At 41.6% G+C, this 115,526-nt stretch overlaps 1 protein-coding gene across 2 annotated transcripts; it reads left to right on the plus strand.

The window, feature by feature from the left end:
* The first annotated feature begins 57,621 nt into the window (after positions 1-57,621).
* On the plus strand, positions 57,622-109,942 carry ZC3H12C (zinc finger CCCH-type containing 12C). Of its 2 annotated transcripts, XM_081952459.1 has the most exons (7): positions 57,622-58,022; positions 58,794-58,896; positions 79,225-79,977; positions 97,403-97,542; positions 100,638-100,872; positions 102,758-102,864; positions 103,573-109,942. In XM_081952459.1, exons 3-7 carry the CDS (start codon positions 79,292-79,294, stop codon positions 104,961-104,963), a joined length of 2,559 nt encoding a protein of 852 aa, XP_081808585.1. In that variant the 5' UTR covers positions 57,622-58,022; positions 58,794-58,896; positions 79,225-79,291; the 3' UTR covers positions 104,964-109,942. The 2 variants fall into 2 exon arrangements, with proteins under 2 accessions (XP_081808585.1, XP_081808584.1); XM_081952458.1 differs by lacking the exon at positions 58,794-58,896.
* Positions 109,943-115,526: the final 5,584 nt, after the last annotated feature.

The following is a 115,526-nucleotide window of genomic DNA, read 5'->3' on the forward strand; positions in this document are numbered from 1 at the left end:
TGGAAACGTTTTACTCCAGCTACAGCAGCTAGCGCTTCCCTGTCCATCTGGCTGTAATTCCTCTCGGCCGATGAAAGAGTCCTGGAGTAGAAAGCGATGGGTGCTTCTTTTCCGTCTGGCATCCGGTGGCTGAGGATCGCGCCGACTCCAAAAGGTGATGCGTCGCAGGTCAATACCAGCGGTAGTGTCTGGCTGTATTGGACTAACAGCGAGTCAGTGGTGAGCAGGCGCTTTACTCCAGCAAAAGCTGCTGCTTCGGATCGTCCCCATTTCCATGGTGTGTTCCTCTGGAGTAGACGGTGTAGTGGCTCAGCAACGGTCGCCTTCTGTCTCAGAAAAACGCTGTAGAAGTTAAGTAGTCCGAGGAAGGCCTGCAACTCGGTCTGATTCCGTGGTGTGGGGGAGTCCTGGATCGCCTTAATTTTCTTTGAAGTGGGGTGTATTCCCTGACCATCGATTCTATAACCCAGGAATTCTACGCTAGGCACGTTAATTTGGCATTTTTCCTTTTTGAGGCGGAGACCCTTTTCTCTGATTCTGGCCAAAACAGTTCTGACTCTTTTATTTAATTGCTCCTCGTTTGCAGCGGACACCAAGATGTCGTCAAAATAGGGGACGACTCCCGGTATCCCTTGCAAAAGTCGTTCCATGACGCTCTGGAACAATCCTGGAGCAATACTCACACCGAATTGTAGCCGGTTGCATTTGAATGCTCCTCTATGCGTCACTATAGTTTGGGCCTCCGCTGTGGCGCTATCTACGGGCAGCTGCTGGTAAGCTTGTGCCATGTCTAATTTAGCAAATACCTTTCCTGGCCCCAACGAGTGCAATAAGTGCTGTACTACAGGCACAGGATATGCGCTTTGTTGTAGCGCGACATTAATTGTGCATTTATAGTCCGCGCAGATGCGGACTGATCCGTCTGGTTTGACTGGGGTCACAATGGGCGTTTCCCAACGCGCGTGATCCACCGGCTCAAGGATTCCTTGCTCCACTAACTTATCTATTTCCTTATCTATTTTTGGGCGGAGTGCAAAAGGCACTCGTCTCGGTTTAAGTCGGATTGGCGCCACTTTGGGGTCTAAATTGAATGAGATCGGTTTACCCACATACTTACGAAGACCGGGGCTGAACACATCCTCGAACTCCTTAAAAATCTGCTCAGCGCTGCTGTTTTCCACGGCGTTGATTCCGGTGACTTCTAGCCCCAAGGATTCAAACCAATCCAGTCCTAGGAGGTTTTGTAATGGTGCGCTGGCGATGGTCACGGGCAGCTGGGCTACAATGTCCTTGAAACGGATCTGGAACATGCCTTGGCCCACGATGGGGACTCGGTTCCCCTGGTAGTCTCGTAGCAGGATGTCTGGAGCGCGTAGTTGGCTCTTTTTGAGGCTAGGGATAGCCTGTTTCATGGATGCCCATGAAATGATCGTCAGGGATGATCCTGTATCAACTTCCAGCTCGCAAGGTGAGCCCTCCAAGAGGACTGTGACTTTCAGCTTTTTAGGCCGCTTGGTGCGGACCTGGCTTATTGTTGTGAGATACGTTCGCAATTCCTCTCTCTGGGTCAACCCATCTGTATCCTGAAAATACTCTCATTGAGCGTCTTGATAGAACGCTCTCTCAGCTCCTTGTGTGTAATCTCTCTGGGGATACGCTCGCTCAGCTCTTTGGGAATTTTCTCTCTGGGTAAACACTTGTGGATTTCTCTCTGGGCGCCCTTTTTGATTTCGCCAAGCCCCTGGGTTGGGTTTCTGTTGGCAGTACATGGGTGGCTGCCGTGAGGCAGGGACTTCGCTCCGGCACACTCGTGCGATGTGCCCAAGTTTGTTGCAGTGCGAACAAACAACGTTCCTGAACCTACAGGTAGACCTGGGGTGATTCCCTCCGCAGCTTGCGCAGGGCGGCAAACGGAATCCGGGTCTCCCCTCAGGCCTCAAGTGACTGCTCCGCATCAGGTGACTGTCCTCGAACTCGGGATCCTCGTAGTCGGGGCTTGTGTCCTCGTAGTGAACTCTGGTGTGTCTTGGCGCTGGCTGGCCTGTGTGGAACCCGCGTTGAATTGTCTCCGCTGATCTGTCTGCTGCTTCTGAAGCTCTTGCCTCGTCGAGTACAATCTGTAGGCTTAAATTGGTTTTGGCTAACAGCCGTTTTTGTAGGGAAATGTCTCTCAGCCCGCTAACAAGTCGATCCATAATCTGCTCATCCAGGTCTCTGAATCCACAATGTGTGGCTGCTTTTCATAGAGCTGCAACATACTGGTTGATAGATTCTCCCGCCTTCTGGTTCCTCGTGTTGAATGCTTGGCGGCAAACATGGCGGGAAGGTTTTGGCGCGTAATGAGTCTGTAGAGCCTGTTGCAACGCCATCCATGATACTGCCTGTATTGGAGTAGGCGTGGTGAGGTCTCTGGCCGTGTTGAAGACTTCTTTTCCGCAGTAGCCGAGGAAGATGTTTTTCTTCCGGGTGTCGGTGATCCCCGTGTATTCGTTCGCTTCGAGAAAACACTCGAAACGAATCATGAAGGCTTCCCATTCGTCGTTCGCTGGGTCGAATGGAGTGGGGGGAGCGTGCATTGCCATCTTCTCTCGTTTGAATTTGCCACGCTGTGGTGGCCTGAGATGGCTGCCGGAATTTCTGCCGAATTCCTAGGCTGGATCAAATTCGGAGATTCTGGAGGTGTCGTTCTTCGTCCTATCCGTCTCTCAATCCCACCTTCGTCACCAATGTTAGATCTGGGCAACGAGAGAACAGACTGCGGACACGAAGTGACTTAACAGCTCTTTATTAGTAGAAGTAGTGATCCAGCTTGCTCTGTGGCCGGAGGGTTCCCCTTTTATAGTACTCGGGTACGCCTCTCGACCAATCAGAGCGATACCTGTTTCCCGCTGTAGCAGCGGACCAGAGAGGAGACTTCCTTCGATATATGTTAATATCTAACAATAACCATTTGTCTGAAGTGGTGTAGGGTTTTCTGCCTGAGCAGGGGGTTGGACTAGAAGACCTCCAAGGTCCCTTCCAACTCTGTTATTCTATTCTATCTCATGTTCCCCAGTGCATACCCTCACAGATACATGGACACACCAAAGAGAGAAGACAGAAACACGGACAGATTCAATATGTTACTATGTACACGGAAGAAAATATAGTTACTTTCTACAGTATGATATCTAGTGGTAAAGGATTTAGAAAGTTTTTCCATCTTTTTTCTAATGACACATTTACAAAGGGGGAAACAATATGTTACCCCAATGCTATGACTGGCTGATTGAAGCTCCAACAGTTGCAATTGAATAATATTTAAAAAAAATTAACTGTTGATGAAAAGGCAAGGAATAAACGATAAAAGTATCAGAAATTAAAGCAGTCTGCTCTGTTTACATCCCATTGTGGAAAATATGCTACAGTATGATGGGAAACAAAGTTTCATAAAAAATAAATCAGAAAGACTGCATGAATGATTTGGCTAATAATTTAACAATAAATTATTTTAAGCCGCCTCAGTGGGATCCTGATTCTGGCAGGGAGTATGTCATTCTGAATAAAGTAAGATCAAAGCCATTTAAATTATGGAAGTTTGCACAGATTAAACTCTAATAAAATCCTGTTCATAATTCAGAACTGTCAAGATTTGGAATCCTGTTCCGTATGAATCCACTGAGTCTATGCAGCATTTCGATATATAGACCAAAAATATATAAATAACTAATAAGGATGCAATAGTCTTTGGGGTTCTAAAAATATATCCATGGTATGTAGCAGGTAGGTAGATATATGCATTCCTTGCCATAGATCTACGAGTCAGAACTATAAAACTCTAATAATACTGATTTACATTAAGGGAGACATAAGAAAGTCATTTCCAAAGCCTAATTAAAAATGAAATCCAGCGATACAAGATAACTTCGTGGAAGTTCCCTCGTGGAAATGTGCCCACCAGGTTTCCATGCATTTCATCAGCCTCGGGCCCTGGGTAAGGGTGGAGGGGTGGCGGTGGTTATACGGGATGGTCTAGAGCCGAGGGAGTTCACTGTTCCTCAGATACCCGGGTGTGAGTCACTTGGTATGAAATGGGGCCCAGGGAGGCAGTGGGGTCTGCTGATTGTATACTTGGCTCCTCGCTATACGTCAGCAGCCCTGCCCGAGCTCCTCGAGCTGATCTCGGAGACGGCGGTAGAGATCCCCAAACTTTTGGTTATGGGGGATTTCAACCTGCCGTCGACGGGAGCATCATCCGAGGTGGCTCGGGAGTTCATGGCTTCCATGACAGCCATGGGCCTGACCCAACTAATTCAGGGTCCCACACATGAAGGTGGCCACACACTGGACCTTGTTTTTGTATCTGAGCAGTGGACGAGTGATCTGGGAATAGGGGACTTAGACATTACTCCCCTGTCATGGTCAGATCACTCTTGTCTCCGGCTAGTCTTCCCTGGCGCTACCCCCCACCGCGAGGAGGCGGAACCAGTGTGTCCAAGCTGGTACCGCCCCAAGCACCTGATGGAACCAGTTAGGTTCCAGTCGGAGCTTGGGCCGTTACCTGTAGCCCTGACCCACGCTCGGTCGGAGGACCTGGTGGCCGCCTGGAATAGGGCGACGGCTGGGGCCTTGGACCGGGTTGTGCCTTTGCGACCTCTCCTACGGCAGCGACCCACCCGGGCTCCTTGGTATACCGAGGAGCTGAGGGTGATGAAGCACCAGAGGAGACGTCTAGAGAGCAGTTGGAGGTCCTCACGCTCCGAGTCTGACCGAACACAGGTAAGAGCCTATTTACGGACTTACCTTGTGGCATTGAGAGCGGCCAAATGTAGACATTGTGCCGCTCTTATTGCGTCTGCGGATAACCGCCCTGCCGCCCTGTTTAGGGTCACCCGCTCTCTCTTGGTGCAAGAGATGCGGGGAGCACCCTTACAGGGTAGAGCAGAGGAGTTTGGAGAATATCTGCAGAACAAAGTCGCTCAGATCCGGAGCGGATGGGCCCCCTCCAATGGTCTGGACGGGCCGTCAGCAGTGAGTCTTGTGAGTCCACTCTGGGAGGAGTTTGACTCTGTTGCCCCTGAGGATTTAGACAGGTTGCGTGGAAGGCTGCGACCCACCACATGTTCATTGGACCCGTGTCCCTCCCGGCTGGTACTGGCATCCTGGGAGGTGACACGAGGCTGGCTTCTGGGCCTGGTGAACGCCTCGTTGGGTGAGGGATCCTTACCTACCGTCTTGAAAGAGGCGGTGGTGAGGCCCTTACTCAAGAGGCCTTCACTCGACCCAATGGAGCTAGCTAATTATCGTCCAGTCTCCAACCTCCCTTTTCTGGCAAAGGTTGTTGAGAATGTGGTGGCGCAGCAGTTTCCACGTCACCTCGATGAATCCGATTATCTAGACCCATGCCAGTCCGGCTTCCGACCCGGGCACAGCACAGAGACAGCCTTGGTCGCGTTGGTTGATGATCTCTGGAGGGCCAGAGATAGAGGTTGTTCCTCTATCCTGGTCCTATTAGATCTCTCAGCGGCTTTTGATACCATCGACCATGGTATCCTTTTGCGCCGGCTGGAGGGGATGGGAGTCGGAGGCACCGTGTTACGGTGGTTCGACTCTTACCTCTCCGGCCGGATGCAATATGTGTTGACAGGGGGGCAGAGATCGACCCCGAGGCCACTCTCTTGTGGGGTGCCGCAGGGGTCGGTCCTCTCGCCCCTTCTGTTCAATGCATATATGAAGCCGCTGGGCGAGATCATCCGTGGTTTTGGGGTTGAATACCATCTGTACGCTGACGATACTCAGCTGTACATTTCAACCCCAAACCACCCCAACGAGGCTGTCGCGGTGATGTCCCGGTGTTTGGAAGCCGTCGGGGTCTGGATGGGGGACAACAGACTCAAACTCAACCCCTCCAAGACTGAGTGGCTGTGGCTTCCGGCACCTCGGTTCAGCCAGCTGATCCCATCGCTGGCCATAGGGGACGAGTTACTGCCCCCTGTGGAACGGGCGTGCAATTTGGGCGTCCTCCTTGATGCCCGGCTGTCAATGGATGACCATGTGGCAGCCGTGGCAAGGGGGGCGTTCCACCAGGTTCGCCTGGTGCGCCAATTGCGCCCCCTACTGGACTGGGATGCCCTACGCACAGTCACTCACGCACTGGTGACGTCTCGCCTAGACTACTGTAATGCTCTCTACATGGGGCTTCCCTTGGGACGCGCCCGGAGACTGCAGCTAGTCCAGAACGCGGCCGCGCGGGTTATTATGGGAAGATCTAGATTCTCCCATGTAACACCGCTCCTGCGCGAGCTGCACTGGCTACCTGTGGTTTTTCGGGTGCGTTTCAAGGTCCTGATTACTCTCTTTAAAGCGCTCCATGGCTCAGGACCTAGTTACTTGCGGGATCGCATCCTCCCACATACATCCCTGCGGCCAATCCGCTCTCACAGGGAGGGCCTTCTCCAGGTGCCGTCCACTAGGCAATGCCAGCGGGCGGCGCCAAGGAGTAGAGCCTTCTCTGTGATGGGCCCAACCCTCTGGAATGACCTCCCCCCCGACATTAGAACCACCTTGGATCTCCGCTCCTTCCGACAAAAATCGAAGACTCACCTGTTCCGATTAGCTGGCCTGGCATAATTATAATTATAAATGTTACAACTGTGAACTCCTGGTAGCATACTCTCACCTGGTTATTTTAAGGGTAATGTTTTAATTTCTAATTGTTTTTAGGGCTTTTAGACCCATATTTATTCTTCAGTACAGTACTGTTAATTTTAACCTCCTCTACATATATATGTATTTTTATAGTTATATTTATATTTGTATTTTATCTTTATTTGTTGTGTGGACTGTACACCGCCCCGAGTCCCTTTTTGGGAGAGGAGGCGGTTTAGAAATACGAAGAATAAAATAAATAAATAAATAACTACCACCATAGATGGGCTTTTTGAACAACAAAACATTTTGTAGCACCTTAAACACATTTTTTTCATTATAATTATGTCATCGGTGTTCACAGTCTTGAAGCCATGGCATAAGATGTGTCAAAGGCAATCCGGAGGGATTTCTTGTTGTGTATAGAGAGATAAACAGTATGTGTGTTGTATTGCATGTCTGTGTGAGATAATAGTTGGAGTTAAATGGCAATGGAATGTAAAAAGCTCAAAGTGACAATTCAACAAAGCATCAGTAATTAACACTGCATGGGGAAAGTGATTAATTTGTGAGGGCACAGTTATTTTAGCATTGCAGAGTTAATTAATACCTTAGTGACACACACACACACAAAGCAAAACAAAAGACCAAATCACAATGCCCATATTCTGACCTAAAATAAGGACATTATTTTCGTTAAGTTAAAATACACTATATTCAATAAAGTTCCCACTCAGTTCTTTTTTCAGTAATGGCCAACTTCAGATCAGCAACAGAATTAGCTGGTAAGGTAATTGAGGATCTGAAATCCTGAAGGACTAGATTAGGGACAGATCATGATGGAGAAAATCTACGTGGTCACTAAGAATCAATACCAGGGTAATAGCACATAATCAATAACTGAGGATCATAACCCATGTATCTAATGTTTGTGGAAGGCAGTTTCCATGACATTCCTCACCACTGTGTTCATTTTCCTAGAACAATTCAAGATGGAGCTACGAAAAATTGGCAGCAAAATAGCTGAATGTTGATTCAGAAGCAAAATTAAGAGTGAGAATGAAAGGACAACATTTCCATTTCCATTCCCATTCTGAACTTCACGCAAACTCCAATAACAATTATCCTCAAGCTCGAACTAATGAATTTCCTGCCTTACTAACCAGAATCTCTGTAAAAAAAAACCTGGTTTAATTCTGCATTGCTGCCAACTATCTCATAAAATTAGCCATTGTAGTTCTGTTAATAGCACATTCACGTCTGCTATAGAATTCTGCCATGTGTGTGATAACTGCGATAATAAGCAGAGATTAAAAAAAAATCTGAATCATTGTACCAAATCCTAGAGCCCCAAATGCATTATAACTGGAATATAGGATTGCACCTGCAGTGCAGAAGCTTCTTACCACAGCTTTGTATGAAAAACTTGGAATGACACATTTTATTTATTTATCAAACTTGTGTGATGCCCATCTCATCAAAGACAACTCTAGTAATTAACAATGTTAATTAATTTAAAGGATTTACATCAATTAATCTAAGGAAATAATCAAAAGTGCAACCCTATGATCTTTGGAAGGGATCTTCATTTGGAAGGAGAAGACTGCCTTTATATATATATCGTGTGTGTGTGGGGGGGGGGGGTATTCCATAGGAAAATGTTCTCTGTTGTTCTTGCTTCTAATGTTGAAGCTTCAAAAACCAGACATGCTAGAAACTTGTAGCCAGAAGATTTGAATCCAAGTTAATGGCAACAATGGGATTTCTGAGTGTCGAAACTAGAACAGAACAGAACAGAATAGAATAGAAATTCTTTATTGGCCAAGTGTGATTGGACACACAAGGAATTTGTCTTTGGTGCACTTGCTCTCAGTGTACATAAAGAAAAATAAAATAGAATACATTCATCAACAATCATAAAACACAACACTTATAGTCATAGTTTACTAATAAGCAATCAAATCATACTAGGAAACAATAGAAATTGTAAAGATACAAGCAACATGGTTATAGTCGTAAGTGGGAAGAGATGGGTACTAGGAAGGATGAGAAGAATAATAGTAATACGTCTTAGTAAATAATTTGACAGTGTTGTGGGAATTAGTGGTTTAGCAGAGTGATGGCATTCGTGAAAAAACTGTCCTTGTGTCTAGTTGTTCTGGTGTGCAGTGCCCTAAAGCGTCACCTTGAGGGTAGAAGTTGAAACAATTTATATCCAGGATGTGAGGGGTCTGTAGATATTTTTTTGATAAGTATATTTTTGTTAAGTATATTTATTGATAAGCCTTTAGATATATTTTTTTGATAAATTTACTTATTGATAAGATAGTAGTAGATGGAACATCTACTACACGTTCCCTTCTTTTTTATTTTTGTCAAAGTGCATACATCAAAAGGTGTGAGCCTTTTCACAATGTTCCATACATGATTTTACTAATTTTGACCCACTCCTGTCCTGTTTATTGAGGAACTGTAGTACATCAGGCACAAAGCTAGTAGATCAACATCTATCTACTAGGGTCTATAGAGACAACAAACTTGTATAAAAATATCCCCAAAGGACAGAAGAATAAAACTCATTACTTTGCCTCTGGTTTCCATTCTGCAGATACTTATGTGTTTGTTTGTTTGTCAAACATGTACAAGATAACAAGTATAGGTATGAACATAATCATGAACAAGGAAAAAAATACAGATAAGTGGGGACAGTAAGACAGGGATGGTAGGTGCGCTGGTGCGCTTATGCACGGGCCCTGATATGGGCTTCAGTTGTTATGATTCCTCACTCAAGTCCTCCATGAGATGACCCACCCCATGCTGAATTCTTATTATGTTATTTTCAAAAATAGATCTTTATCAGAGCAATTTTGTTAACCTGGTTTAATGAGGATTTGATTTCACCACCCAACAGTGAGGCTTTAAACTTCTTGATTGATATGAAATGTCAGTAATTCTCACTAGCTGGAGAGCAGTACTACTGAACAGCTGCCTAAAATAAGTTTCTTTGCCATATGACCAATGCTTGTGGTGATCTATGATTTGAGCTATGAAAGTCACTTAGCATGCTCTCAGAAGCCAAGATTAACACACTGCATTTTCCATTCTGTGATGCAGATACAACATATAACCATCATGGGCATAAGTAGGTAAGTTCGGTATCATTAAGGAAAATTTCTATGGAACAATAAACAAGTTCATGCTAAACCAAGGGGCCCCTGTGGCTCTGGCAAGCTTTTGTTAAAAGTTTTTTGAGCTTTTTAATCACAGCTATGCAATTGCTATAATTTCCTTTTACTGCAGAAACCAATGTGCTTTTTTTTCTTCAAAAAAGTGCAACGAATTCCATTAATTATTGGCAATTATTGTCTTAATCTCTGTTCTAATGGTTGAGTAAAATGAATGTGAAAGTAGGCTCATAATTAAAAGGGTCTCCCCCCCCCAAGTGCAAGCCTAAGAAATCTCCAATGCAAATTGTGCAGTTCACAAAGCAATGTCACTGGTGGTGACAATGGTGGTGTATTTCCATGCTGATTTGCTTGCTAACTGTGACATTCAACAAGATTAATATGTTTTGAAAGTATCAAATTAAAGAGAAAAACACGTAGATAGTGGGGGAAAAACAGTGGGTGAAATAGTATTTGCAATTATTATTATTATTTTGCTGCCTGTTTTATCACCAACCATGACAATATTGTAACTGATGTCCGCTCATATTAATTACTGGCTATCTGCCAGTCCTTCAGTAATGAGTAGCATCACCTACTTCCTGACTTTTAAAAAGTGATGGAATCTTAAAAATGCATTGTACGTAATTAGCAGTGTGAAGCTTATAAATTAACTCTCTTGTAAATCTAATACGTGACTTTGAAATTAAAGAAAACAAAGGTACAGCTTAAATATTATCTGTTTGTCAAACATGTACAAGATAACAAGTCTAGGTATGAACATAAACAAGAACAAAGGAAGTAAATACAGATAAATGGGGACAGTAAGACAGGGATGGTAGGCACGCTGGTGCACTTATACTCACCCCCCCCTTTACGGACCTCTTAAGAATGGGGTGAGGTCCAGGAGTGGGTTGCTGCCAGCGTTGCTGCCGGTTCACTGCGTGCACGTGCGCAGTTGACTATAAATTGTTCTGCGTATGCGCAGAACATGAAAAAATGACTAAAAAAGAAGCCGGCAACAGCAGCAGCAACTGGGGAACCAGTTCAGGGGTGTGGCCAGCCTGCCAACCCTACCGGTTCACCCAGTCCCAATTTCCACTACCAGTTCACTCGAACTGGTGCGAACCTGTAGCAACCCACCTCTGGTGACGTCCATGGTAGACAATTTGAGGTTGAAGCTGTGAGGGTTTGAGACTGTAACAACAAGAGTTGGGTCAGTCTTTCAAAGGTACAGCTCGGATCTTATTTTACATTTGCCATGGCCATTCCTACACTACAACTCCTTTATCCAATGTATCTCTCTTCCGGTGGGCTCCCATTGTTGGCTATGCCAACTGGAATTCTGAGACTTATAATTTAATATGCCTGGAAGGCACCAGAGGTTGGAAGGCTAACTTGCAAGCACAAGTGGAGAATGTTGTAGCTGTAGAGGTCAACAAAACCATGGATGCATTTAGCACTGCACTGGCATCTTTCCTAGAGCTGTCACCCAGATGACCTGGAGCCATCACTTAATTTCCCACAATGTCAAGAAATATTATGTGGAGCACAATATGACCAGAGACCATTGATATAAGATCAATGGTCACTTTAGTGAGTACTCCCTCAAGTATGGTCCTGACAATAGGAGGCGGCTCCTAAAATCCTGGTATTGGTCACAATTGTAAATAAAGAGAAACCCTTGGTCATTCTTGCTCTTTCTCTTATTTTATTTTATTATCTCTCTCCTTGATTCTCCCTGCAACCTCCCCTCCAAATTAGAGGGGTGTGGAGAATTGCCAGTGGAGGGAGAACCACAGAACTTTCTATTTATGAAGAGGTGTGGTGGCTCAGTTTTTTTTTCATGATGCTGCAGAAGATCTTTGCTATAGCAGTTCAACTTTTACCACTATGTGGCGAAGTGAGCTCCTGGCACTCACCTCAGCTTCTACTCACTTAGCAGTTTGAAAGCATGTTATATGCAAGCAGATAAATAGGTACCGCTTTGATGGGGAGACGAGCTGGTGCTTCGTGAAGTTAGAATCATGCTGATGTTGGACCTTCCCGGTTGCAACACCCATTTGTGAGGCAGCTTCAGTGGCAAGGCAGGACCCCAGATGACACTATAGGAAAGCCGCTCAGTTTTCTTTCTGGAGCAGAGCTAGTTCGCCCCCTGTTGTATTGTGTGAACCAAACACGACTGGCAGTCTTAGGCAGCCACTGTATTAGCAAGGTAGTCTCCCGGCTAATGTAATATCACCATAGGTTAAATAAATAAATAATCTGGATATGATATCAGAGATTATTTAATGGTTAGCCCAATTTTTTCTTTTCCCTCACCCTCCACCTAACATGCTATATGATGTTTTCACTTGTTTTGTTTCCTCCAAATCTTCACACTAGGGTTGCCAATTTTTACCTCATGCAGTCCATAAATTGCCCATTCTTGATCCAATTCAATTTGCTGTGTGATAAATTCTGAAAATCGGTTTGAACAGAATTCAGCAGCTAGGAAGGGCCACATGTTTTCCATTGCTCCAATAGGAAGCTTTTTTTACATATATTGAAGTAATACCTAGAGGGCAATAATAACAGATTTCTGATTTTGATTTCGCTTTCATTCTTTTTCATTGATTGTAACATCAAGTTGGTGTTGTCTTTTAGGGATCGCATAGATTTCTTTCCATGACAATCTGTCTCTAACCTAGCTTCTCAGGTCCTCCAATGGTGCACCGATCACCATTGTAACTAAGTCCATCCAATTTGCTGCTGGTCATCATCTTCTCTTTCCTTCCTTCTTTTCCACCATTAAAGCTTTCTCAAAAGAATAGGTCTTTGCATAATGTATCTGAAATACGATTTGAGCCTGGGAATTTGTGCCTCAGGTAGGAACTCTGAACTGATCTATTGCATTTACAAATAAACTATACAAATAGACTCTACATATTACTTGTATACGCCAAGGGTTCCTAAACCCTTTGCAGTCGGACTTCCTTTTGGTGTAAAAACGTGTACACACACACACACACCCTAAAAATCCAAACACCAAAATGAACATAAATGAACAATGAAAACAATATAATAAGACTTTTTGGAAAGATGGATTAAGCTTGTAAATTAACCTCATTAAATACAGTAGAATTTCTGAATAGGCCTATAAAGGAATACCCAAAAATGCTTAAAACATTGAACATTAGCCTGAAAGTGATGACACAAAAATTCTATAACATAAAATCTATGTTTTCATCATGTCCAGAATTTTATTTATATGTATACTGTATATGTATGTATGTATGTATGTATGTATGTATGTATGTATGTATGTATGTATGTATGTTTCAGAATTCCTGAAAGGCTGGTGCTCACACAAATCGGCCATCAACAGGCACATAGATATACACAACATCTACATACCATTTAAGAGACAATTAAAAAGCCAAAAAGGAAATAATAAGACCAAAACACTCCCTCGCCAGCTTTCATCACCCACATGAGCCGAGCTTAACACCAAGATTAACACCAGACTAACAATCAAGAAATAAACAATATCCCACTCAAGTAACTAACAACTGAGAGAAACAATATAATAATAAACAACAGACTAATCAAGAAACCACCAAGACCATTCACACCAACACTGACAGGACAAGCCATTGGATTATAAGCAGAGAGAAACACATCTAACACTTATAATGCTACCTAGTTGGATAATGAAACATGAGCAAGGAAACAACCAAACCAGAGACAATCAAGCACCAGTAATCTTGGAGGAATCTGAGGGTAGTTTAATACAGAAAATATATTCTTTTCCATTCTATTGACCATTAAAGATTTTAACACCCATAAGGTTTGAGGGATGCGGTGGCTCAGTGGCTAAAATGCTGAGCTTGTCGATCAGAAAGGTTGGCAATTTGGTGGTTCGGATCCCCAGCACTGTATAATGGGGTGAGCTCCCATTACTTGTCCCAATTTCTGCCAACCTAGTAGTTCGAAAGCATGTAAAAATGCAAGTAGAAAAACAGGGACCACCTTTGGTGGGAAGGTAACAGCGTACCGTGCACCTTCGCCATTTAGTCATGCCAGCCACATGACCACAGAGACGTCTTCGGACAGCGCTGGCCCTTTGGCTTAGAAACGGAGCTGAGCACCACCCCCTAGACTCGGGAACAATATAAATAAAAGGACATCCGATTTTGCTTAATTTAGTTTTAATCCTGGGATTTGCCACAGGCCAATATTTCTTTTTCGCTTTCTCAAACATTGTCAGCACTGCATAAAGAACTTGTGCCAGGAAGATGATTGATCTATTTTGATCCAGCAGGGTGAGCAGGAAACCATAACTCTACTGGGATTTTACTTAATTTGTGTGGTATGCAGGAACAGCAAGTCTGTGCGCTTGCCCACACAGAGAAAACATAGATTGAAATGGTGTCTAATACACTCAACCCTGTTATTTTCAGGGTTGCTACTCATGTTACCAGGTTACTATTATACTGAGGAAGCCTTTAGAGCAAAGTCAAACTAAGGCTAAGGCTATTTAATAACCATCAGCTCATAACAGCCGTCTGTTTCCTTCCTCCTCTGCTTCTTAAGAGAAGAGAGCTATATCTACATTGTTGTTCTTTTCTAATGAAGATCTGGATATTGATCTATAAATTATGGTCTGTAAACAAGATAAAATACACCTTGATCTCCTTTTCTTTGCTACGTGGCCGCCTGATTGAAAGAACAGAAATCAATTGCAGATAAAAGCGTCAAGGTATGGAATTCTGGTTTGAAGAATGAAATAATGACAAAAGCAGAGATGAATGACCCATCATCAGCAATTTCAATTCCCATTTAATGGCCTCAAAGTACCAACATGGAAATAATGCAGACAGTGCTTTTCTTAAAAGGGGCTGGTTCCTCAGCAGTGGGAACCGGTCTTTTCCCTCTATTCCTCTCAGGCCATCATCTTGTACATAATTATTTGGGAATTGAGATGCCAGCATATTCATATTCCAACAAGGTGGTAGAACTGATTTGGACTACTTTTAGCAACTGAGCAGCAACAACCTAAGTTATTTCCTGGATAGTTTATCTAGAAAATCAAGAACTGCAGAATAAAAGGAAAAGGGGAACATTTTTACTGTTTCTAAGAAAACTGCATGGATGCCCCTCTGCAAATTAACAGGAGCTGGGTTCAATTTAAAGAAGATTTTAAAATCCACATTATTAACAAAATTTCCTTGCCAGGTCACTGCTGTGCATAAGGGGGGTGGGGTGCATGCGGGGGGGGGGTTTACACATGCATGTGCAGGGGGCATTCAGGGGGGCATATGTGCATGCACGGGGAGCATGGGCAGTGTGTCTGTGTGTGCAGGCATGGGGGGAAGGGCGTGGGCGCAGGGGGCTGTGTGCACTTGCAGGGGGCGCATGCACAGGAGACTGCGTGCACATGCGAGAGGCCGCATGTACATGCGTGGGGGACCCACATGTGCGGGCCCCACATTTGCATTGCATGTTGAAGCTTCGCATGCGCACATTTGCGCTCAGACATGCTTTGGGGACTCAGTCCGAAAAAGGTTAGTCATCATTGCTGTAGTGACTAAAAGGATTAGGATAAGCTAAGCCAGTGATATGACCAATTTCATTGTATTTATTTTGTACAAATAAAGGCTATACTATATGAAAAGGTCCTTATTAATTGGATCATACACACCCGGCTATGTTTTGCAATGCAGTTCTTTGTTCAAAGAATGCACCTGGGGAAAAAATTAAATGTAGACAAAATGCACCTGGGAATAATAGAGAGTAGAGGAAAGCTCCACTCAGACCTGGTAAGACGTAGCATCTAGCCCATTTCAAGGCCTTTGCTGTGGCAATACAGCAGCTAAGCAGCTATTTCCTTCTATTCATAAAACACCTGAAAGCTCTCAGCCTGCTGAGCTGCTTAGATGTGAAGGGACTGCTTACGGTCATTTGCTCTACCTAGTTCTATTACAGAATTCTCAGAAGCTTTCAGTGGTGGTGACTTTTTTCTCAGACAAAATCTCTCATATCTGACTGACCTGGATGTCCCTTTCGATGTGCCATGGTCTGTGGCTTGATAGAGGCCTGTGAGGGGAAAATTCATAAGGAACAAGTTAGAAGTTTTGAGCATGGTTAGCCCGGAGAGAAGAAGACTGCAGGGGATATATATGAGAGCACTCTTTGAATACCTGATGGGCTGTCGTGTAGAAGATGTGCGGAAATCTTTCAGAGTTGTTACAGAAGACTGAAATAGAACTAATGGATTTGGGGTACATAGAAGTAGATTTCAGTTCAACATCAGGAAAAATCCAAGCGAGAAGAGCTCTGCAACATACTGCCTTAAGGGGAATTGGACTCTCCTTTGTTGGAGATGTTTAAACGAAAATTGGATTCTCATCTGTTGGAGAAGCTATAATCATGGCAGTGGTGGGTTCTGGATCCCGGTGCAACTGGTCCGGTGCAATGGGGCCCGGCTTCCACCACATGAATGTGTGCAGCATGCACAGCATGCGCATGCGTCCTTACCTCCTGCGACACTCCGCAATGCCTCCACAACACTCCAGCTGCTCGGCGGAACATCGCAAAGGCGCCGTACGCTCCGTGCACATGCACAGAAGCGCCAAAGAGCTCAAATACAAGTAAAGAGAGCAGGGGGGCGGGGGGGCCCTCCGGATCACTGTAGCGGAACGGTACCTGGTACCCTCAGCAGGCACTGGTATGCCAGTACCGGGGCCTACTGCCTGCAACCCACCACTGAATCATGGACCTTTGCACTGGGCAGAAGGTTGGACTCCATGATCTCTCTTCCAACCCTTGTGTTGTAAGAGTCCCTTTATATAGTTAGACTATACCAGTCCCAGTTTGAGATATCTAATGATGTGGACATAATGCTGAGTAATAAATCCCACCACATCACATTCGTGATCCTTGCCCAGGGCTGTCTTAATGCATGGGCATGATGGGCACTTGCCCCTTGGCCCCATGAGCATATGGGCCCCATACTAATATGTGTATGCTAACCAGTGGTGGGATACAAAAAATTTGAATACAGATTCTGTGGGCATGGCTTGGTAGGCGTGGCAGGGAAAGGATACTGTAAAATTACCACTTCCTCCCTGCTCCAGGGGAAGGATACTGTAAAATTTCCATTTCGTCCCCACTCCAGAGAAAGGATACTGCAAAATCCCCATTCCCACCCCACTGCAGGGGAACGATACTGTAAAATTTCCATTTTGTCCCCACTCCAGGGGAAGGATACTGAAAAATTTCCATTTTGTCCCCACTCCAGGGGAAGGATACTGTAAAATTTCCATTTTGTCCCCACTCCAGGGGAAGGATACTGTAAAATTTCCATTTTGTCCCCACTCCAGGAGAAGGATACTGAAAAATTTCCATTTTGTCCCCATTCCAGGGGAAGGATACTGTAAAATTTCCATTTTGTCCCCACTCCAGGAGAAGGATACTGCAAAATTTCCATTTTGTCCCCACTCCAGGGGAAGGATACTGTAAAATTTCCATTTTGTCCCTACTCCAGGGGAAGGATACTGTAAAATTTCCATTTCGTCCCCACTCCAGAGAAAGGATACTGCAAAATCCCCATTCCCACCCCACTGCAGGGGAAGGATACTGTAAAATTTCCATTTTGTCCCCACTCCAGGGGAAGGATACTGTAATATTTCCATTTTGTCCCCACTCCAGGGGAAGGATACTGTAAAATTTCCATTTTGACCCCACTCCAGGGGAAGGATACTGTAAAATTTCCATTTTGTCCCCACTCCAGGAGAAGGATACTGTAAAATTTCCATTTCCTCCCCACTCCAGGGGAAGGATACTGCAAAATCCCCATTCCCACCCCACTCCAGGGGAAGGATACTGTAAAATTTCCATTTCTTCCCCACTCCAGAGAAAGGATACTGCAAAATCCCCATTCCCACCCCACTCCAGGGGAAGGATACTGTAAAATTTCCATTTCTTCCCCACTCCAGGGGAAGGATACTGCAAAATCCCCATTCCCACCCCACTGCAGGGGAAGGATACTGTAAAATTTCCATTTCCTCCCCACTCCAGGGGAAGGATACTGCAAAATCCCCATTCCCACCCCACTCCAGGGCAAGGATACTGTAAAATTTCCATTTCCTCCCCACTCCAGGGGAAGGATACTGCCAAATCCCCATTTCCTCCCGATCAGCTGGGACTCAGGAGGCAGAGAAAAGATGGGGGCGGGGCCAGTCAGAGGTGGTATATGCCAGTTCTCCGAACAACTCAAAATTTCCGCTACCGGTTCTCCAGAACTGGTCAGAACCTGCTGAATACCACCTCTGATGTTAATCCTTCAATGCACCTTGTATCATATAAATACAGCAACATGTTTATTACATTTACTGCATTTTAAAATTAATACTAACATGCAAATATATGTTTAATTTTACCAACCAGTTACATTTTTATTCCTGTGAGTAGTTGTCGTAGGGGCCTCAGTAAACTGCTTTGCCCAGGACTCATAATGCTATTAAGACGGCCCTGTCCTGTCCCAACTTAGTTTATAACTTTTAGTCAGAACGTTGTTAATAATAATAATAATAATACATTAACATCAGAAATGCCTCTTTGAGAGAGAGAAGATGCTTCCTTGTTTAAAAGTGGCAATTATTACAACACTTTTCTAAGATGCCTGCCTTGGAAACCTCAGGCAAACTAATTAACCTACCATGACTAGGTACAAGGCAGTTTCTCAACGGCATGTAGTCCTGAAGTAAACATATTTCTTAATCTATTTTTACACTGGCAACAGGTTGAGCTACCAAATTAAGATTGTCTTGGTGGGCATGATGGATTATCATTCTCAGGGGGCAGACAGAGAAAATTCTTGTTAACTTTTTAGTAACTTTCAGTACCATCAATCATGACATCTTCTTGGCTTGCCTGAGAGATTAAGAAGATAGTGACTCTATTCCTGTCTCTGAGGTAAATTTCAGATGGCATCCTTTGAAAACAGGTGCTTCTGTTATATTATTATATAGTTATATATACCACATGCGATAGGATTTCTATATCAAGGCTTCATTCTCTCTTGAATATCCTGTTAGAAATCAGTAACAGGCTGGGTAAGGAAAAGCAAATTGAAATTGAGACCACAGAAGACAGAAGTGATTTCCTTGGAAGGATCCATAAATCTAAAGAAGTGATCGACCTACCTGTCCTGAATGAGATTAAAATCTCCCAGGAGGAGCAGGTATGCAGTTTATGATGCTTCAGGAACCCAGTGCTTTCTCTGCTTTTTCCATTAGTGGTAAAAGCCTTTATCCAGGGGCGGGCTTCAAAAGTTTTAGCAAGGGGTCCTCTGCCCAGTTGCTGGATGGGCGTGGCCATGGTTGGAATGTCCTAGTTGGCCTTGTGTACCATAGCCGGGGGGGGCATTTTTGCCCTCCGGAGGTTTTGTCGAGCCTCCGGGAGGGCAAAAATGGCCTACCCAGGCCCCAGAAGTCCTCTGGAGGCTGGAAATGGGCCCGTTTCCATCCTTCCCAAACTTCCCATAGGCCTGTTTTTCACCCTCCCCAAGTCTCCGGGCACGCTCTGCACTTACCTGCCGCATGGGGACTCCTGAGAGGGGAGAGGGGAGTGGGGCCAGCCAGGAGTGGGATTTGGGGGTTCTCCAAACTGTGCAGAATCTTAGCTAGAGGTTCTCCCGGACCCCTGCGAACCCCACCCCCAGCAGCCCACTCCTGGTTATCAGCTTTGATGGACATGACAACTGCTTTTCTTTCCAGAAGATAGCATTCCACGCTAGATATCTATACACTTGGCAACAGTGATGTGTTCAGTTGGGCCATGTTTGAGTCCAATATAAATTCCAGTTGGTACAAAATTTGGCAAGCCCCTGCAAAAGGATAAGATCTCACTGGTGATTAAAAAGCCTGCACTGGGAGCCAATTCACTGTTGGGGAAAACTGTAAAATTCCAGTGGCTATTGAAATATTCCTAAATGGTTTAGGTTCAGGTCAGCAGCAGCTCCCAGGAGAGGGCAAAATTAACAAGACGGCTAATGGAGCATTGTCATGCGAAGCCCCTACTTTTGAATGTGCATGTGGTAGACCTGCCCATATGATATGCATGCACACATACAGAGAACCATCCCTTTCTCAGGCCATCTGAGAGAATTGCCCCCTTCTGTAAGACCTCCCTGCCCACCTGTGATTTACTGCAATTGCTACCAGCTGAACCTTAGAGGATTCAGAATAACAGAGCTGGAAGGGACATTGGAGGACTTCTAGTCCAAACTCCCCCCTGCTGAGGGAGGAAGCCCTACACCCATGATGGCGAACCTATGACACATGTGCCACAAGTGACCCGCAGAGCCCTCTCTGCAGGCACGCTCAGCTCCACCATGCATGTCTGCGCGGCTCCCCCTGGTCAGCTGGTTTTGGGGTTTCTGCCGTGCATGCACCGGGGTGGAGCGTAAGCCGGAGATGCGTGTGCATATGCGGAGGGCAGGGGAGTGCAGCGGGATCACATGTGCATGTTGGGGAGGCAGGGTGCAAGCAGGGGGGGTGTCACACATATTGCATTATGGATGCATGCACACGCGTGCTGTTGGCATGCAACAACAAAAAGATTAGCCATCACTGCCCTATACCATTTCAAACAAACTTGTTGTCCAATCTCTCCTTAAAACCTCTAGTGTTGGAGCACCCACAATTTCTGGAGGCAAGTCAACCCACTGATTAATTATTCTCACTCTCAGGAAATTTCTCCTTAGTTCAAGGTTGCTTCACTCCTTGATCAGTTTCCATCCATTGCTTCTTGTCCTGCCTTCAGGTGCTTTGGAGAATAGGTTGACACCAACATCCCTTTTCTTCGTGAAAGCCCCTTAGCTTAGGGGCTAAGCATTCATGCTCAGCCTTCCCTGATGCTACTCTAGCTCTCTGCAAAGTGCCTGTAATGGTCCGTGGAAAGATCTTGGGTGACAGAAGGAAGAGATGCAGCCTAGACAACGATCGTGCAAAAGGCATTTCAGTCCACAGACGAACAGGACTGTGGGAAGCTTGTCAGAAGGGCTGTCTCTGGTTTTCTGGAAAGTAAAAGTAAAGAAAGAAAAAAAGTGCAAGATTGGGTTACGATACAGGTCATGTCTATCATGCAATGTTTAAAATCATGACCTGTGCTTCTTGCCTGGACTACTTCAAAAAGCTGGCAGGTACCTTGCTTCTTTTAATTGCTGTTTATGTTTCCGATTTTATGTATTGTAAACCATCGAAAAGAATCTGGCAGCCTGAGGAATCACAAGTTAAATATATGAATACATTAATGGAAGAATTTTGCCATTTTTAAAAATGTTACACGATGATGATGCAGAAACGGAAAAAATGGATTTATGAGTGGATCTGAAATAGATTGATTCTTACCCCAACTTGAATAAAATGGAACTAAGTAGGTTTATATGGTCACTCATTCTCTCATTCCTTCTGGCTGTCTCCTACATACTTACATTTCTTTTCTTTTTTTAAAAAAACTGTATGGCACAGTTCTTAATCTAACACTTAATAGTAAGTCTAATAAATTGCCATCTAAGATCTGCAGTTTTCATCTTTAAACTTGCTGGAAACATTTGTTTTTGTTTTACTTTCATCATATTCTTGCTTATTGAAAGCAACCTAACTTTGCCATATCGTAATTTTCCTATTATAGATATTGATTGGCTTTCCAGGACAATGCATTCCTTTAAAATTACAGTCTTCCTTATAGTTTCAACTGATTAAAACTCGTGGCTTGTGGCTTCTTCGGCTGATAGTGTGAAACATTTGGCTCCTCACTTCTTTTTGACATCTTTGTAAATATTTCAGAACTGTCAACATATTTCCCCCGTGCTCATCTGTTCCCCAGACGAAGCACATCAAAGTGAGATTTGTCTTTTAACCCTTTCATAACTCTCTGAAAACTCTCTCTTATATCTTTTCCCAACCCATCAATATTTATTGTTAAATCCCAAGTCTCAACAGACGTAACAATTGCAGGGATTTTTAAAGAAACAAAACCATTAAAAACAAATACAGTGGAGAAGCCAGGATCAAAGATTTCAGCATTTCAAAAGAGAGTGTGGCAGAGCAAGCCATTGATATCTTGATCATAGCCTTGTTGAAAAAGGTCTATATTTCAACAGCCAGCAAGCAAACAAGGTTGGTACTGAAGCTGATTGAACTGTCCTAAAAAGGAAAATGAGTGGCAGAATTAATTGGGAGGTTTTATGATAGCAAAAACTGGAAGGTTTGCACGAATGATCTTCTATAATACAACAGGTGTAATTTTCCTGCATAAGGCAAACCAAATGTCAGCCATTAAAAAGATCAGGTCCATGTGTGAAGGTCCAATTAAATTGCAAATCGTACCTATGGACAACACTCTTCTCAAGTAAAGATTAACACCTGCTTGAGTTTAGATAAGGGTCAATGGAATTCAAGGGAGGTTGGGCTTAGTCCGCCTATGGCTACTTAGGGATTCTAGGCTGGTTCCTGTTTTAACTCCACCACCACCCCAGGTTCTGCCACTCTTTTTCCTATAATTCCGGAAAATGGGTCCAGGGAATTTGAGTGCAGGGAAGCCTAATACCAATGGTGGCATTCAATTTTTTTTTACTACTGGTTCTGTGGGTGTGGTGTGGCTTGGTGGGCGTGGCTTGGTGGGCATGGCAGGGGAAGGTTACTGCAAATTCCCATTCCCTCCCCATTCCTCGGGGAAGGATACTGTAAAATACCCATTCCCTCCCCACCCCACTAACCTGCTTTCCAGCTCCGTTCTCCTGTGCAAAGCAACAGAAGTAGACCCAGCTGATCAGCTGGGACGCCTATCAACTGGGACTCGGGAGGCAGCGAATAAATGAGGGCAGAGCCAGCCAGAGGTGGCATTTTCTGGTTCTCTGAACTACTCAAAATTTCCGCTACTGGTTTGCCATAACCGGTCAGAACTGGCTGAATACCACCTCTGCCTAGTACACTGATAGGAGAGCATCCAGTAGCTGCCATTGTCTGTCATCATAGACCAATGCATACACACACACACTCTCACAGAAAGAGACACATTTGTAATTTTTTGCTAGAATCTTGAGTGAATAGCTCCTTAAAAGGAGAATATAATAAAATATAAATCACCTGCACATATCGGATCATAATACTAAAAAAAATATCCCTGCTTAGAGAATCAATGTGCTGTATCGGCTCAAAGGTTTGCAGCAGTAGCTTTGATGGCCTTCCCATATCTTCTGAGCATAAGTGTGCATGAATAAAAAAAATCTTTAGTTTAATAGCCAATTAGAGAATACAACGTGGCTTCATTATTGAAAATACCAAGGTCCAAGGCCATTCTCAGCAATGAAAGCTCATTGGATTACTCAGGGTCAGTTCTTAATAATAATAATTTAATAATTTATTAAATTTCTAGACCGCCCCCTCTCCCCGGAGGGACTCGGGGCGGTGTACAGGAATAAATTTAAAAACATACAAACAATCATATACATAGCTAAAAATCAAATTAAACAACCCCTGTACGAATTTATAAAAATTAAAAACATTAAAAACAGACCCTAAAACCAATCCTAAAAATTTAGAAATAAAACTGAGGTGGGAAAGATGGAATTAGGCCAAGCCGGCTAGCTGGAATAGGTGGGTTTTAAGTTTCTGACAGAAGGAGCGGAGATCCGTAGTCATTCTAATGTCGGGGGGAAGGTCATTCCAGAGGGTCGGGCCCATCACAGAGAAGGCCCTTCCCCTAGGCGTCGCCCGCTGGCACAGCCTAGTGGACGGCACCCGGAGGAGTCCCTCTCTGTGTGAGCGAATCGGCCGAAGGGATGTATGGGGCAGGATAGGATCCCGCAAATAACTAGGTCCTTTGCCATGGAGCACCTTAAAGATGATGGTCAACACCTTGAAACGCACCCCTTCACACTCAGCCCAAACTATCTTAATGGGATTGTTGCTGAAGGGAAAAATTGGAGAAGGGGCCATAGCTTGTTAATTCCATTGAGTTAAAATTTAATAATTTAACAGGGTAACATAGTTGAAAGGGACCTTAGAGATCTTCTAGTCCAATCCCCTGCCCAGGCAGGAAGTCCTATATTATTTCAAACAAATAATTGTCCAATCTTTTCTTTAAAAATCTTCAGTTATGGAGCATCCACAACTTCTGAAGGCAAGACATTTCACTGATTAATTGTTCTAACTGTCAGAAAATTTCTCCTTAAGTTTTAGGATGTTCCTCTCCTTGATTAGTTTTCATTCATTGCTTCTTGTTCTGCTTTTAGGTGTTTTGGAGAATACATTGACTCCCTCATCTTTGTAGCAGCCCCTTAGATATTAACTGCTACCATGTCGCTCCTAGTCCTCCTTTTCATTAAACTAGACATACCCAAGAGGGTATGTGGCTCAGTGGCTAAGATGCTAAGCTTGTCGAACAGGAAGGTCGGCAGTTCAGCGGGTCAAATCCCCAGCGAGTGAACTCCCGTTACTTATTCCAGTTTCTGCCAACCTAGCAGTTCGAAAGCAGGTAAAAATGCAAGTAGAAAAATAGGAACCACCTTTGGTGGGAAGGTAACAGCATTCCATGTGCCTTCAGTGTTTAGTCATGCCAGCCACATGACCATGGAGACATCTTCAGACAGCGCTGGCTCTTTGGCTTTAAAACGGAGATGAGCACTGCCCCCTAGAGTTGGGAACATCTGGCACATATGTACTAGGGGAACCTTTACCTTTACCTTTTAGACCTACCCAATTCCTGCAACCGTTCTTCTAATGTTTTAGCCTCCAGTCCCCTAATCATCTTTTCCTCTCCTCTGTACTCTTTTTAGAGTTTCAACATCTTAGGCCAAAAACTGGATGCAATGTTCCTAGTGTGGTCTTACCAAGGCATTATAAATGGTAATAATACTTTTCATGGTCTTGATTCTATCCCTCTGTTAATGTACCTAAAAGAAGGATTAGTCTATTAAGTGCATTTCAATCTTGGCAACTTCAAAACACATGGGCACAGAATTCACAGCACAGCCAAGGTTGAGAAATACAGGATCCACAGGTTGAAAGACAAAGCTGACAGCTTTCATCCATTGTATGGGGTGCAAATGGAAAGGACAGGAGACCTTATGAGTGAGGATTCCATTTTTGATACTATTTATTCCTATTGAAAGGGATCAGAAAGGTCGATCAGAAAGGTCGGCAGTTCAAATTCCTAGTGCCGCATAATGGAGTGAGCTCCCGTTACTTGTCCCAGCTTCTGCCAACCTAGCAGTTCGAAAGCATGCAAAAATGCAAGTAGAAAAATAGGAACCACCTTTGGTGGGAAGGTAATAGCATTCCATGCACCTTTGGCGTTTAGTCATGCCGGACACATGACCATGGAGACGTCTTCAGACAGTGCTAGCTCTTCGGCTTTGAAACGGAGATGAGCACCGGCCTCTAGAGTCAGAAATGACTAGCACATATGTGCGAGGGGAACCTTTACCGTATTCATATTGAATCGGTTTTTCACTTATTCCTTTCCAGACTTCATCTCCTCCGAGAGCAACATGTGGTTTTGACAGTGATGATACATTCTCATTCTTCCCAAATTTATTCCTATGGCCCTATGGCAACGAAAACTTCAGAGCCATCGTTTATTTGTTTCTTATGGAGCAGCAGCCCCAGCAAAAATATAAATATGCAAAGATTGCCTCACTGGGTAATTAGCAGATGGGCAGTTGAACGCAAAGTTATTTCTTACCCAAAGAAAGTGCCCTTCTTGGTACAAATGGCACCATCTGGCTTGAAATGACACCTGACTCGGAAGTCGGAGAAGCAGGGGAATAATAAGGCAGGAACTTACCTTAGTTTGCATGCGGCAATAGTTAGTGTGTTGCAGTGAGCCTTCTGAGGTCTTCATTAGCATATATCCTTCATTATGGTGTTGTTAATAGCCTTCCCATCTCCTCTCCAAACACCTTGCCTTCATGCACCACAAAGAGCAACTCGTGAAACTGTGCCCCCTAACGTATGTTTTATAGGCAGGGATTGCTTTAAAAAAATGAAACTGTGCTGTATTTTGGCATGGTGGCGCAGTGGTTAGAATGCAGTATTGCAGGCTAATTCTGCTGACTGCCGACTGCCAGCAATTCAGCAGTTCAATTCTCACCAGCTCAGGTTGACTCAGCCTTCCATCCTTCCAAGGTTAGTAAAATGAGGATCCAGATTGTTGGGGGCAATATGCTGACTCTGTAAACTGTTTAGAGAGGGGTGTAAAGCACTGTGAAGTGGTATATAAGTCTAAGTGCTAAGTATTGTCTATGGCAATGTTTCTCAACTTTAACAACTTTATAATATGTGGACATCAATTCCCAGAATTCACTAACCAGTGGGGAATCCTCTCCCATGTATTGCAGGCTAATTCTGCTGACTGCCGACTGCCAGCAATTCAGCAGTTCAATTCTCACCAGCTCAGGTTGACTCAGCCTTCCATCCTTTTCAAGGTTAGGAAAATGAGGATCCAGATTGTTGGGGGCAATATGCTGACTCTGTAAACTGTTTAGAGAGGGGTGTAAAGCACTGTGAAGTGGTATATAAGTCTAAGTGCTAAGTATTGTCTATGGCAATGTTTCTCAACTTTAACAACTTTATAATATGTGGACATCAATTCCCAGAATTCACTAACCAGTGGGGAATCCTCTCCCATGGCCACATATCTTAAAGTTGCTAAGGTTAGGAAACATTGGTTTATTTTAAACCAATGTTTAAATTTAATGTTTAGCATTAAAAAGTTAACTCAGTATTCAGGTTTGCCTCCCAGTTATGAGATTTTTGCTCTATAAATTGGCATGAGAGTTCCTCGACTTGAGAGAGCAAAAGAACAGAGGGTGTTTTATCAAAGATATTGTAAGGTTTAAATTCCTAAGAGAGAAGACAGGTTTTTTTTTTACTTATTTTTAACAAATCTTCATTAAAAGCTAAGTCATCAATCACACAGTTGAATTACAAAAGAATATTTAAAATTTACTACAGATTTAACTCACTGCAGGTTTAGAGTTTCTTGTAGGTTAACTATATATTTAATCCATTATTTTATTTTAAAAACTTTATGTTTAAGATCAGAGAACTAAGTCATTTTTTTTTCTGGCTATCCAGAAAGGATGGAAATTAGACTTCTACTGTATACCAGATAAGCCCTAACAGTAAAACAAAATTTGGCTAAGCCGGGTTTTTTTTTTTTTTTATGTCTTCTTGAAAATTAGGTCCCGCATATCTACATTTTTCATTCAACTTTAGACTGAGAGGAAGAAGCCACACAGAAAATTGAGAAGCAGAGGTGCTCAGATCATTTCCTTGTTAACATATTTGTCTCAACACATCCATAAAATGCCCAAAGGTGATTTTTTTAAAGAGGCAACTGGACTTTCAGGTTGTTGTTTTTTTGAAGTCATTTCACTTCTTATCCAAGAAGCTTCTTCAGCTCTGACTGAATGAATTTGAATTGAATTTATTAGATTTGTTAGCCGCTCCCTCTCCACGAAGGGACTCGGGGCGGCGTACAATAAATAAAAACACATATAAAAACACATATTATACAATTAAAACATTTCGTGGAGGAGGTATCAAATCGCGTAGTACAATACATAGGAATAGTCATAGTAAAATTAAAATACCCCAATATAAAATTACAAATTTAAAAGATTGCCAGGAGGATAAAGATGAAACTATAATTGAGCCAGGCCAGCTAGCTGAAAAAGGTGGGTCTTGAGTTTGAAAAAGGTGGGTCTTGACTGGATGGTGGGGATTGGAAGGAATGATACTCCTTGCAGACAGCTGGACATTTGCATCCTTTTTGAGGGTCATTGAAGCACTTGGAGATTTATCTGTGTCACCAGGGTCACCCTGAGTGGTCAAATGGGTGCGGAGCCTTCTTGGAACTGTTGAAAGGACTGTGTTGTAGACTGGAGATAGGTGATGTTGTATCCCTCCCACTCTGTTGAGAGATCTCCAGTCTACAACACAGTCCTTTCAACAGTTCCAAGAAAGCTCCACACCCATTTGCACCAGTTAGATGACCCTGATGATACAGATAAACCTTCAGGTGACCTTAACAACACCCTAAAATAATGCAAATGACCAGCTGTCTGCAAGAAGTATAAATCCTTCCATTCCTCACCATCAAGTCAGAGCTGAAGAAGCTTCTTGGATGAGAAGTGAAACGTCCTCAAAGAAAAACCTGAACCAGTTGCCTCTTGAAAAAAGTACCTTTGGGACAACCATGGGACAACCCATGGGACAACAATGACCTAGATGACTGAGAACAGGCGCTCACGCGGCTTGGCGATACCCCTAGGTCAGTGAATAGCGCTGTGCCTGGCTGGAAAGGGGGTGGCTGCTCGTGAGTGTGGTCACTTCATGATTGCTGTGTTATACTGCTGTGATTCGCCCCTGAGGCTGTCCAGCCATCTGGCAACCCCCCTCTCCAGCTGGGCACAGCGCCGCTCACCAATCTAGTGGTATCCTGAAGGCGCCAAGCAGCACGAGTGCCTTTGCCATTCTCCCCGGTTCCCGGCACCTTTGGGATACCACTAGGTTGGTGAGCGGCGCTCTGCCTGGCCAGAGAGGGGGGTTGTCCAGGGGGCTTATTTTCGGGGAGAGGGCTTATATTTTTGCCCACACGAGAAATGTGGCATGGCCTTATTTTCAGGACATGTCATGTTTTCGAGGAAACACGGTAGCTTCTTCTTTTTTATATATCCTTTATTTTATATTTATTATATTTATATCCTTGCAGACAGCTGGCAACCTCCAAGTGCTTCAGCGACTCCCCAAAAGGATGCAAATGACCAGGGAATATAAATTATTCCATTTATATCCTATCAGAGCTAAAGAAGCTTCTTGGATGAGAAGCAAAAAGTCTTCAAAGAAAAAAACAAGAAAGTCCAGTTGCCTCCTGAGAAAGCATATTTGGCGTGGTCCTATAATGCCAACCAATGGTCAAGAGATGCTATCAAAGCTGATACAGGTAGACCTCAATTTACAACCCATTCATTTAACAACCATGCTGTGTGATGTCCCAAAAGTGTTTTTTTTTCCCAGGAGGCAACTGGATTTTCTTGTTTTTGAAACAAGAAATGATGAGAAGTCATTTCACTTCTGATCCAAGAAGCTTCTTCAGCTCTGACTGGATGGTGGGAAATGGAAAGATTTGTAATTTGTAATCCTTCCATTCTCCACCATCCAGGCAGAGCTGAAGAAGCTTCTTGAATCAGAAGTGAAATGTCTTCAAAGAAAAACAAGAAAGTCCATTTGCCTCTTGAAAAAGCACCTTTGGGACAACTATGACCTGAATGACTGAGAATCTCCATAAATATTCAGTATGATGGTGCTGAAAAAAGTGATTTATGACTGGTCCTCCCACTTATGACCATGCCAATGCACTCTTAACCATGTGCTCAAAATTCAGACACTTGATAATTGGCATGTACGTCAGGCCTACAGTTATGTTCCTTTTTAGGATCTTTGGCCTGCCACACGCTCTATTATTTCATTATGCTGTTTCATTAGTGTAGTAATTGGGAGGGAGAATAGAAAAGAGTAGAATTGTGGAATATGTTGTTGTCATTCCTTTCTAGAAACCCAAGGTCATCTTTTGTCTCCACACCTCTGCATCTGACCTGACCAGCTGGGTGGAGATGCCAGCGTGGCCGAAGAAGTTTGGACCATGTGATGGATTTATGGGTATGGGCATAAGATCATGAACTTTCAACTGGGTGGAATCCCAGGAAGTTTTTAGATTTGGGATTCCACATGTCTGTCTTATTAAATTGGAACTTGAAGGATAGTTCTGCCTTGGACTCTGATATAATTCTGCATGATATTTGGAACGCTGACAATGCATTTATAAAAGTTGCAGCATCCTGGGTTCACATAACCACCATTTGTGAGCTTCTGACAATCAAAATCAATGAATACACATTCACTTAAAAATTGTGTGAGTCACTTAACAACAGTAAAAAGGGCATAACGTTAGGTGTGACTCACTTAATGGCCACATTGTTTAGTGATGGAAGTTCTGTTCCCAATTATGGTCATAAGTCAAGGACTGCCTCTATATGTACAAAATGTTGGGGCTTTGAGTGTGTGATTGCACCCAACTTCTTGGGAATGCCTTTGCTACTTTTATGGCACCCTGCAACAGGAAACAGTTTTTATCTATTTGCATTCTGAAAGTAGACGTTTTGTGACTGGTGTCATATTTTCTGAAAAGCTCTGGGAAATCCATATAGGAGAGTCAAAAAAGACAGGATGGCAAGCTCTCAAGTTTCCAGATGTGTTCGAAATAAAATAAAGACCGTTTCCACAATATTAGCAGCGTTTGAGGCTAGAAGTGAACCTCTATGCAAAAATATTTTCTGCATTCATGAAAATAGGTCTGAGGAGGAAAATGTTTAATATTGCCCCAAACATTCAAGTTTTCATGAGAAAGTTGGTAGGTTTACCTCAGTGGTGGGCTGCTACGGGTTTGATTGGGTTCGGGAGAACCTGTAGCTAACGTTATGGCCGGGTTGGGGAACCTCCAAATCCCACCCCTGGCTGGCCCCGCCCACCCCTCTCCTCCCACCCTGCCTGCCACTCCCAGGATTTTCTACATGGTCCGTTTTGGATGCAAGGTAAGTTCAGGGCCTGCACAGAGGCTTGGGGAGGGGGAAAAATAGGCCTCCCGGAAGGGGAAAAAATAGACCTCCCGGAAGTTCCTGTTTCTGGCCTCCAGAGAGCTTCCGGAGCCTGGGAGAGGCAGTTTTTGCCCTCCCAGAGACTCAAGGAAAGTTTCCGGAGCCTGGAGAAGGCAAAAACAGCCCCCCTGCCGTGGTGCAGCAGGCTGATTAGGCCACGACCATCATGGCCACGCCTACCCAGCAACCGGGCAGAGAACCCGTTGCTGAAATTTTTGAAGCCCAACCCTAGTTTACCTGTACTGAAAGGTAACCATTTTAGCCCTTACAAACAAGATTAGAGCATAGAATAACAGGGTTGGAAGGGACCTTGGAGATCTTTGAGTCCATCCCTCTGCTCAACCAGGAGACTTTTACCCTACAAAAAAGCTGAAGAAGCACTGCCAAAAAAAAGGGGGGGGAGATTTTGGCCTTCATTCAAGTCAGTCTGTTCACTTTATGGGTGTTTCACAATCTCAGTGACTTTAAGACACGTGGACATGCCGGCTGGGAATTCTGGGAGTGGAAGTCAATGTATCTTAAAGTCACTGAGGCAGAGACATCCTGCTTTATGGTAAATAGAATAATTCCAAGTTAATTGCAGGTAAGAATCACTTAGACCCAGTTATGAAAAGAATGAAGCTACCGTATTTTTCAGAGTATAAGACGCACATTTTTTCCTCAAAAAAGAGGCTGAAAATCTGGGTGCGTCTTATACACTGAATACAGCATTTTTGGCCTCCCAAAACCCCACCCCCTTTGCAAAAATGGCCATGCATAGCCTTTAGGAGGCTTCCAGAGGGCTCCTGGGGGCTGGGGAGGGCAAAAATGAGTGAAAAACTGGCAGTTTTTTGCTCATTTTTGCCCCCCTCCCAGCCTCCAGGAGCACTCTATAAGCCTCCTAAAGGCTATGCATGCCCTTTTTAAACAAAAAACAGGCCCATTTTCACAAAAACTGGGCCATTTTTTGCTCATTTTTGCCCCCCCCCCAGCCCCCATGAGCACTCTATAAGCCTCCCAAAGGCTATGCATGCCCCCTTTTTTGACAAAAACCGGGCCCGTTTTTGGAAAAAACAGGCCAATTCTGGGAGGTGTGCAGAGTGCAAAAACTTTTTTAAAAAATTTGCCTCTTCAAAATCTTGATGCTTCTTATAATCCGAAAAATCTGGTAGTCACTCTGGTTTTATATCTGTGGATCTTAAGCCAATTTGGATTTATCAAGTCATATTATTACTGGAATTTGGCAGGGGGGATAAACGCAGGAGTAGCTTTCTTTGAGAGCCACATCAGGGTTGTGTTTGACCTCAGAGGGGCCAGGGTGGGCATGGCCAGTTTGACATCACTCATGTCAGGGGCACCTGTGGTGGCCCGAGTGCTCTGCCAGAGAAAATGGGCCCCTGAGCTCTGTTTTCGGCTGGGACGGCCTCCTTCAACCCTCTGCCAGTGAAAACGGAGCTCCATTTTCACTGGCAGAGGCACTGCAAGCCAGTCCTTTGCTGTTTCAAGGCGGCCCCGTGGACCAGGTCTAAGTACACTACGGGCCTTGAGTTTGACACCCCTGCAATAAAGTGATCTGCCTCCAGCATCTTCCTATATCCCTGCTGCGCAATACAGGAGTCTGTTTGCTTTAGATAGGCAGCTGGGATGACCTTCACCTCTCAGGTGACCTTGCTTAGAATATATATTCCAATTTTATGGCACATGATCAATCTATCATTACTGGCTTCTACCATTTTCAGTTGAAAGCATTGATCGGGTTTTAAATATTTTTGAGCAGCCACAACACTGTTAGTATTAATCTGACATTCACTCATAGCATTGTCAATTTTATTGCTTTATGTTTTTTATTGTTTACAGTGAACAGCCCTGATTAAGCCTTAAAAAATCAATGTAGGATGGCCAGATCTGAGCTGCAAAGTTGTGGATGTGGAATAAATGGTAAGAAAGAGATACCGAAAACTAATTCTTTACTGTCATCTAGTGGTCCTCTGAATTCTTGTACCCAGATTTTAATAACCCTAATAATTTTCCTCTTGAGCAGTGGAGAATCAAGGACCTTGAGCCTTAACTTTCATTTAAAAAATCATTTTTACACAGTTACATAATTTTAAAAAAGAATATTAAAACATTGATTACACAGCATAGGAAAAAAGGAATTCAATCCAGTTATATCAGGGAATAATATTATTTCTGAAATATATATTTTAAACAGTATTTTAAAGGATGCCACATACATTTAAAAATTTTAAAAATCATAGCCTCTGTTTTATGAAGCAGTAATTCCCAAATTTCTGTTAAGCAAGGATGTTGGTAAGTGAGTTGTGCCTCATTTTATGACCATGTTTGCCACAGTTGTTAAGCAAATCAGTGCAATTGTTAACCGAATGACATGGTGATTGAACAAATCCAGTTTCCCCCATTTATTTGGCTTGTCAGAACCTGGCAGGCAAGGTCACAAATGGTGATCACCTGATCCCATGACCCCCCCCCCCCCCAACCATTGTAAATATATAGTGGTAAGGTAAAGATAAAGTTTCCCCTCGCACATATGTGCTAGTCGTTCCTGACTCTAGGGGGCAATGCTCATCTCCGTTTCAAAGCCAAAGAGCCAACGCTGTCCGAAGATGTCTCCGTGGTCATGTGGCCAGCATGACTAAATGGCAAAGGTGCACAGAACTCTGTTACCTTCCACCAAAGGTGGTTCCTATTTTTCTACTTGCATTTTTACATGCTTTCAAACTGCTAGGTTGGCAGAAGCTGGGACAAGTAACGGGAGCTCACTCCGTTACCCGGCGCTGGGGATTCGAACCACCAAACTGCCGACCTTTCTGATTGACAAGCTCAGTGTCTTAGCCACTGAGCCACCATGTGTCAGGGTTCCAAACAGCATCTTCTATTAAATAATAGCTCAAGGCAATAAGTTCCTCAAAACACCAATTTATTAGAAGAGCCATGTTGTCACATCTGGGAAAACTCAAATCGGAAAGCTTCCAGGTTTTCCCCACCCAGTTGAAAGTTCAAGACCCTGCCCCAACACCCACAAGTCCATCAAATGATCCAATCAGTTACTGCTGTGGATGAAGATTCCTCCCATCCATATCCATCCAGATGCAGGGATAAGGCGACCTTGACTTTCTGAGAAGGAATATTATTATGGCTACACATCTCCCAAGCTCCATATCATTCCCCCCTCCCAGTTTCCCATAGTAACTATGTTTGAATATGTGGCAGGCTTGAGGCGTATCCCCCCGATGGCTTCCAAGCCTGACATCGCGTCCCTATATATCATTTACCTTTATATCCTGGTCTATCCTATCAATTTTGATTGTGTGACTGTGAGGATCCTGCAAAAGTGATATGTACAAGGACTGGTCATAAATCACTTTTATCAGTGTTATTGTAACTTCACTAAACAAATGGTTGTAAGTTGAGGACTACCTGTATGTAGTAAACGTCCTTCTTCTGAATGCGTGTTTAAATTCCCTTTGTTTAAGAAGGACTTGGCTTCCATGTAAGGCATGTCAAATTCTTTCATTTCCAATTTCCAAACATTAGGGGCGCTCAAACATCGTGACATGCCTCGGGGGATTCTAAATATTAAATATATTTTGGTTACTTTCATATAATTTAGATGTACTTTGTAAGTTAACTACATAACTATCATAACTTTTTAACATTTTGTTTGTTTCATTTGGCCGAGCACCTCATGCAATCTGCAAGAGAAAAGGGTGTTCAGAAACAGTTCCATCTTGAACTTTTGATATTGGGTTTTGCTGATTGTTATAGTTTGTTGTTATAGAAATAGCTAGCCTTTGTTAAATTACTAAACTTTAAAAAAAAGGTGACATTGAGGTTTTATTTTCTACTTTATTGCACTGAAAAAAGTTGGGAGTCAATACATTGTTGTCCTTTCTTCTTATCCCTATAATTTTAATAAAATTCTTTTAAAAAGAGAATCAATTCCATCAGCCGCTTGCTTTTAGTGCCTGTGACAACAGTAATGAGAAATCATTTTGTTTGAACAGAACTCCATTCACCTCTTTCAAATCGGGAAAATGCACAACGAAAATAATTCCCCATTTTAGGGAATAGCATTTTTCGTGCCACAGCAAAAGAATCGAAATGTCCACAAATATTGTACACCAGTGATTCCCAAAGTGTGCACCGCGGCTCCCTGGGGAGCCGCGCTATCGTCATAAGGGCGCCGCGAAATATTCAATTAATACCTGCGCCCGCTGGGTCTAACGCTGACGTCCCTCTCGGGCTTTGGAGGGAAGCTTCTGCAAAAGCCCGGGCATGACAAGTCTCCCAGGCTGAAATTTGCCGAGCTGTACGCGCGCGCCTGTTTTCCACGGTGTGGAGCAGCGGCGAGATTCTGGGCAGCGAGCGATGATTCCGGGGGGCATCAGTGGGGGGGCAGGGTCCCCCTCGCGTTCCTCATCTTCCCGGATGGCCCCTGGAATCATCGCTCGCCGCGCAGAATCTCGCCGCTGCTCCACGCCGTGGAAAACAGGCGCGTGCGCACAGCTCGGCAAATTAAAGCCTGGGAGACTTGTTGCCACTCGCCTTTGCAGAAGCTTCCCTCCGAAGCGTTCCGAGGGAGGGCTGTAAACTTCCCTCCGAAGTCTTGGGAAGTTCTGAGGAGCCCCCCAAGCCAAAACGCCGCTGCCAGGTAGCTAAAAGTACGTCTCTGATTCGTCTCTGTCAGTCTCTCTCTGATTCCCTCTCTCACTCCCTCTCTCTGTTCCTCTCTCTGTCTGTCTGTCTCACTCACACACACACACACTGTGTGAGTGAGACAGACAGACAGAGAGAGGAACAGAGAGAGGGAGTGAGGGAGGGAATCAGAGAGAGACTGACAGACAGACAGACAGACAGACAGACACACACACACACACAGAGGGGGAGGGAGGGAGAGAAAGATAGACAGACAGAGAGAGAGACACACACAGAGTGAGTGATTAAGTGAATGAGTGAGAGACAGACACACCCACATACACAGAGTGACAGAGAGAGAGGAAGGGAGGGGAGAGAGACAGAGGGAGAGACAGAGACACACACACACACACAGAGTGAGTGAGTGAGAGACAGACACACACACACACACACACACACACACACACAGAGTGACAGAGATGGGGGAAGGAGGAGAGAGAGACAGAGATACAGAGAGAGAGAGAGAGAGAGACAGATAGACACCCAGAGAAAATGACAGAGGGAGACAGAGAGGGAGGGAGGGAGAGAGAGACAAAGAGCCAGAGAGAGAGAGAGAAAGAAAAAGAAAAAAAGAAAGAAAGTGGGAGAGAGAGATGAAAGAAAGAAAGAAAGAAAGAAAGAAAAACAACATATGACCACAATTGAGCCCAAACTTTTGGTTGCTAAGCAAGAGCAGCTCTCCAAATAAATTTCAATCGTGGTTTTGGCGAGATTTGGCTCAGTTGAAAAAAAAGGTTGCCCACCACTGGGCTAGTGTGGTGGTTAAGTTACTTTTCAAAAGCTATTTTTCTGATGCAAGATTTGAGAAGTTGTGCAGCGAACAACAAGCCCATCCATCCCATTAATAATTTTAAATCATTAAACGATGTTCAATAAATTGTGAATTTAAAGCTCGTGTTTAATTTATTTTTCAATTAACCTAACCTTAACGAACTAAAAAGTAGATTTCCAAATCCTTAAAAAGTCAAAAATTTAAAAAAATCGGATGCACCTATTAAGGGAGCCGCGGAAAAAATCCGAAGTGTTATGGGAACCGCAAACCGAAAAAGATTGGGAACCTCTGTTGTACACTGTTCCTATACTGCCCTCTACTGTCTTAAGGGTGACATTAGTTCCCCCTCCCCCCATTTTGTCTGAAGACAAGGGAGAGGCGGTCATTTGAACCACATTTTGAAATTTCAGAGTACATTTGACATATTTCCACAAAACGGAAAAATAAATATAGCCCTGAAATTTTCTAAGGCCACTGCAGAATCCAGATGAACTATGGACTTTGCTTCTTTCATCATTAAAATTCTAAAAGTCTGGCCTTTGGAATTGAATATAAAGAGCAGAACCAAAGCTTGCCTGAAAATCCCTTAGGGGACTGAAAAGTCCCTTAGGGGACTGGAGACTAAAACATATGAAGAACGGTTGCAGGAACTGGGTATGTTTAGCTTAAGAGAAAGAAGGACTAGGGGAGACATGATAGCAGTGTTCCAATATCTCAGGGGTTGCCACAAAGAAGAGGGAGTCAAACTAGTCTCCAAGGCACCTGAGGGTAGAACAAGAAGCAATGGGTGGAAACTAATCAAGGAGAGAAGCAACTTAGAACTGAGGAGAAATTTCCTGACAGTTAGAACATTTAATCAGTGGAACAGCTTGCCTCCAGAGGTTGTGAATGCCCCAACACTGGAAGTCTTTAAGAAGATGTTGGATAGCCATCTGTCTGAAACGGTATACGTTTTCCTGCCTAGGCAGGGGGTTGGACTAGAAGACCTCCAAGGTCCCTTCCAACTCTACTATTGTATTGTATTATTGTATTGTATTGTATTGTATTGTATTGTATTGTATTGTATTGTATTGTATTGTATTGTATTGTGTTGTATTAAAATATAACAAATTCATCCACTCAAATTCAGCTTCTGGTGACTACCCATATAATCTTCTTGCAATTATACAGAAGTAGCTTGTTAGGTCTTCTTCAGAATTGTTCTTTTTTTTTTCTTTCATTTTCCAACCTAACCTCTAGCCCAGTGTGTCTCACCTTGGCAACTTTAAGAGATGTGAACTTCAACTCCCAGAATTTCCTAGCCAGTGAGTTCTTAAAGTTGCTAAGATTGAGAAATACTGTTCTGTTCTAACCTTCTAACCTGTCTAGAGGTTCGGGAGATCCTCTAGCAAGGATTCTGCCCAGTTCGGCAAATCCCCAAATGCCACCCCTGGCTGGCCACACCAACCCCTCCCCTCCTACCCCACCCCTCGCCTCCCAGGAGTCTCCACGTGACCCGTTCATCATGCCATGTAAGTACAGGGCACTCCTCTTGGAGACTCAGGGTGGGAGGGAAACAGGCCTACCGGAGGTTCCGGAAGCCCGGAAAGGGCCCTGTTTCCAGCCTCCGGAGGGCCTCCGGAGCCCAGGACAAGCAGTTTTTGCCCTCCCAGAGGCTCGAGCCTCCAAAGCCTGGGGGGGGGGGTGAAAAACACCTCCACTACTGTGGTGCAGGAGGTAGACTAGGCCACGCCCATCATGGCCATGCCCACCCAGCAACGTGGCAGCAAACCCGTTGCTGTAATTTTTGAAGCCCACCCCTGCTCTAGCCCATTTCTTGATGTTCTCCTATTCAGGTTCTAGCCTGAAATCCTGCTTGCTTGCTAGCTAGCTTGCTTGCTTGCTTATTTATTTATTTATTATTTATTTAGGCACTGCCTGCCTCCAAGCCAATTATTTTCAATATCAGCCAAGGACAAGTAGATGCTGCCATCTGCTACAACAACAAAAAGGGAGGTCAGTCCTAGGATACACCAGGCATAAAATGAGCATGCACGAAGATTAGCCTCTTAAGAGTTGCGATCTGCTGCACAGGTAATCCTCAATTTACAACTATTTGTTTAGAGACTGTTGTATCACTAAAAAAAAAAAAAAGACTTACCATATTTTTCGGAGTATAAGACGCACCAGACTATAAGACACACCAAGATTAATTTAAAAAGCAGCCCATTTTTCGTGAAAGCGGGCCCTTTTTTGTCAAAAAAGGGGCACGTATAGCCTTTAGGAGGCTTATAGAGTGCTCCTGGTGGGTGGGTGGGCATAAAAACGGTCTGTTTTTTGCTCATTTTTGCCCTCCCCAGCTCCCAGGAGCACTCTGGAAGCCTCCTAAAGACTATGCACGGCCATTTTTGCAAAGGGGGCAGGGTTTCAGGAGGCCAAAAATGCTGTATTCAGTGTCTAAGACGCACCCATATTTTCAGTCTCTTTTTTGAGGGAAAAAGGTCTGTGTTATACTCTGAAAAATACGGTAAGCCACTTGAGCCTTTGGCACTTGTAACTGTCACAGCATTGTCATGTGATCAAAATTCAGGCACTTGGCAACCAGCTTATATTTTTCATGGTTTCCTGGGTTCATGTGATTGCCGATTTACAACCTCCCTAGCCAGCTTCTGACAAGCAAATTCAATGGGAAAGCCGGATTTCCTTAGTGACTATGTCAGGGGTGTCCAAACTTGGGAACTTTAAGACTTGTGGACTTCAACTCCCAGAATTCCCCAGCCAGTGACTCACTTAACAACTGCCTTGCTTAAAACAGAAAGTCTTGTACCATCTGTGGTCATATGTTGAATAGCAATAGCACTCAGACTTATATACCGCTTCCCAGCAATAGCAGTCAGACTTATATACCGCTTCACAGCCCTCTCTAAGAAGTTTACAGAGTCAGCATATTGCCCCCAACAATCGAAGCCCTCATTTTACCCACCTTGGATGGATGGAAGGCTGAGTCAACCTTGAGCATCAGGATCGAACTGGCATTGTGAGCAGAGTTAGCCTGCAATACTGCATTCTAACCACTGCGCTACCACAGCTACCAGAATATGCCTTACAATTTCTTAGAAGCATTCTTCTTATTTGAAAGAAGCTTCTGTTCCATCGTCCCCTTTCCCCTAACTTATTCTTGGGATGCTCTCAAGTATCTCTTGATGGCATTTCTGAAGTTCTTCATTTTTTAAGAGCATAGATAATGATGTCACTGCAGTGGCTTACTGCGGTCAACCAAATACTCAGGCTTCCTTTGCAAACTCTGCTGATGGGATTCTTTTGAGGAATGCACTTACCAGCATGAAGCAAACCACAGTAATCTGGAGCACAGTCAAACTGATTTGATTTGGAAACATGTCAGGCTGAAAATATTTGTGTTCTCTCCTGTTGAGCTCAGTGACTTTCATAAACACGCACACACACACACACACACCAGATTGTGTTAGACTTTGGAGCCTAGTACTTTTTGGTGTTGGATTTTTTTTGTAATGTACAGAAGCCATCACGTTCCAGTAGAGGGCACCATCCTACAAGATCGTAGGGAATGATTAGCAAAATGGATTGCTCTGTAGGATTAACCACAACAGGGTTAGCTTAAAACAGGACAAGCAGAAGAATCACACAATCAGTGAGATTCAGCATTTGTGCATCTTTAATAGGAGATTTGAGCTCATTGAAAATTCACCACCTCTCCCGTTGGCGCTGTGAGTGACAGAAAAGGGGGAAAGTATGACTATAAAAAAGGGGGGGAGAATAAACCAATGAAGTGGTGAAATAATAAAGAAATAAATTATTTAAAGGAACAAACTTTTTATTTTTATTTTTAAAGATGATGTTCTGGTTCACCTCCAATGCTCTTTTGTCTCTGGATGGAGATTTCTGCTTATCTCTTATGGTTTCTCCAATCTCTCATTGCGTTGGATTTCATCTCCCATAATCTTTCAATTAGCCAAAAACCCAATCCATGCAGAGGACACAGATGGGGGAATCTGGCCTTGCAATGTTCAGGTAGTCCTCGGTTTTACAACAATTCACTTAGTGACCATTTGAAGTTACGACCTCACTGAAAAAAGTGACTTATGACCATTTTAAACACTTAAAACAGTTGGGGTATCCCCAAAGTCACACGTTTTACATTTGGATGCATGACAACTGACTCACGCTTATGACGGTTGCAATGTCCCAGGGTCACGTGATCCCCTTTTGCGACCTTCTGACCAGCAAAGTCAATGGGGAAACCAGATTCACTTAACAACCGTGTTAGTAATTTAATAACTGCGGTGATTCATTTAACAAGTGTGCCAAGAAAAGCCATAAAATGGAGCAAAACTCACTTAACAAATTTCTCACTGATTAACATACATTTTAGGCTCAGTTGTGGTCATAAGTTGAGGACTACCTGTAATATACACAGGGAAGGAAACATACAAGTAGTCCTCTACTTACAGCTGTTCATTTAACGATCATTCAAAGTTACAACAGCACTGAGAAAAATGACTTTATGACTAGTCTTCGCATTTACAACCACTGCAATATCATCGTGATTCAAATTCAGCTACTTGGCAGTCAGTATGTATTTACAACAATTGCAACAGCCTGGCATCATGGAAACATGATTAGATTATAAGCAGAGAGAAGAGCTAAATCCCTTTCTAACACTGATGGTGTTACCTAGTTGGACAATGAAATATCTGCAAGAAAACAACCAAACCAGAGAGAACCAAACACCTGTTGTGGCCCACCAGTGGCCAGCATAGCTGGCAGCAGATTCAGACAGTGAAGTGGTTGGGGAGGAACATGGGCCAGTCCTGGAGTCTGGGGAAGGCTCTGACGAGGGCTCTGCGTTGGAGGCAGAGATGGGGCCAGGGCCGTTTGACAGTTATCAGCTGCCTTTGGAGTCAGGCATCAGTGAGGCAGACAAACAGCTGGAGCCTGTTCCCAGTGTGCACATGCTCAGAGTTGCCAGATGAAGGGAACAGCTAAGGAACAAGGGTTGACTTGGGAGTAAAGCACAAGTGGACGGTGAATGGCCCCTCCCATAGGGAGTAAAAGAGAAGCGAAAGGGGAGGGGTGTTTGCATGAGATAATTGGTTCATTCCTGCATTCTTGCCAAGTATTGCTGCATCTGACAGATAATTGCCTGGCCACTCTCCAAGCCTGATAAAGGTCGATAATTGTGAACTATCTTGAAAGACTGTGGGTCGGGACTTTGCTGGAGAGGAATTCACTGTAAATTAAATAAAATTATCGGGACGAGGACTCAACTCGTGCTGCTAGGGAAGCCTAGGTCAGAACAACACCAGTAATCTTGGAGGAATCTGAGGGTAGTTTGATACAGAAAATATATTCATTTCTATCCTATTGATCATTAAAGATCTCCATAACCAATAAAATAAATCAGGATTTCTTCTTTATTCTTTTCTGCTCTGCTTTCCCTTGAGAGAAACCGTCTGTTTTTTATAGAAGTAGCCATTTCTTCTTCTTCCCATTACCAGAAACCAAATGTGGGTTCACTCATAACACGAAGCCATTTGTTTAGCTAATTTATTGAATAAATACTACAAGGTCAGATTTTCCATAATGCACAAAGCACAATGATTGCGACGCACAATACACTGAGTCAAAACCAAACAATTCAGATTATTTTTAGTGCCATATAATAGACCAGCCACCAGTAGGTCTGTAATAACTCTGAGTCTCAGTTTCCTTCAGTTTCACTCTAACAGATGTTTTGAGAATAGAAACCATTAAGTTGACACTAACAGTGTTAATGAGGAAGTCAAGAGGCAATTAATTGTGTCACATACGATAGATAATGTATAAAAAGGGGGACAGGCCTATGATTCTGTTGCAGCTGCCATCTTGATTTTTCGGCCAAATGTTTTGGAAGTTCAATCTGAATCTTTGCAAGATGTTTTGGGAGTTTTTTTCTAAATCTTTGCAATCAACATGAACCTCTTCAAACTCTCACTATTTTTTAAAGACTCCATATTTTCAGCCAATTGATTATTTCTTTGTGAAAGTATTTCCACCAGAGTGCTGGAATACATATGTTCTTTTTTACTGTATTATTTTTCTTCCTGCTGCTTTTGAATTCAGGCAAGGTGATTAAATCTGACTCATGGATAAAATGCCAACACAAAATTATAGCTACGTATTGAAGTGCTGATCTATTTTCTTCAAATCCGAATGGAATGCAAAATACCACAGTACTTGTATGGTTTACCAAGTAAAATTTCCACTTTAAAAATGGAGAGAGTTTAAAATGAATAATCAGCTTTGTGCAGTCCTCCCCTGCACTCTTGAAAGAAAATTATTACAGCCCTTTTGTAAGAGGTCCTTAATTTGCTCGTTTTAAGACTTGTTTTTTTAGAGAGGCTCAAAAAGAAGCAGGAACAGAATTCTACTCAGGGACATGATTTTTTACCATTAAAAGAATATTTCATCCACTCCACAAGAGCATCACTGTGCCCTCAGCGGTGATCTCAACAGTTTCCAGAAAAAGAGGGAAGGGAAGAGTAGGGGGGTAGGAAAGGGAGAGGAGGAAAGAGGGGGGGAAGGAAGGGAGGGAGGGAGGGAGGGAGGGAGGGAGTTTTGCCTGTTAAATCCTGTTCAATTCTGTTTCATATATCTTTTTTCCTGTACTATTTGGCACCAGCACAATGTCACTTGACCATGTCATATAGTGACAGCAGTTCTAGCAGTTCCATTTGATTTAGTTAAATGAGGACTATAAGGTAAAGGTAAAAGGTAAATGTTCCCCTCAAACATATGTGCTAGTCGTTCCCAACTCTAGGGGGCAGTGCTCATCTCCGTTTCAAAGCTGAAGAGCCAGCGCTGTCCGAAGACGTTCTCCGTGATCATGAGGCCAGCATGACTAAATACCAAAGGCACACAGAGCGCTGTTACCTTCCCACCAAAGTGATCCCTATTTTTCTACTTTCATTTTTACAGGCTTTCAAACTGCTAGGTTGGCAGAACCTGGGACAAATAACGGGAGCTCACTCTGTTACGCTTCACTAGGGATTCAAACCGCCGAACAGCCAACATTTCTGATTGACAAGCTCAGTGTCTTAGCCACTGAGCCAACGCATCCCTCGTGAGGAGTATGCAGGTATTTAAATTAGGACCTTGCACAACAGCGATTTTGCCTTACCCATTGACTTTATTTGATGGAAACATCAGAAATTACAATCATGTGACTGAAATTTTACTCCCTTGGCAGACTGCTTGAATAAAGTGTATTTATATATGCAGACTAAGTGGACATTATATGTGCATATAGACAATGAAGGTTCGCATTTAGTTGGAGTTGCTTTGGTTTTTAGAAAAATAGCTTTGATGCTAAACAAACAAAACATTGTGTGCATATGTGTGCATGTACACATTTACCAACCTTTTTGACAACATAATTCGCCATGTTTATTTCCCAGAAGCTTTTCTCTTTCAAAATCCACGTGTTATATTCAGAACTTGTAATGGTATTATTAAGAAATGTTGTTATGATTATTTATACCAATGTTTTTCATTCTAAGCCTCTTAATAATAGTTTCAAATAGGCTCACAAATCTTTAGCAAAAGTAAAATGAGTCTCACAGCTCTAGAAACATAGATAGGCTCTAGTTCTCGGTAAAAAAACAAACCCTTGTATCCAAGAACCAATTTATTAATGTCTCCAGGCAGCCTTAGAGGAACTCGTGAAGAAAAAAGTAAGAATTATTAATGCAAAGGCCGAGTGAGCAGACTCTGAGATACTCTGCTAAGGGAAGCTGCTCTTCTGGAAAATGAATCTACACATCATTGTTGATTACAATATATAATCTATATGCTCTATATAAGGGCAAGCAGTTTGTTGAATGCTTTTATCTAACTGCCTTCAGTTAATATCCAATGCAAGCAAGAAGAACATAATCCAACTATTGTATTTCCAATTCATTGTTATTTAACTATTATTGGTAAACAGATATAAGGGTGTGTGAACTTTCCTGTCAAGAAGAGTTTATCGCTGTAACTCCAGATTCATCTCACCTCTGTGAAGCCTTGAATAGCCAGGAAGGACACAGATTCAATAGACAACGGGCAGAATTCAACAAACTTGAGGATGCTATCTGTTCCCTCAAAAGAATTTAGATTGAACTAGTGGTGGGATTCAAAAATGTTTACTACCAGTTCTGTGTGCATGCCATGGCTTGGTGGGCATGGCTTGGTGGGTGTGGCAGGGGAAGGATACTGCAAAATCCCCATTTCTTCCCCACTCCTGGGGGAAGGATATTGTAAAATCTACATTTCCACCCCACCCCACTAACCTGCTTTCCAGCTCCATTCTCCTGTGCAGGGCAACAAAAGAACACCCAGCCGATCAGCTGGGACTCGGGAGGCAGAAAATAGATGGGGCGGAGTCAGTCAGAGGTGGTATTTGCCGGTTCTCCAAACTACTCAAAATTTCCACTACCAGTTCACCAGAACTGATCAGAACTGGCTGAATACCACCTCTGGATTGAACTCAGCCCAGGTAACTGGACAAAACCTAGCTACGTTTATATCTATAGGACCAGCACAACCCTAGTCTTAACTTTGAGAAGATCTGAACAACTTTACCAAACAGATGCCTTACATAGCTCTCAGATCATTGCTGATCTTTCCATTAGGAGATTTTTCTCCCCTGCCAGCCTCTGAAGCCACCACCGCTGCCATTTTTCATGCCATCCTATGACAAATAGCCACAAAAACTTTCCATAATTTCACAGAGGTCAGCTCTCAAAGTTAAACACCTTCAACAACTATCTTCCTCAATCTTTCTTCAGACTGTCAAGGACCTTGGAGTACTCATTTCTAATTGGCTAAGTGCCAGAGCCCACTATAACAGCATTGCAAAAAGGCATTAAGAGTTATTAACCTAATTTTGAGAAGCTTCTTCTCCAGTAATAATTTATTGCAAACTAGGGCATATAAAACCTTTGCTAGACCTATTCCTGAATACAGCACATCTGTCTGGAACCCGCACTGCATATCCGACATTAATTCAATTGAGCTAGTCCAAAGATATTTCATGAAAAGAAATATCCACTCCTCTGCTCACCACAGACTACCTTAGACCACCAGGCTTGAAATTTTGGGCTTAGACAACTTAAAACTACACCGCCTTTGGTCTGACCTGAGCCAGGGGTGGGTTCCTGCCAGTTCTAACCTCTTCTATAGAAGAGGTTCCACAAATCTACAGGTTTAGAACCTGTTCCAGCTCCCACCCCCCACCCGTCTGCACATCATCAAGATGAAGAGTAAGAGGAGGAATTCTGGGAGTTGAAGTCCACAAGTCTTAAAGCTGTCAACTTTGAACACCCCTGGGATTTTTTTTCTAAAGAGTTAGGGGTGCAAGGATCTTGTAACTTGACAGCTTTAAGACTTGCACACTTCCGTGCCAGAGTTCCTGAGCCAACATGACTGGAGGAGGAATTCTGGGAATTGAAGTCCACAAGTCTTAAAGCTGTCAAGTTTGAACACCCCTGGGTTTTTTTTCTCTAAAGGGTTAGGGGTGCAAGGGTCTTGTAACTTGACAGCTTTAAGACTTGTGTGCTTCAAATGCCAGAGTTTCTGAGCCTACATTTTGGTTGCTAAGCAAGAGTGTTGTTAAGTGAGTTTCACCATATTTTACAAGTTGGCCATGCCCGCCCACCCAGTCACATGGCTGGCAAGCCACTCCCACCCGGTCACATGGCCAGCAAGCCACTCCCACAAAGCAGGCCACACCTACAGAAGAGGTTCTAAAAAAATTGAAACCCACCACTGACCTGAGCATAGTACACAAAATTATCTGCTACAATGTCCTATCTGTCAATGATCTGTCAACCGCAACAATACACGAGCACACAATAGATACAAACTTTAGGTAAACCGCTCCAAACTCAATTGCAGAAAATACGACTTCAGCAACAGAGGGGTCAATGCCTGGAATGCTCTACCTGACTCTGTGATTTCATCCCCAAACCCCCATAACTTTAATCTTAGACTATCTACTGTTGACCTCACCCATTCCTAAGAGGTTTGTAAGGCGAATGCATAGGCGCACCAATGTGCTTACCATTCCTGTCCTACTGTCTCCACCAGAGGTGGTTTTCAGCAGATTATGACCAGTTCTGAAGAACCAGTAGTGGAAATTTTGAGTAGTTCGGAGAATTAGTAAATACCACCTCTGACTGGCCCCACCTCCATCTATTCTCTGACTCCCGAGTCTCAGCTGATCTGGAGGAAATGGGGATTTTGCAGTAACCTTCCCCTGGAGTGGGGTGGGAATGGAGATTTTACAGTACCCTTCCCCTGCTACGCCCACTAAGCTATGCCCGCCAAACCATGCCACACCCACCAAGCCAAACCTATAGAACTGGTAGTAAAAAAATTTGAATCCCACCACTGGTCCCCACTTATATGCTAATAACCACCAAACTCTGGAATTCTAATACAAATGTCTGGCCTCAACACCAGAATGAATGAATGAATGAATGAATGAATGAATGAATGAATGAATGAATGAATGAATGAATGAATCATAGATAGATAGATAGATAGATAGATAGATAGATAGATAGATAGATAGATAGAATGACGTTTCCTTCTCGTCTGGGCTAGTTCCATAACAAATATTTAAATATATATATCACTTTGGCCCAGGATTAAAATTTCCATTATCCCATCTGATATGAACTGTCCCTTTGTTTCAGGGTTAGATGCTATACATGCATGTTGCATTGGGACAGATGAAAATTGATGGCACTAACTCAGACTTCAGTATTAACTCTTAATGCCTTTTTGGCAATGCTGAAACCTAACTCAAACAGAGATATCTAAGTAAATGACTTAGATCACAGAAGTAAATGACTACTACACAGAAGATCTTCTTAATGGTGATGCCCCAATTGCTGAGTATATTCTCTACAGAAGCTTGTCTGGTGCAAAATGTATTATGGTTGGTTACACAGTCAGTGAGCAGCTTAGGTTGGATTTGGCATTTTGGCACCTACTTATCAAGCCTTTCCCAAGTCGATTATTTGATGGTGTAACAAGTATCATCACAGGATGTAAACTGCTTTGTTGCCTTTTGCAAATGAATGGTCATGATTTTGTCAAGGCTGATGGTGTTCAAGTAGTGCTCCAGATGTTTTAAAATTGCCTCCCGTTACTGTGAAATCCACCGTCCAGGCTTTTTTGTAATTCTTTGTAATTAAGTCTGAGGTGTTATGTGGCTTGTCTAATTCTAAAACCCCAGAGCACTTTAGTTCCGTGAGTTCTTGACTGCAGGCAAATGGTATTTCTTGCAAATATTCCACTGCACCATTGTTGCTACTTTGTCATGCTATTGTTTGTAGTCAGTCTATGCCTAGGGTGACAAACTCAAGGCAGGGTGCTTACAGGTGAAACTCGAAAAATTAGAATACCGTGCAAAAGTTTATTTATTTCAGTAATGCAACTTAAAAGGTGAAACTAAGATATGAGATAGACTCATTACATGCAAAGCAAGATATTCAAGCCCTGATTTGTCATAATTGTGATGATTATGGCTTACAGCTCATGAAAACCCCAAATCCATAATCTCAGAAAATTAAAATATTACATGCAATCAATAAAACAAGGATTGTACATAGAACAATATTGGACCTTTGAAAAGTATAGTATAGAAAAAGTATAGAAAGAAGGACTAGAGGAGACATGATAGCAGTGTTCCAATATCTCAGGGGTTGCCACAAAGAAGAGGGAGTCAAACTATTTTCCAAGGCACCTGAGGGTAGAACAAGAAGCAATGGGTGGAAACTAATCAAGGAGAGAAGCAACTTAGAACTGAGGAGAAACTTCCTGACAGTTAAAACAATTAATCAGTGGAACAGCTTGCCTCCAGAAGTTGCCCCAACACTGGAAGTCTTTAAGATGATGTTGGATAGCCATTTGTCTGAAACAGTATAAGGTTTCCTGCCTAGGCAGGGGGTTGGTCTAGAAGACCTCCAAAGTCCCTTCCAACTCACCTATTGTATTGTATTGTATTGTATAAGCATGCATATGTACTCAGTACTTGATTTGGTCCCTTTTGCAGCAATTACTGCCTCAATGCAGCGTGGCATGGAAGCTATCAGCCTGTGGCACTGCTGAGGTGTTATGGAAGACCAGGATGCTTCAATAGCGGCCCTCAGCTCTTCTGCATTGTTTGGTCTCGTCTCTCATCTTTCTCTTGGCAATGCCCCATAGATTCTCTATGGCAGTGATGGCGAACCTTTTTTGGCTCGCGTGCCACAAGTGGGGGGAGCGCAGGGGGGTCGTGTGCAGGCGTGCCGCACCCATAATGCAACGCGTGACCCCCCAGTGCGCATGCGCGCACAACGCACAACCCCATTTTTACATGATTTTTTCACCCTCCCCAGGCTCCAGAGGCTTTATAGGAGCCTGGGGAGGGCGAAAAGAGCCTCTCCCCCCCCCCCCCGGAGGCCCTCCGGAGGCTTCAGGGACCGTCCGGAGGCTTCCCTGAAGCCTTCAGAACGCTTAAAATCACCCTCCGAGCAACCCGGAAGTGACTTTCGGGGGGAGGACTTATTTTAGTACAGGCGCTCAAAAGTCTGGTTGGGCTTATTATCCCGGGAGGCCTTATTTTCCGGAAAACAGGGTATTTAAAACGGGTGTGCCAGGAGCTTTAAAAGGTCTGACTGAGGCTTTTTGAAATGCCTCAGCTTTCACTCCCCCTAACAAACTTACCCCCCCCCCCCACAGAACAACTCGCAGCCTCAAAACATAAACGCATCGTGCCAAATCGCATACGCGCGCCGCGCACACACATCTCTACCCCATATTCTTCCACTAGCGTTCAAAATATTTCGTCTCTTGTCGTCCCACCCCCACGCCCAACTTCATCTTCTGCCCAGCGGCATCTATCGCCAAGCTCCATCATCTTCCCTGATCGCTGTCCTCCCCCGCCCCCTCCGTCTTCTCATAAAGCCGAAACAGGGATTGCACCAGCGCGGTACATACAGCCCTGGCTAATGGCTTGCGAAACAGCTCTCGGCAGCTCCGCTTCGGTAATTGGGAGTGGAGGGACAGCAAGAAACTCCGCAAGAAACAGCCGGACGTGGGAAGCAAATGGGGTCTGTGCGTATACGCGAGCGCTTGCGCTTGGGTGGAATACGGACAAGCCGAAGTAAAATTGAGAAAGAAAGAGACGAGCTTTCAGGGAGCAGGGAAGAGGCAGCTCGCTAGCCAAATGAACAGGAAATGGGGCGAAAAAGCAGAGCTTTGCCCAGCAAGGCGCAGAGCTCAACGCTGAGTTTCTCCATTCGGCGGTGCGCCCCGGACAGCTTCGGATGTACCGTGCAAGGAGGGCTCCATGCCTTGTTGTAAGCAGCTTGGGTGCTTTCCTCGGGACGTGGGAATTAGTGGCTTAGACTCCACCGCTTTTTCTGATCAACGGAGGCTGCGGCATGAGGGATAAGTAGCGCCTAAAGTTCCTCCAGGCGGGGGAAGGCGAGGCTACCCGGGATCATGGCAAACCCCGCCGGCTTGGACTCCGCCACGGTGGAATGTTTCTTAGACAGACACCCGGAGCTGGTGGAGAAGTGGCTGAAGAGGAGAACCGCCTTCCTTAGTAGTAAAGAAGCTCCCGGGGGAGCGCCTGACTTCGGCGACGGCGGGGCGGCAAAGCAGCCGCCCCGCCGTGCTTGGAGGGTCGTTTTAAGCGCTCCGAAGGCAGCAGGGAACGTCCGTAGGCTTCCCTGAAGCCTTCGGAACGCTTAAAACCACCCTCCGAGAAACCTGGAAGTCACTTCCGGTTTGCTCGGAGGGTGGTTTTAAGCGTTCCGAAGGCTTCAGGGAAGCCTACGGACGGTCCCTGAAGCCTCCGGGGAGGGGGAGGGAAGGCTCTTTTCGCCCTCCCCAGGCTCCTATAAAGCCTGGGGAAGGCGAAAAATAGCTTTTAAAAAGGTGAACTCAGCTGGCCAGCGCGCGCATGCGCGCTGGCCAGCTGACAGGGCAGCGCCTCGCGTGCCCTGATAAATGCTTGTGGCACGCGTGCCATAGGTTCACCATCACGGCTCTATGGGGTTCAGGTCAGGGGAGTTTGCTGGCCAATCAAGCACAGTAATCACGGTCATTGAACCAGGTTTTGGTGCTTTTGGCAGTGTGGGCTGGTGCCAGGTCCTGCTGGAAAATGAAGTCAGCATCCCCATAAACCTCGTCTGCGGAAGGAAGCATGAAGTGCTCCAAAATCTCCTGGTAGATGACTGCGTTGACCCTGGACTTAATGAAGCACAGTGGACCAACACCAGCAGATGACATGGCTCCCCAAATCAACAGACTGTGGAAACTTCACACTGGACTTCAAGCAACTTGCAGTGTGTTCTTCCTCCATACTCTGGGTCCTTGGTTTCCAAATGAGATGCAAAAGTTGCTCTCATCAGAAAAGAGGACCTTGGACCACTGAGCAACAGACCAGGTCTGTTTTTCTTTAGCCCAGGTAAGACGCTTCTGACATTGTTTGTTGTTCAGGAGCAGCTAGACAAGAGGAATACAACATTTGAAGCCCATGTCCAGGATCCGTCTGTGTGTGGTGGCTCTTGATGCACTGACTCCAGCCTCAGTCCACTCCTTGTGAAAGTCTCCAACACTTTTGAATGGCCTTTTCCTGACAATCCTCTCCAGGCTGCAGTCATCCCTGCTGCTTGTGCACTTTTTTCTTTGACACTTAGTTTCACCTTTTAAGTTGCAATACTGAAATAAATGAACTTTTGCCCAATAGTCTAATTTTTCAAGTTTCACCTGTAGATCTGGCCCACAAGCCCACCATGGAAACAGCTAAAGACCAGCCCACAGTGCCTCTACCAGCAAAAACACCTCCTGGGCTCCATTTTTGACCGTGACGTCCTCCTGCAACCTTCTGCCAGCGAAAACAGAGCTCAGGGAGACCACACATGTCCTCCCCCAGCTCTGTTGTCACTGCCAGAGGGTTGCAGGAAGTCATTGTGGCCAAAAGTAGAGGCCGAGCAGGCATCACATGGCATCCCTGAGGTCAGTTTTCGCTGCAGACCATCGTGGTCGAAAATGGAGCCTCGATGAGTGGCTTAAGCTGGCCACGTCCACCCTTGCCACACCACACCAGCCCCTCCAAGGTCAAACACCACCCTGATGCGGCCCTCAATGAAATTGAGTTTGACATCCCTGGTCTATGCAATCTTCTCAGAAAGCCTAAGTGTAGCCTGTGTAACTGTTGCTATCTTCTCAGTTCTGGATTATGTGCATTTATTCTTAAGGCTTAGTCTTGTGCAGCAAGAATTAGCCTCTCTGTCTCTTTGTTCCATTTTCCTGCTCTTAACCATGCCAGATCTTATTGTCATCTGCTTTCCACTATTGTTTTATGTACTGGCCCTGTAATCCTTTGCCTTACCATGTCTCTTTCTTATTCTTTATTTGATCTTTCTTGGATTTATATGCCGCCCTTCTCCCAAAGGACTCAGGGCGGCGTACAGCATTAAAAAAACACATATTACAAAAGATAAAAGAAAATTAGAAACAATCCAAAAAACAAACCCAATTAATATAACTGTCTTCGGACAGTGCTGGCTCTTTGGCTTTGAAATGGATATGAACGACTAGCAAATATGTGCAAGGGAAACCTTTAACTTTACTTTTACGGGTAAAAAACATAGAGATGCTGGAACCTTAGCAGGACAAGTAAATCTTTTCTTCTGATTATTGTCCAGAAATTTCTTCATCATGCCTAACTCTTAAATAGACATTGATGATAGAAAAACGAATCCTTAATCAACTGAAACTCAAGAACATCAAGATACAATATATGTACTAAGAATTGATAGTCCAGGACTTAGGCACTTTTAAATAGGGACAACTTTGCTCTGTTCACACCATTGCAATATGATTGCAATGAAGGTAATTTAGAAAGCTCTACATTTGCACACTCTATATTTGTACACATATATGTATAAATACATATATTTATGTGTGTTTATAGTGACTGCCGAATGCTTGCAATGATTTCTATTTTAAACTTTATTTATTTATTAAATTCCATGAATCTTTATGAAACCAAGAAAACTGCACATATGTATCCATGGAAATCAACCTCAACTTGAAGGAAACTTTACTTTTTAAAATTATATACTTCAGTGAAGTAAAATGAGTTACTTTGCATAGTCCTCTATCTAAATTCAAATCACTGTTACTTATCCATGACAACCAAATACCGTCATTATTCTAAAATGCATTTCCTATTCATATCATGATTTGAGCTGTTTTTCCAACTCTTTCCTCAGACATTTCAAAATGGTGTTTTATTGCTTAATGGTAGTATCGTTGATATGTAAGAGGGAGTAATTATAGGTGAGCTATATACCTAGGCAGATCAAAGCTGTACTGATAGTATAATTATTTCCAAATTTTGAAAGAATGCCATGTATAAAAAGTGAGCTTAAACCTCTTCCACAAGACTTAATAGTATATTCAGGCTGACACGCTGTCTTTTTAGAAGCAAGATTTATAACTGTTAAGCAGAAATTAAACTTAGTATAATAGTGCAAATGTTATTTGGAAATTCATTCTAATCCCCTGCAGATTCAAAACGATTACATTACTGGTCAACATAAAAACATGTCAGAATGTTTAATACAGGTAGTCTTCGATTTACAACCATAAATTGGGACCAGAATTTTCATTGCTAAGCAAGTTGTTGGTTGTTAAGGGAGTCTGAGTTTACAAGCCTAGCCGGCCTCCTGCACCACAGTGGCGGGAGGCATTTTCACCCTCCCAGGTTCCGGAGGCTTTCCTTGAGCCGCCAGTGGGTGAAAACAGCCTCCCCTGGGCTCTGGAGGACCTCCAGATGCAAGGAAAGGGCTCATTTCTGGACTTCCGGAACTTCTGGGAGGTTTTTTTGCCCTTCCAGAACGTCCGTGCAGGCCCTGCATTTACTTGGCATCCAAAGTGGGCCGCATGGAAACTCCTGGGAGGGGAGGGGTGGGCGGGGCCAGTCAGTCCTTGCAACTACTGATTCGATGAACCAGATGTAAAATTAGCATTCGGTTCGCCCGAACCAGTTGAATCCCACCCCTGCTGGGGAGGTCACAAATGGTGATCACATGACTCCCCAATACACTGCAACTATCATAAATAAATGCTGGTTGCCAAGTGCCAAAAATGTTCAACACATGGGAATCCTGCAACTGTCATAAGTCACTTTTTCCAGTGCTGTTGCAACTTCAAACAGTCGCTAAATGAATAGTTGTATGTCAAGGACTACCAGGAGATAAAAGGTAATTGTTTTAATTAGTAAAAATGCTTGGTATAGGAAAATGTTTAAATTACATGCAAGATCTTTTAAAGACAACTGTAGAAGACAATGTAAATTACCCAGCCGCATGTATTTTCATCTTGATACTTGTGCTGAACATAAGATCAATTCCCACTGTGTATATCTCTCACCCTGAAGATCAGTAAACACTTACTGATCACGGGTTGCAAAAGTTAGAAGATATTCTTAAATATTTAATTGGATCAGTGTAAAATCCAAGAAAATGTGAACCGCTTTTTACTCTTATTCTTAGGAATGAATGGTTCACCATGCTGCTGATCAACAGATACTGGCCAATGTCCAGAACAAGCTTTGTAATGGACTTATAATTGCCTAGTTTAATTCTAACATCTATTTATTTTGTTTTGATTCATTGCAAAAGAAGGCAGCGGCTCATTAAAATTAATGAAGAGTTGTTTCTTGTTAACCTGGTCTGTGCTCTTGCTTGGTAATTGTTCAAAAAAAAAAGCATCTTATTGACCTAGTCATTGGCTGCAATTGTGCTTACAGAGACACAAAGTGTGTTCCCCCATTACTCTAAAGGGTGGTTTGCTTAAGAAATTAGATTCCAATAGAGGAGAGTATATGCAGTTCCCAACTGAAGTGTGGAGTCTTTAGTGCTCTCAGAACTTGGTGGTTGGTTTGCAGATGTTTCATTATCCAACTTGGTAACATCATCAGTACTAATGACTATGGGGTTCGCTTCTTTTTATGTACAGTAGGTTGCCCTCCCAGTGTTGATGGGAGTGTGGTTTTCTCCTTGATAGGCACTTGATTAAGAAACTAGAAGTAGCTAGACTTCCATATAAATATAAACCATGATTTACTAACTTACAGCAATGTGTCTTGGCAAGTTATGCAAGTGGGACTTGTTTTTAATACTTTTAAAAAAAGAAATCATGCATTAATCTATAATTTTCTCCCACATCCTTCTTACACACACATTCCATGGTCTTTTTGTCCATATGGTGAATCAACAGCACTGCTACTAATTAATGGTTGAAATACATTTTTAGCCACGCACTATACAAAAATAGCATAAGATTTCCAAATATAAGCTACAATGCACATAGTCCTAGTGACTAGTAGCACCTTTTTTGTGATATACTCCTTTACTACTCCTAATAAAGGCTGTGAGGAAAACAGAAATCCAGCAACATATTTTGTTTGTCTTTTATGTTTATTTCAGTGATGTATATTGTTTTATGCTTGTTATTGTTTTATGCTTGTTATTGTTTTATGCTTGTTATTGTTTTAATACACATCTTGTGTGTTTTCAAAGTTCCTGCTATTTGCTCTTTTGAATATTTTTCATAAAGGTAACTTATAAAGTGTATTACTATGATGATTTAATCCACATTCTGCAACCATCTTTTCCCCATCCTTAATTCAAGCACAGGTTACAATTTGTAAAACCTACAGCTCTGTGTTCATCAAGAACATTAATCTACTTAAACCATTTATTTGAACACTTTGTAAGTACAAAAGGTTCACTAATACACCCCCCAAAAGAATATGTTAAAGAGCAATGAATAGAGTAAAGAGAAAAAGAGTAAAATTCCTTACTGCCATCTGTTTCATCAGATACATGAGTTGTAAATGAAAAGAATCAAATATGTACACACACAGTTGGCTTGCCTGTGGCAATTATGAGCAGTTAATACCAAAGGGAAATGAAATACTGAAGCATAAAGAATGATATTTCTGTTATGAATTGTAGCAATTTGCAATGGTGTTATATTATAATTATATAGTAATGTACACAGCAAGCTCTCTTTCTGGCAAATGCCTTTGAGTTTTGTCTTCCAGCAAGTCAACCTGTGTTCACTTTTGTCAACATTGTTCTGAAACAGAACGCAATCACATGTTTTGGCTGCAATTCTTCCTACAGCAATAGGAGGTTTTGCCACTGAAAGAGTACAATAGTTTCTTGAGCACAATTTTTCCCCCTGGGAAAAGGCAATCTCACCCATTTATCAATAAAGTGGAAGGGGGGGAAATCCAGGATGCTTCGAAGCAAGATTTACAGGAGAGCATTTCAGATGCCTGTAGGATTTAAGACGTGAAGGATGCTTGAAAGAAGGAACCAGCTCCAGAACTCATAGGAATTAGCTTGTTAAGAGACTCATTTCAAACCATGGAATGCAAGACAAGAATTATAAAAAAAGAGGAGCAAGAGATTGAAAGAAATCTAGAGTTATTAGTTCCCATCTCTCCCTAATTTTTGGCAGGCTCCTTCCTGGATCCTTTTTAATTCAGACTAGATAACTTCAGCAAGAAGCAGATGATGCAAGATAATGAAGACAAAAATCACCAGGTAAGAAAAGTGCAAGAGGCGATGATGGGGAAGAAACATACTCTACCAGCAGATCAAAATGCACAGGGGGATTGCTAAGAAGGGAGAAAGAAAGCGCCAAGGAAGCAGAGAAGAGGTTGTGACTAAGCTGTTTTGCAAGCTGGGGATCAGGCACTCAGCCTGAGAGAAAGTGGCTTTCTGGTGAGGCTAATGCGGGGAAGGAAGAGGGATCTGCATGTAAGGCTACACGGAATGTGCTAGAGATGGATTGTGGAATACAGAATTCACAGCAGAACAGTATTTTTCAAACTTGGCATTTTTAAGATGTGTGGCCTTCAGCTAGCAGCATGGTGGCTGGGAAATTCTGGGAGCTGAAGGATATTAAAAGTTGCCAAGTTTGAAAAACACTGCTTTAATATTAATATAAGTATTACAAAGAGCATGTGTTTATATTTACTGCCCCCTAGTGGTTGTCTGGCATTTTGCAGCCCAAATCATCCTAGATCAGTGGTTCTCAACCTTCCCAATGCCGCGACCCTATAATACAGTTCCTCATGTTGTGGTGACCCCCAACCATAAAATTGGTGTCTCAGTTCCTAAGACCATCGAAAAAATGTGTTTTCCGATGGTCTTAGGCGACCCCTATGAAAGGGTTGTTCGACCCCCAAAGGGGTCCCGACCCACAGGTTGAGAACCACTGTCCTAGATTGTCCAAGATTACTAAGGACTACCATTGGGAAAAGGTGGGAAAAGAGGGATGCTAGTTGATAAGTAAACTGGCTGATAGTTCAGGCATGATAGTTGCAATCTGCAAAAGTTGGGGGTGCCTAGATGAAATCAAAAGTTGGAACAGAAAGAAGGGATATGTGGGTGGCATTTATGGCAGAATTTGTGATAGAAGCAAAGCAATGCCAAGGGCTGTTTGCTTCACACAAAGGAATTGTATTTTAAGAATTGCTTCTTTAGTAACGGGCAGGTTGGGGAAAGGATGAGAGTGGCTAGGAGAATGGGTATGAAAAAATTCCCCAAGATCCAATTGACAAGTGGAGACCATTGTTGAGCTAAGTTTTTTTTTTAAAATTGCACAGGGAAGGAGGGTACAAATAACCTTTATACAAATATAGTTGCACAATGAATGCTGATTACTAATGGCATTAATATGTCCATCGTCACAGTATTTTGAAACCAAGAATTCGATTTATGCTTATGGTGTAAAATTCTGCAAAAATCAGCGTTTGTGGTTAATTACTTCCCATTTTCACATCTAAAAATACACTAGTACGGTTGCAATAATAGGGAAGCTGGCTGGCTCTGCAACTTTGTAGTTGCGTGCCTAGAGTTTGAACCTTGTTTAAATCAAGTTGATGGCCTTTTAGGCTTCCTCCATGTGGAGTAGAGTTCACTTTTTGAGTAAAGTAAGAATTATACGGGGAGAGAATCGGAATTTTAGAGATGCTTATAGGAGATGGTCAAAAAAAGGTTGGGAACCACTGGACTAGACAAACTAATAGAGCAAATTAATGGAGAGGCTAAAGTTTTAAAAGGTTTGGGTTCAGACGTCAGCATTGGTTTCCCCCCTTCAGACATTCATCCCCGCTGCGGATTTCCTAAGGCAGCCCTTACTCCTGCTAGTACAAGACCGCACTGCTGTTTATCCGCGCTTTCCAGGTTGTGCGAAGGTGTGACAAGCAGGGATTCCGGGGCTTTCAGCCTCGCCCTTCCAAAGTGCCCTTGAGCAAGTGCAGAGTTCCCCAAAGGCGCCACAGCCCAGACTTTTTTCCTACCTCGGATGTCCCCCCCACCCCACCCCTTTCCTCTTTCGCATGAACCGGAATGGCGAACACCGGGGCAGGTAAGGCTGCCAAGACAGGAGCGGATCCCAGAGCCCGCCGCGCCCAAGACCTGCCAAGCAGCACCTCCACCACCTCCCGCGGCTCCCTCACCCTTCGCGGGCCCGCCTCTGCCTCTGCCCCTCCCGACAGATGGCCGGGAGGGGGAGGCGCCTGGACACCAAAGGCCGCCGCGGCCTCACCAGGGCCGCTCCCAAGACGGCGGAGACGGGCGCGAGGGAGGCCGGGCGCTTCCCGCAGCGGGCCCGGAGAGGTCGGGGGTGGAGCCGGAGGTAGAGCCGAGGCGAGACCCTGGGATATTCCCCGGCGAAGAGGAGGCGGGACCGGGCTGCCCCGGCCTCTCGTAACGTTATGCCTGTGCTCCCGCCCCTCTGCGGGGCAACCGGCCGGGTGCTTTCCAGGCCCGGCCTGTCGGGGAGGAGTCCTCGAGGTCGCGTTGCTGAGCTTCCGAGCCGCCGGAAGGCCGCGAGGTGCCTCTGGCGAGAGGAAGAGGAGGAGGAGGAGAAGGAGGGAGAAGGCAGGAAGGGACCCAGCAGCCGCTTCGCTTTGAACTTATGGAAGGTGAGACACCGTCTCCGGGACTCGTCGGAGCTCAGGCTCCGAGTCGAGGGCGCCGAACCCGCTGGAAAAAGTCGTCCCCGCCCCGAGAAAAAACGACTCCGCTTTGGCTTGAAAGCGTCCCCCGTCCCCCACCCCGGTTTTTCTTTGGCCCCGAAAAGCTGCTTTTTTACGGTCTTCCAGCCGAGCCTCCGACCGTATGGAGGTATCGAGCGGCTTCCCCCTCTTCCCCTGCCCTGTTTTTCATTGAATGTCTTCAGATTGCACGTTTTGTTAGGTTCCCCGCCCCGATTTCTGCCTTGGGAGTTTTAGATTAAAGATTTGCCTTGGAGAGGGAACTTCTACGCTGATGGAAGTTGTAGCTCAGCGCGATCCAACGGTGACAAGAGTCCTCCCCGCATAAATATATAAATACACATTTTAACGAAACTTACTCCTGTAGGCAGCCTGTTGGAAAGGAAGAAATCTTTTCGTTTGCTTTTTTAATAAGCTTTCCGGGATTGGTTTGTGAACCTACTGTGTATTTATTTGTCTCACAGACGACCTGGGAAATAAATTGCATTTTTTTAAAAAAAAAAAATCTTGGAACATGCATCCAGGTGCAAATTAAATATTGGTTCCCTTTATGTTGCACTATGCATGACAAAGGACTACACTCCCTACTACAGAACTCAGGTGTAGTCCACGTAAGGAACCAGGATGTATGCTGAGCCATCCAGGGGAATTCCCCTCTTGAAATCCAGGGGAAAGCAAGTTCATTGTGTTTCTTGGCAGCTCAACAACCTTTCACAAGAAATCTGCACATCTGACACTTGGAAAAACACTTGGGAAGACTAGCATTCACTTAGGATCAGTCATCCATATGTCGATTACGTTGGTATGTTTTTTTTAGTATATTCTAAAAGGGTTGGAGAGTTTTAAAGATTGTTTCTGGAATTATTTCTGTATTTTTAGTCATTTTGTTTTGTTTTTTAATTGTACAACATTATGAGCATGCGGCTGTATATAAATAAATAGTATTAATTTGGGGAAACACAGGTTTAAATCTCTTCTCGCCTTAGGAGGTTCACTCTATTAGTAAACCAAAGACTATTGATAAATATAAATTATAAGGCAGATTATTTTTCATCTCTTTTTCATTTCTTAGTTTGTAGTCTTTCTCTTCTAATTTTTTCCCCTCTATTTTTGTTTTGGGTTCTTTTTTTTTTCTTTAAGTTTAAATTGTGTAAGTTAAGAAAGTTTAAATGAAAATAGTAAATTAAAAAAGAGAGCAATTCACTGGTTAGGTCTGTAGCTATAGCAGTCACCCACCTACCTCATAGAATTGTTGTGAATTTAAGAGGAAGGCATTCACATATATTATGTACAGTAATGGATCTTTAACTTTATATTGTAGCCCATGATGTACCTAATGGTATGCAGTATACATGATAATTTTGATAATATGTAATCATTATAGACATTCTTGTGCCAAAATGCAAATAGAAAATAATTTCAGCAAGTAATTTGCTCAAGGTCATCCTGCGGATTTATAACTAAGGAAGAATTTGGATCTTGATAGTTTTTTTTTTAAAGGTTAATTGATGCAACATGCTGCCCACTATTATACCATGGCTTTGATCCTGTGAAAGTTAAGAAATATTAACAAAGTGTGTGATAAACATTATCTGGTTTGATTGGTTTTGATTTAGTATGTTGAATAAACTCAGGCAAAGTGAATGCTTTATAAATTTTTGCTTATGTCTTAGTGAAGTATGTGAAGCTGGCCAATTAGTGCTTTTCCAACAAATTGGAAACAAATTATGGCTCAAATATGATTGATTATTCCCTCTCCCAGGAGACATCAATCCCACTGATGTCCAAATAGCAAAGTGGAACTGATAGCGGAAATTGTTTAGAGCAGGGGTGTCAAAACTCAATTTCATTGAGGGCCACATCAAGGTTGTGTTTGACCTCGGCGAGGGGGGTGGGGGCTGATGGGCATGGCCATGATGGGTGTGGCCAGCTCAACGTCACTCTTGTTTGGGCAACTGTGGTGGCCTGGGCGGGGCTGGGGGGGATTCCCTTTTGCTAGTAGTTTGTTTTGCTAGCACTTTGCCAGTGAAAACAGAGTTCGGGGGGCCCCCAGCTCCATTTTCAGCTGTGACGATCTCCTGCAGCCCTTTGCTGGCAAAAAGAGCCACTGCATGCGGCCCTCTCAAGCTCCATTTTTACTGGCTGAGGCACCGCGGACTAGTCCTTTGCTGTTTCCAGGGCAGCCTCACAGGTCAGATCTAAGCACCTTGCGGGCCTTGAGTTTGACACCCCTAGTTTAGAGCTTTGATTTCAATACACAAACAGGCAGTCCTCAACTTACTTTGCTTCTGACAAGCAAAGTCAATGAAGAAAGTCAGATTTCCTTAACTTAATGTAATTCACTTAACTTCAGTGATTTGCTTAACAACTGTAGCAGAAAAGGTCATATAATGGAGCACAACTCACTTAACAACTGAGGTACCTTGCTTAACAGTGGAAATTGGTAGTGTAAGTCAGGTACCTATACAATATTCTATTAATGTCTGAATAATACCGTAGATAAAATCAGTCGTAGGAAGGTTTTCATATTCTTCCATTCAGTCATGTCCAATTCTTGAGGACTGTCTGGAGAAGTCCCTGCAGTTTTCTTGGCAAGGTTTTTCAAACATGGTTTGCCATTGCCTCCTTCCTATAGCTAAAGAAAGGCCAAAGGTCACCAGCTGGCTTTATACCTAAGGTGGTACTAGAACTCATGATTTCCCAGTTTGATGCCTTAGCCCAAGCCTGTCAAACTGGCGGCCGGGTGCATCATACGCAGGCCATGCCCACCCTGGCTCCACAAAGGCAAAAAATGTAACAATACGTCACCATAGGTCACGTGACGAGATCGAGTTTGACACCCATGCCTCAACCAGTGCACCAAGCTGGCTCTATTAGCATATTGACAAAAATTCTAATAAAATCCTAATACTTACATTTTCTGCAAAACATTCTCAACCAAATTTCAGTTGGTAATATCTTCCAAAATTCTCTGCATGTACTGTAGCTATTTAAAAATAAATATCTACAGTTTATTTAAAAAGTTTTCTCTTGATTTATTTGTGTGTCTAAAATGTTTGGGATAGTTTTTAATAAACTAAAAATAGCTGCTTTTCACTATGCATTTGAAATTTGTTGACTTCCTGATTATTGTTGTCAATTACCAGTAATTCTAAAAATTACTCATTAAGTTTTATTATGTTTCTATGCATCTTCTGTTTTGTCTCTGTAAGTGGAATTCATAGATTTTAGTTGTTAAATTAGTAAGTAGAGTGGTGCAGTGGCCTGGTGGTGGGAACACTTGCCTCCCACTAGGAAGGTTGAGAGTTCAATCCTACATAGTGGCAGATGTTTCTTTCTTTCTTTCTCTTCTCTGTTGAGAACTACATGTGGCATTAGGAAGGGCATCCTTTAAATGCTCAGCTCTATCCAGTCACCCTGACTCTTCCCCGAATTAAGCAATTACAGGGTTGTAAAAAGGGAGAATTTTTTTAGTTGTTTAATTAGCAAGTATTATGTGCCCTTATTGTTTTATTTCTTGCTGTACATTAAAAGTAGTAAACTGGGCTTTTCTTCCATTATTATTTACTTTGAATTCATTGTTGCTGTAAGTGGTCAATTTTAATGTTATAAACATTTCTGATAAATTCAAATAGAAACCAGAGACAAAAATGCTCTAAAAAAATCAGTTCGTTTAAACAGCCGCTGTACTAGTTACTGTATTTTTTGGAGTATAAGATGCACCTGAGTATAAGATGCACCAAGGTTTTGAAGAGGCAAATTTAAAAAAAAAAAGTTGTTGCACTCTGCAGACCTCTCCAAAATAACCCTTTTTTCATGAAAATGCCCCCCCCCTTTTTAAAAAGAGTCATGAATAGCCTTTAGGAGGCTTGCAGAGTGCTCCTGGGTGGTGCCCCCCCCCCCAAAATGGGCAAAAAACTGCTAGTTTTTCCCCAAAACAGGCCCGTTTTTGTCAAAAAATTGCATGCATGGCCTGTAGGAGGCTTATAGAGTGCTCGAGGGGGGGGGCAAATTGACCAAAAACCGGCCCATTTTTCACTCATTTCTGCCCTCCCCAGCCCCCAAGCTGAAAGCCTCCTACAGGGTCTGCAAGGCCATTTTGCAAAGGGGACAGGATTTCAGGAGGCAAAAAATGCTGTATTCAGTGTATAACACGCACCCATATTTTCAGTCTCTTTTGTTGAGGGAAAAAGGTCCATCTTATACTCCGAAAAATACGGTAGATGATTTGTTGTAATCAAAACAGATAACAGAGAATCTATCTAGTAGATTGATCCAGGGCTCTCCAACCTTGGCAACTTTAAGACTTGTGGACTTCAACTCCCAGAATTCCTCAACGAGCAAAGCTGTCTGAGGAACTCTGGGAGTTGAAGTCCACAAGTCTTAATGTTGCCAAGGTTGGAGACCCCTAATCTAGACAGTTTGTGCTCTCTGACCGGGCTTGACATGTGTAAGTTACTAAATTTGCCTGAACGTCCTTTTTACTGTTAAGTATTACAGACGAGCTGTTACATGTTTAAGTAGCAATACATAGTTTGGGGAAGTATGATATTAGACTAGACAACAATATCATTCTTTCATATGTAAGAAGCTCATCTAATATCACATATAATTGTATGGTTGTTTACTCAGAATAGCAAGTTGGGCTGGTTGAAGTTCAGCCCATTGTTGTACAGCAGCGGTGTCAAACTCGATTCCATTGAGGGCTGCATTAGGTTTGTGTTTGACCTCGGGGGCCAGGGTGGGAATGGCTAGCTTGACGTCACTCATGTTGGAGGGCATCTGTGATGGCCCGAGCACTCTGCTAGCAAAAATGAGCTCCCAAGCTCCGTTTTCAGCAGTGACAGACTCCTGCCACCCTCTGCCAGGGGAAATGGACCGCAAGGGGCTACGCACGCCCCCCCCCCCAGCTCCATTTTCCCTGGCAGAGGGAAGCAGGAGGTTATTGCAGCCAAAAATGGAGTCTGGGAGGGCCACACACAGCCCTCCCGAGCTCCATTTTTGCTAGCAGAGGCACCACAGGCCAGTTCTTTGCTGTTTCTAGAGCGGGACACTGGCCAGGGCTAAGCACCCCATAGGCCAGATCTGACCCCTGGGCCTTGAGTTTGACACCCCTGTTGTACAGCAACATTAATCTCTGAAATAGTATCCAGTTCCATCTTTTCTATGTTTACCTTCTTTTCCTTGTGTCTTTGATTTTTAGCATTGTTTACAATATGCTTTTTAAGTTACTAGGGATAAAATAGGCGTAAATCTTCTGTCTAAAGCAAAAGGGGGAATGTGATTTCTCCTACCTTCTACCCATTTATCTCTCTTACTGTTCCATGTGATAATAAACCAGATCCATAAATAGTTATAGAAAGCAGTCCAAAGAACATTTTTCTGGGATACATTGGTACAATCGGAACTCACTTCCTCATAGTATTACAGTTGCATCTTCCAGGAAGCTTAGTGTGCTATTGATTTTTCCTTGTTTCGGCATGCATGTGCAAAGACAGGTTCTACTCCCACTGGGGCTACCAGAAAAGTGAAGCAGCTGTGCATGCTCACAAAGACTACTTGTGTGAGATAAAGCCTTCAAAACCCTTGCCTCCAGTCTTTCAGAGATGCTGCTTTAGACTTGGAGAAGAAGCGGTTTGTTTGCAACAGTGTGCTTTGGGAGTTATACTTTGCATAGGTAGTGGTTCTCAAGGGTTGTTTTTTTAAAACCTTTAACCTTTTTATTTCCTATAAAATTGCTTCTTGTTGTGGTTGCCAAATTGAATTGAATTTGAATTTTGAATTTGAATTTATTAGATTTGTTAGCCGCTCCCTCTCCACGAAGGGACTCGGGGCGGCGTACAATAAATAAAAACACATATTATACAATTAAAACATTTCGTGGAGGAGGTGTCAAATCGCATAGTACAATACATAGGAATAGTCATAATAAAATTAAAATTAAAATACCCCAATATAAAATTACAAATTTAAAAGATTGCCAGGAGGATAAAGATGAAACTATAATTGAGCCAGGCCGGCTAGTTGAAAAAGGTGGGTCTTGAGTTTTGAACGGAAGGAGCGGAGGTCGGTAGTAATCCTAATGTCGGGGGGGAGGTCATTCCAGAGGGCTGGGCCCATCACAGAGAAGGCCCTGCCCCTGGGCGCCGCCCTCTGGCACTGCTTAGTGGACGGCACCCGGAGAAGTCCCTCTCTGTGAGAGCGAATTGGTCGTAGGGATGTATGGGGCAGGATGCGATCCCGCAAGTAGCTAGGTCCTGTGCCATGGAGCGCTTTGAAGATGGTAATCAACACCTTGAAACGCACCCGATAGACCACAGGGAGCCAGTGCAGCTCGCGCAGGAGAGGTGTTATATGGGAGTATCTAGTACTCCCCATAATCACCCGCGCGGCCACATTCTGGACCAACTGTAGTCTTCGGGTGCATCTCAAGGGGAGCCCCATGTAGAGAGCATTGCAGTAGTCTAGGCGGGACGTCACCAGCGCGTGAGTGACTGTGCGAAGGGCATCCCGGTCCAATAGGGGGCGCAATTGGCGCACCAGGCGAACCTGGTGGAACGCCCCCCTTGCCACAGCTGCCACATGGTCATCCATGGACAGCCGGGCATCCAGGAGGACGCCCAAATTGCGCACCCGCTCCATGGGGGCCAGTTGCTCGCCCCCAATGGCCAGAGATGGAATCATCTGGTTGAACCGGGGGGCCGGAAGCCACAGCCACTCCGTCTTGGAGGGGTTGAGCTTGAGTCTGTTGTCACCCATCCAGACCCGTACGGCTTCCAAACACCGGGACATCATTTCGACGGCCTCGTTGGGGTGGTTCAAGGTGGAGATGTACAGCTGCGTGTCATCAGCGTACAGATGATATCCCACCCCAAAACCACGAATGATCTCACCCAGCAGTTTCATATATGTGTTGAACAGGAGAGGCGAGAGGACCGACCCCTGCGGGACCCCACAAGTGAAAGGCCTCAGGGTCGACCTCTGCTCCCCTGCCAACACACGTTACGTCCGGTCGGAGAGGTAGGAGCAGAACCACCGTAAAACGGTGCCCCTTACTCCCAGCCCCTCCAGCCGGTGCAGTAGGATACCATGGTCGATGGTATCAAAAGCCGCTGAGAGATCTAATAGGACCAGGATAGAGGAACAACCCCTATCCCTGGCCCTCCAGAGATCATCTACCAACGCGACCAAGGCCGTCTCTGTGCTGTGCCCGGGTTGGAAGCCGGACTGGCGGGGGTCTAGATAATCATTTTCCTCCAGGTGACGTGGGAACTGTTGGGCCACCACACTCTCTACAACCTTCGCTAAAAAGGGAAGGTTGGAGACAGGACGATAATTGGCTAGCTCCGTTGGGTCCAGGGAAGGCTTCTTGAGTAAGGGTCTCACAACCGCCTCTTTCAAGGCGGCCGGTAAGGACCCCTCACCCAATGAAGCGTTCACTAGTCCCAAGAGTCAGTCTCGTGTAACCTCCCAGGATGCCAGTACAAGCCAGGAGGGACACGGGTCCAATGAACATGTGGTAGCTCGTAGTCGCCCACGCAACCTGTCCAAATCTTCGATGGCAACAGAGTCAAACTCTTCCCAGGATGGTCTCTCAAGACTCGCCTCGGGCGTCCCTCCTAGCCCACTGAGGGGGACCCATTCCCTCCGGATTTGAGCGATTTTATCCTGCAGATATTTCCCAAATTCCTCTGCCCTGCCCTGTAGAGGGGCTTCCTGCGGCCTCTGTGATAGAAGGGAGCGGGTCACCCGAAACAGGGCGGCAGGGCGGTTATCTGCGGACGCAATAAGGGCGGCACAATGTCGACGTTTGGCCGCTCTTATTGCCACAAGGTATGTCCTTAAATAGGTTCGTACCTGTGTTCGGTCAAGTTCAAAACGGGAGGATCTCCATCGGCTCTCTAGGCGTCTCTTGTGGCGTTTCATCACCCTTAGCTCCTCGGTAAACCAAGGGGCCAGGGTGGTTCGTTGCCGCAGGAGAGGCCGCAAAGGCACCACCCGGTCTAAGGCCCCGGCGGCCGCATTATTCCAGGCGGCTACTAGGTCCTCTATCCGGGGGCGGGTCAGGTCTACAGGAGGTGGCCCAAGCTCCGTCTGGAACCTATCCGGTTCCATCAGGCGCCTGGGGCGGAACCATCTAGGATGATTGAATGATTTGAACCAAATTGAATGATTTGAATGATTGAACCAAATTGAATGATTTAATTCCCGTATCATCATCTTCACATTCAGCAGAGTTTTATCAAATGCCTAATTTCCTCCTGTTTGTGGCCTGCTTTATGTCCAGCATGGCCCCAAAGCGGGTGCCTTGGTTAAGAGCCTGGGCAGCACGGCCATCAAAGCCATCGAGGAAGCCACTAAGTAGGTAGAAGAATGATGCCAGTGAGGGGGGAGATTGGCATATAATAAAAACCAATACAAGCGAAGACTATACGAGCATAACCATCAGATAAGCGGTTGGCCTATTTGGTGGTCTTTTCCCAAAGTTATATTGTCTATGACCATGGTTCTCAACCTTTTCCTTACCACAGACTCCTTTTAAATACCTTTTGTGGCCACAGACTGTGGCCACAGTCCTCCAAGACATAACTCAAGATTTAAATCTAACATTTCTTCAAGCTTTCACTGACACCCCCCCCCCCCGTGACACCATTGTGAACCCCAGGGGTCCACGGACCACAGGTTGAGAACCACTGAAGTTCAACATAATAGCATTTCAGAGAATGAGTTACCGGTATGGAACCACTGTAGTATCCTAGGTGAAACCTGCTCTGCTTGATGTGGAAGAAATAAGGATTCCCATTGCTGACACTGAAAAGTTCTCTAGGTGCCTCATCAATATGTAAATACAGCATAGTAATGCTGGCGAAAGGGAAAATGTTGTACAGGTAGTCCTCAACTTACAAAGATTCATTTAGTGACCGAAGTTACAACAACATTGAAAAAGGTGACCTTGTGACCGTTTTTCACACTTTCAACCATTGCAGCATCCGCATGTCTTGTGATCAAAATTCAGACGCTTGATACCTGACTCGTATTTATGATGATTGCAGTGTTCCGGGGCATGTGATTACCTTTGGTAACCTTTTGACAATCAAAATCAATGGGGAAGCCACATTCACTTAACAACCATGTTACTAATTTAACAGTTGCAGTGATCACTTAACAACTGTTGCAAGAAAAATTGCCTTGAACTAAACATTGATGCCATAGCCTAGTCCAAATTATTATGTTTGAAGTCATGCAGAAATGTATTAGAAACCAAAAGGTGTATTTTTATTTGGCTGTCTTTGTAGACATGTAAAAGTAGTAAATAAGATTAGTTGACATCTAAGGCTACAATTTGTTTCATGCTTGCTTAGAATGTAGTCCAGATATTAGCAAACAGGATAGAGTTGGGCTGTAAACCTTATCTTATAAATAAGAGCTACCGTAGTAAACTACTCACTAAAGTGATTGTTGTTGTATGTATTGAATATGTGTACATAGATTTTAGCTAGCCAGAGGACATAAAATAAAATATTAATTCATGAAGAGATCATTACAAATCCTAGGAATTTTGAAACATCAAATTGTAGATCTTAACATTTTCGTAGTGTGTCACATCAAATCATACATGGGTTTGAGCCATTTTAATGCAAGCATTAGATGTCAGTTGGGGGGGGAAGTCTTTATTGAGCTTTAAGTCTCTTTGAGTATAGAATTTCATGTGTAAAACTGCAGAGTTAAATTATATTTCACTTTGTTTAATGTAAATTATTAAAAATAGGCACATGATAATTTAGACACTTAAATTTTGATTTGGTTGAATACAGTTTTATAGATTTAGTAGATTAAAGATTTAATACATAGAAATCCTACAGTATCAGTTTTTTGCATATGGGATCAGGGTTCTGGGTTCTAGGCCTTCATTAGGCCTCATTTGCCAAAAAATATTGTAACCAAGAGAAGATGCCTCCTTACAAGAAGAGCTATCTCTTTCTGTGAAGTGTTTTCTCAGAGATGCTAGTGTACAAAAACAAATTATTTAACGATTTGCATTATTAACTTTCTTACCCTTTATAAATTTAAGTTCAATGCATATAAAGAAGAAGAGTGTTTTTCACTTTTCTCCACAGAGAAAAGGGTTAAGTTGCAATTTGGCCTCAGGGCTTGTTGATGAAAACTCAAGTAATAGAAAATCCAGTTCCCTGCATTGAACTAAAAAGGCAGTGGGGCAGTGGGCTGTCTCCTTAGAGGCAGTCTGTTTTAATCATTGTAAGCAGCATAATATTGAATTAGATTTGAATGTCAATTTTGCAGTGCCAGTAACTCGTTTCGTTTATTGTGAAATAATTACAATCTGTAATTCAGTGGCTGATGCTTTTCTAGGAATGTATTTTTCTTCCTTTAAAAAAAAAAACTCTTTAATTTGGCTTGCATCTTTGTACAGTTCTAATATCTAATTCTTAAGATAATTATGCAGCTGCATAACTTAATCTCAGGGAAGATTTACTTGATAAGTACCACGAGGCTTTCAGCTATTTTTGTCCACAGAAGTGTTCATTTTGTTGCTTGCCTGAACAATAATCAGACCAATACCCATCAATAAGAATTAATTTTGAATTTGATGCCATTGTGCCTAGATTCAATATTTTACATTAGCTGTTAAACATAAACTTTGAAATAGATGATCTCAAATTTATTTATTTATTTGTCAAACATGTACAAGATAAAAAGTCTAGGTATGAACATAAACATGAACAAAGGAAGTAAATACAGGTAAACGAGGACAATAAGACAGGACGGTAGACACGCTGGTGCACTTATGCATGCCCCCTTTATGGACCTCTTAAGAATGGAGTGAGGTCCACGGTAGACAGTTTCTTATAAAATAGATCACAAACTGAAGATGTAGATACGTGATATTAATATTGTGGATCTGCCAAAGCATAGAGATACTGATACCGGTAGTCCATGATTGACAGTAGTTCATTTAGTGACCATTCAAGGTTACAAAAAGTAACTTATGACCATTTGTTCACACTTACGACCATTGGAACACCCCTTTGGTCACGTGCTCAAATTCAGACACTTAGCAAGTGACTCATATTTATGACAGTTACATGTCCCGGGATCACCTGATCATCTTTTGTGACCTTTTTATACAAGCAAAATCATTATGCTTCATAATCGTAAACGAATTATGCTGTAGGAAGATAATACTCGTTTTATACCATCCAAAAGAGCAAATATTGTTGTTACATTACTATTTCAATGAATTCAAATATTAAGTATCTTACTATGTTTCTAGTGTAGCTAATTCGGTCAGCATGAATTTTGAATGAATCAACCTTTTCTTGATTTTTTTTTAAGTAACTGGTATCGTGGAAGTATATTTAACAGGTAACCACAGCATGCTGAACTTCTTCAGTAATTTGATCTTGACACTGATTATTGAGAATAATGTAAAAAAGAGCTGAAGGCAATGCTTGTTCCAAAAATATTGCTTATACCTTAACTTTGTCATTATTTATTTCTGTTTTCAAGGTTGCCTCATTTCTTTCCAGACTTCGTGGAAATTAAAAAAAAAACATTTCTTTTCACATTTTTCAGTGCCAGGGTCATAGGCTTTAAGATAATATCAGGTGTTTAATACATGTATATAACTCCATATTAATAACATTGACTTCATCAGGACATTTATTTGTTTGCATTTTGTTAATAAATTGCTGTCTAAATAGGCCAATTTGTAATGTGGGAATTCAAACAATTCACGGATGTGTTCCACTGGAAATCTTATCAGAGAATTAATTAAAGCAATTATTGTGGAGGTATTTTGCATTGTCTGGTTTTGGAGCATTGCATTTAATTGAGCAATCACCGCCCAGATAATGCTGCAAATGTTCAAGAAAAGAAGAAATTCTGTTGGTTTTGGGGCAGCTTTTACTGCTACTTATAAATCATTAGCAGTGCATGGGTTTCCTGGTGTATCTTTTTTATTAATAAGGAAAATGCTTTCTCCTTTGGTTGATTGATAAAAACATGCAGTGGAATTGTTGTTCCACATCCCCAGATAACAATTTTTCCTCTAAATTATTTGCATATTTCTAAGTATTTCCTTAATCTCTTCATTCAACAATTTCCCAGCAACGTTTACTCTTTTGCATGAACAATATTTTGGCACCATGCCAATTAGTCACAGTCTCAATCATACAAAAATAGATTGAGATATTAAAAATAGTGCTTTGCATTAATGTTGGTATAATTTCCCCCTTTTTAATTAAAATGTTAACTGTATATTGACTTGAAGGAGTTTCTTTTTGTGTCTTTTACTGGCATACTATGTGAATATGTAGATGGAGCATTGCTATCAGATATATGAAAAGGTACCCAAATGATACCTTAGGCAACCATCCATCTATGTAAGAGAAATTAATTCAATTGTGCATATTGCATTGAAGAAAATTGACATTAAGACGAATATCTGATTGTTTTATTTATCTCTATTAACTTTTGACTTTTTCAAAAGAGGAACAAGTATACTTTATTTGGCAATCAGGTCTTGTGTTTATATATGAATTATTTGCATTTTGCTTTTACACACAAGTCATGCCTGTTTTATCCGCGAGTACTGCCAGATCTGCCAACGCAGTTCTAGGCTACATTAACAGAAGGATAGAATCAAGATCACATGAAGTGTGTTAATACTACTTTATTAACACTTGGTAATGCCACACTTGGAATACTGCATCCTGTTTTAGTCACCACAATGTTAAAAAGATGTGGAGACTCTAGAAAGAGTGCAGAGAAGAGCAACAAAGATGATTAGGAGACTGGAGGCTAAAGCATATAAAAACGGTTGCTGGAATTGGGGGTGTCTAGTTTAATGAAAAGAAGGACTAGGGGAGACATGATAGCAGTCTTCTGCTATCTAAGGGGTTGCTACAAAGAAGAGGGAGTCAAGCTATTCTCCAAAGCACCCGAGGGCAGGACAAGAAGCAATGGATGGAAACTAATCAAGGAAAGAGCAACCTAGAACTAATGGTATGGTATTCTTGCCATAGTTAGAATTTAGTCAGAAGAAAATATGCTTTATGACTAGAAATTTGTTTTCCAAATCTTCAAAACTGCAGGAATGTGCTCTGTTCTCATTGATTTTTGTACTTGAACTTCTAAATAGAACCTCCTTTCATATTAGCAAGCAGAACGATTTAATTAGAAATTATATTTGTTTATTTTTATGAAACATTTTTTTAAAAAATTAACTAAACCTTAGCATTAAAAATTGTTTTTTTAAAAATAATAATTGATTTTTATTCATCTTGTTTACTTCTAGTTCCTATAACCAAAATGCTTTTTGTTAAAGGCGTCTGACAGTTGTGAGTAATTTTATCAGATTACCTGACACTGAATAAACAATCGTAAGGCTGAGATTCAGAATTACAGTATATGGAACCTAATATGGTAGTGAAGAAACATCACTATCTCATTAAAACATAGAGAAGAGAAGTAATCAGCAGGAGATTCTATTTAATAGATTGAGTAGCATTTTCAAGTACTACATTACTTGGGATTTAGTTAGAACCATTGATTTTTTTTAAAAAAAAATCCTAAGTCAAATATCAGTATTCAGTAATGAACTCTTAGATTTTTCTGGTTTTTGCCAGGAAAATCTGGTCTCTCAAAGCAAAGCCCTAAAATTGTAGAAATTATATCCTCAGGCCACTTTTCCATGACCTGAAGCAACTGTTGAAATGTCATCACTGTGTTATAAATATAGCAGTACATAATAGTTAGACTGCTTAAGTTCCTGGATCTGAAAACTTTAATGGAGAACTAAAGTGTACTTTTTATTTCTGATCAATGTAATGTCAATGCTCATTGTCATCAGTGCCACAAGAAATGTACATTACTTTCTGTCCATATATTTTATTGTCTTTGTTACTTACTGAATGGAGTCTAGAATATTAGTTTGACATTCAAAACAAATGCTTTACAGATGCATGAATGATATTTTAAAAAAATAACCTTGACCAATTCCAATAACTTTCACAATGTCTAACTTTTTCTATCATTAATTTAGAATACTTCAGAGAGTGGTATAAAAGCAAACCTACATAATATACTAAATAAATAAATATTAGAATTATGTGAGCAAGAAATAGCAAACTGGATTTTGATCTAATGCTTTTTAGAGACTTAAACAAATAAGTTAGCTCCTTTTGTTTAAAGAAGGCAAATAGGCATTTCCAAATGCTGTTTTAAAAGAAAGATACTTATCTATTTTACATGACATTAACATTATCAGATGTAAGATTTATACTGAGGTGGGTAAAGACACGGCACAGTTTATTCTGCGCCTTATGGGCAAAGTTGTAGCTGAAGGCCACTGCTTGATCAGGAGTTAAAAGACTGTGATTTTGTCCGCCTTTTATTAGTACATCAATTTTAACACTTTTGTAGGAGCAGACCTTAATGCCAGTGAAACATATCTTATCTTCTTGAGGTTAAGCTTCTGTGCTGTACTCTTCCTTAGGGCTGCCACTTATTGGCAGGTGACAGCTGCTTCAACAACACAATGCAACTCTTGCAGGTTCTGTATTGGGTGACAAAAAGATTTCTGAGTACAGTTCCCAGGGTGATGTTAACCAATAAAGTTCCAGGTAGGTTGTTGCAGAGTTATCTGTCAGATCTCTCCTTCAACCATCTTGGGTGACTTCAGATTCTGTCCTCCCAAGAGAACGAAGGGTGGGAAATCAAGGAAATGCCTTCTCAGTTTCCACTCCCACATTATGAAATGAATTGTTTTAAGAAACCAGGAGGGTACCAACTCACATCTGCATTGTGAAACAGCTTGGTTTCAAAGGGTGGCAATTATTTTGCAGGAGCAATCTGAATTTAGTGTTTTAGCGTTTACATTTTAAATAGTATGATCATTAATTTTATTAGGATTGTAGAAAGCATTTGGATTTGGGGTTTCTATGCTATTTTAGCATTTGTGGATATGTGTTTGCATATGCTATTTACAATACAGAGCAAGAAATGTTTGTGTTAGATGAAGATTGCAAGCATATTACCCATCCCATCCCTACCAAAATAAGCAGTTCTGGAGTTATCTGAAAAGTGCTTCTACGTCGTCATGTAGATTCTGCCAGGTAAAATTTGCAACACCCTAAAACAGATTTCGGTCCATTTCACCGATAGATAATTTTAATATGCTTAACATTATCCAATAGTCGTAACTGTGGCAGTCTAAATATCACAGCAGGGACTGATTAGCTTTTTCAGATCCCTGCCTTTATTCACTGTTTGCAAAGCAGCTTAATCCAGTGATGGAGATCAGGCGTCCTGCTGTGGTTTGAGGTAGTTTCCATTCTTTCTTTGTGTTTACAGTAGCAGAAATTGGGAGGTGATGCCTCCTGTTTTTGAACCCTTAAAATATCAGCGAAAGCCTGAAAGTAAAATATTTTAAATATATTTTTGGATGGTTGATTTCTATCCATGTCGATTTGCTTAATGCCATTCTCAAAAGAATTAGATGCAGTGGTGCATCATCATTTGTTGTTATAATCATACGTCAGCAAAAGCATTATGAGTTCCAGTTATGGATGTCTAGAAAAACTAGTGTTCCAATTCATAACTCTTCATATTCTCTGATACATTGTTAGGCTTACTACACTGATTTTATCTGCTAAGCAGAAAGAGGCAAATGGTTATTTCTGTAGAAGATGAGTTTTCAGAATAGTAGAGAAATTTTAGTTATTGCATTTGATTTTTTCCCCAATCTAGTAAGATAAGTTTTCATATTAAATCTATGGGGTTCTTCTGAATTTGGGCTACCGGATTTGACTATATTTAAGATTAAATGCCATGCTTTGAATTTTGTTAAGATTGAAAAACAGGCTCTTTATTAAAGCAATAAATAGTGAAATGGTAGCCAATAGTTTCATTGGAAACATATATTTCTTTCAAAAATGTTCATTTATAAGAAGATATTACCACGACTCTTTCCATTCCTCAAACCATGCCTGACTTCTGTTTCCTTTCAGATGGTATTAGAAACTTCTGAATAAACATATTTCAAAAAAAAAAAAGTCAACCGACACTGTCTCGTTTTATTCTACGTAAATGTATTTGTTCGATAGAGGTTGTGGTACATGGACAGAAACGATGATTTTAAAAAAAACTAGTCAAACACATTAACAAAGGTAAGAAAGGGCCGTTTGGCAAATTGTGTTGATGCCTTTCTATACTTTTTTTAATTGCCCCTGTTTGATTTTCCACTTTAAATGTGAAAAGAGAATGCAGGTAAAAATCACGCCACCTCTCCAGCCCCATTCTCTTCACTAGAAGTGAATGTTATTTGTGACAAGGCTATGTGGTTTTTTGTTTGTTTTGGGGTGAGGGTTGGTTCGGTGGTTTGTGTTTTTTCTTTTGTGGGGGTTTGTGTTTTTTTTAGTTTTGAACACTCCTTGCAACTTTTACCACTCAGAAATAATTCCTTTTCTTTGTTTTATGAATTAGAAACAATGAGGAAAAGCTGAAGTCTGCTTAGGCCAGGTGTTTTTTGTTGGCAGGCTGTTCTCTAATGAATCTGGCTCTCATACAGCAGCTGCCTGCTAGTCTCTTTTGTATGGGCTATTGTTATAGCACACCCCTTATTATTACACATGCTGCCAGGGGCAGACCTAAGAATGACATCAGCTTGCTTCTCTTAGAAATCTACAAACCTGACGTAGGGTGGAGAGTTTGCCCATGCATCTGCCTGGCCAACTAATTGTGAGCCTTTCCTGCACTGTGATTGGTGGTTCTTCAGCTCAGTAATAGGTTAAGCAAAAACCTATTCCATCTGGCCAACCATTCATTGTTCTGTGTGCCTGCCTGGAAGTTTGAAGCTGAAGTTGTATCAAGGAGTACTTTTGGAACTGCTGCAAAACGTGCTTGTGCTTGTTATATTTGTGCTGGCCAGAAGGTAAGCATTTGTCTTTAGGCAAGAGATGAAGCTTGTGGTAGTTTTCAGATTTAGCAATTTACTCTTTTGCAGTTTGAATTTAAAGTGCAATACCAGTGGAAAAGAAGCTGTGTACAAACGATAACTTCAAACAATATTTTGAAAAGTCTTATTTAAATCTTGCACATTTATATGTAAAGAAATGTTGTAGAAATGGATAATAGTGTAAATCTCACATCAGCTGGTATAATTTTGAATAACATTTAGCAGCCTGAGATTAAATAACTAACAAACATGGGTCATTTGTTTGGTAGACAAACAAATGACCCAAGGGAAAGATGTCAGATCAGCGTTTTAAGGGATGAATTAAAGTTAGCATGATTTCCAAATCTGTTACAAAGGACACAATCCAACTCCACTAAAGTCAAAGGATAGTTTGACATTAACGTTCTGAGAGTGCTAAAGCTTATAGCTTATGTTATGTTAACTCTGGGAGTTTTGATTTGCTTTCTATAATTTGTGCTCAAGTATCAAGATGAGAATAGGGAAAAAAAGGGTTTAGTTGGAAAAAAATGGAGGCACTGAATGGGTTAAAAAGAGGTTTTGCAGTTCTACCACATGCCCTATTGTGTGAACATATGCATAAGTCTATTGAAAGTTTTCAGAAGATGGGCAGGCCACCAGTTGCTGATCTCCCGCGGTTCCAGTAGACATCTGTTGCCCCAGAGCATTAACCAATCTGTTCAAGTGGACATCTTTCCTTTGTTAGCATGAGGACTGTTGTCTGCAGTATTCTCTGAAATACATGAGTAATTAAATATTTTAAAAGTCTCTAGGAGATGTTACATGTTACATACTGTATTTATTATTTTGATTTGTAACTCACAGTGTTTCAATTTTACGTTACTTATATTCTAATTGTAATCTTATTGAAAATTCAGATCTCTTGGCCATGTAACATCTTATTCAAGAAATGTTCATGATAGTCTTGCTATTGAAAACAGTTGCAAAATTTGGCTTACAAGCCAAATGCTATAAAATGCTGACAATCGTATTAGTGATATATATATATTTGCCTCAAGGCAGAAATTTTCATAGAAGATATGATCTATGTGTATTGGATAAAAATAATAAGCAGAACTCATGTAAATTCTTGTTTGGATTTCATCATACTTTAGTAAGACCCCTTTCCATACATTATTTAAAAGATTAAGCATGATTTTTTTTCCATTGCGAAATTCAAGTAGCTGCATTTATTTGTTACTTAAAGAAAATTGATGTGCCTCTAGTTTATTTGTACCATACAACACAGCAGATGTTATCTCCAAAGTCTTCTACATTTAACTGCAACTCTAAACATTTCATAGGAACCAATAAGCATAATTATTAAAGTGCTGAAGAAGAACCAAGAAGACTGAAGTTCAAGTGCATTCCGACTATAGAAGCTCACTTGGTGACTGTGGGACAGTCAGTCTTTTTCAACCCTATCTATACCATAATGGGATTGTTTCCGGGTGGGTAAAGTAGAGGAAGCAGTGCTGAATTGAAATGCTGGTGTGGTGAGACATAACTTTAATCAGAAATGAAGTCATTGTTGCCACTTTCCATGAAGGGATAAAATCTATAGATTTGAAATATGGGAGTGTTTCCGGGATGTTATGGAGGATCTAAAGAAAAATTGTCTTAAGGATGCAGTCTTCTGTGCATTTACTCTTTAGCAAATCTCACTGAATCGACGGAACTTTTTACAAGTAGCCACATGGGGTTTGTGATGTTTTTAACTAAAAAAATAATTACATTCGTCGTTTTATGCTTTTACTCATTTATTTTTATTTTTAGGTAAACTGTCAGTATCATTTGTAGTGGATTTCCACATCATGCTTGTGAATAGAATGTAAGCATTTTTGCAAGAAAAGTTCTCTTGGCAGGTACCATCTACTGCGGCTTAGTTTATATTCTGTGTGCACCTATTTAACTCTTAACTGTGGAATTTAAAGTGGCCAATTTTGTAGATTTGATTTATTTATAGTTTTCACATGTTATATAATAATCTTTAGCTAAAATAATTTAGAAAGTAAGTGGGCTTTGCCGGCTTCCTTTTTAAAATTTCAGCTCTAAATTAGACAAGAAATTGCATTCTGATTATGTCTCTGTTGTATGACAGTGTTTAAGTGGAGCCCAGCATTACCAAAATCCAATTGAAATGGATGGCTGTTTCTTCAAGGAAATAAATATTTCAGTACAAGACAGTACCCTGGCATAATGCATGCAGTTGGAGAGTGGTCCATTACCTCGATGTATTAACTATTAACTACTGCAATACAGGAGCCAATTTGAACTTTTTAGTTCAGTTTAAAAGTGTTGCCTGTTAAATAATTTCCTTCAATCAGAGCAGCTTGCAAGGGTTTATGGAACAATGATGTCGGAGCTTCCAGATTCATTTGGCAGCTACATTGTTCTCCAAGGATATACCAGACGTACTTAAGTCCCCTTCTTTTTTTATAGGCTTTGTTCATACCAAATTATTCCTGCACTCTGCTAGCATTCATGATAGCTTGTTAAAGGAGTGCATCCTAGCAACGGAAAGCTAGTTGCTAAGCAACATAGTTTTCCATCTCTTTTTCTTTTTCTAAGGTACATATTGGTGGTAGTTTTAGGCCGCCAAAGTGTTGGTTTAAACTGTATTCTTTTATACTGTTGTAATTTATCAGCGGCAATGGACTTTGAGTGAATTGCAGCAGTTAGAAAATCAACATGTTGTTTAGTTTTACTTTCTGAATTAACCATGTATTTGGCCTGTAGCATTGTTTGAATGAACCAAAAGGTTATGTTAATAAACTTAAGCCTTTTTCTGTCTTCATTGTCAACACTAATATTGTTGTAGTCTTGCATCCTTGAAATAAAATGGAGTAGTTAAAGAAAGAAAGCAGACCTTCTGAAAAGAGACTAAAATGATCTATGCAATTCAGTTAAGTTTTATAGTAATAAACATCAAGGGGAAATCTAATTACAAATAATATTAGAAATTAATTTTTAACAGCTGGGCAAAGAAAAGGAAAAATATCGGAGAAAAGTAGATCAGTGAGAATAAATTATGAACTTTTGACCATCTTTACTGATAATTTACACAAACAATTTACTGTATTCTTTTATACTGTTGTATAATGGACTATTCAGTTTAAATTTCTAACATTACACATGATACCCGTATTTCCAGACTGAACAGTTTAAGCTGCAAAATTAAAACTTTTGCTGTTACTCTGGGACTTTGGAAAAACCATGTATCCAAAAGTATATTACAAGTAATCTAGGACTAATTTTAAAATGTTTTTTGAGAGAGGGGACAAAAATCATTTCTTTTGTCCCTTGGTCCCAATCCACAGATTTAGGCTTCTGAGCATGCCCTATACCAAACAGATGGCTGTTGTCATTATATGTGATAATGTTGGACACTTGTTGAGGGAAAAAGGAGTGCCTGAAATAGGTCTTTCTATTTTCACTCCCAATCCAGTAATCTGTATCGTTTTCAGTTCCCGCCATCCTTTTATTGTAGATATAACCATTTTCCCTATGTACAGTATTGTTTTATGTATATGGAAACTAATTTAGAAACATCGTATTGGAGGGGCTTCCTTTGTGTTTGCTGCTACTTATAGATTAGAACAAGGGTGTCAATCTCAAGGCCCAGGGGTTGAATCCGGCCCACAAGGTGCTTTAATCTGGCCTGCGGGGCTACCCTGGAAACAGCGAAAGACTGGCCCGCAATGCCTCTGCCAGCGGAAATGGAGCTTGCGGCCCTCCGAAGCTCTGTTTTTGCTGGCAGAGCACTCGGGCCACCACAGGCGCCCCTGACATGAGTGAAGTCGAGCTGGCCACGCCCACCTGACCCCCAAGGTTAAAAACAACCTGATGCAGCCCTCAATGAAATCGAGCTTGACACCCCTGGATTAGAGGAAATATTTCTTTTTCTTTTTTTCGGATTTTGTAGACATTCAGTCTCATAAATTGCTTTGTACTTTGAATACATATTCATTTCAGAAGCTTCTCAAAGTCATATTTGCATGCAGAGCATGTCAGGCATTTCATAATGAGGTGATCAAAAGAAAATTTGGATCCAATATTAGAAAGAAAAAAAATAAATGAACATTGCAGAGTACATTTTAAAAATCAGTTTTAACTTTTTTCTTTCTTTTTTAGGACTACCGGATACTTTGTACACAGAAAAACCAACAAAGTGGAGTCAACCACATGCAGCAGCAGCTTCATGGGCTTGAAGGATCACTTGAAGCATGACCTTGGGCACCTCTACGAGGATACATCAGTGACTCAAATAAGTGCAATAGCACCTTGGTCAATGATAGAAAGACCAACTATGGATAAAATTAATTCTAGAAAGGAAAATCCTAAGAAAGAACTGTCTGAAGAAACCGGAACCTTTAGTCGGGATTCTGAGAAAAATATAAATTCTGTTAATGAATTGGGAAAAGCAACTAAAATTAGAACAGAACCATGCTCCTTATCTAAGGATCACAGACAGACGTATCCATCTTTAGAACCACATATACTAAAGCGCAATGAAATTTTACAAGACATTAAGTTAGAGGAAGTTCAGATAGGAAGTAAAGAAATGAAAAAGCCTCCTGATATGGTGAAAGAATATCAAACCAAACTTGACTTTGCACTTAAGTTAGGTTACTCAGAAGAGCAAGTTCAACTTGTGCTGAATAAACTTGGTACTGATGCGTTAATCAATGATATATTGGGGGAATTGGTCAAACTTGGAAATAAAACTGAGGCAGATCAGAGCGTAAGTTCTATTAACACAAGTGTAATGCGAGAAGCATCTTCTGTTGACTCTCAGAGATCTGACTCTCCCCTTCAGGAGGATGTGCTTGTGGATGGTGACAACCTGAGACCAATAGTTATTGATGGCAGCAATGTGGCAATGAGGTACGTTGCAGTACAGTGTTGTTTTTACATATTATTTTATTGCGTGCACACAATTGTATTTATGGACCACTGAAACAGGTTTCTACAATTGAATGGAGTAAGCCAATATTTACTTGGCTAAAAGGTATCACCATTTGAAGACTTCTTTTGAAAATTCAGCATTCCAAGAGCAATACTATAGAAGTATATTGTGAATTCTTCAGCAACTCTGATACAGAGTGTTAAGGATGCACAAATCTCCACAGCAGCCGCCATTAGACAGGTATTTTCTTGTGGCAGAAAAGGGGAGGATATACAACATCCTTAACCCTCAACCACAAATGCTTCCAAAGTTGCAGTTTGTTTTTTTACACCCACATTAAAGTATTTTAATGTGCTTTTTGAAACTATACTAAATATTCTGACCAATTTATTTTACTGACGTAGGGAGGTGCAAGTTAATTTATATATTGGGGGAAATGATTGTGTACAGAAAATACAGATTTATATTTGATAGCATTGTCATTTTAACCTATAGTTCATTGGTCCATTTCAGACATTATAAAAATTTTTAATCATTGTTCAAAACAAACCCTATTTGAATTTTGTTTTTAAAAAACAACAACACTTTTTTCCTATACAACTCAGGGCGTCAAACAGTTCAGTCTTCCTTCCTTCCTCCTGTTTTTCCTACCACGCCACTCCTGTGAAGTGAGTTGAGTTGAAAGAATATGGCTGCTCCAATTCACCCAGCTGGTTTTTCATGCCTAAATTGTGACCAGAACTTACAGTCTACTGATTTCTGGGCCAACACCTTAAAACCATCATTGCTTTTTTATATGCACTTCTAGTTTTGATGGGGCAGCTGATCCCAGATAAGGAGCAGACTTTATCTGCAGTGTGTTAATAGGGGATTCTTCCAAACAATAGTTAGAAATCACTGTCCGCAGACCCTTATCAAAAGGCCGCCTTTGCATCTTTGGTTTTTTTAAATTAGTAACGTATATTCTTCTGAAATCCTAGTCATAATGTTCTAAACAAAAAGAATGCAATTTGCAATTTAATTTAAAATTTAACTATTTATGCCTTGGTCATCTCCAGTTTGGATTATTGCAACTTGCTCTAAAAAGCTGTCTTTGAAAATAATCCAGTTCAACTACTCTAGAATATAGCCGCTCAAGTAACATCCTTCAACTAGCTGCCATTAGACTTCCAGATACATTTTAAGATTATAGTTAAAAGCCTTATGTGGCTTTGGGTCTATTCTGATAATATCAAGGCAAGCTTGGTCTAGCTTCTTACCCTTAGGAACTTTCATTTACAGGGACCTTCTGTAAGCAATTGCACCTTCTCAGTCTCGCTCAACTGAATCAATACATTAAATACATAGCTGAATATATTATAGGGAACTCTATAGGAAGCAAGACCATTGTGGTCAGTGTTTATACATGAACAGAGTGAGATAAGCATTTCACAAGCTAGCAAAATAATGCTTAGAATCATCCAACACAGATTAAAGCCCTATGTGGAAATGGAGATGGTAGATATTCAAGTTGGCTTTAGAAAAGGCTTGTTGATACATGCTGCATAATTGAAAAAGCCAAAGAATACCAAAAATAAATCAATATATGTGTCACTGATTAAAGATTATGCTGATTGCGTCAAGCTGTAGAAAATCGGGAAGCCCAAAATATGTCATTCTCATGTGAAACCTATATGCAGGTCAGAAAGTCATAGTACAGACAGTACATGGTGAAATAAAGTAGCTCCAAGTTGGGAAAGGAATGAGACAAAGTTGTATACACTCCCCTTTTTTATTCAACTTATGTGCCAAAATATATACAAGGGAAGATGGACTGGAAGAAGATGAGAGTGATTTAGAATTGGACAAAGAAGCTTCCATAACCTGTGCTATCCCGATGTACAATACAATATAATACAATAGCAGAGTTGGAAGGGACTTTGGAGGTCTTCTAGTCCAACCCCCTGCCTAGGCAGGAAACCCTATACCATTTCAGACAAATGGCTATCCAACATCATCTTAAAGACTTCCAGTGTTGGAGCATTCACAACTCCTGGAAGCAAGTTGTTCCATTGATTAATTGTTCTAAATGTCAGGAAATTTCTCCTCAGTTCTAAGTTGCTACTCTCCTTGATCAGTTTCCACCCATTGCTTCTTGTTCTACCCTCAGGTGCTTTGGAGAATAGCTTGACTCCCTCTTCTTTGTGGCAACCCCTGAGATATTGGAACATTGCTATCATGTCTCCCCTAGTCCTTCTTTTCATTAAACTAGACATACCCAGTTCCTGCAAGCATTCTTCATGTCACTATTCTGATAGTGAAAAATGCAAATTATCTACAGACATTTAGAAATAAAAGTCAAGGAACACAGTGAAAAAATATAGACTAAAATATAAAGAAGACCAACTGATGACAATTAGTACAATAACCATTGTTAGAACTGACAATGAAACTATTGAAGTGGAACATAACTTCTGTGTTTTAGGATCAATTGTAAAGGATAGGATAAAGGAACAAGTAGTCAAATATGCCTAAGATTAGTATCTGGTAGACAAGTAATGAAGGTCTTGGAAAAGATATTCAGATACCATGATGTGTATATATTTACAAACATCAGAATTGTGCATATGACATTTTATGAAAGTAAAAGTTGGGGCAAAAGAGCTGAATAGAAAGATATTGACACTTGTGAACTTTGGTGTTGGAGAAGACTTCTGAGAATACCATGGATAACCACAAAAATAAACCAAGTGGATCATTGAGCAGTTAGTCCAGAGTTCTCATTCAAGGGACAAATAACTAAGCTCAATTATCATACTTCAGACCCATTATGTGAAGACATAGCTCTCTAGAGAAAATTCTGATCATGTGATAGGTGGAAGAAACAAAGAATAGGAAGACCAGAAGCAAAGTGGATGGACTTGTTATAGTGACAATAGGTGGAAGGCGTAAAGGACCAGTGTAAAAGTTAATTACCACATGGCACATTTATTTGGTTGCTATGAGTCAACCCCAACTTAACCAACCCACCTCCATGATAGGATCAAAATATTAAATGGGGTTGTTGTTGAATCATTCAGCAAATATGTATGATAATATATTATCTTGTTAAAACTGCTATTAGCAGACAATAAGCAGTAAATATAATTGAAAGTTCAAATAATAATGTAATAAACCAACCTTTCCCCTCAAATGGAACATACTATAATGCTAACAGTGGACTGCAAACTTTATAAATTTGAAACACTTTCAAGTTTGAAATGAAGTGTGTCAGTCATTCTGGAAGCGTTTTTGAGCATTTTTGAGCTTGAAAATACCTCTCCGTCCAGTTCAAGACATTTCATTCCAAGCTTGAAACATTTCCAGAATGGTTGAAACTGTGCGCAGAACAACTGTTGCAAATTCTTGGATGTAGAAAAGGAACAGAAACTAGTCCAAACAAAATGTTCTTCCAACTAAAGTAATGTTTATTGCTGTAGTGCGAACAAAGTAAATAATTTGTTTGTATTTGAAATATGTAATTATCTCTATTGTGTCTGTGCATGCCTTAATTACATGCCTAGCATAACAATCTAATATACATTTATTTACAGAGCTTCCTTGGAGTTCCTTAACTCCCTTCCTTTAGCCATAGGTTGCTTAATTTAATCACATTTTAATGTGTTCTCTAGAAACCTTTACTTTACTTCATTTTTCTAAGCCAAGCCTTTTTTATAAGGTATTGAGAAAGAAAAGAAAAGGCAAAATCCCCACTTTATCCAGGTGTTTTCTACATCAGGGATGTCAAACTCAAGGCCCCGGGGGCCAGATGCAGCCCACGGGTTGCTTAGATCTGTCCTGCAGGGCCATCCTGGAAACAGCGAAGGACTGGTCTGCGGTGCCTCTGTGTACAGCCTTCCTGACCTCCGTTTTCACTGGCAGAGGGTTGTAGGAGGCTGTCCCGGCTGAAAATGAAACTCACAAGGGCCACGTACAGCTCTCCTGAGTTCCATTTTGACTTGCAGAGGGTTGCAGGAGACTGTCGCAGCTGAAAACAGAATGTTTTTGCCAGCAGAGATCTCGAGCCGCCACAGGCGCCCTAGACAGGAGTGATGTCGAGCTGGCCACGCCCACCCTGGCCACACCAACCCCGCCCCCCCAAGGTTAAACACAATCCCGAGGCGGCTCTCAGTGAAATTGAGTTGGACACCCCTGTTCTAGTATCGCTCCTTTTTTTCCCATTCTCCAACCCGATACTCTACTTACTAATCTGTGTTCCCAGTTCTCCCTGTTCCTGCTGGAGCATCAGTTGCACATTCCTTCTTTTTCTAGTAATCTTTTCTTTCCTCCAATGGCTGTGATCACTTTGATAGGTAATACTGCATTCCACCCACCTCAAAGCACAAAATTCAACTCTTTAGCTTAATACATCTGCCACTTACAAATAATCCTCTAGGAGGCAGACATGGTATCTTAATTAAAAACAGAGCCTTTTAAATAACTTTCATTATATTTCTCATGCATCTGGCAAGAAAACAATAATGCAACCTTCAGACAATCTCAAACATAGTCTCAGTCATGGCAGCTCTGTCTGAGCAAACTCAACATGCAGTCCTTTAAAGTGAACTCTTTGTATCCTTCCCAGCCCCAAGCTAGAAATTGGCAGGATAGTAAGGCTGCAAACCAATCTGAATATCACTATTACAACATTGAATTTTATGGGGTGGATTTGCTCTGGAAATCTTAAGTTTTGTATCTGCATTCCCCCCACCCCCGAGATTTTAGGATTTAGGGACATGGAATACACAATAAGGAGACACTATCTAAAGCGTAGCATTAAGCTTACGCTTTTAAATAATGTCGTGTAGGAGGAATTTTAAAAAATATACCGCGTATCTCATTTTCTGGGAACAGGGAACATTTGTTAATAAGCCCTATAATGATCCTGCAAGGAAAAAAGGTTTAGCTTGAAATCCCTTTGCAGATAATTGGATGAACACCATATTTTGTACTTTAATGGAACAAAGCTTTCTTCTCACTAGTTTTCTAGCTGCCTCTTTGCAGGAATCTAATGTTGACAACTTAATACGCTATGTGTCTACAGGGATAGTTTTTCCAGTAAAAACAAATACCGATGCTTTTATTCAAGTGACAAGTTTTGGAGCATCGTCAAATGCCATTGTATGATTTAAAATCTGGTTCTTTAAAAAGAACCATTTTCTGAATTGAGGATTAGCTGAAATTGAAAAGAATTGCCAATATTCTAATTTCCTTTGTAAAAGGAGAAAAATGGGACTCAGGTTTTCCTGCAATAAGCCAAAACACCTCTTTCTTGAGACCAGGATGATGACAGTTTGCTAGACAGCTTGGCCTCAGTCTTGTATCGGTGAATGCTCAGTCAATATGTAAGGAAGTGAAGCTCCTGTGCGATATGTTAAAAGACCTGACACGTCTAACAGGATACCTGTTGAGGTGAGGGAAGCATTGCTGTAGAGAAGCACAGAGATGTCCTTGGAGAAGGAAATGTGACAGTTGGCAAGACATGATTTCAGTTTGGGAAAGGAAGATACCATTAGGAAGAGACTTAAATTGGCTTCATTTTAACTCTGTCTGGTGTACAAGGAAGGAAGGGAAGTTGTCCAGTATTGGTGTCCAAGATAAAGTGAAGCCAAGCATCTTAGTTTGGAAAGAATAATGAAAATTGCTTATAGCAGACACACCGTTCTGGGTAAGTAGAGACCTATTTGCTGAAGAGAATGACTGCTTTCAGATAAGTCGGGTGTGAGTCGCTGGGTATGAAATGGGGCCCAGGGAGGCAGTGGGGTCTGCTGATTGTATACTTGGCTCCTCGCTATACGTCAGCGGCCCTGCCCGAGCTCCTCGAGCTGGTCTCGGAGACGGCGGTTGAGATTCCCAGACTCTTGGTTATGGGGGATTTCAACCTGCCGTCGACGGGAGCAGCGTCTGAGGTGGCTCGGGAGTTCATGGCTTCCATGACAGCCATGGGCCTGACCCAACTAATTCAGGGCCCCACACATGAAGGCGGCCACACACTGGACCTTATCTTTGTATCTGAACAGTGGACGAGTGATCTGGGAATAGGGGATTTAGAGATTATGCCCCTGTCATGGTCAGATCACTCATATCTCCAGCTCGACTTCCCTGGCGCTACCCTCCACCGCGAGGAGGCGGAACCAGTATGTTCAAGCTGGTACCGCCCCAAGCACTTGATGGAACCGGATAGGTTCCAGGCGGAGCTTGGGCCGTTACCTGTAGCCCTAACCCGCGCTCGGTCGGAGGACCTAGTCGACGCCTGGAATAGGGCGACGGCGGGGGCCTTAGACCGGGTCGCGCCTCTGCGACCTCTCCTGCGGCAGCGAGCCACCCGGGCCCCTTGGTATACCGAGGAGCTCAGGGTGATGAAGCGCCATAGGAGACGTCTAGAGAGCAGGTGGAGGTCCTCACGCTCCGAATCTGACCGAACACAGGTAAGAGCCTTTTTACGGACTTACCTTGTGGCATTGAAAGCGGCCAAACGTAGGCATTGTGCCGCTCTCATTGCGTCTGCGGATAACCGCCCTGCCGCCCTGTTTAGGGTGACCCGCTCTCTCCTGTTGCAGGAGACGCGGGAGGCGCCCTTGCAGGGAAGAGCAGAGGAGTTTGGAGAATATCTGCAAGACAAAATCGATCAGATCCGGAGCGGGTGGACCTCCGTCAGTGGACCAGACGAGCCGCCAACAGCGAGTCTTGAGAGACCACTCTGGGAGGAGTTTGACTCTGTTGCCCCCGAGGATTTGGACAGGTTACGTGGACGGCTGCGACCCACCACTTGTTTAACGGACCCGTGCCCCTCCTGGCTGGTACTGGCAGCCTGGGAGGTGACACGAGGCTGGCTCCTGGGCCTGGTGAGCGCATCACTGGGTGAGGGATACTTACCAACCGCCTTGAAAGAGGCGGTGGTGAGACCCTTGCTCAAGAGGCCTTCGCTCGACCCAATGGAGCTAGCTAACTATCGTCCAGTCTCCAACCTCCCCTTCGTGGCGAAGGTTGTTGAGAATGTGGTGGCGCAGCAGCTCCCGCGACACCTAGACGAATCCGATTATCTAGACCCACGCCAGTCCGGCTTCCGACCCGGGCACAGCACCGAGACAGCCTTGGTCGCGTTGGTCGATGATCTCTGGAGGGCCAGAGATAGGGGTTGCTCCTCTATCCTGGTCCTATTAGACCTCTCGGCGGCTTTTGATACCATCGACCATGGTATCCTATTGCGCCGGTTGGAGGGGCTGGGAGTCGGAGGCACCGTTTTGCGGTGGTTCGGCTCCTACCTCTCCGACCGGAAGCAATGTGTGTTGACAGGGGGACAGAGGTCGTCCCTGAGGCCACTCACTTGTGGGGTGCCACAGGGGTCGGTCCTCTCGCCTCTCCTGTTCAACGCATATGTGAAGCCGCTGGGTGAGATCATCCGTGGTTTTGGGGTTGAGTACCATCTCTACGCTGATGATACTCAGCTGTATATTTCAACCCCAAACCACCCCAACGAGGCTGTCGAAGTGATGTCCCGGTGTTTGGAGGCCGTCGGGGTCTGGATGGGGGACAACAGACTCAAACTCAACCCCTCCAAGACCGAGTGGCTGTGGTTGCCGGCACCTCGGTTCAGCCAGCTGACTCCATCGCTGGCCATAGGGGGCGAACAGTTGTCCCCTGTGGAGCGGGCGCGCAATTTGGGTGTCCTCCTTGATGCCCGGCTGTCAATGGAGGACCATGTGGCAGCCGTGGCAAGGGGGGCATTCCACCAGGTTCGCCTGGTGCGCCAATTGCGCCCCCTACTGGACCGGAGTGCCTTGCGCACGGTCACTCATGCGCTGGTGACGTCTCGCCTGGACTACTGCAACGCCCTCTACATGGGGCTTCCCTTGGGACGCGTCCGGAGACTGCAGCTAGTTCAGAACGCAGCCGCGCGGGTTATTATGGGAAGTACCCGTTACTCCCACGTAACACCTCTCCTGCGCGAGCTGCACTGGCTACCTGTAGCCTTTCGGGTGCGTTTCAAGGTATTGATCACCATCTTTAAAGCGCTCCATGGCGGAGGACCTAGTTATCTGCAGGATCGCATCCTACCACACACGTCCCTGCGACCTATCCGCTCACACAGGGAGGGCCTTCTCCTGGTGCCGTCCGCTAGGCAATGCCAGCGGGCGACACCTAGGAGTAGATCCTTCTCTGTGATGGGCCCAACCCTCTGGAATGACCTCCCCCCCGACATTAGAACCACTACTGACCTCCGCTCCTTCCGACAGAAACTGAAGACACACCTGTTCCGACTGGCTGGTTTGGCATAATTTACAACGTCTACCCCCCCCTGGCATATACTTTTTACTGGCTTTTAGAGGGATAGTGTATAAATTGTATGATATTTTAAATTTTATATTGTTTATTTATTAGCTGTACAGTTTTGGTCTATTTTATCCTCCTCCTATGCATACATGTATTTTATTTGGTGTTTTTTAATACGGACTGTACACCGCCCCGAGTCCCTTTCGGGAGAGGGGGCGGTATATAAGTGCTAATAATAAATAAAATAAATAAATAAATAAGTCCATGAAAAAAAGATGAAGATTAGATATTCTGTAATTGAGAAATAGAACTTTGCTTCTATTTGACCTAGGTATTTCGTGATGGCGAACCTATGGCATGCATTTCAGAAGTGGCAAGCAGCGCCCTCTCTGTGGACATGTAGGCCGTCGCCAGTTGCACTTCTAGATTCCGTCGCGCGCATGCACGAAGACCAGCTGGCTTGCATGCATGCATGCAATAGAACCCAGAAGAGAGCATCTGGCCACACAAGCATGTGTGCTGTTGCTAGCTGCAATTCCGGGTTGTGACATGCGCATGCACGAAGACCAGCTGACTGGCACACATGCGCATGATGGAACCCAGAAGAGAGTGCACTGGCTGCGCTCTTCCAGGTTTCGGTGCTCTGGCATGCGCTCCTGTTTCACACTTGGTGTCAAAAGGATTAACCATCAATGTCCTAGGACAGTGATGGCGAACCTTTTTCGCCTCGGGTGCCAAAAGCACATATGTGCGCACTATCACACGAACTCGAGTGCCCACCCACATAACTTAATGTCCCCCCTCACCTGTGTGGACCGTGCATTTTTGCACAAGGCTTCCTCGCCACTCCCTGCTCTGGCTGCTTCCCCTTGGATAACACCCAGTGAGGGAGAAGTTGCTCTGCCACAAACGGGCAGAGATTGGGGTGGGGGTGGGGGGATGCTCAAGTGTGCTCCTGTGTCAAAAAACCTTCCCTTATCATTCTCCTGTGTAAAGATTGGGCCCTTTTTACTATGGCAGGTGTGAGTCCAGTTGCTAAATTCTCCCCTTCTATTAAAGAGGATCCTGGGCACTACAGTCAATAGACAAATGAGGAAGGGAGCTGCTGGCACAGGGGAAAGAAAAGCAGCAAGGAAATAAGGAAAAGCAGCTTTTTTCCCTCAAGGTGGCTGCTCTGTTTCCCCCCCTCCCCGGTGCTAGCACAGAGGATCCTGCCTGGTCCCTGCAATCCAAAGGGAAATGAGGAAGAAGAGCCATCTGCATGAGGGAAAGACAAGCAACAAGGAAAGAAGAAAAAGCAGCTTTTCCCCCTCAAGGTGGCTGCTCTGTTGCCCTTTTCTCCATTTCAGCACCACTCCATGGAGCCTGCCCCACCCCCCATCGCCCAGGTCCTCGCTTCTCCCAAGCATTTCTTTGCCTATTTAATTTCCCCTCCGTAGCATTTTTCCATCGTGTTTCTTGCCGTTTTGGACAGGAAAACAAAGTTTGTGGGACTAAAAAAAACTCCTTTCAATCAATCAATTCCAACTTTGCGAGATCTCTCCCCCCCCCCAAGTTGTAATTGATTGAAGTTTTGTTTTAGTCCCACAAACCTTGTTTCTCTGCACACGTTGGCAAGAAATGCGATGGAGCTGGAAATCAGGTAGGCAAAGAAATGTTTGGGAGAAGCGAGGACCTGGGCGTTGGTGGGTGGGGCAACCTCGATGCCATATCACTGAAATGGAGAAAAGGGCAACAGAGCAGCCACGTTGAGTGAAAGAAGCCTCTTTTCTTGCCGCTTGTCTTCTCCCCCTCCCCCCTGCTGGCAACTCTCATTTCCCTGTGGATTCAAGCGATCGGGCAGGATCCTTTTTAGTAGCAGAGGAGGAGGGGGGAACAGAGCAGCCAGCTCGAGTGAAAGAAGCCTATTTCCTTGCCGCTTGTCTTCTCCCCCTCCCCCCTGCTGGCAACTCTCCTGATTTCCCTGTGGATTCAAGCAATCGGGCAGGATCCTTTTTAGTAGCAGGGGAGGGAGGGGGAACAGAGCAGCCAGCATGAGTGAAAGAAGCCTCTTTCCTTGCCGCTTGTCTTCTCCCCCTCCCCCCTGCTGGCAACTCTCCTGATTTCCCTGTGGATTCAAGCGATCGGGCAGGATCCTTTTTAGTAGCAGGGGAGGGAGGGGGAACAGAGCAGCCAGCACGAGTGAAAGAAGCCTCTTTCCTTGCCGCTTGTCTTCTCCCCCTCCCCCCTGCTGGCAACTCTCCTGATTTCCCTGTGGATTCAAGCGATCGGGCAGGATCCTTTTTAGTAGCAGGGGAGGAGGGGGGAACAGAGCAGCCAGCACGAGTGAAAGAAGCCTCTTGCCGCTTGTCTTTCCCCCGTTTGCATTGGGCTGTTTTTCGCCCTTTGGAGGCTTCAGGGAATCCTCCGGAGATTTAAAAAAAAAAACTATCGAAAAATCAGCTGGCCAGCGGGCGCATGCGCACTGGAGCTGACAGGGCAATGCCTCGCGTGCCCTCAGAAATGGCTCTGCGTGCCGCTAGTGGCACGCGTGCCATAGGTTCGCCATCACGGTCCTAGGACATCAAGACTGCACTTAAATTAATTCTATTAGACCAGTGGTTCCCAACCTTTGTTTGGCCATGCCCCACCTAAGCATCTTTACAATCCCGATGCCCCCCCCCCCCGTGACATATAATTCTTACTTTACTCAAAAAGTAAACTCTTTTCACATGGAGGAAGCCTAAAAGGCCATTAACTTGGTTTAAACAAGGTTGAAATTGCCCCCATTAAAAATCAAATTGCCCTCCTGTGGGACGTGGGCACTGGGAACCACTGTGTTAGACTGATAAACCTACATGGTTTAATATAGATAAGAAATATGGTAATTTTCTGTTGCTACCATGTGATGCTTTGGAGAATCCCATTTTTGTCTGAGGAAGATAAGATTGAACAAGGGGTCTGCTTGCCTGTGAAAATGAAGAAAAATAATTCAGCAAAAATAAATAAATAAAATAAATTGTCAGAAAAAAATAAAATAAATGAGCAATGGAATATCTTTTGGAAGGCAGTTACAAAGATTCGATATTGTGCCATAAAGTTTTTTTCTTAAAAAAAAATCATTGAGAAGCTGAATACTATATGGCTTTTCTATGAAGTAGCCTATGTCCATTTAATGGGCCTCTAAAAATAATTAAATTTTCCTTCTAAGGGCTTTATGAATGATTTCTTGGTAGAGAAAGGAACTTTATTTCAGTCAATGAGCATTAAATCATAAAATAAAAGACATAGTAGGATGTGAGAGCCTGTTTGGTTTAACGGTTAAGGAATTAGGTAAAAACTAGGTGATTGTGAGTTCTAGTCCTGCCTTAGGCAAAGTCAGCTGGGTGACCTTGAGCGTGGTGTAGTATAACAGAATTATCAGCATTCAATCTACAAAATCCGTAATATTAATATAAATTACAAGACTGAAAAGAAATCTATCACCCTAATATAGTAAAACTAATGTTTATACTAGAGATTCATTTTGGTACAGTTTAAAAGCCAGGATATTTGAGTTCTAATTCTGTTTAGACATGAAGCCAACTGGATGACTTTGAACCAGTCCCATTCTACCAGCTCCAGGAAGAAGACAAATGCAAATCATTTCTGCAGATGTTGGCAAGAAAAAGTGCAGAGATTTGCCAGGCAGTTGCCAAGGCTGAAGACTGAATAAAAGGTGTAGAAGTCTATGTTACTAAATATGTTGTTAAAATACCAACAACAGACTACTTTGCAACAATTCTAACCAACAATAAAATAAAATTCAGAATAACAAAATAATCAATAGACATAAAATGCTATGGCTCTATACTCCTACAAATATAATGTTTAGCGGCATTCAGACTATCAATTCTATCAGACAATAAATGGAGATAAAATAGATTTGGATTGCATGGCTAATTTGGCTGTTATGGATGTTAAGTTAAGAACTGCGGCCGAATATCCTGATAAAAGAAGTAGCATAGAACAGACTTGTGTGGTCCTTGGATTCCTAGGGCTCCCGCAAGGCCTTCTCAGGGGTTCTCAAAATCAACACTATTTGGAAGCCTATTTGGAAATGTAATACAGAATGAAAATCCCATTAAAGATGAGAACTCGCAGCGAATGCATCGACTTTAATTTTTAATTTGATAAATATGATCAACAGGTAGTCCTTGGTGTATAGTCACAATTGGGGCCAGGATTTCCATTGCTAAGCAAGGCAGTCAAGAGAATTGCACCCGGTTTTAAGACCTTTTTTGCCATGGTTGTTAAGCAAATGATGCAGTTTTTTAGCAAATTCAGCTTTCCCCGTTGATGTTGCTTGTTGGTAGGTGGCTGGGAAGGTTTCAAATGGTGATCACATGACACACACCCCTTTCCAGGATGCTGCAATCATCATAAATAGGTGTTGGTTGCCAAGCACCCATATTTTGATCATATAACTGTGTGGATGCTATGATGGTGATATGAGGATTGGTTGCAAGCAGTGGTGGGTTGCAGGCGGTATGCCCCTGTACGGGCATACCGGAGCCTTCCCAGAGCACCAGATACCGTTTCGGTACGGTGCTCCAGAGGGCCCACCTGCCCGAGCTCCTTACCTGTCTTTTAAGGCTTACGCGCACGCGCATGGTGCATACAGTGCCTGCGCAACACTGCGGAGCAGCTGGAGCGTCAGAGGTGCTTAGATGCATGCGTGCACTGCACCCTTGTGTGATCACGCTGCGCACATCCATGTGGACACCGCCAGGTCCATTCCAACCGTACCGGTTGGAACGGGATCCGGAACCCACCACTGGTTGCAAGTCGCTTTTTTCAGTGTCATTGTAACTCTGAATGGTTGCTAAATGAATGATTACAAGTCAAGGACCATCCATATACAAACAAAAGTTCTTTTGGAGTCCTCCATAATTTTTCAATGTGGAAAGGAATCCTGAGAGAAAGAAGTTTAAGGAACACTGGTACAGAAGGAAATGAGTAGTGATTTTAGTGAGTTCATTACATAATTTTCTTTTTATCTACCTACCAAGACAACTGGATAGCCAAAATATTAAATTATGCTAATATATCCCATCTTATTTTAATATTACAGTCTGCCTCATATAGCTAGCTAGACTTAAGTTAGTGGATTGAGCACCCCAGATATACCCCTTTTGCAGGGATGAAATGCTACCAGTTCAGACCAGAACGCCTGAACCGGTAATAAAAATGCTACCCGTTCACCCAAACCAGTAGTAAAAAAATGCTACCGGTTCAGGTGAACTGCTTTTTCCAATGATCAGCTGTGACATGCGATTTATATTAGCTAATATAAATCATGTGGCACAGCAGATCCCCCCCCCCGTCCGTTTGCTTACCCTTGCAGGCACGCTCTGCGCATGCGCAGAAGGTCCTGTGCGTGCATGCAGGTGACATTGCTACTGAACCGATAGCAAAGGTAAGTGGATTTCACCCCTGCTGTGTTGGAATGCAGGACTGAGCTTCCTATATCTGTTATTCTCTGTCTTACCTTAGGTCTGGGTTGGTCATAACCTAGGACCGTGATGGCGAACCTATGGCACGCGTGCCACAAGTGGCACGCGGAGCCATTTATCAGGGGGTCAGGGGAGGCTCTTTTCACCCTCCCCAGGCTCCTATAAAGCCTCTGGAGCCTGGGGAGGGCGAAAAAAACATGTAAAAATGGGGGGTCGCGCATTGTGCGCGCATGTGCACTGGGGGATCGCGCGTTGCATTATGGGTGCGGCACGCCCACACTCGACCCCCCTGCGCTCCCCCCCCCCACTTGTGGCACGTGAGCCAAAAAAGGTTCGCCATCACTGACCTAGGATAAATCCAGAGAGTTATCACAATGATTCAACTTATGTAAGATCCAACCTTTCCATTTGCTGACAAATTTGTCAGAAGAAATAAGGGGGAAATCAAACCACTAAGGTGTAGAAGGCTGTTTTTTTTAAACCAATTACCTTTAGGAGTAATTTATTATAATTTGCTAGAATAGATCCTTCCACATCTTCATAATAGTAGAATGGACCTGTGCAGCTTCTTTAGAGCTCAATAAGCTTTCACCAAATGGCCCTACTGTGAAATGGCCATTTAATCCAAATTGGAACCTATTTCAGAATCCATTTTACGAGCCGCACTCATTCCCAAGTGTGATGTATTCCCTGATATTCTTAAATGGAGAACAGCTGGAAAGTTGTCATTAGCAAAACACATAACAATTGTACAATTTTAGCAGATGTGAGACCAGGATCCTTGATAATGCAACCTATTATTTCAAGGAGGGCTCTGTACCAGCCAAATGTCTGTACATTGCTGGCTAGCTTGTATCCAACGTGTTGTTCAATCTAAACTGTTCAAAGATTGCAGCGTTCGCAGTCTTGTAGGCTAGCAATGTGGCCTTTCAATTGAAGCAATGGTAGGAGATGCAATGCTATAAAATCAGGAGGGAAAGCTATTAAATTTCATATAAAGCTTATTAAATCTCATTCTTGCATTACAGTCCCCTGCTACTATCATATGAGCAATTGGCTGTAGCCCATGGAAATGATAGGAATGATTTTTTTAACCTGTACCCTCCTTCATTAATCAATGATTGAGGGCATAAGGGAATATACTATATATACATGAATTAATAACAAAGCTATTAAAATGTAATAATAATGACATTGCCTATTTTCAAAGGGGGCAATTCAAATATTTCTATTGCTAAAGAAACAAACACACATACAATTTTTCTCCATTTCCTGGGAGAGCATATAGAGGTAATGATTTGTATTCCTATTAAAGGGGGGGGGGGGGTTCTTCATTATTCCATGTCTCCTGTAAAAGAATAATATAGCCATTCATTTGGAAAGGCAGAGTCATTTAACTTGGCAGTTCAAGTACTAACATTCCATGATACAATTTGAGAGAGTTTAGTTCCCAAAATCAATTAGATTATAAGGGAAGGGGATTCGTTATTTTACACTCTTCCTGAGTTCCTTCATTAATTCCTAAATTAAGGATTTATCTGTATCTGTAATTGAGATACTGAGTGCAGAAAATGGGAATAAAACACTAACAATTAAAGCAGCCTGAAGTGCAATTGCTAGATGCAGAGGTGAGCTGCTTATCAAGCTTATCAAATATTTCAATCCTTGGGTGATAGTAACTTGCTCTTGAACCATGGTCAAAATGGTTGAATAATTGGAGGATAGCAGTTTGTAAATTGGGATGCCTATCATTCATATCCTGCACTTCAGATTTTAAAGATATCCATGGAAATATATGCAGTATGGAAATATATGCAGTATAATCAAATCCAGGTACTTAAGACTGGTGCTTTTCAAAACTTGAACCTAAATGAACTATTCCTTTTTCTTTTCCATTTTGTTGTATGATCTCCTTTGAGTTCAAATATATAAGAAGGAGACTTAAAATACCACCGTGTTTGCATCCAGTTATAGAGGTGGGCAAAACTAATTTGATCAATGGATACATTGCAATTTGTATGGTTTGCATTGTACATACCATGTTTCCCCGAAAATAAGACCGGGCCTTACTTTCTTTTGACCCAACGAAATAAGCGCTTTTTGGGAAGGTCTTATTGTTTTTGAGGTGCAGGAGGCGGCGAGCGTGGTCACCTCATGGCTGCTACTGTGTTGCAATATTTTCAGGGGAGGCTTATTTTAGCACAAGCGCTCAAAGCCCGATTGGGCTTATTATCCGGGGAGGTCTTATTTTCGGGGAAACAGGATATCAATTTATCTTTCATCCTGCTCACTTCCTGGTAAAGCTCCAAAGGAATTAATTAAATCTGCTTCCAACTTTTTTGTCATCTTACAACCAGTTGTTACTTGGGAATGATTGTTTTTCGAGCTCAAGGACACTGTTGGGATATTGTCTCCAGGATATTTTGCAGTTTTCCTTTTTGAATTTACAGTGGTAACAATTTGGTGGTATGGTGTGTAACCAGAACTGAACTTTTTTTATTTCTTCACATAGTACCTATTTTGGAAATATTCATCTGTTGTAGGTAGTGTCAAGCCTTCCCAGTTTTGAACATGTAATAGCCTTGCTGGAGTTGTCATTAATAAAAAGCAAAGTTCTGTGACTTTTTTTTCTACTACCCATTAGTCTTTGGTTTCAGTTGTGTTGAAATTCCCCTTCTGACCCTCTTCTCTAAGCAATGCAGTTGCTGACTAATGGCAGCTGATGAAATAAAGAACCATGCAAATCTGATCCTTCATGACGAATGAAAGAAATATTGAATGTACTTGGAGCTACTCTCTGTCTTCTGTCGTTTTTCCATCTTGCTGTAGTATCAGAGTGATGATTAAAAAAAATACCCAACCATAAAATTAAGAATGGTTTTATACAACTACGAGTGAAAAAAATACAGATTAAAAAGAGCTGGCTTTGTAGAAAATAAACCAAGGAGCAGTTATATGTGCTTTCTCGGTACCATGTTACTTTCTCTGTTTTCTTGAGGTATATCTCAGCCATGACTATAAACGGAAATCTTTGTACTTCTGTCCTTTATGCAAAAGTTATAGTCATAACTTTACTTTGCATTTTAAAGCTCTGGTTTGAAATGCTATTAATTGTTTTGAAATAAACAGTTATGTTCCAATTTTTATATGAGAGATAAATGTGTTTTGTTTTCAACCGTCAAAATCATATGGTCTTGATGTATTTGACTGCCATATCTTACTATTTGCCAAGTAGCTTATTTTGATCTAACTATCAAGAGATGTGTGGCATATAAATTACACTGAAATTAAATACCCACGTAGTTCTGAAAATATTGAAATGTGTAAACTGTACTCCTGATAATTAAACATAACATAACTGATTTGGAGTAACACTTGTCAAAGTAATGCCACAAAGAAATGTACGTATAAAAATATTTTTTACCTTATAAGGATTGTTAATTGAAAAGCTCAGTTTCTAAGTACAGGCGATTTATTGTTTTATGAGAGTTTTTAAATGCCACACTTAGCTTTTGTTAATTACTTTGGAGTGCTTTGTGCTTATGAGAGCCGAAAGCAAGTAGATTCCATTCATACATATATGAAACAGTGGTAGTTACAATAATGTAGATAAGTAATTTTAAGGCATCTGTTTCAGCCATGGAAACAAAGAAGTATTCTCTTGTCGTGGGATAAAACTGGCCGTGGACTGGTTTTTGGAAAGAGGACACAAAGATGTCACAGTGTTTGTTCCAGTGTGGAGAAAAGAGCAGTCTCGACCAGATGCACTCATTACAGGTATATTTTGATTAGCATTCCCCAGTTTCATTTGTAAAATCTATGACAATTTTGATCTTGCTTATTCTATGTGAATAAATATTTTAAGGACTGCTTTAATCAAAATATTTTAGAACATGGAATAACAGGGCTATGTAGGGCCTTGGAGGTCTTCTAATCCAACCTGATGTCAGCCTCTGTTTTGCTTGCTATGCTTGCTTGCTATCGGCTGCCATAGGAACGGGGTGTGTGTGCGCATAGTAATGGGGAAGGGAATTATATTGTACTGGAAGAGTCTTGTTCTCACCGTCTTCTGTGCATGCTGGTGGCTGAGGATTGGACTTGGTCAAGGCCAACCGTTTCGCATACCAACTTGATGAGGCTGTTTGAAGATGCACCCCACATGACACCTTAGGGCAGCGATGGCGAACCTTTTTTGGCTCGCGTGCCATAAGTGGGGGAGCGTAGGGGAGTCGTGTGCAGGCGTGCCGCACACATAATGCAATGCGTGCCCCCCCAGTGCGCATGCGTGCACTACAGGCGCGACCCCCCCCCCCCATTTTTGCATGCTTTTTGCACCATCAAGAGGCTTCGGAGCGCTCAAAACAACCCTCTGAGCAAACTGGAAGTCACTTGCGGTTTGCTTGGAGGGTCGTTTTAAGCGCTCCGAAGGCTTCAGGGACCGTGAAGAGGCTTCCCTGAAGCCTTCGGAGCGTTCAAAACGACCCACCGAGCAAACCGGAAGTGCGTTCCCGAACTTCCGGCTTGCCCGTAGGACCGTTTTTTTGCACTCCGGAGGGTTCAGGGAAACTCATGAAGCCTCCGGAGGGCCTCTGGGGAGGGCTCTTTTCGCCCTCCCCAGGCTCCTATAAAGCCTTTGGAGCCTGGGGAGGGCAAAAAATGGTTTTAAAAAAGGGTGTACTCAGCTGACCAGCACGTGCATGCGCGCTGGCCAGCTGACAGCGCAGCGCCTCGCGTGCCCTGACAAATGGCTCCGCGTGCCACCTGTGGCACGCGGAGCCATAGGTTCGCCATCACTGCCTTAGGGAGTTGCAGATTGGACAATGGGTTGGGGAATTGGGGGGAGGGTGCTGGGTAAATGTTTAATATGTATATGTTCCCGCCTTTCTGGCTCAGATCTTGCTTTCCTTTTGCTGTTTTCACTTCATATCTAGTAAAAGAACTTTATCTCCATTAAAATGGAGTTGAGGTTTTCCTTTCTTGGATATTGAAGGAGGCATGTTTGACACCTCCTGTTCAAGCAGGAGACCCTATACCATTCTAGACAAATGGTTGTCCAATCTCTTCTTAAAAATTTCCAGTGACCGGAGCACCCACAACTTCTGAAGTCAAGTAGTTCCATTGACTAACTATTCTCACTGTCAGGAAATTTCTCTTTAGTTCTAGGTTTTATCTCTGCTTAATGATATTCTACTTGTTATTTCTTGTCTTGTCTTCAGGTGCTTTGGTGCCCACTTCAATACTATTTCATCTTCATGCCTAAGTCTAAGCCCTTCTGGATGCACCTAAAATACATATTTAGTATAATATATTTGTTCTCAAAATACACATATTTAATACATGTTGTTACAGTTGCATTTCACTATATGAAAAATGAAAACCCAACTGGTGCTTGTATTACAATTTATACTCTGATGCTTTCAGATCAATTTAAATCAGAATTTGCAAATTCCTGATGCCTCTTTAAATAATATGTAGTGGATAGTACGTATTCTGTTGTGAGGAAGGAATGTTATATGGGACTGAGAACTGAGTTTGTATATCAGGAGAGACATAGAAATAAATTGAGTACAATGTGACTGGAGCGCTTAATTATGCATAATAAAACAAGGAAATATTTAAAAGGTTGAATTGATAACAAATTGTCGCTAAAGAAGGGAGTCTTTAAGCAAAGTTTACCTGTATGAAATATTTCATAATTTGCCCATAGGATGCTTGTGTTTCAGTTGATCATATTAATTATCATGCATGTCTGCATTCAATATCTTTTAATGCTTCATATCTTGTGTTTGTATATTAATAACACCTGTAACATAGAGACACTTGATCTAAGATTTGTTACTACATATCAGATCTATTGCCCTAACTTTTTATTGTAGTTTTATAAATGAAAGGGTCTCTTAGAGGTTAATCTTGTTTTAAATGAAAAAATTAGATTCAGAGCTGATGCTGACTCTGTAACTTCTTACTCATCTATTAATATTGTAGGCAGGAAAAATGTTTAGATAGACAATACTTGGTTAAAATATGTGGCTTGATCACTTAATTTGCTGTTGTGTCATAAGTATATTCAGATGTTGCTTATAACATACTTGGGAAAGATTTATATCAAATAAAATGTGAAATATAATGAAATGTTATAAAAACTGTTACGGTTTTGGACAAAAATGAATATTTGAATATGTTTCTGCAGATTCCAAAACCTATCAGCAACTACTTCATTATTAAGAAAGGCCCTTTTTCTAAATCCTGAATTAGTAACTATGAATGTATTTCAGCTTGCATCATCTCAAATTGAATGATACTCAAATAGTTCAGAAGATATTGGAAACTTTTTCAATCTTGGTATCTAAGGGCTGATCAAGAATTTGCTTTTTACTATGCATTTGAATATATCTTAGGCAGAAACTGCTCAAATTATGTTTACAGATATTGGAAATATAATATAGCTGTGTGTTTAACTTGTAACCATGTGTTTAATAACCAAACATATTCTTAATGTATAGAAAACATAACATTCCATTCTTTTAATTTGGTACAGGTCTTAATTAAAAATTATTGGAATTAAATGTAGTAACATCTGGTCCTCAGCACAATTGCTGAGGTCATGAGTAAAGGCAGCTTACATTTTTTGTGTTGCTGAATTGTAACTACCTTCTTCTATTAGAATAATATTTGATTTTATTAAGCCAAGTCACCTGAATATATCATAATCCCATTCCCCCTCCTTCCTGGCCTCAGTAGTAGGCAGGCAGGCAAATGCATGCATTTGTGCATGTGTGTGTTTTACAAACAATAGGGTAGAGCTAGGTAACCCGAATTAAGTGAATTTCAGTGGTTGTTTTGTGTTTCCTTTTTCAATATCAATATTCTAGATCAAGAAATCTTGCGTAAATTGGAAAAAGAGAAAATTCTGGTGTTCACCCCATCACGTCGAGTTCAAGGGAGAAGGGTGGTATGCTATGACGACAGATTCATAGTGAAGTTGGCTTTTGAGTCAGATGGTATAATTGTATCTAATGATAACTACAGGGATTTAGCTAATGAAAAGCCAGAATGGAAGAAATTTATTGATGAGCGACTCCTGATGTATTCATTTGTCAATGACAAGTAAGTTATAATTTTTAATTGTTTACGGCTAAAAAATGACTGTCGACAAGATTTGGCACAGGCACATTTTGTCGATTACTTCAGTCTTGCATAGCAATAGCACTTAGACTTATATACTGCTTCACAGTGCTTTACAGCCCTCTCTAAGCGGTTTACAGAGTCAGCATATTTTCCCCCAAAGTCTGGGTCTTCATTTTACTCACCTCGGAAGGATGGAAGACTGAGTCAACCTTGAGCTTGGTGGGATTTGAACTGCCAAATTGCAGGCAACCGGTAGTCAGTAGAAGTAGCCTGCAGTACTGCACTCTAACCACTGTGCCACCACAGCTTTGCATAGGGTCATTGAGGCTTTGTATTCCTCTGATGACCAGATTTTGCTATCTCTGGACAGAGTAATTTGGAAATGAAATCCATGTCCTAAGAAACCCACGAAGTACTTGTTATCATTGTTCTTTTCCTGTTTTGAGACAAACAGTTTGATTCTATGCTACTATAAATGCAAACCAATATCTGGTATTTGAGTTGAAATAACTTCCTCCCCAAATCTCCAGAAGTAACTAAAATCGGGCATAAGGTCAGTGTCTTATGGATAAATACTCCAGCCCACAAATTTTGCTATTTCTGTTCTGTTGGAAAACTAGATAGATATTTTTAAACTGCTGACTACCCAGTTTTGCAATAGACTATACATTTATAATATTTATTCATGAGGGTACATTGTGTCTAGATTCATTTGTCAGAAAGCTGGATTTGAGGATTAAATATGTATCTTTAGGACAAGAATGTGCTTCAGTTTGGGGGGGAAAGCCCGAACACAACTAAAAAAAGATTTTTTCGGGTATTGTAGTTTTAAACTCCGTTAAGACAAGCATCTCTGAATTGCTCTGTTTCTCATTCAAACTCTTTTGATAAAGTCCTCCCTTTGATATTTAGCTTATTAGCTCTGTAGCATTAGAAAGGACAGAGCCTTGCCATATGTAAAGTAACTGTTCTACTCACATAAACACCTTGGTGATATGATGAGGGAGGAGTTAGAAACACTTCCCAATCAGTGATAATTAAGTATTCTTAAAGTTTTCTCTGCAAGAAAGACTATGAACTTTCTGTCGCGTTTACATTCATTGTTCCCAATCTGTATTCCTGAATAGTAAGGGCACTGAATTCATTGTGACCAGTTGACTTATTCTCATTATGCTAACCCCCATTCTTATTTAAACCATTGTTTAAACTTTGTTTAAACCAGTCATTGTTTAGACCCCGAGGAGAAAAAGAAGATTCCAGAGTTCTCCAGAATGTTTTGTTTTTTGGAGTGATAGATTTTATTCTACCTATGTCAGGGGTGTCCAAACTTGGGAACTTTAAGACTTGTGGACTTCAACTCCCAGAATTCCCCAGCCATGGCTGGGGAATTCTGGGAGTTGAAGTCCACAAGTCTTAAAGTTCCCAAGTTTGGACACCCCTGACCTATGTACATAAGGTTGTATATGTACATAAGGTTGTATATGTACATAAGGTTGTATATGTACAAGCATGCAGGAAGACACATAAATTGTGTTTTTATACAGTAGTCCTCTACTTATGAACATAACTGGGACGTAATACAATCATTAAAGGAGTAGCATCTTAGCATCTCACAGGCAGTTGCATGTAAATTATTGTAGCTATAAAACCTATGTTTGATTTACTGGGCTTTTTTTAGAAACTGGTTTAAAACTGATCTGAAATATGGCACAATAAATGCATTGTTCCTTTCATTATTTTATATGATGATGATGATGATTGATTATGATTGATTATTATTATTATTATTATTATTATTATTATTATTATTATTATTATTATTATTATTATTATTATTATTATTATTATTATTATTATTATTTAGATTCATGCCTCCAGACGATCCTCTCGGCCGACATGGCCCAAGTCTGGAGAACTTTCTGAGGAAGAAACCTATTGTACCGGAACATAAAAAGCAACCCTGTCCATATGGTAATATTATTTAATTAAACATTACATGTCTTTCTAATAATGAAGTTTGTTTATTTGTCTCTCCATAAATGAGTGAAATATGCCTATTTTGAAATTGTCATTATATAAGACGTGTAATGAGGAATCCCTTTGTGTCCTCATCTCATCCCTCCTAAGTAGTGATTGGGGGGGGGGGGGGAGATCCAAAACAGCAGAGATCCTGCAGATGAGGCTTCCCTATCTTCTCTATCAAACCCCACTCCAAGTTAAACTTTGGCTAATATAGCAGACAAATGTTTTGGTAAATAATCCTGGTTTCTATATGGTTGTTCGCAATTATTATATAATCTTCGTCTATATTCAAACAGTATTATAGGCCAGGGCTAAGCCCAGGATGGGTTAAGGTGTTATGCCAGGGGTGTCCAAACTTGGGAACTTTAAGACTTGTGGACTTCAACTCCCAGAATTCCCCAGCCAGCATGGCTGGCTGGGGAATTCTGGGAGTTGAAGTCCACAAGTCTTAAAGTTCCCAAGTTTGGACACCCGTGTGTTATGCAAACACACTGTCCAATTACTGGTAATTTACTTAATTTCATTGCATAATAGTTAATAGTCCTTGTTGTATGAGTATGTATACAGTACCTTTTTTTTTTTTACGTTGCTGAAGAATTACATTATTTTGTTGTTTTTTTCTTTGTGCGCTTACATTTCAATTATAAATTCATATAGGGAAGAAATGCACTTATGGACACAAATGCAAATATTACCACCCAGAAAGAGGAAATCAGCCTCAGAGGTCAGTAGCTGATGAACTTCGTGCCATTGTTAGGAACACAGCTGCCAAAGCTGCTAGTGAAGGAGGGCTGGTGAAAAGCAACAGTGTTCCTTGTAGTACTAAGACAGATAACACTACAGATCTCAAGCGAACTACTCCAAAGAGGCAATCGGATCCTAGCATAAGGACTCAAGTCTACCAAGACTTGGAAGAAAAGCTTCCCACCAAAAATAAATTGGGAACCAGGTCTGTACCTTCTTTAGTTAGTATACCAACTTCTGCTGCTGCAAAACCCCAAAGTACTGCACCTTTAACCAACGGCCTTCCATCTGGAGTTCATTTCCCACCTCAGGATCAAAGACCACAGGGACCGTATTCTCCAGTGATAATGACAACCAAAAACCATGGAACGCCAATGCCTTATGAGCAGTATCCCAAATGCGATTCTCCTGTGGATGTAGGTTATTACTCTATGCTCAGTGCATATTCAAACCTAAGTATCTCTGGTCCCCGAAGTCCCGAAAGACGTTTCTCTTTGGACACAGATTACAGAATTAGTTCTGTGGCTTCTGACTGTAGCAGTGAAGGGAGTCTGAGTTGCGGCAGTAGCGATTCCTACATGGGCTACAACGATCGATCCTACGTGAGTTCTCCTGACCCTCAGCTGGAAGAGAATTTAAAATGTCAACATATGCATCCCCATAACCACCTGAACTCACAGTCCTTCTTACAGAGTTACCACGAAACACTAACCAGAGTGCAGAGTTATAGTCATGAAGAACCAAAGCATCACCCGAAGCCTCCATACATGGCTGTGCACTTTCAGCATCCAAACATGGGAAGCCGTTCTATTTGTCCTATTGACTTCCCTGCTTCTCAGAGTTCGCCGCATTCAAAAAGCATGCCTCTGGGGAGAGCTCTAGCATCCACCAGACTGGACAGTATCTCAGATTCACGCTTGTATGATAATTCTCCATTGAGAAAAAGAAAAACATACTCCACTCAAGATGGACTCGGTAGTTGGGATAGGCCAGGCTACGGGATGGATACATATGGCTATCGTCAAACTTACTCTTTACCCAGCAATCCCACCCCACCATGTTACGAGCAGTTTCCTTTCCAAAGCTTACCTGAGCAACCCGATCAGCCTTGGCAGATACCTTACTGTGGAATGCCTCAAGATCTTCCAAGGTACCAAGACAGTCGAGAGAAAGTCTACATCAACCTATGCAACATTTTCCCGCCTGACCTGGTGAGGATTGTTATGAAAAGGAATCCTCACATGGCAGATGCTCAGCAGCTTGCTGCAGCCATTTTAGTGGAGAAGTCTCAGCTAGGTTATTGATGACATGATATTGATGATGCATCTTTATGGTGTCTTATTAGTTCAGTTTCAGCTGTATCGCTGAGGGAGGTTTGCTACAATAGCATTTGTGATCTCCTTCTCAGCAAGGAGATTATATAGTAATCCATATATGTGAAATACTGTGCCATGGAACCTGTATGTACAACCCCAGACACTGGAAGTTAACAGGATTTATTTTAAATACTCAGTTTTTTTTTTAAAAAAAAATCATGGCTGGAATGTTTCTCCAGCTGAATATATTAACCACCACGATGTCTCAAGTAAGAATCCCTAGTGCATGTGGGTTTTATATGCCGCACTTTTTAATATTTGTTACATATTTATTAAATTATTGGGTGTCTTATCCTTCAAGTGCAAAGCATTTTTTTCAAAACAGCAGAAAACTGAAGAGGATTTTATGTGCCCAGCCAACTTTTTTCAAGTCAAGCTTATTAGGATCTATTTTTTCATAATTAAGTTATTTAATTTTATTGTGTGATTTTTCTTTGTATATAATCATTTTATTTATAGAAAACAACAGTCTTTTACAGCACTGATTTTTTTTAAATGTATAAGTTACCAGTTTTTACATTGAAATGGGTAACAATATATTAGTACTTTATAGTATGGCACTTTTTAATTTGTTTGGCTATGGATTTAATTTATTTGTTGATTACTGTTAATTTTGATGTAAGCAGAAACAATCAGTAGGAGAGAAACCTGTTTTTATTAATTTATTATGCAGATGAAAAAAAAAACTTATGTGCAGGTTCTGAAATTGTTGAGCTTATCCAGTTCCTGACTGTCACAAATTTGACTACACATATATCCGTTTAGGTAGCAGTCTTGTGCAGCTAATGTACATTTCCATTAATCAGAAATGGCATTGAAAAGTGTATCTCTTGTTCCTTTACTTAATGCACAGGTATTTCATAAAATAACTGTTTTTAAAGAAACAAATTGTGTTCTCAATGCAATTTTTGTGTATAAGATTGTGTATTTTCATGCTATTTATTGAGAAGGTTTTAACATTGTGTTCAGGATATGCAACATCTTAACTGCACTGTAGTAATGGTAATTATAGATGAAAACAGCACATTCTTTTTGTGAAATACTGTATAGAATTAGCTTTGTCTGGTCTGTTGCATTATATAGGCCCTATTCTTGCCATGGACAGCATAGCTTTAGAAGTAGACACTGTCATCTCTTATAGTATTAGTATGGGAGATTTCTGGTTTTTAAGTTTTGAGCTTTTTTAGCTCTTGTAAAATGTAATTTTACATAAATAGATTAACAGTAGATCTCACAGTGCCTGATACCGTAAACATCGTGATTGACTGCTCATATATTAGAAGTCCCTTCAGAGCTTCATACTGTGATGATTCCCAAGTTTACATAATCGATGACTGCAACTTGAAGATGCTGTAGAACCAGAAACTACCTACGCTGTTGATACAAATTGTATCTTTAACTATTAGAACTATTTAATTTATAGATCTAACTTTTAAAAAGAACATTGAATTGTGTAAAAATTATTTTAGACTTTGGGCAACATTTTATCTCTTTTAAAAAAAAATAGTTCAAACCTAAAGTTTTTTTTTGTTTTAATAGCCCCTTGACCATTTATCATAAAACCGAATAAGATGATAGCTTAAAATAATGATAAAATGCTGCCTAAAAAGATGTCCAAGCACCTTTTGAATACATTTTCACTACTTACGCAACACTATGTGTTGTAAGAAGTAGGATGTCGATACACAGTAAATGCTTCTACAAAGCATTATACTTTTAGAGGTATCCAGTAATCTGAACCATGTTCAGCAACTTTAATTCAGGAATTACTCTTCTACACAGTGTTCACTATCGTATAATCAAAGAGGATATCGCTTCTGTTAGGTTCATCTTATATTTTATCCACGTCTCCTGAAGAAAAACCTCTTTCAATATTTCTTCATTTTGTTCTTAACTTCCTTGTTCCTTGCTTTTTGCAGAACATATTTTGTTGGAGAGATTGTACATTTTGCATGGGTATGCAGATCATCTTTCCTATGATATAGAACTGACTTGTTGCAATGGGCTTATTATTCACATGTAACTTCAAAGTCTTGATAACAAGTATTCATGCATCCTTAAAATGTAACTGGATTGTTGCAGCTGGTGAGGGCAGAATGCAGAAACATGACTTCTGAAATAGAAGTGTTTTGTATTTATTTTCAGTTGATGTATATGGAATCATACTTACGTAGGATTGACTGCAGCATCCTTTCTTGAAAAAAGGATAGGATTGTACATTGTGTGTTATAGTGTTAAAATGTGCAATTGCTGGCTTTGCGTAATGCAGAATTTAAACTCATTGAAGAGAAATGTGCTGGATAAACTGAATTTAGGGCACATGGCAGCTCTGCATTGATACTGATCTTCAGAGCTGATATGGTCTTCTCTAGTTATAACTAAAAGCAGGTTTCTCCCCCATCCCATCCCAACACACACCAGGCAAATGTGTCGGTTGTTTTCCACTGCAATAACTTAACATTACTGGCTCTACTGTGTACTGTATTTTACAGAAAGCGCCAAAGTGAAAAATAATCAATTTTCTGCCCTCTATTCTTTAGTAGGAATACTTGGTTTGGGCTAAGTGTAATTCTGCCATCTTACAAACGGTTGAATTTGATGGAGCTCATTGTTGTTCTTTTTTGTGCTGCACAGGTCTTTAATAAGCTAGTTGAGTAAAGAGTATTCTTTTAAGTTCTAACATTTAGAAAATCCAAGAATCTTTGGTTACCTGTTATCTGCACACCTTATACGGTCAGAGTGTAGAAGCAGGAAAGCCAGATGAAAATCCACTGTTAACTACCTAAGGCCTCATAAGGCCCAAGAAACTCAAGGATCAGTCACTCACTCTTAAATCCGATCTGCTGAACAGGCTTGCTCTTGCTGGGGAAAAATTGGAGGCAGAAATGAATTGTTTACCTCCTTGAGCTCCTGGAAGAAAGACTTGGGATATCTAACATTCAACCCAATGATCTACTGTTGGCAGCTTTCATCCTTTAGTTCAACTCTTTTTGTCATGATACACCAGATATTCAGAGGTTGCTGTTATTGTTCACCTCCTGAAACTGGTTCTTCTAGAGTATATTTTAGCGGGTTTTCAGAAATGCTGTGTTGTGCTGGAATAAAAAAGAGAGTAATTATAGTAAATCTGATCTATTTCGCATCAAATGCTTGATGAAATTCAGAAACACACCCACCAACTGTATGCACTTCCATTAACACAAGGAGTATTTACTTTATCTCAAAAGTAGTCTTTTCAGTGAGCAAATTAAAAAAACATGCCTGATTGGTGCATTCATGGATCCAGGCAATTATGAGTGTAAAGTTTAAATGTAATTTTATTGGGTAAAATTTTAGCCTTGAAATGTTCATACAATTTACACTTTGTTCCACAATTACAGAAGTTGTCCTGGACAAAATGAAAATATAGCTATGTTATTGTTTGGCAGTTAACTGATGGATATCAATAACTGGAACAATTTCAGTATTTGTAATGTAATACATAGGCGTTCATAGTGTTATATTTTGTGCAAACACCTACATTTGTACAAATACTTTTTAAAGATAAGCTGAAGTTTTCAGAGGCTTTGTGTGTGTCACATTAACATTTTTGAAACCTTTAATCTTTTTAGAATTAATATGTCTTCTTAGATATGAGACTCAAATATTATTAGTTTTAGGAAAGGATCATTGTATTGTTATAGCTAATCTTTTATTCCTAAATTTCCAGGCATATCAAAAATTATTTTTATGAGAAAACATAACTGCAGCCACTTCTTTTTGCAGCTGCTATGCATTAGAATGTCATTTTAAATCTGATAATACTGTGGAAAATAAAACACAGTATTGATGCTTTGTGGTATAGAGAAGGCTTTCCTTTACATTATTTCTACTACCTTGCTTGTAGGAATTTTTCAGTTCAATGCTCTCCTTTTACAGTTCTAAACTACAACAGCAGCAAATGGCCCATTCACCACCAGGCTACTTTCTTAGTTGAAAGAATGGTCTGATCTTGCCCAAAATATACCAGGTTCTTGAAATAGAGGTGGGTAGAGTTGGAGATCTAAAAACAAGGGGGAGGCGGAATAACGGAATGATTGTGAAAAACCTCAGCAATAACAAAACCAAGATGTTTATCATGGTTGATTCTATTCTTAATGAGGTTTGCAAAGATTTGGGTAGACAAATCCATTGCTTTATTTCATAATCTTTTTAAAGCTGTCTAAATTCTCTGCTTCCCCCCCCCCCCTCAAACAGTTCCATTTGGGCATAATCATTATAGATCCATTTAAATCTATGGGACTGAAGTTAGTATCTACAGGATTGAAGTCCTAGTGATTTTGCTGTATCTGTCTTTGATTTTAGAAATATTCGTAGTTTCTGTAGTATCCATGAATACTGTCTATCATGGTACTGTCAGCAAATCAGCAATAAAACTTAAATATTCCTTAGCTTTGGATGTTGTGTCCATTATATGTTAAGTATACATTAAAATGGAACAATATTAAGAATTGTGATCTATGCCTTTTTATTCTAATCTCTCTCTGCCCTTTTCTTCCTTTCTTTTGTGTGTATGTGTATTTTCAGGTTTTATCCCTTTGATATTGTCCCCTCACTTGCCTATCTTCTTTCCAGTTTAACTTACTTCTCGCAACAAATCAACTTTCTACTTACCTCCTCTAAGAGTTACTCAAAATATTTACTTCCATTCTGTGCCTACCCTTTTCTTGTGATACACACCCAAACATCTTGTAACACCTATATAAAAATATCACGTTTTAGCAGAGAAAATAAGAGTCTGGCGTTTAAAAAAATATTCAGTAGCTTTCTTGAGATTTCCTAATAATATTGAAATGTTAAAGATACCGTTAACTCATATCTGTTGACATGTCTTGATAAAATAATAAAGAAAATTAGTTATTTTGTTATTTGTGCTTGGGAAATTTAATTCTTAAAGCATAAACTAGTAAAATGGAAACTTAAAATAGTGTTGGGCTCAAGACAGATTGACATGCATTATACCAGTGTTTCTCAAACTTGGCGACTTTAAGTCCTGTGGACTTCAACTCCCAGAATCCCCCAGCCAGCATAGCTGGCTGGGGAATTCTGGGAATTGAAGTCCACAGGACTTAAAGTCGCCAAGTTTGAGAAACACTGCATTATACAGTCAAGCTATAGGTGGTATTGTATTTAACCATTGAACAAACCTCTCTTTAAAGCTTAGACTGGATGATAAAAGGGTGCATATTTCTGTAATTTGTGGCTGTCTACATCCTATTTCAGTATATATTTCAGCATAGTTGAAACTGAGGAATTCTACATGTTCAGAAATTAGAGTTTAGATGCTTAAAGGGTGCTAATACTAAGTAGCAGTAAAAATTATCAATTTGATCTTGCTTTTTTTTTAAAAAAAAAATCCCATTAAGTTAGTTAAGATCTGTGTGTGTCCCAAAGGAGCTTTTTCAAGAGGGAATTGGGCTTTGTTTTTGCTGAAGATGTTTCACTTCTTATCAAAGAAGCTCCTTCAAGTCCAGTTGCCTCTTGAAAAAGCACCTTTGGGACAACCATGAGGTGGATGACTGAGAATCTCCATAGACATTGTTCTGTGTTCAGTTTTGCCGCTGAGGGTATTGTCTTAATTAGGGGTCCCATTGTTGCATGTTATCTTATTGCCAAATGCTACATTTTGGGAAACTTTTTCGCCATTGATACCCTTACCTAGTAACATGTCCTCTTTCACTCTGGCAAAAATTATGCTAGAGCCAAAGAGAAAGTGTGGGAGAGGAGGTCATAGTTGCTGCTCTTGTGTTTCCATTGTTGGAGAATATCAAGCAGTCCATATAGAAAACTACACATCCAGCAATACCAATACATAGGCACCAACCTATTACTTTCAATGAAAGGGAGCGTTTCATACACACAATAAAAAATCATATACCTGCCTTCACCTTCATCACACAGACATTTGTTAAATAAATGGAGTATCCTATGCAAGCAGGGATTTATGGACTGTAGATCCTATGGTATACATTTGCATCAAGGTATTGGCATAGTTGTTGACATGTCGCGACTATAGCATAGTTTTAGAGAATGTCTAAGTGCACACATTAATATTAATAGTATACCTAAAACTACATAATTGCATCATTGACTATTAAGACCTTTTAATGATCCTCAGCACTCACCATACATTTCTGGCTGCAGGAGAATTTTAAAAAAATATTTTTTAAATAACAATATCCACTTTCAGAATTATTCATAGGAAAGATAACAGAATAACAGAAGGGACCTTGGAGGTCTTCTAGTCCAACCCCCTGCTCAAGCAGGAGACACTATACCAATTCAGACAAATGACTGAAAGCTTCCAGTGTTGAAGCACCCACAACCTCTGGTCAAAGAGGAATCTGGAAAAATGATTCTTCATCTTTTCATTGATTATATATTTTTTCCATGATGGGATTACCCACATCCAGTAAGTGGTATTTGGCCTTATGAAAAAGGAGATATGCATGAATTCTGCTTTTAAAAGTTTTAAATGCCTAGAAGAACCATCACTTCTTTCACAAGAAAAGGACTGAGAAAAAAATGGTGATCCTTATGTCACGTTATTGGGTTACAAAATGGCTGAACTGTGGAAGGTAGAAACACAGACAAGTCACTTTTGAGGTCACATTAACATGTACTAGCCACAAGTGGAATATAGGATTTGTTTAGCTGTGCATATCAGGTGGCATAAGGTATTTTCAGGCTATTTCAATCATATTTATTTCTCTGTGTCTATCTGTTTATATCTGTCTATAACTCTTATCTATCTATATCTATCATCTATCTATCTTTCTTTTTTTCTTCTTCCTTCTTCCTTCCTTCTTTCCTTCTTTCCTTCTTTCCTTCTTTCCTTCTTTCTTTCTTTCTTTCTTTCTTTCTTTCTTTCTTTCTTTCTTTCTTTCTTTCTTTAACAGCCCATCTCACAGAAGAGCTCTGTGTTACTGAATTCATAAATGTAAGAAAGCATCAGTAAAAGTTCAACTCAGAACTGTTTATTTATACATCACATTCATACACTGCCCATCTACCTCATAGAGTGATTGGGCAGTATAAATAGGCATGAAAACAAAACAATATATACAGTAGAGATTACAATAAAAACAAGAAAGAAATAATTAAAAAGGCAGAGGAGGGGCTTCAGGGCGGTAACCGAAGCGAGCTGGCAGGTCTTCCGATATGCTTGAAAAGCCAGGAGAGTTCGGCCTCACCTCTGAGGGGAGAATGTTCCAAAGGGTGGGAAAATGGCAGAGAAAGCGCTCTTCCCGGGCCCCACCAGTCAAGCTGCTTTAACTGACGTGGCCCACTGCATATCTTCCTTGCCTTGCTGAATTTTAGAATATGTGAATGTCAAATCCTTGTTTTCTTGAACAATTTTTCTTAAAATGTTTTATTTTTAATGACATTTTCAATATAGAGGTGCAGAGTATATAACAGTATATTGTTACCTGGTTGTGGCTTGAAACCAACTGAGGTGAATGGCTGTATCCATATGGAAAGCTGAAGGTGTCAAACCTGATCCCCCTTCTGGGACTTTGTATCCTGGCTTATTTTTTTACTTTGGAGTTAAGACTTGTAGTACCCACTGCACCCACCTATGTTTCATGGGTTCTTAACCAGGGATTCACCCCCATTTCTCTAGTGTGTTGATGTGTGAGAACACTGTCTTTCTGTTGATTGAAGGATAAAAATCGAATAAAGTAATTTCAGTAATAAAGCTCCTGGCCAGGGAGTACAGAGGTACATGATTTGATGATTCGTGATTTGATGATTCAGCTCCCCTCCTCCCCAGCCTTAGGGTTTACACCAATCTTATCACAAATAAATAAAACCAAACTTCATTTAAAGAGCAAAAATACAAATTTAATAATAGGTTTTATATTTTAGACTATATATAAATATTTATATTTATATATATATACACATACATACATACATACATACATACATACACATACATACATACACACACACACACACACACACACACACACAAAGATGAATAGAATATATTCCTGAGTTGTTCAGATTATAGTAAAGTGGTAATTTAAAATAAATTTACAAAAGAAAATGCAGCATGCCAGAGGAACCATAAAATGATGATTTGTTACAAATGGCTCAATATTTTGCCTAAACAATACAAGAAAACTAGGGAAAACGTGGCATATTCATACTCAGCCAGACGGATAGCTAAAAAACTGGAAACACAAATTCCGAATTTGTACAGAAAAAACAATACAGCCCTTGTGCAATAAAGAGAAATAAGAATATAACAAAAGTTTCTGGTTTGACTTTTTTTTCTTTGACATGACTTTTTAGTTGCTTTTATTCAAATAACAAAACCTCTATTCATACTTTATTCAGAGATGATGATGACGATATGTAAATCTCTATTCCGTTGTCAGTCTACAGCTTATTTGGATTTCTGACCCTTGATATAAAACAACTAAAGTTTACTGTTTCTAATGGAGGAAATGCTTAGGGTAATACGACTGTGAAGCGGTGTACATATTTTTCACTTGAAGAATGTACTGTATATTGACAGTTTGGCATTAGAAGCTGCTGTCCTTTGCAGAAATGTGAAACAACAGGCACAAAGTTTTTACTTGCAATATGAACTTTGACAATCCAGGTAATCATCATGTTTATATTCTTTTGTGCTTTAATGTAAGAACTTAGGGAAGCTGAGTTGCACCAAGCCAAAGGACATCTGTTCTAAAATTGTTCCTAATCTTTGAAACCAGATGCCTTTATAAGCACAACAGCACCTCCCGTTCTCCAGCAATTAGTGTTGACTAACACACTGCTTCCAGTGCTGAAAATAAAAGAATTGCATATCATACTCTACGTTTTATTGCATCACAAATATCTGCAAAGGTACTTTGGTACTGGTACTGGTTTTTCCCCCCCAGTATCCTAAGTTCCCGCCCAGTATAAATTTGCCATTTTCACAGTACACAATAATACTATGATCTGGTTTGCATATAGTACTGAGCCATATTTTATTTAAACTTATCTTTATTATTCTCTTCTCTTATTTTTATTTACGAATCAACCAGGGTTGATCGGAGTCAAGCAATGTAAACATCTAATAAATAGTGAAGCCAATGAGCAATTTATAAACTATGGCTTATTATATGCAGCTTGCTAATTGTAGCTGTTCAGTAAGTCATGCTTAAGCAAGAATATAAATATAATGGGTGAATATAATCATTTGAGGGCTTTCTATCATTGCCACATCATAAACAAAACTTCATTATCAGTGTGGTTAGTTCTACACAAACACTTTCTGGTATATGTTTTACATTTGCTTATACTGGACTACATCTGGATGTCAATGCTCTCATTTCTGTTTGAAGGTTTCTTATTTTTTCCACTTAATTCTGAACTAGCAAACATGGTCCCTTCACTGATTATATCTAAATCTAGGTTGGTTACAAAACTTCCCAATTCCAGTAATATTTTCAATGATGAAATTCAAAATATAAGGTCCTTGGAGTAACATAATTTGCATCACTCGGCAAGGTAAGCTGATAATTAATTTGTAGTTCTCTTTGGGTGTATATTTTACCTTCTCACTGCATAATTGAAAAGATTGTTCAGAAATCTTTGATTCTTTAAACAAGAGTTTGTAGATTGGTATAAGTCTGTTCCATTCTATTCACTTTTCCATCAAAGCATCCAATTTTGAGAGAAAGATTGTATGCAGTAAATAGTAAGTGTCGGGAAGGATGAAAAAGATTTATATTGATCTACAACTTAAAACAATTTGTGAAGATAATTATCAATTGTTCTTATCCTACGTTACCATCACTAAATATACAGTATTTAAAAATTAAGAATGGACAGGGATATACTTGAAATTTATGACTCTTATATGCCCACTTTTGCCAAGCTTCATGCAGAGTATCAGATCTGTCCAATTTTTTTCCAGAACTTATCTACATTATCTCATACATGAAATGAAAAACAAACATTTCAACTTCCTTTCCTTTGAGAAAATGTCACACCAATGATTTCTAAAACATGCTTTCTCTAAATGGCTGGCAAAATTCGTTTGGAGAACTGATTGGAGAATGTCCTATCAATAAAGTTGCAAAAAAAACCCACCACCTTTTGTTTAAAAAATTACAAACTTCCAAAAAACAGAAGCACAGAGGCAGACCTCAGAATCTTCTGTTGCTTCTTAAGGGCTGCAAGAGATCGTACTTAAGGGTACGATCCTAAGGGCTGCAAGAGATCGTACTTTTGTAACCTGCATAAAGACAGAGAAGAAGAAACCAAGCAGATTTAACAAACTAATAAAGAGTCTTACCCATACAAGCATGGTCATTTAGTTTTGCAACAGCAATTAAACCATATTGCACCCTCCAGATACTTTAGAGTAGAGTAGACAGAGGCCCATCAAACATGGCCAGTAGCAAAGGTTTAGAAGACTCATATCTGCATGCTTCGTGGTTTGGGAATAAA

This window comes from Natrix helvetica (assembly GCF_964273705.1).
Source record: "Natrix helvetica genome assembly, chromosome: 4".
Classification (NCBI taxonomy): domain Eukaryota; kingdom Metazoa; phylum Chordata; class Lepidosauria; order Squamata; family Natricidae; genus Natrix; species Natrix helvetica.

Excerpts from the sequence above, each read along its gene's own strand:
- ZC3H12C (XM_081952459.1), top strand. The coding sequence starts at position 79,292 with ATGGGCTTGAAGGATCACTTGAAGCATGACCTTGGGCACCTCTACGAG. Across the intron at positions 97,543-100,637 it reads ACCAGATGCACTCATTACAG|ATCAAGAAATCTTGCGTAAA; the intron begins GTATATTTTGAT and ends TCAATATTCTAG. Across the intron at positions 100,873-102,757 it reads TATTCATTTGTCAATGACAA|ATTCATGCCTCCAGACGATC; the intron begins GTAAGTTATAAT and ends ATTATTATTTAG.